Source organism: Haemaphysalis longicornis, unplaced genomic scaffold (genome assembly GCF_048455015.1).
Source record: "Haemaphysalis longicornis isolate Haplotype H1 unplaced genomic scaffold, Haemaphysalis longicornis Haplotype H1 scaffold_31, whole genome shotgun sequence".
In the NCBI taxonomy this organism is placed as follows: domain Eukaryota; kingdom Metazoa; phylum Arthropoda; class Arachnida; order Ixodida; family Ixodidae; genus Haemaphysalis; species Haemaphysalis longicornis.
Genome location: NW_027526340.1, coordinates 1,445,122 through 1,589,300, shown reverse-complemented (window position 1 = coordinate 1,589,300; position 144,179 = coordinate 1,445,122). Strand labels below are relative to the sequence as shown.

The 144,179-nt window shown below is 49.0% G+C and overlaps 2 protein-coding genes across 2 annotated transcripts; one reads left to right on the top strand and one right to left on the bottom strand.

Annotated features, from left to right (window-relative positions):
• Positions 1-49,891: 49,891 nt before the first annotated feature.
• On the bottom strand, positions 49,892-68,199 carry LOC144177783 (uncharacterized). Its single transcript, XM_077705353.1, has 9 exons — positions 67,863-68,199; positions 66,805-66,904; positions 64,918-65,012; positions 61,094-61,204; positions 56,048-56,092; positions 54,818-54,892; positions 54,640-54,708; positions 53,289-53,342; positions 49,892-51,479 (listed from the first exon to the last, which is right to left on the bottom strand). The coding sequence occupies exons 1-9, from the start codon at positions 67,905-67,907 to the stop codon at positions 50,796-50,798; spliced, it is 1,278 nt and encodes a 425-aa protein (XP_077561479.1). The 5' UTR covers positions 67,908-68,199; the 3' UTR covers positions 49,892-50,795.
• A 3,789-nt stretch (positions 68,200-71,988) lies between these two features.
• On the top strand, positions 71,989-115,373 carry LOC144177791 (uncharacterized). Its single transcript, XM_077705361.1, has 10 exons — positions 71,989-72,010; positions 76,886-76,938; positions 79,724-79,787; positions 85,299-85,384; positions 97,372-97,422; positions 99,002-99,082; positions 99,783-99,923; positions 104,972-105,031; positions 108,329-108,382; positions 113,046-115,373. The coding sequence occupies exons 1-10, from the start codon at positions 71,989-71,991 to the stop codon at positions 115,164-115,166; spliced, it is 2,733 nt and encodes a 910-aa protein (XP_077561487.1). The 3' UTR covers positions 115,167-115,373.
• The last annotated feature ends 28,806 nt before the right edge of the window (positions 115,374-144,179 follow it).

Here is a 144,179-nt window from a genome sequence, read left to right as displayed (position 1 = left end):
ATATATATGCCCTGGCGAGTCTTGGCGCCGTGGTCAAGTCTCTACGAAAGGCGGTAGGTTGCGGTAATTTTAAGGCTGTTATCGTTACGTTGCGCTGCGTATAGGAAATTCATGAAGCAGCATGAAGTACAAACTCTGGCCAAGAAATGCAGCAAATGTAATGTTGCGCCAACTTTGAACGGAATTTACATTTGCTGGGAGCTGTGCACACAGTACGAATAACGAATAATTCTTAAAATACGCATGCGGAAGGTTCCACCAGCTCGAGACGCTGCCTTCTCACCGCTAATGTTTTAGCTCTCCGCAATGTCCTTTATCAATGTGGCGTCATATTTTCTCGTGGTATAACGGCATGTGTACCTAATTTTCCGCTGTCTTCCTTATCACTGCTGGGCCATTAGGCCAGTGAGCAAATATGGTCCAATAACGGCTTTGTAGATGAGATAAACAGAGTTGCATCAATAAATGCCCGTCCTTCAAAATTCTTCCTAAGCACACCGCTGCTCCGTTCGCGTCGAAACTTGGTACGAGGGTCGGTATTTGTAGTCTGTTTAAGTTTAATTTAACACCAAGAACGGTACTGCCACTCGTGTGCTTATTCGATGAGGACACCAAATCACTTTTAATGAGTTTTGAATTTGCGAAAGCCGTAATGTCCAACTGAACGCCCAAAGGCGCTCCTTCGCGCGCGTTAACGTTGACGTAGCATCGCAGCCAGTAGGAATAGAGGGAGATGGGGTGACCCTCCGAAGGCAGCTGTTATTGTCACTGGCCAATGCCGCTTAGTGGGCATGTGAGAATTCTGGTTTGTTGTGTTGACATCAGTGCTTGCCTTACATTCCTTTTATACAATTATTTCAGTGATATATTTCGTCCGTGTAAAGGAACAGTCTTCTCTTTGCCATGAGGTCACCAGTTGTGTCCCCGCAGGGCACTGTACTCGGGACACTCATCTTTTCCATCTTTATAAATGATGTTTCGCTAGTATTTGATGATTGTCCTTTTCTCTTATATGCCCGTGATGTCAAAATATTTTAATTTGTTTCGAACACTTCCAGCTGTTCTACTCTCCAGAAAGCGACCACGTCTTTCTTGTACCGGTGCTGATGCAACAAACTCCCCATAAATACATCTAAGTTGATTAAGCAGAGCTGAGCTTCTTTTCGGCAGTAAGCTGAGCTTCTCCTCCAGCTTCTCCCTTCATTTCGGCAGTAAGCTGAGCTTCTCCCCCCAATATCAAGGTGATTACTCGTCGGGCTCTTCGATTCCTTGGCATTGTTTCTCCTTTCGAAGGAGTTCAAAAAGCTTGGTTCTCATCTCAAGCTATACAAGGCTATCTGTCGTCCACAGCTTCAGTATGCTTCTGTAGTTTTGCAATAGCGTGTGAAAAACAAACTCTAAGCTTATTGACAGTGTCTATAAAGAAAGTTTATATCTATGTTTAACCACCGCTTCCACAATAACAGTGACAGTGACCCTGGCTCATCTCCTGTGCTGACGCTATCATCCTTAACCTCCAGGCGGAACGTGGCAGATCTTTCCTATACCTCTTCAAAATCAATCACGGTGTGTTGTGCTGAGTTGCTTTCACATATTGCCCTCCACATGCCGCAGAAGTCGGCCAGAAAACACAACACTTTTCGTAATCCTTAATGCCTTCATGGCTTGTGTCCTATGTTCGATTACTGTATACGTACAACCAGTGCTCTGATTACCATTATATATTTAATGACTCCCCGACAGTGTTTCGGAAACGTGCTCATGCACTTGTGTTGCTGTAAGCGACCCCTTTTTTAAGTCCTTGTTTATACAATCTGTGACTGACTTCCATGCTGTCACTTCAGAATGGAAACTGAAACAAATTACCTTTTGTTTTCTATTCTTTTGTTTGTTTGTCACGTTTAGTTATTGTACTTGTGCCACAAGTACGCTATCTGAGAAGATACGCTACGCTGTCAGGCGTTACGCTATCGGGTACGCTATCAGGCGTTCTATTCTCTTGGAAACTTTACATGATCATGTAGTATTTCCATTTTTCCCTTGCTCGCTCCTGGAAGTCATACTTGTGTGTGTGTGGGTTGTTTTCGTTATATGTAACCTGCTTGCACTGTGGCCCTTCGTGACAGAGGCTCACCTCGTCAATAAAGCCTGAACTTTATCGACCTTTAATTCACAACTTCGTCCCCTATTTCCCCGACATGTCAGAGTTAACCTTGTTGAATAAATTCATTTATTCATTCAATCAATCACTCCTCCGCGAATTTGGTGTAACGTGCCTTGCTGATTTCTTTTTTTGTTCAGTGCGCCAACACACAGGCCTTCCGGCTGTTCCTGGTCACGCTAATGAAGATTGACTATTATTATTATTACTATTATTATTCCCCTTCCTCTCCACCTGTGTTTTATTCATTTCATTTACACCATTTCAAATTGTGTGTGGGCTTTCGTTTGTTTCTTGCAATATGTTTTTGTTTTTATGCCACTAGACTTTTTGCGCTGCTTGTCTCACGTATGCGGCCCCTCAGATCATTCCGTTTTTGCACAACTTTGCATTATAATATGTGCATATTTTTCTTCGGGTATTTGCGTACGCACTGGCATTTAGACCAATGATTACTCGAGTCACATGTACCTCACTGCTGTAGGCGTGTGCGTGCGCGTGCACTTGCGTGTGTGTGCGTGCGTGGTGGCGTGCGTGCGTGTGTGTGCGTTAAAGTGGGTTCTTGTATCTGTGATTGCGCGCAAAATGTGTAGCTTTCGTTCGGTGTAACCAATTTTTGTAACCTCCTTGGGTGTAACCAATGTTATCCCTTTATTTTATTCTCCTGTGTGATATGCACATCGTGCCTTTTTTTTTTTTTTCGAGCGCCAGTGCAAAGGCCTTCGTCTGTTTCTGGGAACCTTAATGGACTTTTGATTGATTGATTGATTGATTGGTTGATTGGTTGATCATTGTATTATGCAGATGATGATGATAATGCAACTATGGCATTTCGAAATAGTAGTTGTGAGGGTCAAAAGTTTAATTTTTTTGCGTCGTGCCGAATGAACAGGATCACTTAAAAAAAAATAACCAAGAGGTTTATTTTGTGAGACACTTCCCACAGACTCCAAAAATTTGTTCAATAAGGCATGTCCCCATGCAACGCAGAACGTAGACAACGAGTTCGAGGTAACACGCGCCATTTTGTTGGCATGGTAATTGCGCTGAAGCCGATCATCCTAGTCTCCGCTACAGCACCACGGGTTGAAACTATATTTGCACACGTGCGGCGTCCATTATCATAACGGAAGTAATTATCTCCAGACCAGGAAACTGGCTGTTGAGACTTCATTGCGGTCGCTCACTGACTGGCGAGACCGGGTGCTTGGATTGGCGAGCATGTCGAACCAGGAAACCCACCCACGTTTATTTTTCGTGAAACGTCCCTTCCGGCCATGCCATCCCTGTCCGGTATATATCCTGCCGATACGCGGCTGTCGGTTTTCGGCTGCTTTGGAGCATCCATACGTGCTGCGGGTCTGAGCAGTGGACTTTGCCAGGAAAAATGTGCATGCATATGAAAAGTAGACATCCTGTGTAGTACAAATTGTTCTGATTTGTTGGAAATTGTTCAAAATTGTTCTAATTTCAGCAGACCGCTGACGCGAGCCGCCGGAAAACGAGAGATTCTGAAAAGAAGCAATTATCGCCACGTGGCGAAGTTGCGCGAAGGAACGTTCAGCGATTCCCGAGCAATGAATTTCAATTTTCTGGTAAAATATACGTGACGGTGTGCATTTTAATTTTTATTATAATTTTATGAATGTGGTGCAACATATCAGTGCGATTACTATCCAGCTGAAAGTTTCCAGCAAAAGTTATTAAATAAAAGAACTCCGAGTGTTGCCCGTTATGCATCATGCCTTTTATCTCTTGATTTTTTTTTTGTAGTGTTTCTTTGTTGGTTTCCTTCTTGCCGTGCCGATGCGCAGGGTGCTGCTCGCTGAATGTATAAATAGACCGACTTGATGCATAAATTTTTAGTTGAGAATCAGCGCTCTTCCTGTTTGCCACCCTTTGTGTTTTGTTCGTATACCGCGTTGAATTTATACTACGAATAGTACGTACCACTTGCTACCTTACTTTAATCCAACTGAATGCAACTATAGGCTACTCGGCTGTGAAAGTCATTTCGACTCCTCGAAGTTTAGCATCAAACGGAAGGATAAAATGTGTAAGAAGATCATGCACCGATAACGCGTGACTTTTAACAGCAGAGCTGTTTAAGCTTGAGCTTGTCCGTTGGCGTTAGCAAAAAAATTACCAGGGAAAAACTCCCCCAGCGTGAGGCGCCCGGCACGTACTTCGCGCAGTGGCTTTAACAAAAAAAAAAAAAAAACCCCGAGCGCACATGAGCCTGCGCCTCGTGAGGAGCGCCAGGTGTCGTCCAGGCTTGCGCCGCGTGAGGGGCTTCCGCCCTCGTCATCGTCGTCTGTGTCGCGGCGGACCCTTGGTGCGCCAATCGGCACAGGTACTGCAGAAAATCCATAATTTTAAGGGCGCATTCTACGAAAAAATGACGCTTTGTCGGGCACTTGAGATCTTATTCCTGCTCCTGCTATTTGAGAGTAGCTATGGCACAACTAGCTTCTATTTAATGCCCGCCGTATCCGTTCCTCTAACACCGGTGGTTTGCTCAAGTTAAGATCAGACAGTCAACAGAAGGTTTAAAATCAGACGGACAAACTCAGACAATCACTCAGTCAATATCGGGGCCTCGCTAGTGCGCTCAAGCTTCTTGATGAGTAACTGCAGTTGTCTGGCATTTTGGTTAATGCAACTAACCTTTTTTTTTTTTTTTTGGCAAGCCACTTTTTGTTTGTGCATTTTCAGCAGCACGGTCTGCTTGAAATGTACATGGTCTGTGACCTGGTCGGACCTTTAGGCGGCGTCATGCATGACTACCTAATTCTGGCTGGGGCATTGATTCGCGGCCCCCGTTTTAAGCTTCAGCCACCGAAACACACAGCTCGCGGGATGAACTCTCAAATACACTTTTGTTTTACGATTAGACATCCTCCTTAAAAAACAAAATGAATCAGAAAAAGAAGCAATCGCAAAAAGGTAATTATAAAAAAATCTACCATCCCTCCCCAAAGAATGTTGAGAGAAGCGCGAAAGCGACGCTTTTTGGCGCACTAAGTAAACGCACTTACGAAGAATCTAAATGCATACCGATACATTATTCATGAGATTTATACTATTTTACTCCTTCTTCATGATCGCTACATGTATTGTATTATCTAGAACCGTTCCTTTTTCGAGACTTTCAACTGACCGTTTTAACACAGCAGAAGCCACGTTTCACGCATGTAGAGTCTCGTAAGCGGGTAATTGTTGTGAAATTTGTTTCGGTATACTTTTGAGAATACAAGAGCTAGTTGCAGCCGTTTTCTGTAATCATACTTCCTTCGTAGATAGTCATGCTTCACTCCAGAATACGCAATGCACAACAGCCCAGCTTACAGAAACCAAACTTATACCGATACCTTGAAAGCTGGCTTCACCGCTAAACACACATGCATTGCTAGGAAGACATTTTTTCTGGTCCAGTTGATTGTTTTTTTTTTATGTTTTTTATGCGAGCTTATCGGTTGGCCAACCAGTTCATGGGGAACTGCATTAGATTTTTGACAGGACTCCATCGCTACCACTATACAGCGAAGTTTTCGCTTTAAAAAAAAGTTCAGTGTCCTTCTGGTCTGCGAAGAAGGATGCCCAGCGAAGCTGTGGTGCCGAGCCTCACCGTGAGCGACAATATGTTTTTACCGTGGCGCACTCCAAGGCGGGCACAAAACAATACACGTTTGTTCGCAATTTGTGATTGAGCACACTTCCTAGTTAACTACCTAAATGAAACTTGGATGGACCAGAGTTTTGTTCCAGCGGACAAGCATGAGCTGTCGTCCGCTTCCCACCCGTAGAAGCCCATGTGTTGACAGCAGACTGGAATCCCCTAATATTTACAACTTAACTGTGAAGTACGTAATTTTGACACGCAAATGAAATTTTGCGTGATGTTAGGGCCGTCTTAGCGGCTACTTGTCCTATAACTGAGTTTGGGATAGTTTCAATGAAACAGGAGTTATAGCAATTTCTGTAATCATGCTCTCTCCGTAGACGGACGTGCTTTAACTGCTTCACTGTACAACGCACAATGTGGAATAGCCAGGTTACAATTAAGGCCAATTAAAGTTGCCTTCACCTCTAAGCACAAATTTATTGCCGAGAAGACATCTCTTCAGGGGCAAAATAAGCACTGTTATGTTAAAATATGAAGGCCCTCGGGCGTTTTTATTATATCTATGACCGTTTCCATACGCTGAATGTGTGACGCACAGTTTTACAATTCGAGGATTTGAGCCGGCCCCGTAAAATGGCGCTACGCTCGCTTAGTATTCTTGTCTACTTGTCGCTTTGTAATCGGAGACGGCCTACTGGATCCTAGACATAGACAACTTCACTGTAAAAATGAGTTTGATGGGCGGGGAGGTAGGGGGGGGGGGGGGAGGCGCCTTGGCAGCAGTTCACACAGGGCGCCGAATGAGGTAAGGCCGACCCTGTGCACATACACCCATGTGCTGCGCAATTCCAGTGCACATTAAATAAATCGTGGTGGCTGAAATTACACGGAACCCTCCTCGACAGCATCTCTCATTAAACCAAACCAAGGCAGTCGTGAAATGTTTGCAACAATACATGCAACTGGGACCGCGGAACTGAAAAGAAAAAAACGCTCACTTCTCGTACGCAGAAACTACACAGCCTGCCGCACGCAATAAGGAAAGTGAGCTTTCCCGCAACGCGGTCGCGTTGCGCTAAGACGCTACAAGCATGCCGAGGGTTAGGCGTGCTTCACAGCAAAGCAAACACGGTGCTCTTCCGCACTAGCAGACGACACGAAGCCCCGCCTCCAAGCCCCTATGCGCCTGCGCCGCTTAGCTTCAGTGCGCGGCCGTGGCTTGTGCGGTGGCGCTCCGCGGAGCGCGGCCACGCTGCGCCGTGTTCATACCAAGAGTGGACGGCCCTGTACATAGTCACGGTACTAAAACACCGGGACACTCGTTTACGCCTCGCGCCAGAGAGCTTCGGGCTTCAAAAGAGACTTTTACAGCGAAGCTGTATTCCTCTAGCTCCCAACGGTTTCATCTCCGTTGGCAAAAACGCCAAGGCGCCAAGAATTCGCTTATACACGGCATGCTTCGCCCCTCCCCAGGTTTCGCGCCAGTGCCCGGGATTGTTTCATAATATTCGCTTCGACGTGTAAGTTTTCCTTATACGAGGTTTTAATTTTATTTCAAGCTGAAACCGTATTCGCTTTTTTGCCGCCACTGACAAGCCTCGTGGGGAACTTTGATAGGCCTGTGGGTAATGCACACTCGGGGATAACAAAGCCGCTAAAGCGTCCTTGCGAGTCTTTACGTTCCTTCCCGGGTATTGCTGTGGGCTCGGTAGTGTGGGGGATATGGTAATATTGTTACGCGGTGGCAGGACAAAGGACGTGAACCATGAGATGGGCGAGCGATGTATTCTCAGTATGATGTCGGCCACGAGACAGAACCGGCGCTGGCTGCGCGCCTGCCCAGCTTCTTCCTCGGACGTTGGACCACAGCACCACGTTTCGTTGTTCTCATCCTCGCCGTCGTATTGTAACAATATTACGCACCTGGGTAATATTTTATTGTTGGAGCGTTTTGGTGCGAACTGCTGAAGCCGCTTGATTAGGCTGTCTCATATTCTCCCAAATACACGTCCAACGAACCGGTCTATACCATTCACCTCAGTCGACCAGATTTAGGGGAAATCCCTTGGGTGGAGTGTGTTTCCGCGATGGAAATTTTGACATGCACCTGAATTTCAGCCGTTCGACTACAAAGGAAAGCTATAAAGCTTGCTCAAAATTTCGCAGTTGAAGAAAATTCTGAACCAGGACGAATTTTTTTTCGACTCCAAAGTTTTGAGAATTTGCAATTCAGGTGGATGTCCAAGGTACCGTTCACCCTGTAGGTATCCTATTTCTGGTTATCTTCTAAACCACGCTTTATTAACGCTTTGCATCTATAAGGCCGGTGAAAAACTAATATTCGTGGACTCCCGCTGAAGGCTATGCATACATAGGGTGTAAATGTCATGCAGGACGGTAGAGGGCGCATGTGTTTCCACTTATGAGTTTACAACCTAGCGTGTTGCTGCAGCTCTCAGATCCTTTGGCCAACAGTTCTGCGTCGCCTAATTACACGTCAGTAAACGCGACCAACGATTCTCATTTTCGGTAAGCGAATTCAGGGGGATTCACCATCGTGAACGCTCGCTGCCTTGCATATAATTGATAATAAAAAATATCTGCGGTTGATTCCTCTGACACAGGAGTCGGTAAAACACGAAAACGAAATGTGCAGCGAAATCTGCAGCTGAGCACAATTTGCGAGTAGGCGGCTGTCCTGTGGGTGTGCTTGGCGAGCGGCGTCTTGCTGGCGGGTCGTTTGGCGGGACGGATATGGCGTCAGGGAAATCTTGGTGTATCCAGGCATAAAGCACTTTCGCGTTAAAATGGCCGCTCGACATTTAAAAGACAGCGAATGGTCTAGTTGGCACTGCATCACATTGAACTGCGCTAAATGTTACAATCACGATATGGGCGACAGCTGGCCCAGACGGAGGGAGAACTTGCAACTGTTCGAAAAGAGTATGGACACGCGGGGAGCAAAAGGGGGGAGTTGACTTTGCGAATGCACAGCAAAAGAAAAAAAATACGCCGTAACACTTATAGCTGTTGCTTAATAAGAATTGAGGTTGACGTCAAAGTTGCAAACATCGCACAAGAATTTGCAAAGGGAAGGATCACGTTTATTTGCGTGAACGACATCGGTATGTCATCTGTTCCGACGGGAGCAGTTATTTGGGGGCATGCGAAGAGGTGTATTCACGAGGGATAGGAGAATCGTATTAAAAAAAAAAAAAAACGAAAAGGAACGCGCCGGGAAGAGAAAATATCCTTCTTGGAAGGTCGCAGCGTAGATAATATTTTCAAATAATCGAAGTTTTCTGCCTGCTTTGCTCTCCCAGTGGCAGATTCGCCGTTAGCAACCTTCTACCCGGAGCGACGTGGGGTCTCTTCAATGTAGCGACGACATTCTTGGCTTTCGTCTTCGCCTTGGCTAAAAAGCACAAATCGTTGTACCAGTCAAACACACGCATCAGGACCATGACCTGTGGTGGAGGAGAGAGCGAGGAGAACTCATCAGTCATGCAAGACTACACCTTGCGAACATTTTCAACGGCTATTGCACCGACCACTTGTGCAGTCGCCAGTAGCATCTGATTGCTGGAGAGTTCAATGTCTGAAGAATAGTGTTGCCTTATGCGAAAAGGGTGTACGCTGTTAAAGGGAACGCAACACTTTTTTCAACTTTTTTGAAATCATAAATGCTTGCAGAACGTAGTCACCCAACCCACCCAGTCCTTAGATTAGGGGGTCGCAAAGTACCTCAGCCAAAAATTACTACTCTATGCCCATCAGATAACTTGTAAACTCGCTCAAAAGATTTTTCTGTTTTCCTGTCTTGAAGTTCTTCGACGGCTCGAATTATGTCGCTAAGGCCATGTAGCGGCTGTTAGCCGGTTTTCATTCAGTTGCAGCAATGAACGCTTTTCGATAGCAACTTTAAAAAGAAAGACACAAAAAAAATTCCCCCGCATTTCCCCGAGGGGGAGAATGTGAAAGTGCGAATGCACGGTTGTCGGCCCGCTTGCGGCGCTTGCGCTCGGCCCCCGCAGCCCACCGCCTCGCCGCCTTCTCTTCCATCTCTTCCATCGGGTTTGTAGTATCACGTGTACACCACGCAGTTATCAAGCCGCTATAACGCCGCTGAGTCGCCAACGCACGCCGCTGACGACGTAGTTTGAATGCGTTAAAGATATAAGGCGCGTCACTAACACTGATATCAGCGTCGCGTCCGTGGCTTGGTCGGTAGAGCGTCGCGCTGCGGCCGCAAAGTCCTCGGATCGAAACCTGGCGCCGGATGCTGTTTCTTTTTCAAATATAGAGGAGCACTGCGGACGCCAACGCCGCCGGCGGTGGATGGTTTGGGGTCGCTTATAAAGTGCATTGCACTTAAAACAAAGCAGAAACGGAAAGCGTATCTGGTGCGACGAGCAAATCACGCAGTGCCGCTCAGTGCTGGCGATAGCTATAGCTTTCGCAGTGGTTCCAGACGCGAAGGAAAAAGCGAACGCGCTTATCGGAAGTACCGGAAGTGTAAAGTGTTGCAGGTCCCTTTAATCAAAAGAAAAAAAAATCCACTGAGTGCCCAACGTGACTGTGTCCTCGGTTTTTTTGTGACAACGGCTAAGTAAAACGGCAAGGGTTTGCTCTACGCTGTTGTGGTTCATTGTAGCAAGCTACATTTCGGGACCCCACTTTTTTTTTGAACTGTTGAAGGTAAGAGATGGAGCCTAGTTTGTGCGCGCAAAAAAAAAAAAAATAGCGAAATTTTCAACCGAACTAAATTAAACCAAATTTCATGAAAAAGCATGGCTAGTAGTGTAAGTACAAGATACACAAGAAAGGAGACATGGAGAAGTTCCCATCCGTATCACCGGAATTGTGTTTGTTGTGCTTACTCAAATAGCCACGTTTCTGGACCATATATAACACGCCCACTCTGAGAAATCGCCGCAGGTGGGCTTCAACGCAACGCTACAAAATGACAAATTAGCGTCACAGAATTTGCGGATTCGGCGAATGACGCGGCCCAGCATGACATTATAATAATAAACAGAATCTGCGCAGGGACAACAGCGCAAGGCCCGCACCTGCGCTCAGTGCCCTGCGCACACTCTATTCTAAGTGCAAAGCACTTTAGGGGCTCGCCTTGTCGTCGTAGCTCGCTGTAACGGTCGATGTCAAACGTCTGCCGGAATCAGGTGGTGCCGCGAGATAACGGACCCAAGTGGAGCACGGCGTTCCGTCGTAGGGCGTCCCGCAAAGGCTACGAAAACCAAACGCTGGCGCTTGTCGTACATCTCCCCGTTGTTCAGCGCAAAGAAAACTGCAGGTACATTTAAGGCAAAATATACGTAATTAACCGGCAGCATCCGCATTCATTCAGTTCGGACCGCTCGTTGGGTTGGTTTTTGCGATAGTAAACGAAAAAATTGGCCGCGTATCTGCTCCTTTCGTTGCAAATGTCGTCAAAAGACGATAGTCTTTATCGACTTTTGCCACGTAAATGCCTCCCTTCGCTTTACCGCTCACCTCTCATGTTGTTCCTCTTGCGTCGCGCTCCTCCCAAGGTAAAGACACCAAAGGTTTGCTTCAATCATTTTCAATTTCCCGCGTTCCACTGCTCCAAACCGGGTGTCTTGATGCGAACGCTGCCGTACGGCGAAGACGCGCGTTAATCGAGGCACCCTACTTCAACGTTTATAGAACCGCGTTTCCCTACTCCACGTGCGTTGCAAGCAGAACGTGGAAACTACCTAGTGGAACCTTGCGTAACTGTTGCCGGTTGATTTCTTAAAATGGCGCCAGAAGCTATAGTGGCGCTGGTGACAGCAGGCGACGGCGGAGTGAATTCTTTTTCTGCAGTTGATGAAGTATTTATTTTAACAAAAGTCAAGCATGTTTGAATTTTTATAAAGGAACACTGCAAATATCACTTCTGTATTGATTTGTTGTCTCATATTTGCGTAATGTCTTGTTCTTCTTCAACAATGTTGACAAGTATGAACATTACACCGGACCAAGACGGGTAGATTTAGTTGTGACTATATAAGACTATTGTGCAGGCATTGGTTTGCTTTGGCCGGGTGGCTGAATCGAGTCACAGACAGACAGACATACAGACAGACCAAAATTTCTGGGTTTAAGTAGCCCAAGAAAGACTATCGTCTTTAAAAAGACTATCGTCTTTAAAAAAAGTGGCAGTGCAACGCCGGCACGCGAGGGAGGAAAACCAAGCACAAAAAGAGCAGAACTCCCGCTGGAGTTGTTTCAGGCACAGGGGGCGTGCTAGCACTACGGAGGCGGGAAATTTGAATTGTTTTGGGTGGTAGCAGTGAACGGATAATGGCGCTACAGCCCATTATGGCGAATCACTTTCTCTGCACTTCCGTCAGCTTTCACGCTGAGGGGCACGGTTTAATTTTTTATCTCTAATCGCATATGCTGGGACTGCGCACATTTGGTCACGCTGATTTTTGCGGTGTAGCCCACCTTCGGCGATTTCTTACTGTGCAGTTTTTAAAGCGAAGCTTTATACGGTTCGGCGAAAGGAAATATGCCGATACCGTGTACGCAGGGAACTCCTGTGGCGTATTCGCATGCGCATGGGCGAAAAAACAAAACAAAACAGGACGGAGAGAAGTTAAAAATACAGGGAGAGAGATTGGCTCGGTTTATAGAAGGCCTGACTACTCTTTCGCATCCACCGGCACTGGTAAGTAGGAAACGGCGCATCGGAGGGAGCGAAAAAGTGACTCTCGCGCAGCAGAGCACGCGCTGCGAGAAGCACAGCTCAAGTGACTTCGGCGGGCAGGGGAGCCGTTGGTGTTGGCGGAGCAGCATCAACGTCCTTGGACTACGCCCAGCTTAAGTTGGGCGTATCTTTCTGGACAGAGTGGAAGGGAATTGAGTTTTTAAATGAATTTCACAAGCACGGTGCAGACTCTATGCATTACCAAACGAGGTGCAGACTTTGCCGAGCAGCGTGGCGATTGCTTGCTTTCGTGGCGATTTATTAGCCCCGTGTACATGGACGCGACGGGGGCGGGGTGAGTTGAGTGGCGGGTTCAGCTTACCTCGACGCGTCCGAGTTTATATGAACCCCGTCCAAAGAATCGAGGTGAGGGGAGCGGCGGGGTTCCCGGAAAAGGGGCTACCGTATTTTCACGATTCTAACGCGCACCCTCTCTTGCTAAAAGGTAGCTTAATATTTGTGTGCGCGTTACAATCGGGCTCAAAACCGAAATAGGCTTTAAACGGCCAGCAGCATTCCCATGCGCAACGGACACTAAGTACCCGCAAAATCCAACTCAATCCAATAAAAACAATCCGTCAACACCACGTGAGTGAATTTCGGCGCACTGATTCCTCAATGGCATGCCGCATACCCTGGTCAGCTGTTGCACATTTTTTTGTGCTTCTGCTTAGCCTCTAACGCTTAGAATTATGAAGATCAAAGCACTTGAAATCGCAGGCAGCTTCAGTGTTCCCCGCTATGACTTTATTTCCAGCAGCAGCTGGATAAGCAACCTTGTGAAGCACAATTCATTATTGGCTTCCAGAGCTGCGTACGCCAAATAAAATCTCCCTCTTGCAGGTACGTGGTGTCATGTCTTTTCCATCTGCGCAGTACCGTCAGTGTCAAATTTTTTTTTCGAATTTTCCTGCGCGAAGTTACCCGCGCGTTATGATTGGGGGCGCGTTAGAACCGCGCAGATACGGTATTCTGCTCCCCGCGGCCCGCCGACTCAGCCCGACGAGAGAGCTAACCCACCCCCTGCCTCCGAGTTGACTGGACTCGCCGCGACGGCTCTCTGACCCACCCCGTCCGCTTATACATGGGGGGGTCGAGTCCAAAAAACCTGTTTATTTCGACTCAACGCGCCCTCGTCGGGTCAATGTAAACGGGGCTATTGATTGCTTGCGTGACGATTGCTTGCTTGAAAGCAAGCAGCGCGGAGGTTGCTTGCTTTCAGGACAAAGGGAAGGCGACACAGCCCTCGCACCCGATTACCTGCCGATAGCGGGGCAGGTAATCGGGTCCTCGGCAAATGACAAGGCAAGGTCCTCGTGCTCGTCTCCTTCACGTATTGCGATGGAAGCTTATCAGGTATGGTGGACATCTTTGTTTACGTGAAAACGCGTTTTATTTTTATCCCGAAACCCTTATCGTAATCAGAGTCCTTTAATGCTTTTATGGCCACGAAAATCCGGCCGAAGGTTGATATAGGGACAAAAGCTTCCGCTAGGGGCGCCACCATTCGTAAGGGGGCCACGAGCCACCGCCAGTGCTAGGATTAAATGCCTACCGCTGCTGGAGTTTGTACGCAATTATTCGTGCACTCTTTCTCCTCTTGCCTTTCTTTTAACGTCATTGAACTCATCAACGTCATTGAACTCATCAACAAGTTGACACGGAATCCAGCGTCGACGACAAAAGAGAGCCTGAGGGCTCTCATTTGTTTACTTATTGTTTACTTACGAGTGCGCATATTGCTATTGTTTATTTACGAGTTATTGTTATTGTTTTGTTTTTGTTATTGTTTTTGTTGTTGTTGTTTTGTTTTTGTTATTATTATTGTTTACTTACGAGTGCGCGCATATTTTAAAAACGGAAGCGCCTTCGAAATGTTCTCAGATCTCGTGCTACCGCATTCTGTTATTCTCACGGCCTAATTACATGCATACTTACGAGGCCTCAAAGTAGTAGCTCGCACGTGTAGGAAGACGATACTCATCACGCTCCATGCTTCCTGGCTCACCGATGCGAGCAGCTACTGCTAGACCACCACCAGAGAACGTGCATACTGGCGCTTATTGGCAGAAGAAAGACTATGCTTTTGGGATAGGTTGGCGTTCTATCCTTCTAGGGCGACAGATAGCAGGAGGGGCTTGAACGGGATACAACACTATAATATAGTATACACTATAGTATACAGGACAGGGGCGGTCACATTGGTTTCTGTTCGGCCCGTATCTCGGGCGCTGCAACCAAAGTATTCAAAGTCAACTTAATGGCGGAGCAAGAAGCTTTATTCTAAAACATTAAATTGAATTCTCCCCAAAATATGCAGTTGTAGGGGACGCAGGATAGTGTGCGCCCATCGCCTCCTCGACGTTGGGAGTTCGATGCGCAATTGGTGCGGTTACGCAGGCGAGCGCTTTCGCACTAGTGCGCTTCCGTAATCAGGTGATTTTCAAATTAAACTGAGGTCAATAACTTTTAGGTGCGAAGCATCTCATGCTCGGGGCTGTGTCCCTCCCTCCCTCGTTGTCGTTGTCCGCCGTCCGCACTCTACTGAGCATGCGCGTCTCTTCAGCCCCGTCAGCGTTTGGGCCGACGTCAGCGCAGTCCACTATAAAAAGAAATAGTTAGGCGGCGCCCGGTTCCGATCCCACGACTCTTTGGCCGCAACGGGAGGTACATACGTGGCGCTCTTCCCACTGCGCTACAAACCGAGACGCGAGCATGTGCTACGAACGCGCCTTATGTCCTTCACTCATTCAAACTACGTCAAGAAGCTACTGATACAACGAAGGCACGCGAAGCTGAACGTCAACGGAAACGACAAACTGAAAATTAATGGGAACTTCAGTCGACCCCATGGCTGCTTCGCATACAACTCAGGGTTCCCCTATGGGAAGATGGTGTAATTTTTTTATTGAGATGGGGCAGGCCACAAGGCTGCAGTTGGGGAAGGGTAAGAGGAGGAGGAGATGGCAATCAGTCTGTCATGATTAGGGTTCGTTGGAGATGATGCGTGATATCTTGGGAGGGGGATCGATGTAGTCCCCATCTCACACTACAATTTCCAGGCCACTCTTAACTGAAAAAACGCGTAGAGCATGTTGCAAATTAGGCTCTTCGTAAGGGGGGACGTCAGAACACGAGTTAAGCACGAGTTGCGCGTGTCCAACCTTTGGTCGATCACTCCTTTTCTCGTAATGTACGCGGGATACCCGGCCGTCGCGCTTGACATTCGCTAATGTTCGCAGTTTAGAGCATTAATTGTTACCTGCTGATAACCCACGCGCAATTATGAGCTGGTATCAGGTGGTCAGAGCTCGCGTTTACTCCTTGGAAGGGAATTATAGCAGCATAATCTGAAAGCTCCGTTATGAGGACAGTTCTATCAGCTCACCTACTTTTGCCATCTGCTGAGGTACCACACCAGATCTTTTTTGTTGTTTTTTTTTTTTTGGGGGGGGGGGGGGAGGGTGGTGGATGTTCAAGGTTTAACGCATGCAATGAATTGAAGTTTTTTATGCTAGTGATATACCTTTTAGTAAAGGAAGCAAGGAAGGAAGCAAACTTTATTTTCCTAACCACCCTTAGTCCAGGGCGCCGTCTCGGGAAGCTGTGGCCATGGCTTCCTCAGCTCTGGACGTTAGCAGGAGCTGTGTCACAGCGCTGGGGTCAGCCAGACTTGCCTCCCAGGATGCAAGAGTTGGATTCGGGATGCGGGTCAACTTTGGATGTCGATCACAGGCCCATATGTATGTTTGGGTAACCTCCGCAGAACGAGCAAGTAGGGGTGCCGGGTAAATTTTGAAAGCAATGTGCGAGATGTTCAGTGGGTAATGTGTTAGACTGTATCTGTCGGAGGACGGACTGCCGCCTTGTGAGTGTACGATGTGGGGACGGATGTACCTTGCGCTGCGCGCGAACAGACTCGAGGTATTCGCGCGGGCTCAAAGACAGCTGTGCATCGCTTAAGGTTGACGAGAGCTGGTCAGGTGCCCGGTAAATAGTTGCTCGGGCGAGCGTATGTGCCCGCTCATTTCCTGCCAAATCCTCGTGTCCAAATAATGTGGAGCGTGTGCATTTTGTCGTCGAGCGCGTCTTTGATGAGGCGGGCTGTACGGTGGTGCACGTCATTTCTGGTCGATTGTCTGCAGGCGGCTTGCGAATCGGTGACGACGATGATGGATGTTTGCAGACGAACTATATGGGTGGTAGCGGCGTGTATGGCTCGTGCAATAGATCGAGCTTCTAGGTCGTCGATAGCATGTATCTGGTTCGATCGTGACGAGTTCGTAGTTTAGGGGTCCAACGACAGCCGTGATGCCTCCCTGTGCGTCAACGTACTAACGTGCTTGACGGGGCCGAGGCACTGCAGTGTTTTCGAGAGGACGTTGGTCCTGATGTGGCACCGTTCAGCATGCCGGTCGGGGTCCATGTTCTTTGGCAGGAGAGCGATGGTGATGCGTGCTCGGTGTTCAAGGGAGAGGCATCCTTCTTCCTGCGATGCGGATGGTGGTGGGTCCGCAGAGTAGCCGAGGTCACGCAGGATGGCCCTGCCTTGGTCGTTGCTACAGAGTCGGTGGAACTGTCCTAGGCGCTGCACACTTAGGAGCTTCTCCAGTGTGTTGGTGACTCCGGTGGCCTGGAGCGCTTATGCCGATGTATATTGCGGCACTCCCAGTGCTTGCTTTAAGGCCTTCCGTCGAACTACATTTATGCGTTCGAGTTCCGTCTTCGTGGGATTTTGATATGAGAGGTGATGCAATATACGAGAATCGATGAGCGCTGCGCTGAGTCGCACAAGGTCGGCCCCTCGCATTCCCCTGTGCCGACTGGCTATGCGGCGTAGCATATGAAACACCTGTGTCCCTTGATCTAGCAGCTTCCGTATGGTCATAGTTGCTTTGGCATTACTCTGGATTGTGAGACCGAGAACCATGATGTGAGAGCATTGGGGAATCGGTCCGCCTTCTATGGTGATGTGCAGTTCTTGTTTCTGATGCGCCGTGTGCTTCGTGACCACCAAGAATTCGGATTTCTCGGGTGAGCAAGTAAAAAGGTGCATGCTATGAGTGGGTGATTCACATGAGGTGCATGTGATGAGAAGGTTGGACAACGTGAGAAAAAATGCCTTGAAGAATAAGTGCAGCAGAAGCGCTTATGTACAAAAACATCCTGCACCCTCCCCTCCCGTCTAACGACGACGATACGACGATGCATCTTTCTCGAGATGGACTCTTTGGTTGGCGAATCCCACACTGAGAGTATGCGCTATTCTGGAGGTACGCACCACTTTTCTAGAATACCCACAGCAACTCTCGGGCGTGCACTCCGTAAGTTGGGGTGCAATTCGCGAATCGGTACCTGCGGCTTGGCATTCTCTTCGACCAGGTCGAAGTGGAGCAATCGTATAGACACCGGTTCCATAACGCGGGGGACCCAGGTTCAATTCCGGCGACGGGGAGCGCTTTATTTTTAACTTCACCCACGATCATTCATCACCATCGTCATAGAAAGTTGGCCTTCCTGCAGGGCGTGTTGACGTACAACGGCATCAGCGAGGGCACTAAAGCTTCGCTTTAATACATACAACATAAATATGAATGGTTTCGCGAGTGGATAACTTTTCCTTGTTTTCCACAAGAGCTTACATTTTGCTTGCCCGCACTCTCATCTTAGCAAGCAGCTTTCGACACCGTTCAAGTCGTTGCCTTGTACTGCGAAGCTGCGCCCTCACACCTGCAACTCAGCCGCTCCCGTTTGGCAAGCCTGATCTGCGTGTCCGCTATCGCTGGCTGCTTCATGTGTAAAACAATCCTTTAACTCGGTTCAGAGGCACCTCAATGCTGCCGGCCGCTATAACTCAGTGTCATGCGACCGAAGAGACAAAATCACGTGGTGACCAAATCGGCGCAAGAGCTGATCGACACTAGCTCCTGCTGCCGAGCCCTTGTTCACATTCTGGCCATCTACTATACTGCGCATAAGGTGACGATTCGAGCCGCCTCTTTGCTGGTTGCCTTTGAATCACTGGCCGAGAACGCAGCTCTCTTGAAATCCTGATTGGACGATAGGGTCATGACGAACGTGCGTCACGCAAAGGAGCGGAAAGTTTCCACCAATCATATAGTCCGCTGAGTGGCGCTGCGATCCTGACGTTCCTGACGATCCTGACGTCAACTTCAAGGCCATAGAGGTGACGAAGAGGTGACTGGAGTGGTGGTGGAGGAAAAGTATGGAAGAGATGGGTACGCAGGCGGAGTAATCATGCGGACGAGAATTTAGAACAACGAGGGGAGAAAAAAGGGGGGTGAGGGTGATGAGTTTAAAACAGAAAAGACGGAGAGATGGGAGGGAGGAAGCAAATCTATAGGTTAGCTGGGAGTAGGGCAAGTAAACGTAATAAAACAGGCAAGTCGGTTGCTGACAACCGACATCCCGATTCAAAGGGAAAGCCACTAATCATCATCATCATCATCATCATCATCATCGTCGTTCGTCTGCAGAGAGTGCAGAGTCGCCGGGAGAGAACACGTGTGTGGTAGGTGCGGTGCCGTATACGAGTTGGTGAAGTACGTATGAGACATTAGACAGTTTTATTTTTACGTGCGTACAGAGTCCACGTATGCAAATGTGAAAAGGAGGCCACGCGCATGCAGTTTGAGACCCTTATAGTTACACGTACGCGAGCCACCCAGATTAGGTGGCCCTGGAGGATGCCGCCTGGATGCACGCGCTCTCCGCCCATAGCCGCGCGTTGTTCCTAAAAGACACAGGCACTGCTGTAGCCACTCGCGATCTCGCGAGCCCGTTGCTATGACGACGACAAAAGCTACTTCGTCAGGCTTAACAGATGAAAAATGTCCCTTCTATCTGAAAAAAAAAAAAGCCTGTTTTCGATTGAAACTTTGAGTGAGGGTAATAATGAGCGAAATCAACAGCTCAAAACACGATATCGCAACTAGGGATTAGCGACGAATCTGTTATCGCTGCGAAGCCGGAGGGCAGGGCGCCGCCATATTGGTCAACTATACGTACGGAAGCAACGTAAAGACCGCAACCTAAAAATTCGAATCTCACGTACGTCCGTGAGACTCACGGCGACCCTTTGCCTTCTGTGCACGCGCACTCGTCATACGTGAAAGCTCTACGTACGTGAAACTGCGCGTCTATACGTCAGGCCGTCGCATCCCACTCCTAAAGGTGTATCTCCAAGTTTTTACAGCGAAAGTTGTATTACTCGAGGTACTAGCGTGATAAATTGAAATACGAACAACGGTTCGCGTGGTTTTTAGTATATGATCCGCATTCTAAGCGAGGGGCTGCGCCTGCGCAGTAAGATTAAGTAAAAATTACGCCCACCTCCCCTCGCAGGAACCCTGGTGTGATGCGACGCTGAAGGGGGTTCCATTGTGCGTTTCCGTTGGGTCGATTACTCGAATTGCGGGAGCGATCGTAGGGTAATGCGAGAGAGAGAGAGAGAGAGAGAGAGAGAGAGAGAGAGAGAGAGAGAGAGAGAGAGAGAGAGAGAGAGAGAGCGTAGCGCGGACGACCATCGACTGAGAGACCGGCCGGAGCGCGGCACTCCGCTTATATGGGCAGCGCGCCCGAAGGAGTGCACACGGCGCGCTTGCGCCGCGCGCAGCGCCGCCCACCGGCGGAGTGAGAGAGCGCGCCGCACTGCGCGCCTCAGATGTTGGGGGAGAGGGCGCGCTATCACGGCGAGAGGAGAGACGGTGAGCGGAGGAGAGACGCAGCTGTGCGGACGCGGACAACGACGACGCAGGAAGGACAGGGCCGCCGGCAAGAGATGCTCCTCTCAGCGTCGCATCTAAAAGAGGGCTTTCACAACTTTATGTCTGCTGTGCATACACAGCCCGTCGCCAGGGAGCGCTGCATGTACTGAAAACCACGAGCACCGTTGTTCGTATTTCAATTTATCACGACAGTACAAACCGTAGTAGCGTCATTGTGACCTTCAAGCTCTAGCAAGATAAGCCAGCACCTCGTGCTGTTACGGAGTGAAAGCGTCTAATCCCTCGTGGGGTAAGGTGAATAGGGGGAAAGAGTAAGGGTTTTTGCCACCAGAAAATGATACAAGGGGGCGCTGGCTGCATCCAAGTACTAGAGTTCCTGTATATGCTCCCTGCGTTCGCACCTACAGCACCGACAACACCGAGCAGCGCCTGTGTTGTGTATTGTGCTTCTGTTATGTGTGCGTGCACTACGCGGTCTCAGCGCAAAAACCGAGCTGGACAAACTTGGTTTAGCCACGTTCAACCACGGGAAAATTTCTTTTTAAAAATCTGTGCATAAAAGATACGTAGTTCAGGGCTGGTAAAGTGGTGCACGGCGAAATCAGTAGAAAGAGGGCATCACATTTGACGAAGGGCTCGCCAAAACTATGGATTTGGTCCCTCATCTATATTCTTGGAACATTATTGAAGGCATTGTCCAAAGGAGGCTAAAAGAACCATGCGCAGTGCGCGATAATCCACATTCCAGGAAACCCAGTCGGTACAGCTCTCTCCGTGTAAACAAAAACTTTGCGCATCATAGGGTGGGACACGACACTGTGTCATTTTCTTGCTTTCTCCTATTTTGCATCAGTATTCTGCGAGCCGGAAATATTTTTCGAAATGCGTTTCTGCCGCATTCCTCATGACGTATCGTGGCCTGAAGTCGAATTAATTTCCTAAGCTGTACGCAAAGGGTAATATCGTAAATGTTAAAATTATGTGTGAAAGAGTCACTTACCTTACATGCCGAAAATAGAAAACTAATATAAGCATAACCCACGTATCTTGACACCTGCAACACAACAACCAAAAATGGGTCGTCCAAAACATATATTTTTTTACGCAACAAAATAAAAAGCAAAACTATAGGGTTCTTAATGGTCACCAATTAAGCAAATAACTGCATTTAGTTTACTGTGAACTTGGTTTACTGTATAGTTTACTGTGAACTGAAGACAGCTGTAAATACTTAACGATGCCATTTATAGGCTGGAGTTAAGAGCGTGTACCGCAAGTTTCTCGGAAAGGGAGCGCAATTTTCTTTTTCTTTGAAAAATTAGGTTCAAGAGTGAGGTTTTACTTCTATAATTCTCTTTAAGCAATCTGGTGACACCGGCAGTGGCGGCAACCAACCAATCCTGTAGGATGACATTACGAGTACGTAAATGATCAATCTTCAAAATTACCTGTGTAGCCTCCGCAATATTCATTTACCAGGTCATTAACAATTAAACTCGCAAATTCGCTTAAAAATGGTCATCTTTTACCTCCTTCGCATTTTTGGGAACGTCTGATACCTGTGACACACGGCAACTCTAGATCTCATTTAAATTAAACCCCTTTCGCCACGCCAAAAGACATTTTGTGGAAAGGAGTGGCGCTCCTGACACACAGCAACCCCCGATCTCCTTTACGTAGTTGCTGTAACTGACACACCAATAAAGTCGATAAAGTGGCGCTAGCAGTTCTGCGGAAAAAGCATGCGCGATAACAAAAATGAAGTGCGGCTAATAGACCTTCTTTATTATTTTAGATAGGAACTGTGCGTTTTATTGTTGTTGAGAAAGAATAAATGGGTAATTTCACATATTTGTATTAAACAGCAACGATGGAGTGCTTTTTTTAGCCTATGTTCCGTGCCTAATCTGGCAACAGTGGGCAGATGTTTACAGAAATACATTACGATTGGGCTTGTTTGGTGCAATTTATTTCATTGCAGTTTTAACAATTTATGAAAGTATTATGAAATCGCATTTGGTTTCACTAAGTTCTGGGAAGCTTATGATTTGCAAGCGCCTGCTTACGAGGCTGCGCCGCTAGCTGCTCCTTTTCGTGCGGGAAAGGAGATAGGTGAACACCCCTTACGGGAAATGCCCGTTTCGGTGAAGGAGATTCTCCTTTGTCGTGTGTCACCGAGGCGAACGCCGTTTCGGTAGCAGTCCTTCTCTGCAAAGGCCTTTTAGGCGCCCGTGTGTCAGGGGTATGAGCTGTGTCTGCACAGACGTCAGGTATGGCAAAGCTGCATGCTATTCTGGCAGAAATCAACAACAGGTGCGAGGTATTTGTTTGAGCTCCACCGACCTCAGCACGACGCGCACGAAGCTCTCTATACTCGGTTACAACTCAAGAACGGCACCACCTCATGCAGTGTATCACTCCGCTAAAGCGCCGGACCCGTGACGTCAGTGCGCGCGCGTTTTGAAAGGGGTTTGCTATGAATGCGTGATATCGTCTGCCTTGTCTCACGCAGTTTGTTTGTCGTCACTAGAGTCGTTTATAAGCATGTTAAGTCCAAAAAATCACTGGAACGGCTCACGCCATGTTCAAAATATTCTCAGTAACGCCCTACTTGCGCCGCGCGGAGAAACTCCGGCTACGGTGATAAGGCACAGCGGCAACTTCCGGTGCCGTTCTCAAGTTGTCACCGAGTGTAGGAAACATACGCTTCCTACGGTGGCCCATGCTGCTGCCGGTGGGAAGGGGCGAGGACACGGAGTGCGGCGGAGCACTTCGTGAAGATGCCTTAAAGGGGCCATGCAGACAAAATACACAGTTTGTTTTATTCGAAAGATTTCGTGTTTTATAGTGCCCCCCGCCCTCGTCCGGAAGCAAACGATGCTTTCGATTCTCCCACCAAAATCGCGTATTTTAACGACGTCTGCAACGACATCATAAGAACGGGTCGTCAAGCTAAACTTGGTGTGAAGCGGAGACTTGTTTACCGTTAGTCAACCTAGATGGCACCACCATACCGCAGCGGGCAGTTTTCTGCCCTTGCTTTGTTTTTGACCGTATTTGTACCTGGCTTGTTTTTGTTCAGGGAAAAAATAATCGTTTTGTGAAACATGGTGTTCGCTCGACAAATTTGGTACCGTCAGACGCCATAGCTTACGCCAATCGGCTGGTGTCGTCTGAGATAACCTCAAAGAGCCGCATTGCTGTGCAGCTAAAACAAGCATAGTGCGCGCAGTACCAACAGCAGTACGCATCGGTACTTCTTTGTTTACGTGTGCTTTCGTAACTTCTCCTGTTTATCCCACCATTCTTACTGCTATAAAAGAAATGTGCCCTAAATTTAAGCGCAAATAGACTGTTAGCCAAGCTTATAAGCCCTGCATAATTTGCGTTCGCTTTTGCCGGCCTCAGCCAATCGCAGAGCTGGGCATATGACATCATAAATTCTGTTGGGGGAAATGAGCTAGTGGGTGGCATGGCCATTTTCTTTTTTCCTAATTATATAGCTCATTTGAGCGAAGTTTAAGTTAAGAGCGGTGTCAGTATGATTCTAACGAGGCAATCTTTCGAATGACCGAAACTTGTGTTTTGTCTTCATGGTACCTCTAAAGGGGCCATTAAGACAAAATACAAGTTTGGTTCATTAAAAGGAGTGATTTATCCCTATAAAAATGAGACCAATTTTATCGCAAGCAAAAAAATTACGCCCACCTCCCCTCGCGGGAACCCTGGTGTGATGCGACGCTGAGGGGGGTTCAAGCGCAAGCGGAGAGCAACCGTCGCACGCACGCGGACAACAACAATGGACGCACGCAGGAAGGACAGGGCTGCCGACAAGAGATGCTCTCAGCGTCGCATCTAATAATCTAGATATCAAGGTAAACCGACCAAGGAGTCGCGACTCTCCATCTACTTTCGGGCGATATCAATTGCTATGACTTCGCGGAATCTTGTCTGTGTGATTGGTGGACGCCGACGTAACCCACCGCCAGGAAACATGACTGGACGATTGCAGCGGGGCCTCTACAGTTCATACCACAAGCTAGCTTCAGCACTGTGGAGGCTACATTGTTATCAATAATGCGCCCACTGAGGGCGCCTAACTCGCCATTAAGGGGGTCCTGAAAGGACACTCCCTTCTCCCCTCTCGGCAAGTGGCACGGCAAGGCCCCGGTGCCTTTTGTCGCTTCCTTCGCGGTGAGTTAGGCGCCCTGAGGGGGACAACAATGTAGCCTCCACAGTGCTGCAGCTAGCTTATGGTATGAACTATAGTTTTGCTTGATTGTATCACTCGATTGCTAGCGTCAACTTAACGCAACTGTGTTTTAGTGCTGGCCCATATTACGTCACCCGTGCCCATATTACGTCACTCTAGCGCGAAATTTGAAAGTTTGATATTTCCTGTATTTCCCCCCCTAAAAACCGCCTTTTCTTTGTATAATTGGGCTGAGCGAGTTACCAAAAGCGTTTGTTTCAAGCAGAGCAATGTTGTATTTCGTCTTCATTATCCTTTAACGGGTCATGAAGAGTGAATAAGCTTTATTGTGCCGATAACTGGGGGAGGAGAGTGGCGGAGTGGGATTTTCCGCAGGTCTTTTCCCATAAGATGGCGACCAGGAGCCCGTGGGCCCTATATATATTCCGCTTCCGGCGTTTTCCGAGCCGGTGGGCTCGGAAAACGCCGGAAGCGGGACCACAACCGTAGACAAAGGCAGGCTTTGCACGAATAGTCTAATGATTAAAGCTAAATAAAAGATTAACCAAGTGAAACCAAGAATTAACCAGGCTAAGCCACGCTTTCGCTTAGCATGTCCAGGGTTAGCTCAGCCGCATACATTTTTTTTCTGTCTTCTGTACTTTTTATTCAGTGGTGGTTTGTCTTGGTCGGTTAGATGACCGCGCGAAGTTGGCCGTGACAAAGAGCTCCAGCGAACCCCTCAGAGCAGCAGAAAAGGGACAGATAACGCGGCACGCGTCATGCATGAACAGCGAAAACACATGCATTGATTGATTTGATTGATTGTAGGGTTTAACGCGCCGACGCAACGAAGGCGATGAGGCGCGCCGTAGTGGAGGGCTCCGGATTAATTTTGACCACCTGGGGATCTTTAACGTGCGCCGAAATCTCGTACACACGGGCGTTTTTGCTTTTTGCCTCCATCAGAAAAGCGGCCGCCGCGGCCGGGAATCGAACCCGCGACCTCGTGCTCAGCAGCGCAATGCTTTAGCCACTGAGCCACCGCGGCGGGTGAAAACACATACACCGGGTAGACACACGTTGCCAGCGGTACCAACAGAATTGGCGAGCGGAATCGCCGGTGCTAAACGCCCTCACACTGCTTTACTGAACATATAAAATGCAGTGTATAACGTAATAACACTACAGTTGAAGCTCGATTTTATGAAACCCGAATTTACGAATTTCCTGATTTAACGAGCAAATTCAGATTCCCCCCGCAGTCGCCCATAGGCTTAATGCTTTTATGAACTCGCAATAACGAAACAAACTTCGCCGCCAAACTCGATTCAACGAAGCATTCCGGGAAAATCGTGTAGAGCAACCCGGTCCTTGATCGTTGTGAACTGTTTCCGGCATTCTGGCTTCCACACTTCTACTTCCGAGGCTGCTTCGGGCTCCACAAGCCCGCGACACGAGTAGGAAGAGGCATCGCCAAGTTGTTGGGAAGAGCTTCGTCGGCGTGACAAGGTGGCCGCAGATCAGAACTTCGACGACTTCGTGAACGCCGACGTAGACGCGGACACTGACACAACAGAAGTTATCGACGACGAAGAGGTAGTGCAGCTTGTTTCGAACGCGCAAGAGGGGTCTGAAGACGAGAATGAACCAGATACTGTCGAAGCTCCCGTGCCCATAACAAGCAAGGTGACGGACGCCGTCGACCTTCTGAGACGGCATGTCGGGGCACACGAGGATGCCGAGAACGCTTTGACTTCACTGGCCAGCAACGAGAAGTGTGCGCTTCCGCTGCCGACAAAGCGCGCGTAGGCAAAAATTACGAGCTTTGACAGTTGGCAATAAATTAGTTGTTCCTCAAGACCAACGTAGGAGATAATTCTTCGCTCCTTTACCGTTTGTGGCAATAAACGTTTACAACTACTACTACTCTGGAAAGAAATTTGTCGTTCGCTCGGTTTTACGAAGCTCCCGATTTAACGAAATAATGCGCTGGTCCCGGTGACTTCGTGAAATCGAGGTTCAACTCTATTAATTTTTACTTCAATTTCACAATTGTTCTCTTTTCCTGCTCGAATTTGTCTTGCACATATCTAAAACGGCCGGAGTGAACTAAACAGGGAGGAAACCATGGAGCGCAAACAGTGGGCGGAGCGACGCCGACGGCGCATCGCACGCGCGCATCGGAGCATGTGTCTCAAATTCGCGCGTGTGGCTAGTCGTGGCAGCCATATTTCCGATCAGTCGTCCATCGCATCGGAAAGCTCCGTCGTGCATGCGTCTCGCGCTTTACCCTTTCGATTAACAACTGCCACGGTCATAGCTTCCCGGTCTGTGTAGTCGGCCGTATCAACGTAGACCACGTGTTCTTCATATAATAGTAGGCGGCGATGTAGGGCTTGTGCTCGGGCAAAGCGGCGTTTGCATATTTCGAGGGAAACAGAGTATCCAGCAGCCTGGGCGACGCGACGGATTATACGGGACAGGCATAATCTTGCGCGCGTCGGCGACAAAAGACCCTTGCGTTGACGGACGGTGGGGCAGTGACTTCCGTTGAATGTGCAGCAGTATTTTACCCCTATAATTACTCCGGTCGGCCACGTGCTGCCATTTTGCTCGCAGGGTAGCGTTCGAGCAGTGTTCCGGAATCTTCAACCCTCTGTTATATAGCGGGTGTGTGACCGCATTCACCCCTTCCCTCAACCAGTCCATTTAATCCACGCGAGATTTGGGAGGGCGCCCTCGCCAGTTCCTCCCTCGAGAGGGTGGCCACAGTAGCGACGAACAACGGTGTCCTGGAATAAGGAAGCCACCAAGAAGAAAAAAATCCTTCGGTGATACACCAATGGAGGTGTTTACTCTTTTTTTTCGCTTTCTTTTCATTGTTAGGCTTACTGGGGTATGAAGGGTCTATTGTAAAGCTGTTTAGTGGGAAATTAGGGCAAGCTTCGTCAATCCATTCTCAAAAGTTAAAAGGAAAGGAAGGCAGTGCCGGCGCCACTAGTGCAAACCTGAACAGAAGAGAGAAATGATCGCTCACCGCGTGGGCGCTGTATTCTGGGTTGTCCAGGCGACCGCGAAGGTAGAAAAACTGTTTTGCCTGAAATCAAAGCAAAAGCAGTTGTACATTTCTGCCCATAAAAAGGGGCCAGAATGACATATTCGGTCCTCAAAAACGACGAGGTGCACGTGGGGTTAGCCACGAGTGTCTCCTTAACGCGAAAAGCCACTGAAAAAAAATAAATTAACTCGCCATTCGGGCCCTGGAAAAGTTGAGGACCAGTGAAGCTTTAAAAAAAAAAAAAGCATAGGGTATAAAAGTGGCAAAAACGGCGTGCGATTTTGGCGGTGACCACGTGTTAATAATTAAGCCCAGACACCGAGACTGTCGTTTTACAACGCCTCGCGCTATAAAACGCCTCGCGCTTGAAAGACACGTGAAGCCAAGGAGTTTTAGCGCGCAGCTCTTCGGCGCCCGTCTCTGGGCTGAGCCGCGTCGCCGTCGTAACCGAGTGAACGATGGCAAGACCGACTAGTGAAAGAAAGCAAAGAAGGAGAGTGTCGCGAAATTGTGAGGGGAGGGCGGTTCGCCGTGGCCGCGTGAGCACTCTCCGAACGTGTGCGGTGGAGGAGGGGGCGGGCAATATGCTGTGCCCGCACGAGACGCTCGTCGGCGCGACGCTTGGCGAAAACGGGAGTGGGGCCGCGCGCGTGACGATGGTTTCCCTGCCTAAGACGCGGGTAGCGGTTTTAAGTGCAGAGCACTTTAGGCGCTCGCCTTGTCGTCCTAGCTCACTCGCTCGACCCAAGCATATAGAGCACCAAGGCGGCGTCCCGGGGTAACGCTGTTGTTCGCGGCGTACCCCAGAGGCTTCGAAAGCCAAGCGGTTTATATAGTCATAAGCGTTAGATACTCGTGAAACGCTGGCGCTTGCCATACATCCTCCCGTTGTTTAGCGCAAAGAAAACTATTGGTACATTTGAGAAAAAAATATACGTAATTAACCGGCAGCGCCCGGTTCCTGAATCTCGCGGTTCGGCATAATTACAAATAACCGTGTCGAGCCTAGTTCGCCAACTGAGAGGGCCAGCGCACTCACTCCGAAGTACTCGATGATGTCGTAGGGCGTGAAGACCATCAGGTAGATCACGGCAGTGCGACAGAGGCAGGTGCCGGCGGTGAGCACGACGGAGCAGCCGAGGAACATGGCCAGAGCATCGCGGGGGTCCTGCGCATGCGCACCACGCAGTGAAGCTCGCACTCCGGCGGTCACATTCACAGGGGCCATGTAGACAAAATGCAAATTAGGTTCATTCAGAGGACTGCTTTTTTCCCCCGATAACAATGACACACATTTCATCGCAAGCAATGCGAATGCGGGAAATTGCATGGGGTGGTAGCAGTAAGCGGATAACTGCGGTACAGCCCATTATGCCGAAACACTGCTCTGCACTTCACTTCCGACAGCTTTACATTGAGTGGAACGGCTTTAATTTTTTTAATGCAGAGCATTTCTTTAACTCAGAATGTCACCCGTCCGTTGGCGATCGGCGTCCGCAGCCAGCCAGCACGTGCGCCCCTCCCCCGCTCCTCCTCGCTCTCAACAACAGGTGCGGGCGCGCATGCGCGTGCTCCGGCGCTGAAAGAGGCGTTGCAGCAGCAGGTGCTACCTCCTCTCCCTCTACTGCGCGCGCTAAGGCAGCGGCGAAGCGTCAGCGTCGAGCGGCCGATCCCGAGCGTCGAGAACGAGAGGCCGCCGCCAGTCGTCAGCGTCGAGCTGCGGATCCATCGAATCGAGAGCGAGACACGGCTTCGAAACGTCAGCGGCGAGCGGCGGACCCCGCGTTACGAGAACGAGATGCCGCGGTCGGCCTTGTTGACGTAGTCCACGACGTACGCCGCGCACGCGTAGTGGTCGAGGATGATCTGCAGGTCCATGTTGGAGTCGAGAACCCTTCCGATCCACGGGTTGAACGCGTTCACGCGCTTCTCGGCGGGGGTCCTCGCGTGAAGCACGCACGGACGCGACGCGCCAGCCCGCAGAATCTCCGAGTACTCCTTCCCGGACCGCACGTCGAAGGCGCGCAGGAACTCGTCCAAGCTCGCAAACTCCCCGTGCTCCAACGCCTCGTGCATTTCGTCGCACTTGGCCTTCAAGCGCCATCGACGCACCCGTACGACAACAACTACAACTACCACCGCCAACTACCACAACCTACGCCACGTGACCACCCCCAATGCTCTGCATTTACTCGTGTCCCTCGCGCCGGGACATGCGACTGAGGTTTTTAAATGCAGAGCATTTCAGTAACTCACGATGTCACCCGCGTTGACGTCCGTAGTCGTAGTCCGCACCCCTCCCCCTCCCCCTACACTATATAAAAAAAATACTATCCGGCGCCCGGTTTCGATCCCTCGACCCTGCGGGCGGAACACAATGTACATGGTGCTCTACCCACTGCGCCACAATGCCGACACAGAATGGGAGGCTACGAACGCGCCTTATATCCTTGACTCATTCAAACTACGTCAAGAAGCTGCTGATACAACGCATTCACTACCACCAACTCCCCAAACACTAAACGTTAACGCAATACCCCCACCCCCTATGCGACGCATTTACTCGAGTCCCCCTCGCGGGGAGATGGGCCCAATTTTAAGTGCGAATGCACTTTATAAGCGACCCCAAACCATCCACCGCCGGCGGCGGCGGCGGCGTCGGCGTCCGCAGTGCTCCTCTATATTTAAAAAAGAAACAGCATCCGGCGCCAGGTTTCGATCCGAGGACTTTGCGGCCGCAGCGCGACGCTCTACCGACCAAGCCACGGACGCGACGCTGATATCAGTGTTAGTGACGCGCCTTATATCTTTAACGCATTAAAACTACGTCGTCAGCGGCGTGCGTTGGCGACTCAGCGGCGTTATAGCGGCTTGATAACTGCGTGGTGTACACGTGATACTACAAACCCGATGGAAGAGATGGAAGAGAAGGCGGGGAGGCGGTGGGCTGCGGGGGCCGAGCGCAAGCGCCGCAAGCGGGCCGACAACAGTGCATTCGCACTTTCACATTCTCCCCCTCGGGGAAATGCGGGGGAATTTTTTGTGTTAAAGAATTGTCTTTCATGGCTGGCATGAAGCTACAGCTCTTTTAAACTGGACAGTTATGTTTCATAGCCCCTTCAAAGGTGCAATGAATAACAAGTACTAGTTCGATTAAATGGAAAAATTGCCATGCCAGGCTAACAATAATGCTCATTTTAACGCTAAGTTCGGGCAATTAAGCTAATGAGAACAGATGAAAAATTGGTGATTCCCCAGATGGTTTTTCGCATCGTCCCTGTGGCGTCACGGGGACAGTTTGCTCGAATGACAACCACCGTTTAAAGCCACCACCAACTAACATGGTTGCGCAACTATTTGGTTCCACCTGGTGGCGCCACTTGAATGCTAGCTTGGCGCTAACAAGGTGCGCACTCAGTTTTTTGTACCTCTGCAGTGATGTTACTGCTGATGTTGTCTGGTCAGAAATTTGATAGCTTATCATTATATGTGATATTTTTGCTGAAAACAATGTCCTTCGGATATTGACTAAAATTGATGGAGTTATAAAAAGCTCGTTGTTTAAAATAAAGAAAAAGAGATATACATTGTCTCCACGGACACTTTAAGCAAACACGAGCAACAAGGGGACGCTTGCTTTACGCTGTTGAAGATAGCCCGAGTTTTTTTGTGTGTGCTCAAATACATAACGAAAGTACCTAACCAACTGCAAATAAATAGAGGGTGTTTTCTGGTACTTGAAGTTTTTTGGTTTAAACTCAGTGAAGAAGCAAACTGGGCAGCAATAGGAGGTAGTGAAAAAAGCTTAAAATGCTACGAAAAACAAAAACAAAACAAAACAACGAAAAGTAACGTTTTGGTGTACAAGTGCGCAATCAATTTTTGAAAGTTAAGGATTAACAAGATTTTGTTTCTTAGTAAAAAAAAGTCCGCCACTCCACGCATGAAATTGATAGGCAAATAATTTGATTTCCTCAGCAATTATGCTACTTTGACAGCCACTCATACACACACCGCAACCGCTAATATTCTGCATGAAAGTCTGGAAGAACTTTCGGTTATGACGCTCCATATTGTTTCGCAAACTGAGCATAGATAAGCATGTTGTGCTTGTGTAGCTATTTAAGGGGGTGTGTATGTGAAGGAGAAATAGATTTGAGAGATGTCAGGGTGGATCGAGGGCTCGCGCTTCAATTAACAAAATGTTCTTGGCGCCAGAAACCAGCTACGAGCTGGGAACAGTCTTGAAACAGTTTTTTCTTGCGCCTATGGCTTTCAGAAAAACCTTTATACTTACGGAGCAGCACCTGATGCATAGAAACCGCCTTTTTGATTTTATGGGACCATTGATGAATGTCTGCGGAGAAAATATACAAAGCAAGCGCTTTACAAAATAAAAAAAAAAACCTTTAGTTTGTTTTGGGGCACTTAAATGAGTAACATTTGTCAGCCAAACCCAATTTCGTATACACCAACAGGCCCAACATATATTGAGGAACTGGCAAAACACGCTTCCTGCTTTACCTCCATATCCAGATTCACGCCATAGGGGTATAGGCTATGACGAAACCCTGAACTTTATTTTTAGACTATGTAGGGTACACATTTATAACTGGTTTTTGCTGGGCCACTTTCATGTGGGTTCGATGTAATTAGGAATTTGTAGAAACAAAACTTAGCCCCTTGTATTGCTTCAGAGGTGCAATTCTTGAAAATGTACTTCCAAAATTTCAAGTCCTTGGGAAAAGCGTGTTCTGCTAGGTATTGTTGAGTTGCTTGATCAGTCGGGCACTTTTTTGTAGATTGGCTGGCTAAGGTTGGTCAATTACTTTTAGCGGAAAAGTTTAAACTACATTCAGCAACGAAAAATTGCACTGACAATTTTGAACAGTACATCTTTGAACTTCTCGGCTGAAGCTGAAGCCGATTGGGGTCCGCTGTACCAGAGTCCTTCAATGCAAAACATTGAAAGACTCTGGCTGTACGCAACTGCTATGAAGCGAAGACAGCAAACATAGCCTTCCAATTTAGAATTTAGAATTTAGAATTTAGAATTTAGAATTTAGAATTTAGAATTTAGAATTTAGAATTTAAAATTTAGAATTTAGAATTTAGAGCTTAGAATTTAGAATTTAGAATTTAGAATTTAGAATTTAGAATTTAGAATTTAAATTAGGAGAAGACAGCGCGGTTTACACACGGACACAGGGAAGAGTACTTGACACACACGAGCGTCAGCTCCTAATCATGTTAAACCAACACGCCCGGATAGCCACGTTAGTGCATTTTATTTAGAATTTAGAATTAATCTGGAATTTAGAATTTAGCATTTAGAATTTAGAATTTAGAATTTAGAATTTAGAATTTGGAATCTGGATTTTGGAATTTGGAATTTGGAATTTAGAATTAAGAATTTAGAATTTGTTTACTAACAAATCTCCGCGGGAAGGGTTTATTCCCTCCTCCTTTTTAAGGCGCTCTCGTTACAACTAGCACTAATGAGGCTGCATTGCGTGCCTATGCCATCCCCCGTCGAAGGCATCCGCTTTGTAATCCTCCACTCACCACCCCAGCCACGAAGGTAAGTAACCACATGAGCTCACCATAAGAAGGGCAGTCAGGGCTGCGACGTCGACAAACACGTTGAAGATGTTGAGAATGGTCCGCACCGTATAAATGCGCATGCCGTCTGTAAAGTGACAGATACATCCTTGGTATCAGAAAAAAGATAGGCGTTTCGGAATGGGTGGCAGCATCGGAACCAGCCGTTGCAACCGGATGCATATGCGTACGACACGCAACGAAACATCAATGTGCTCGCCTTTCCGTATACATCTAGCACGCGGGCTGCTGTAGCTCGGTTAGACAGGGATGCAAATTAGATTGATTGAGGGGTTTAACGCGCCGACGCAACGCAGGTGATGAGGCGCGCCGTAGTGGAGGGCTCCGGATTAATTTTGACCACCTGGGGATCTTTAACGTGCGCCGAAATCTCGTACACACGGGCGTTTTTGCTTTTCGCCTCCATCAGAAAAGCGGCCGCCGCGGCCGGGAATCGAACCCGCGACCTCGTGCTCAGCAGCGCAACGCCTTAGCCACTGAGCCACCGCGGCGGGTAGGGATGCAAATTAGGGCAGCGCATTCACTTAAGAGTTTTTTGGCTGCAGAAGTAGGACACATTCCTGCTGCTTTAGACGCTTCTAACCTCGCAGCGCAGCAAGTTTTTCTAGGACGGCGGGCTTAGCTGTGACTTTTAAAGCTTTCGCGGCAACTGCCTGGGTACCCCCAGTTCAAGGTTACTGCACCTAAAAGCCAGGTTTGTACACGTTTCTGAAAAAAAAGTAACATATTACAAATACAATAACTTCATTCCAAAAAGTAACCCATTGCAATTACAATTAGTCTAAAAAGATGTAAAACGTACTTTAGAGTAATCAGTAATTTCCCGCGTTTTTTCCAACCTTTTTTCGAAACACAAATAAATAAAAAGACCTCTGTGTATCCATGTATACGCACAAGAGGCTGGATAAAATTATTGTTTTGTGCCTAGACGTAGAAACTGGTGAACCAAAAGCAAGAAAATGCCGGGCCATCTCCACAAACGTGAAAACTGGGGAAAAGCGAAGCGGGCAGTGTATAAGTGTATTCTTGGCGCCTTGGGGCGTTTTTGCCCACGGAGAGAAAACCGTAGGGGGGTAGAGGTACATAGCATTGCTGTCAAAGTCTTATGTCTTCGAAGCACGAAGCGTTCTAGCGCGAGTCGTCGGAAAACGAGTGTCCCAGTGTGTTCCTTCAGTATGCGTTTTTGCCCACGGAGATAAAACGTTATAGCGCGAGGCGTCAGAAAACGAGTGTTTTCGGTGTGTTCTTTTAGTACGCGTTACGTTCTAGCGTGAGGCGTTGGAAAATGAGTGTCCCCGTGTTTTAGTACGGTGACTACATGAAACGACGACGACGACAGGAGACGCCGACAGCAAGAGAACTTAAGGGGCTTCGCCTCTAAAATTTACCAAGGAAACGAGGCATAGTGAAGTTACGTATTAATTCTCAAGTTTCCGCGCTTAATGGTGCCACTAAAACAGCGAAGAAAAACATTGACCGTTTTCGTCCAAAGCAGAGGGGGACTTCAGCACATCTAACCACTCTCGCAAAGGAAAAAAAAAAGAGTCGAGAGATATTTTAATTGATAACGTTGTAATTGACTACAGCAGTGTTTCTCAGCCAAAGCGTGCCTGGGACCCCTTTAGGACTTGAAATAGTGACGGGGTGAAATTTACCCCACGATGAACTGTCTCGATCCGTGCCATAATGTGAAACAAATAATCTGCACTTGCAGCTAAAATTGCCGCCATACTAATGCAATGCCCTCCTTTTGGTCTATTGTTTATGTTTATTTCGTGTCATAAGCATAATGCGAGTCATAAGCGTGTCATACGCATGCGTGTAATAATTGTTCCTTCCAAGATCAAAGAACAATTCACTCTTGCACCTATAGCTCATTCTAACACCTAAAGGCTGTCTTTAGAACTTTAATACGTGTGCTACGCGGAGGAAATGAAGTTTTGTTTTTGAGTTGTTTTTTACCCAGGCGCAGTTCGTATTCATGTTCTTTTTTAGAGTAAAATTTGTCGTTCGATATTGAGCACCATGCGTGTCTTCCCCCGTTCTTGCCTTCGTCTTTGCGCTGTTTCCCTGTTATTTAATTTATTTTTGTTATTAATTTATGTTATTTAGCCCGAGTTCACACTTTACTGCAAAATAAAGAAATCAATTTACAGGTCACGCAGCGAAGCCACTTTTTTTTCCATTGGTAGCAAGGTTTCGCAAAAAGGACAATATAATAGGGGGAGAGTTTCAGCGAGGGCTCCGCGGACACTGAGCCCTCACGGACTCCCTGGGGACCGCGCACCCCCCATTTGAGAACCACCGGATTACAGAAAAAAAGGGATTGAATCACAAGGATCTTTTTTCCTAAAAGGAAGCAATCAAATATTCGTAAAATTACATTAAAATGTAGTCGACTTCAAGTAATTCATTACTTGCAACGCGTTAAGTCAATTGTCTGATCCAAAACAGCAGGAGTGCAGCCCATTCAAAGGTAGATAATTCAGCCATTTTAGCTCTTGATCTTCAGAAAGCTTTTGATCGGGTGTCACACCAGGCTATTTTGCGTAACGTTGCCACTTTGGCTCCGGGTAGCCGCACGTACAACTATATCCGTAACTTCCTTTCGAACCGCACGGCTGTTATTCAGCTCGGCGACTTACAATCCGACACTACCTATCTCCAAACCATTGGCACGCCTCAAGGCGCAGTATTATCCCCGCACCTATTCAGCACTAAATTCCAATGGCACATCCGGAGCACTTTCGGAGCAACTTTTCTGCTCTGTCTGGAGCAGACGCGTTCCAATGGCAGATCGGGAGCAACAAAATCCGGGAGCGCCGTCGCAGCCGAGATCGCTCCGCGGTGCAAGAAAAGTTGCTCCGCCGAAATCGGCGGAGTCGGCCGGAACTCCCTGGGGCGCTTACGTTTGCCGCGTGACGTCACTAACGTCGCCGCCGTCTGCGATTCCATGGCAATTCCGGCCAGTGCTCGCCTTCTCCGCCTCCTCCAGCCGCGCAGCGCGAGATGAACGGAGGTCAGTGGATGAACGCGCCCGCGGGAACCAGACGATTTCGGGGAAGGCGCGACGCAAAGGATGCTGGGGATTTCCTGTTCCCGTCACGGTTCGGCACTTTGCTCCGGCGGGAGCGGCTAGGTGCTAAAGGCAGCTTCGGAGTAACTGCTCTTGGCGGAGTCGGCGCGCTCCGCGGTGGAGCACGGCGACCGCTCCGGATCTGCCATTGGAATTCAACATAACATTGCCCTAATCCACCTTCCCAGTAAGCTCGCCGCTATCCCTCACTTACGCCACAGCATACACGCCGACGATATTACGCTGTGGACCACCGGAGGCAGCGACGCTCAAATCGAGGAGGCTCTCCAAGAGGAAGCTGACTTAGTTACCACCGCCGCTCGCGAAATCGGGCTTGGATGCTCACCTGAAAAATTTGAGCTTTTAATCCTCCCCGCCAAACCAACCGACAACCCACCCCACACACCCACCATTGAGGTCCGGACTGATAGTAGGGATGTTCCCCAAGTGGCAGTCCTAAAAATACTTGGGCTCTGCAATCTGCATACAGCGCAGTCGCGCAAACACTAAGTACCTAGCACAGCTGACTTCTCAGGTGAATCAGACGATCACCCTCATCCGCAGGATTGCTGCCCGCAACAAGGGGCTCAAAGAAACGGAGCGTATCCGGCTGATACAGGCATTTGTGTTCAGCCGTCTCACTTACTCCCTCCCGTATCTCTTGCCCTCGCGTACCGAACTCTCTAAAGTCAACTGCCTCATTCGAAAGATCTACAAAACGGCGCTGCAAATCCCTCAGAGCACTACCACTGCCAGACTCGAGAAACTCGACATTTACAATACGGAGGAGGAACTCGTTGAAGCCCACCTTATCGGTCAGCTATATAGGCTCTCATCCACGCCCACCAGTCGCACTCTCCTTGCTACTCTTAACCTTAAAGCCCCTATTCTCTGTGACGACAGGCTCCCGGTACCACCCGACATTCATGGCTACCTCACTATCCGCCCAATATGCACCCTGTTTTCAACAAGCAGCGTAGGGAACAACGGGCACGAGCGCTTACAGAGAAACACCCCGTCCACCCCACTACGGTTTACGTGGACGCAGCTTGCTATCGACGGCAGGACGCATACGCTGTCGCACTAATAAACCATCCCAACACTCCTCATCTGAACTCCCTAACAGTCCCCACCATCCGATCCGCTGAGGCGGAAGAGGCGGCAATCGCCCTAGCCCTTACACATAGGCCGCCCCCTACCACTATCATCTCGGGTTCAAAAACGGCCATTCAAAATCACGCCAGTGGCAAGATCTTGCCCCTGGCGCTCGGAATTTTCCTCAAAAATCCTCCTACCGCAGCTGATCTGGACTCCGGCCCACACCAGCGTGGGGGAAATGAGGCAGCACATAGGGCCGCCCGAGAGCTCACCGTCCGAGCAGGCCCTAGCCTCGAACCCTTTCACGGAGACCTATCAGCTCGGGACAGTCTCTTGACCTTCCAAGACATTACGGCACATTTCCGCCTCTCACGCCGCCAGCTCCCTCCCGCACACCCGGATTTATCCAACAGGGAAGAACGACTATAGCGACTGGTGCATGCAAGCCCATACCCTCCCCTGTCGCTACCACCTGCACCGTATTTATCCTTCCGTTTACCCCTCCCCCAACTGCCCGGCCTGCGGAGCAGTGGATACACTGGAGCATCTCCTTTGGAACTGTCCGCACGACCCCTATCCCCCCTTGCCAGACGGTGGGCACTGGGCTGCGGCGCTGGGCAGCTCCGAACTGTCTACCCAACGGGTGGTCACGGCGAGGGCTGCTGCGGTCACCGGTACGCCGGTCACCACGCCCCTCAAAGGGGCCTTTAAAGGCTAAAAAAAATGTTTGTCCTCCTCCGGTCACTTGTTTTCTCTTTCAGTTTCTCTGTCCTGGGTAGGCCCTCGAAGCAGAATACAGAGCGAGCGGCCAAGGAGCAGAACAGAGGACGAGTGGAGGCCGTTTGGTTTGACATTTCTCCACCGGGTATACCATCACGCGCATAATAATATCAGGTCCCAGACAAGCGGACTAATATTTGATGCGTACGTATGGGATGACCGCGGACTGCTGCGCATGGGAACGAGCCTGGTGCAGTGCGCAGTCCACACTGTGGCAGTACCCATGGCCTTGTGCAGCTGAGCCCAAGGACATCGGTTGGATTCCGGCCGTGATGGTCGATTTTCCGAAAACAAAACACGCCCATGAGTCGGGACTTTGGCGCCAGCTAAAGATCTCCAGGCGGTCAAAATTAATCCGGAGCCCTCCACTACGGCGCGCCTCACAACAAAGGTGTAGTTTTGGCGCGTTACGGTGTTACTTCGCCGATTATAGCTTTAGCTGAAAGGAAGAACAGCTAAAGTAAAGCCCCAGTTAATAGCTCAGGCAGTTGTGCGTATTCAAACTTCTGTAATGGTCACTGAACAGTTATGGCCGATATTGAAAATGTAATAAATGCGTAGCTTTAAGCCCTTTCGTATTGCTGAAGTTAAAAGGCCCCCTGATTACTATCCGAGCATGCGTACTTGTTAACCCATCCCTCACTGGAAAGATTCCGCGAGCAGACCGGATGCTGCCGCATTCAAAACTACCTTAGCATGTCACATTTTTTTTTCAGCGCCTTGCCCCGCTATACATTATCCCGACCTTTGTGAAGGATAAAACTTGCCAAACAGTAGCTTGAGAAGAAGTGCCGCTTGCTGGGCCAGTTGGTACATATTGATGGATGGGAAACCAGCGAAAAAGGGGAGCAACATAAAAAACAAACAAACAAACAAAAGGGATACACAAAGGGAGCAAACAAAAGGCAGAGACAAGACAACCCAACGCTGGACTAGCAACTGAAATTTAACAGAAGAAACCGATACACCTTGTGAACAACAAAGCCGAAGAATGCGCCAACACGTATACACGTGATTCGATTAAAAAATGCTAGTTTCACTTAACTTCTTGTGCTTTCGTATAATCACCGCTCAGTTTTGTAGGAACCGATTTCTTTATCGATGAGGGAAATAGACGGTGCGCTAATACAGTTGCCTTCTTGCTGTTGTCTGACGAAGAACGCTTCAGGTATTTCCCTTTCGTTTTTGGTTCTTGCTTGCTCACCTTGCCTATCACTGTCAACAGTGCAAAAGCGAACCAACATTTGGCTGTGTGACGAATCTTGGGAAAGCAAGAACGAAAAAAGGAGAGGGAAATACCTGAAGCGTTCTTCATCAGACAACAGCAAGAAGGCGACTGCATTAGCGCACCGTCTATTTCCCACAGCGATAAAGAAATCGGGTTCCTATAAAATTGAGCGGTGATTTATACGAAAGCACAAGAAGTTAAAATCACGCGTACGTGTTGGCGCATGCGTTGGCTTTGTTGTTCGCAGGGTGTATCAGTTTCTCCTATTAAATTTCAGTTGCTAGCGCAGCGTTGTATTTGTCTGGTCTTTCCTTCCGTGTTGCGACCTTTTTTTGCTGGTTTCCCATTCGTCAGTAGCTCATGGAAAAGCAACAAAGAAAAAAACGTTATTAGTATAGCCGCATCTTTTTTGTTCCTACTTACCGTAGTAGACATCTGTTGCCTGGTCATTGGAATCATTGGAGTTCTTGTTTATGTCTGTTGTGTTTAAAAAAACAGTGTTAAACGCTTCCGTTCGGAAGAAAACTGCGCTCGTCATTTGTACAACTTACTTCAAAATCTGGCACTGATAGACGTTGCGCCGCAAAATTCCGTGCATTTTTGTTCTCAATCAATAGCTCTTCCTCAACCAAAACGTCTTACGGCAAGGCCAACTTTATCGTCAATTGAGCTAACCGGTCGGTGTTGCACACGGTACACAACCACAGCGTTCTCGGGCCACTATCACTACACCGCACACGCACAACGGGTTGTAACCATACTGCCAGCGAAAAAAAAAAAGACAGGGACCAAGAAAGCAGCAGACTAGCTGGCAATATGGTCCCAATTCAACACCAACTAGCCAAACTTTCAGCCTTAACTGAAACAACGGCTTGTAACCGTGTACTAAGTCGGAGCTGGCTGGACTCACAACGCACATTAAGAAAAACATTGCTTGACGCGTTTTTTGAGTCCTTCAGAATAGGAGACATCTCAAACCCATGGAGGGCTCTTCCCATCCGTTAATAAACATCATCACCACCACCGCCATCAGTGCTCTTCCTTTGCCTCCAAGTCATCCCTCAGGAGCGAGGTGACCGGCTATAACAAGAAACATCTTGGAGCCATTGTTCAAGAGATGAGTGTGCCCCCACTCAATTCGATTTTGTATTTTCTCGCAAAATGAGGAGCTTGAAGATCCGACGCATGAAGCTGAATGGTATCCCGGAATCAATCTAGGTTTGTAGGGTGAAATCTATCCTTCAAGGTCTATAAGAAAACCCGTAAATTTCATTTAAGAAGTAGCGGTCCTTTCCTAAGCCTCGCACTGAGGTACTATTGATGGCGATCGTTACTTACTGTACTTATCGAAGCAGACGAGGAGACTTCGGACCGAAAGGTGAAGGAAGAAGCAGTGAATAACCTAAAAAATCAAGAGAAGCAAAATAATCCGGCAGCTGTGGGTCGTTATTCGGGTAGTAAAAACAGTTAAAATCTCAATGCATCGTTTGACCTTACCAGGTAGATGAATACGAAGATGGTCACCTTCGCAACCACACACCGAATCATCTCTACGGCCTAAGTAAGAAAGGAACGAGAAGCGTTGATTGGGTTAAGAAAAGCACAAATTGTATTGATTTTGTGCCAGACTCACTTTCGGCCTTGTCACTCGTCCTGGTCGGTTCCAACGTCGACGTGCAAGGGACGCAGAAGATTATTATACTTTCGCTGAAGCTGATAGAATAAAGCGATATCAGCCCCTCACTCAGCCTTCTTCTTCTTCTTCCTTGGTTCTCTGGGGAGGCACTGAATTGATGCCGATGGTGATGATGAGGGTGACCATGGTGATGATGATGATGATGCTCCTGGGTGAATGGCACAAGCTATTTTTTATCTATGGTTGGGTCATGTAGTTTAGCCCGTATATTCATTTATTCCCCTGTCTGGCAGAATGCTGGAGCATCATTTGTCGGGTAAATTTTGGGAGAAGAAAAACCCCACGCGGCAACGTAGGCCGCCTCCCGGATTGCCGCGATGACGTCACTAACTACTGATATGATTTCACGACGGAGTTTTGCAAACGCTTTGATGCGGTCGCACCGTTTTAAGTGCGAATGCACTTCTTAAGCGACCCTGAACCTGCGTCCACCGGCGATGTCCGCATAGCATACCCACGTGGGGGATTGGCCAGGAATCTCCTCGTCTTCCTTGGCAACGGAGGGAGATGGGCGCGCGCTGCCTGGCCGCTGACATGGCACATACCCACGTGGGGGATTGGCCAGGAATCGGGCGTGAGAAGGGCTAATGCACCCGCTTAAAGGAGTACTGACACGAAATTTCAAAGCTGAGATCCGCTCTAGCAATCAAGTACAACGACAACACAAATAGGTGTCTGTGAATAAATGCATCTTTCTTTCTTTGTAGTTGTGTGTGTGTGTGTGATCTCTCTTTCGCGAACATTACCGAACCGCGCAAATTCAACTCGTGCATTCGCACTTTCACATTCTTCCCCTCGGGGAAATGCGGGGAATTTTTTACTGTTTGCAGAATGTTTGTTCTAAATGCCACTTCTTCGAACTTTCCGATGTACATGTGGTCACAGGCGACGACATCAAATCGGGCGCAAGCATCGTGTGAAGGATTGGAATTGTTTAGTGGTATTAGATGCGAAGGCATTCATTCACCCGCCTTGTCCCTGCATCCGGCGTCGGCGTCGTCGTCGTTGTCGGCATCCACCCCTCCCCCATTCTCCTCGCCGCGCCAGCTTCGCTCTCCGCCGCTCACCCCCTCTACTCTCCGATAGCGAGCACTCTCTCGCGAGTGGCATTGGATTGGATTGGCTTGGCTTGGCTTGGCTTGGCTTGGCTTGGCTTGGATTTGGATTGGATTGAATTAACGTGGATTGTGTTGGATTGTGTTGCGTCATAACCGCGGCAGGCGCACTGGCGCCGGCGCGTCCCCTCTCCGTTATGCGCGCTATAAAACGCGGTGCCTGCGCCGCTCCGCTCCATCGTTCAAGCGCCGTTCCTCCGCTGTCCAACGCTGCAAGGTGAACCCCCTATGCATCGCATCTATACAGGGGTTCCCGCGAGGGGAGGTGGTTTTGGTTTTTTTTTTTGTGCGTGTGAAGAACAAAATGCGTTTCGATCGGTCCAGCAACCTAAGAACATTACCTACACGCTTTAGGCATTCACCGGATAAAGTGGTCGGGCACTGTCTATGATTATAATCAGGACCCCTAGAGGCTGGCAACAACTAAGATTGCTTTGGATCAACATAGCCTTTAGCATTCTACAGCCTAGCTAGGATATACCCGGTTTACAGAGCGGCGGCCTGAGCGCAGCCATTTAGATGGTGTGACATCACTCGCTGTTGCTGGCCTCCAAGAACGCATTCCTCGCCGTGGTCTGCCAAGGGGCCAGGGTGCATCGGCGAGCGCCGGAGCGGCTTTATGGGTGAATTGTGCAATTGAGTGTCGCTGTGCATGGGCACTTTAACTCCAAATTTTTAAAGCAAAGCTTTCTAACTCGACCAGCCAACGGTTCTTTCGTGGCGTGTGGGACAACAAACTCCCAACGCGGCGAAGGCGGCGGAGGGGGGGGGAGGGGAGAGGGGGGAGGGTGGATGGTTTCACTCACGGAGCACACTGTATACATGGCGCAGCGAATTTCCCCAGCGTTCCCCGCGTGGACCTGCTCGTCGGCGGCGGTGTCGGCGGTACGGCTTTGTCGTCTGTTTTTGCGATGGTTGTTTTGGGCCTGTCTTGGCGCAGCTTCGCGTCCATTGCGCGCTGCCTTCGCACGGCTTGATTAACTTGTTCGACAGCACCTCCTGGGTAACCCGCACCATACGGAATTAAGTGGTAAATCGGCAAGCACACGTTAACGATTGGTTTGCAGGGCAGGAAAACAATGCACAAACCACATACACACATCTGGCCGCTGGAGCAACGCTACCTTTTGCGCACTGCTTGCCACGAATGGGACTCCGTTTTCTAAATTGGTGAATACCAATTCGGTTGTGTTTTAAAAGGTATTACAAAAGGCGAAAGTAGCGACTGGTTCTGATAAATAGCGATTATAAAAGTCCCCTTAGATTTCTCGCAATTCTCAAACTTACTAGTTTAAATCGGTATAAATGGGAATCACTAAGCTCACATGCCGAATTGTTTCGGTGTCTGCGCTTGTGTCACGTTCATGGGGAGCAGAGACAGGCTGGCCACGTACAGGGAGATTACGCACCACTACAGGTTGAACCACCTCAAGTACCCTGCACCACACTCTTCCCTCAACAGATGGCAGTCGGTTGCATGGAGACGAATACAGTCGAACACCTTCCCCAACCCTGTTCTCTACAACCGATATTACCCAGACACGTATTCCGACAGATGCGAGTGGTGTGCCGACAAAGCTACCCTACAACACATCATATGGGCATGCCCACAGAAACCTCGTTCACCTAATAGAGCATTAAACATTAGGACTCAAGAGAAATGGGAGGCCGCCTTGCTCAGCTCCCACCCCGACTCACAACTACTCGTCCAGCTGGCGGAAGATGCCGCTAGGGCCCACGGGCTCATGGTCGCCATCTAACGGGGAAGGCTAGGTGGATTCCTCCCTGTCACCCCCTTCCTTCTACCAGTTTGGGCTCAAATAAAGTTCCTTCTCTCTCTCTCACGGTGGTGTAGTCCCAAGCTAACACATCAGGATGGCTAGGTTGCGTTGTCTCACCCTTCGAAAGACGCTCCTCTCCGTTTTCTTTCGGCCGATGCACGGTCGGGCTACGGCGGCGCGACGTCCACCGCTCTAGCTCGGCCGTGGCCGACACTTCTGCGTTCGGGGCGCAGCCTCCACGAATTCCAAGTAACGGCTGGCAGAATCTCTTGTTTCAGTCTTTGTAGAGCCACGTGTGTGAATTTAGGTGACGTCGCATGGGCAGTAGTTGTGGGTGTCGTTTAAGGCATTGCTTTCCAACCGCCTTCACAGCGTGGATTGGAGGACATTTTTATCACAGCCATATATTAGAGAGTTTTAGTATGGCGAAAAGCACCACTTTAGCGCGCCCATAGCGTTAGCGGGCACGCTAACCGTCGCGTAACGAGGAGCGGTGTCCGTTTGCGATTGCGGCGCGCAAACGTTAACCCCACAGCTAAAACACTGTACTAAAACTCTCTATTAGCGGGAGATCTTCTCGACTTCTGGTGTCAGCGCAACAGTACCGGATTACTGTACGTGCTGCTTTCGCTGCAACAATGGCAAACACTGTGCGTGCTACTTGGGTGGCACGATCAGAAATATACGTCTATTTTCTGCACAGTGCTTGCAATTGTCGTAACAAGCAATACTTTATTTGTTAATCAAATATGTTAATCAAATAAAGTACAAAGCCCGTTTTAGTGAACTCCGTCGTTTTTTCTTCGAAGCATGTATTACGAAGCCGAATTCGGTAAGCAATTTCCAGTTTATACACACAAACTTTAAGACAAATTTAATGTTAATACGCATTAACACAACACTATACAGGTTGGGAGTTTCACGAGTTTATTAGTGATACACAGTGAAGTAGTAAACACTCAATCGCTCCTTAATTTTATGTACACAAGCTTCTATGTTAGAAGTACAACTTTCGATTCCCGAGTACGCCTTCAACTGACGGTTAAATGTCCGTATTTTATAAAAATTACACAGCATTCTTCGCACACTCTAAACTTTTTTTCCTCCCATATACTCCATAGAGGTTCTTTTTCGCCTGTCCTCTAGTGGTCCTCCTTGTAAGAGTTTTTTTACTACATGGAACAGGGAGGTTTTGTTTACCTCCTCAAAACAGGGAGTTTTTAGGTTATAGAAAGGAGGTATTTAGGGAGTGTTAAGAAATGTTCGGGAGAATTTAAGGAGGTCAAAATGGAGTATTCTTTACTTCCTGAAGGGCGTTTTGAAGTGATGTTTATGGAATTTTTAGGCGGTTGAATAGGAGCCTATTATGGCTCCCTTTGGAAGTACTTATGTTAGTTTAGGGCGTTTTTAGGAGGTTCAAGGGAAGCATTTACTTCTTTTGAATGGAGTTTGACGAAAGCTTGGGGAGTTTTGTAGGCCTTCCGAAAGGAGGTTTTCAAGGCCACAAGGGAGAATGTCTAGTTCCCTGCGGGAGTATTGATTTCACACGGTTTTTTTCGATTTCAGGTTTATTTCAAACGAACTATCGCAGACAAGTTTACATGGTACATGGTGTACACAAGGAGGTTTCGAAATAAATACTTATGGCGACCTCATATTAGAAATCACAAATGGTACATTGCTAAATAACACGCCAGTTAGGAATTGAAGACATCAATACGATGATAGTTGAACAAAACGTAGAAACAATATTACTACAAGAACTGGAAATACGCGAAAAACAAAGATAGGCACAAACACAACCGCATGGTAAGTGAAATCATTATAGAATACTAGAGGATCGAGAACGCGTCAGTACTTATCAGAACTTATCAGTACGCATCAGCGCTCAGTACACAGTGAAAAAAATGGCTGCAGTGGTTTACAACAACAACAAAAAAATTCAGTAGGTGGTGAAATGAGCGAGAGCTGTCTGCTAGTTGAACAAATTGTAGAAACAATATTAATACAAGAACTGGAAACACTTGAAAAACAGATAGGCACAAACACAACCGCATGGTAAATGAAATCATTATAGGATCGAGAACCCGTCAGTATTTATCAGAACTTATCAGTACCCATCAGTACTAAGTACACAAAGTGAAGAAAAAATGGTTGCAGTGGTTTACAACAACAAAACAATTTTTCAATTTGTCGTGAAATAAGCGAGAGCTGTGCAACGATTTGATATTGAAAGGTAACAAGCATTCTGTAGGTGGTAAAGGCACAAGAGATAAATGATGTAGGAGACAAACTGCAGTGAGATGGCTATGGATAAATGAGTAATATAAAGAACGAAAAATATGCTGCGGAAAATACCAGTGCGTTTTGATAAAGACACAAATGCGCCAAGAAAAGTGACCGAGTCTGACGGGTTAATTGCAATAATATAGAACAGAATGGGTGGTATCGCGACAGCTTCTTTAGAGTGAGAACAAAAAGCCATGAAATTCGTGTTTTTCGGATAATTTTTAGTTGATTCATTTCGCACCAGTTGCCAATATTATTTAGATATTTGATTCAAGTTAAATTAGTTTGTTAATATTATTCACTGAAAGATAGCTGTATTATGAGCATACAGAACGGCCCATCAAATATCCCCTTTTCAGTAAAAAAAGAAAAAAGAAAAAGTCAGAAATATAATACGGAATTCTTTTTGACTACTATCCAATGATTACAGGATTGAAAACAAATATTAGTGAGCGATATTGATGCGATAAAAGTTAATTAGTTCTAAATCCTTCACACGTGGTTTGGTGCAGGCAAGGTCCAAAACGCCATGTTCCACAAACGTTAGAGCTCTGTGTGCCTTCTTGGGATAGTGAATGTTGAAAACCCAGAACGATGCAAACAGACTACACAGTCTTCCCAGTAAAGATGATGCAGTCAAGACACGCTGGCCATCGATGTGGAGGCTAACTTCCCCGTTCACGGAATGCAGGCAGGGAGTCAGAGGAACATCTGCCTGAAAGAGCAAAAAAGAAAAAAATGCCCCACACGTAAAATTCAAAACAGACACTATGGTTAAATGAACTTAATAATTCGTTACAGTAATAAAATTGTAAGGCCAGGTTCCCTGCGAATTCCAGTACCTAAATTAGGAATGCAAAGGCTTCATATAACCAAGTGCCAGTACATTAACCGTCGTGGTTTTGCAGCAATAAAAAAGATATTACTTCCGCACAATATACTCGAGCACAACTTTAAATGACAGTGAAGATAAAATGCAAGTCTCTGTAGGTTGATAGATTAGTTTTTGTTTTTGACTGAAAAACACTTTGGTATTGCATGATTTTGTTAACTGCTGTTTCTTGCTTTAAGATGCCAGCTTGCATCTATTCAAGTGAGTGGGCACACAGTTAAAGATGCAAACCCTTACACTGCCTCTGCCCTACCATGGTGGCTCACTTTCATAGAAAAAGTGGAGCTTTTGCGAGCTGGACGGCTGTTGCAAGCCGTGGCAATACTCACTTCTGCTGGAGGGGCCAACTTGGTTTCCGAATGCAGCCTTGCCTTGTACAGCACAGCCTATCCTGCCTTAAGATCTATGAAGTCATTCAACTCGATCATGTATCAGGATCTGCAGAAGAAAATCGTGTCAGCAAATAATGAATTCATGCCGGACAGGCACCCACTGTTTCAGTTATACTTCCAGATACCTCCACCTATTTCCCTCTTGGTGTTACATCCAAAGCTAATTTGTTGCGGCTTGTCTCATCAAGTATGGTCATTTGTCATAACACAGCTAGTCATACAGGAAAGTCCTTCACTGGGTCAGAAAACACTTTCTTTTTTTACAGTAGTAATAAACTAGGCGACTCAGTCATCCGTATTCTGACACCTTAATATTCTGTGTCATCGAGCTGACAAGCGTGATTGGTGCATAAGGTCATTTGTAGCCGCAACCGTTACTACAGCATTGTTAGCTAACGTAAACCTCGTTCATGGCACCAAATTACTTGTGATTGCATGGCAACAAAAAAAAAACAGCTGAAATGGAAACGCTATTCTCGCAAACTTACCAACGCTGCATGCCACACACACCTGCCTTAGTTAATTTACGGTGATTGTAGAAGTTTCCGTCACGCAAAACCACAGTGCACTTTTTGGAGCTGCAAGCTCCGTGTCAAAATCGAATGTCAGATGAATCGAGTAATTTTTGTGTATGGTCTTACTACTGATTATGACAAATTTATTACCAACAAAAGAAGAGTGTGTGCATTGTTCTTGTAAAAAAATGATATCCTTTTTTATGCCCGGCAGACTTGTGTCATGCTACGGCAAACTCTGTTCTCTTCCATAAGGGCATGAATTTGTGTTTTTAATTACGTGGCCTTAGCTGGCGACTGACGGGCCCCGATTGTATACAGACCCCTCATTATCATCCGAAAGGGAATAAAAACATTTCGGTTTCGAACCACGTCGCCGTCGTGGTCCACACTATATGCATTTAATCGTTCGATAGGCTCATAGCATCTTTTACGCATGTCACCGTTTCCTTAATAGGGTACGCTGTTAGATGTGAAGAGTCGACTCAAGCGAGCAAACAACCCCACCGAATCTACAGGGCACAGTTTTCGAAGGGCGTGGCCGTCTGATCTGCGGCTTTCGTCGACCAGAGCGCTAGGAATGAGTCAGAGCCTTGAACGAAAACAACAGAAAGACTTATATTTGGACAGGCAAGCCACCAGGAGCGTTAACAAATAGATATTACAAAGTAGAGCAGTTAACTAAAAAGAACACGAGCAGTTCGATGCATATGAGAGACAGAGTCCCACAATATTCACCGACCGGGCCCGACGATGCACCGCTGTCGGAGGCGATTCGGCTACCTGAGTAACCGTCACGTTGCTTTGAAACGACGCCGCGCGCGACAAACGATTTCATCTGGAATGCCCTGTTACAAACCGGCCTACAAAAGAATGCGAATGCACACCCCAAAAGCCACAAACAAGTACAATAAAACGAGTGTGCGCTTTTTTCTTTGCCCGTGCGTGTACGTGCTGTGTGCGGCACGGGTACTTCGCAGTTAACCCTATCCAAACGTTTGACAAACGCATCGACTGATGAAAGAGCACTTACCAGCGAGCTGTCCACAGCTGTCGCCGTATCCAAATGTTGTTAGCGGCCGTTCGTCGTGTGACAGGGGCACATAAAAATCTTTCCACCAAATGGCACTACTAGTCCTTCTCAAATAAGAAAAAATGATGGCCCAAGGCGAGGCGCTTGAAGCTCCGGCCGCACCAAGTCACCGGCCGCGCTGCATTGATAGCACGGAGGTTGTTTACATCCGGGAAGCAAGTCGTGCCGCCAGGGCAAGTTGAGTCGCTGCAGTCGGGTGCGTTGGCGCGCTGGCACGAGAATTTAAATTGTCTATATATGCGCAAGCAAGCGAAGCAGATGAACATTGCAATTGTTTGCAACGGCGAGAACTGTCTCTTTGTTAGCAGCAGAGTTTGACAACACCTACCGCCAAAATAAACAGATTGAAACAACACGGCCGCGCTGTCTGCTTGTGATCGCGCTGGCTGAAGTATCTATACGGGTATACGTACGGTATCGGTTTTGTAGCTGCATGCAACCGTCGCGTCCTGCTTTCTCGTTCTAATTAGCATTAGTCCACGGTTGAAGTGCTGACACACGGAAACAACACAAGACTAACATGGCGACCGCCCGCTTGAGATGATTACCCCAGATGGGGAGTTTATTGTGGACGTGGTTGTTTACAAGGGACCGAACGCCATCTCACAAATGGTGTTATGTCGTTCTAAATCCTCCCTTTTGCTACACGGATGGGCAACGGTACTACCATGGAGGTTCGTCCACTTGTTAAGACCATGCCTAGGGAGTACATTTTTTGCTATAAGTACTTTTCAGGGCACATTACTTGATTAAAACTCCATTTCCGGCTAGTTTGCGTTTACAGTGCAATAAGATTTCCCTGTTAAACCATTCTCAATTTCCCGCCATTCCAAATATTATCGCGCAGTGGAATTCCAAAGGTGCTTAGAAATGTCCGCCCCGAGATTGTGCGACAGAATTACAGCCCCCGCAACTTGTAAGCGTTTGTGTACTAATTTAGCGACAAATATTAGAAGAAATTTCTTCGTTAATTCTTTGAGTAATGAGTCGTCAAATGTTGTTGCTGAGGGAGTGTACGCTTCATGGGTTACGACACTGAAACCAGGTGTAAACCACGGTTAAATAGCTAATAATACACGCAAAGCAACACTCCAAGATTTTTGTAGCGATTGGTGATAAATGTATAGGATGTCCAGAAAAGCTGGGCAAGTATGAACTATACGCACGACTGTCTGCATTACCCTACTCTTCCTGTCAAGGGCGACACAATTATTCGTTAATAACGATATACAACGACAGAAATGGAAAGGAGCATGTAAATATTATGACATCGTATCGCACAAAAATTGCGTCTGGAACGAAATCAAAATGACAAAGTACATTTGGGGTGTGAATAATCCCAAAGAACGAAACATGACAACGAATGTGAAAGACGAGTGAGTTCAAAAAAGTCTGCAAGGGCCGCTGCAGCAGCCGTAGTCCGTGTAACCTTTGCCGAACGTGTGCGCTGCTCAGCCGTCGGCGTAATCCCAGAAGGGTGGTCAGACGTCAACCATAGAATTGGCCCTTCTGTCTTCGTTTCCCGCTACCATGGACTGCGCTAGCCGCAATCAAGCCAGTCGGAAACTGCGGCATCCTCCATCTTGACTGCTTGAGACCGGCTGCCAAAGCTTAATAGTTCATGCCAACGTGTCTATGCTCGCAAGTAGACACAGGCTGGGAACTGGGCCGTTTGTCCAGATTCCTTCGCGGGGGTCAGAAGTCTTGCCTTTTGTAAAGGTCGCCCCTGGCCTTGACCGCTGTCTTTGCGCGTTTGCTGGCGGACCTTGGCGATTCCGAAGCGTGACCAGCTGGAAGGGTTGCGACGGCTGTGGCGACATCCGCGGTCATACGAGGCAGATTCGGCGCGTCGTTGGCCATTAGGTAGTCGTATCTGTTGTCAAGCTTGCCGCCGGAAGTGACCGTTGTCTTTGAGCGTTTGCGGGTGGACTTAGGCAACTCGGACACGTGACCAGCTGGCAGGGTCGCGACGACTGTGGTGACATCCGCAGTCGTATGAGGCAGCTTCGGTGCGTCGTCGGCCAGCTGGGCGTCGTGCAATCTGGGAGTGGTGGGAAGCGTGCCACCGGGGCTGAAAACTGTCTTCGCGCTGTGGCTGGTAAGCTTAGACAACTCCGAAACGTGGTCGACTGGAAGGGTTCCGACGACTGTGGCGGTCTCCCCTGTCGTACGGGACAGCGTCGGTGTGTTGACGCCCACCTGGTGCGCCTGATCCTCCTCCACTCGCTCCTGGTTGCTGAGGAACGTGGTGCGGTGTCGCTCGTAAGCTGCTCTCAGGGAGGCGATGCGTGACTCGGTGCTGCTGCTCTGGAGTACGCTGCTTCCCTCACCCACGTCCTCGACGTCCGCGTACTGCTTGATCATGGACAGCACGAGAATCTGCGTCGGGAAGACGATATGCAGACGTTCTGTGTACAGCCGCACCGTACTCAAAAGTGTTAGCAGCAATAAACCGGTTTTCTTTCGGTGCGGTGGCGGCAGCTTACGATAGTCACCGGGTTATTTTCGGCGGTTGATCTGCGGAACCCTCCCGGCTAATTTTAGACGCTTGCTAACCACCCGTTAGCACACATCCAACCCAACTTTTTAAAATGCTCTTAACATAAATTGCTAATATATAAAACACGAGTTTGTCCTAAACTCGAATATGCCGCATCAGTTTAGGCATGAAGCTACGATACTTTCACACAATCACCGGAAATGCTGCAGCATATACATGCTTGGCCATGGTATCCTGCCAGCTCACTTAAAAGCGGGAAAGGGGTAACAGGCACCCACCCTTAATTATTGTCATATTTCATTAACTAGCGTTCGGTGTAAACTAATCGAACATATATTGTTTTTTATCTAGGTAAATTCCTTGAATTGAATTCCTATATTTTTGTTTACAACATGGCTTCAGAAAATCATATTCATGTGAAACGTAGCTTGCATATAATTCACCCGTAACTGCATACTTTTCGTGACCAGTCCTCCTTCGTATTTTTCTTGCCGATTGTATTCTTGAATTTTCCAAAGCATTCGATAACGTGTGTCCTAAATTATTGCTGTTTAAACACTGAACCAGCTTAACTGATTCGAAACTTTTACCTTGGCCTGAGTTTTTTCTTACCAACCGCTCGCAATATGTATTCGCCAATAATTTTAACTCTAAGCTAACACGTGTTTAGTCCGGTGTGCCACAAGGCTCAGTGCTGGGTCGTCTTCTTTTCCTTAACCAAGTCAATGATCTTCCAGCACGCGTTTTCTCTGGCATTATATTTATTCGCGGGCGGCTGTGTTGTGTACAGCGAAATAAATTGTTACCACGACAACTTACAATTTAATCTTAATGCTATTCCTGCTGTGAAATTCGGCTGTTGGAAATTTATGCTAACCAATGTCAGCATTTCAGTGCCACCCAAACAGCTCAAGAGTTACCTGCTGGCTTTATCGATAACTCTAATTTATATCATGGTGTCATTTTATCCCGGCTTGAGTTTTCTTACCAACCGATCACAATTTGTATCCGCCAAAATGTGAGCCTGTGTGTCCACATTTCAGCCCACTTAACATGAACTGCTTACACTAAGTGTGTACTTACTAGTGCTTATTTAACCACTGTTTCGATATAAACTTAAACGATAGCTAGTTTGGCATGTATGTAGCTATAACGAGTGTAAGTATGTAAATGCACGTAACGCGATTTCAGATATGAAACTTTATAAGCACTGCTGGGCGCGGCGCGTAGAAGTGACGCTCCGAAGCGTGACACACCTCCTATCAACACAATCTTTAGTGTAAAAGTCGTACCGCACTGGAAATCACACCACATTCTCGCACCTTTTTCTCGGTGTATTCCAGCTCGTAATCGAAACCAGAAGCAGGATCACACGAAGCGTGACCACTGCAGAGGTAGATTAAGAAGGTGGAGCACCACCGATAAGGATAGCGATAATCACCATTTGACATGACGGTTTGACATTACGGGACGAGAAGTACGCCCGTGCGGTTGTCCCCGCATCCGTGGGGGCATCCCCGCAGCCTTATTAAGGCTGCGGGGATGCCCGTGGGGACGTCCTTCCAAAATTACGACTTAGGCGGGTAGTTGACAGTGACCCGTGTAGTGGTGCAATTTGAAAAGCCAGACAACTAGCAGACCTGTGCGGCAATGTACTTCATGTATGACTGTACCTTTTTTTAACTTACCTTAAAGATGGCGAAAAGGACAATTTCAGAAAGCGAGGACCTCGAGTGGATTCTCTGGAATGGAAGATTGGCGCGTTTAGTATTGTTATTATTGCAGGATGCCGTGCATTTTACAGCCATCAGCGAAAAGGAAACAATATGAGCTTTGCAACATTAATGATAAGTGTAGCAAGAATATCGACAATAAGCTACTTATTGACATACGTTTTTTACACTATGAGCCGTATTATGCAGCCTTATGCCCAACCTTACCCTGTGGGTTAATACTAGCCTGTGGGGACGCTCTTTTCTTTTCTTTTTTGCAAGCAGCAACTGCACAGTACACTCCTAACGCGGAAATCTCAGTACTGGCTGCTGACACCGTAAAACGAGAAACAATCGCGCGTGTGAAATTTCAGTAGGCGGTAAGAAAATACAAAAAACAAAGCAACGAAGTGTTCAATTTTCTCTTTCTTCATTGCATTACTTTTTTAATTTTTAATTTTTCCCTTTTCCTTTCCTTGTTTTATTTTTAATCGAGTCTGCCATAGCAATGTTATAACATGAGCTTCTCCGTTCGTATTGCTCTGTTGTTATTTAACTCTAGTAGTGCACACTACTACCGCGGTACCAAACTCTAAGTTTTGTGACTATGTAATTTGTATTTAACTGCATTCTCTGTATTTTTTTCCGTGTAATAATATACCCAGGGTCCAGGTGCAGTCTCAACAATGGGAACCTCGTCTGTATATATCTGATATTGTAATCTTCACATTTTGCAAGAGTCAATCAACGTTCTTTCTTTCTTCTCTTTCTTTCTTCTTTCTTCTCGAAAGCTCTTTTCCCGTGCTAAACCCATAAATTCGCATTTCGAAAAAAAAAAAAAAAATCTTCCTCTGTCATAGGAATCGGTAAAACACGAAAGTGAAATGTGCAGCGAAATGTGAAGCTGAACATGATTTGCGGGACGGGGGCTGTCTTGTGGGTGTGCTTGGAGAGCGTCCTCCTGCTGGCGGGTCGCTTCGGCAAAGGTGTACTGGCGTCATTTCCGTGACGGATATGACGTCAGTGAAATCTTGGTGTATCCCGGCATAAAACACGTTCGTGTTAAAATATAAAACCCGAAAACGAACAACCCTAAGTACAACGTACTCTTTAGTACTAAGGGTTGCTTCCCCGCAACAAGACCCTGTATGCAGAGGTGCACCCTTTGCAGGCCGCTTGCTTTATTGTACTGGCGTCATTTCCGTGACGGATATGACGTCAAAATCTTTGTGTATCCCGGAATAAAACACTTTTGTGTTGAAATAATTTTTTCTGGCTGTTAAAATCACAAAATTACAACGCCTTCAAGGAAAAGGACGATGCATACCCCAGTAAAGCCAATGACCTTCACAGGGTACGACTCTTCTCGCTTACTCCCCTCAGTAGTGGTGTCATCCTGCATAAAAGGTAACAGTCATCAATCACTAAAATGCAGCAGACACTTACTAAAACTTTGTAGATGTGAAACAAAAATAATCGAAGTGCCGGCTACTAGGTGCCTTTACCGAAACAATGTCGTCGGGATCTGAGGGATATTTGTCCATCAAGCCACCTTCCACATAGTCCGAGGTCTGCGTGGTCTGGAGTTGTGTGAAAAACATGAAAAAGAAAACATACTTCTTATAGTGAGCTCGTGACTGCCTGAACAAGATAGAGTATAGACCCATCCATTCATATTCCTGCTATCAGGTGGTGAAAGCGCGCCAAGTTTGAAAATATAGGCCAAAACCGGCGAGATCTATCCCGAAACCGCGGAAACTCCAAGAAACATCTCGTTAACGGTCGCGCTCTGGTCGCGGCACTGTTTTCGCTTCAAAATGAACTGACTCGCGATGTAATTGCACCACACCCGGAGTTGAGTTTTTCTTGAATAGTCGCACTTAACACTCTTCCCCGTGCCTTTACGTAAACATTTGAAGGTATGCGCTGAACAACAGCGTAACCGACGCTAATCTCAACGTGTGTGCGTTCACACCGAAGGGGGGGGGGGCACTACTTAAAATAAAACAAAGCAAACGGCCTACAGCAAAGCGGTGCTCCCCCGTTCGAGCGATACTGAGCGCATTCATTTCAATGAAACGACTTTAAGATTTAGAGCGGAGCTGTTATAGGCTAACTCCTCGGCTTTTTTTCTTTTGTTTTTATGTCCGTGAGACGAGAAAAACCGCCCCTTCCTCCTTTCGGTGCACCCTCTCCGTATGGACACCTGTTCCCCTCCCACGCTTCATATTTTGATATGACTGAGTTTACTGCCCCTAAAAGATTGCTTTGTAGCAATGCTTTTGTGTTTACAAGTGAAGCCGATTTTAAAACGCTTGGTGCAAGCTTGGTCTTTGTCAGCTGGCCTTCCAACATTATGCGTTGCTCAGCGAAACATGCTCGCAATCGCGCTGAACGCTGCCCCGGCGCGACAGCATGGTTTGAGCCGGAGTTTGTCGCCAGCCAATGCCCATAAACAGCTCCTCCCGGCTCCGGTCATCCACCCCCATAGCGTAGAATGGCACGAAATGTTTTCAGTGGTTCTTTTCTTCGCTCGTTCACATTCCCAATAACTTGTATCCATTTGAACTCATTGTTGTTGCCAACTTCACAAATCCTCTTAACTGCATGACAGCCTGCGAATGGTCACGTGTATCCTTCGCTATCCTGCACCGCCACGGATCGCAGCGTGTGAAATCGAAAAGGTGCTATCTTCGACAAGCCGAAATGAAAACGAGCAAGAAACTAGCACTTACATATTCCTCTGTGGCTTGCATCGTGCTTTGCAAGGCACGGTAACCCTTGAAAAAGAAAGAGAGAGAGAGAGAGCAGAGAGAGGGAAGTGACAGACTTCCAGCGTCACTTTTAAAGCTGGCTGTGCAATGAAGGAATCATGCTTATAGGCTAACGTCAGCGAAGCCCAGTTATGTTCACGTTTACTGCATATCGAGTCTACATGTCTACATGTCGAGTCTACATCGAGTCTACATGTGCATCGCGACTATATATGCTAAATATTTTAAAAGGGCCCCAGTATGTTCAGCCAGTGGCTGAGAAGGAAGGGGGGCCCCTATACTCAAACTGCGCACACTCCGATGTTTCTCAGGGCGCTGTAGGGGATGCTACCACAATGTCTATAGTATAGGCAGTACGGTGGTACCTTATGAAGGTTGCCTGTCGGGTGACGACCAGAAGCTAACCCTACCTACTGAACTTTTCGTCAAGGCCTGAGAGCAGTCGCGCACCGTTCCCATGCCTTTCCCCGTGAAGTGAAGAAGCACTGAATTACACAAAGGTGTTTACAAAACACTTAACTGCGACTAGCTGCCGCCTTCATTTTACCTTTGCGCGTCTTCAGCGCATTTCGTACGCCTGGAGCATTACTTCCATTGACGCATGCATTGAATAGTATGCGGAAATATCAAATGAAACTTAGTGAGACAAAGAAATGGAGATATTCAACCTAGTGCTCAGCTTAGCGTACACGCTGTTCTGCTCATGCAAGCGCCGCGAGCAGGCCACAAACACTCGACCGGAATAACCGTCGGAGCTAACTTCATTGCGTGCACAATACACTATTCGTAAAGTCGTTCGCTCAATTGAACGACACCTGCAGGCCTGTCATAGTTCCCAGCGAGCGCAGCGCTGCCTTCTGTAGCGAAAAAAGACCATCGTCTGCTTCCAATGTGGTGATCGAGTCGATTAGCGAGGCAGTCAGCGCCCCCTGATCCTCCTCTTCCTCTTCCCCTACTGTCGCCCCCTGCCTGCGCTTCTTCATTTCTCAACACACTCCCGCCGCCGCCAAGTTCGTTAGGAGCTAGCTGGCAGCGGCACGGGCAACGAGCGCTTGCTGGGTTGTTGGGTCAAAGTGACATATCTAAAAGTGAAGACTACGAATGTTCGTATGGTCACCCGGGATAACAAGCTGTCCTCACAGTTTTCGGCCAGAAGGCAGCCGCCAGGATCGAAAGGAAACAGATGATGCGGGCAACCAAGTGCCCAGAGAACATACAGCGAATGCAGTAAGTCGAACACGGATATATCGAACTCCAAGGGGATCGCGAAATAGTTCGATATATAAAAAATTCGATATAAAAAATATGGGCTCTGAGACCTCACCTATGGCGGACGATCACTTACCGATCGTCGCATTCGTGAATGACAACTAATTCCGCACTCACGCCGCAACAGGACGCTTTATTTCCGTGAAAAAAAAAATGCTGAACTTGGCCTGCTTCTTCGTCCTGGAAATGAAATTAAAGGCGCTGGTCTCGATCTTCTCGAGGCTGCACAACTAGAAAATTCCAGCAGTACACTGCCCCTTCGCACACCATTCCCAACACGCACGCAAAAGAAGAACAGCGCACACGTACCACAAGAACTTTGAAGGTAACAATTCCAAGGCTCTCTGAACGGACTCCAACAAAGCGCTCGCGATGGTCATCTCCGAGAAAAACAGTGATCTCCAAAAGGTGTGGGACAACTGGCCAAACAGCAGCAACATCAGCAAAATGCAAAAGAAGGAGGAGGCCGCCAGCGCCTTCGTTCCCTCTTCCCTTTCCCGAGATGACATCGGGGGAAGACAGACCCAGAGAGAGAGGAAAAAAAAACTCTTTTTCGGCAAGCTGGGGAACGTACGCAGCCACAAAAAAAAAAAAAAAAAGGACGTGCGCAGTCGGGGCATCCCTACCTGCTACTGTCACATTTTTCGAGCGTTCGGGCTTGTGTGCCTAGAGAGATTTAGCATGCCGGGCTCCGTCCGCTAACGCTACGGCGGCCGGTAGCGGGGCCCGACTGGGAAAGCGCAAATTCGTTCCTGTAGGGGGGATTAGTTCCGTGAGCCAGTCTTCGCCATGCCCGCGAATTCCCTCAACTTCAATCGGGGGTGCAGCGACCGCCGAAGAGCACCTTCCAGCTCGCGCGGCGTTCGATATACCCAATGTCGGGAAAAATACGGTTCGATATAAGCGTACGAATTCCTACACTTTTACACAGAATTTTCAAGGGGATAATTTATGAGTTCGATATAGACAATAATTCGATATACCCGTGTTCGATATATCCGTGTTCGACTGTATCACTGTCGCTGTGCTCATATCCTGTCCGGCCTCCACGAATCGGTCGATGCGCTGAAGTAACGATGCTGTTTCATCGGCGGACAAGGGGACTTTACTTTGGTCGGGCGCGTAAGCGTAGCAGAAAGGTGCGTCCAGCATGGAATCGCGCTCGCCAAAAAATGGGTCGCCACCATCGAAGCAGCCGTTCTGTGTCACCGCGTGGATTCGTCGCCAACGGGATAGTATGAGAGCGGCCGCTGCTCGCCTCTGGAGTCGAACCTCGCTCACGGAGCGCCGGAGAAGCATCCGCTTCGTTGTCCCCTGAAGCGAGTCCATCTTCTGCACGAACCGCGTTTTCGTTGCTGGACACAATGAAACTATATTTGACTCGTAACTGTGTTGCTGAAATGCTTGCGAAACGAGAGATGCGTCGCCGACGTAAGGGTCGAAACAGGGAAACTCGGAGGTCTCCAAAACAGGAGTCGCATCATCAAATCTAGGGCCGTGGCAGAACGGGTCCGACGTCTCCGTAGCGGTAGTCAGGTCGTGAATGCGAGGGTTGCGGAAGGTCTGTAGTGACGTCTCCGAAGTGAGAATCGCGTCCGTGATACCAGCGTCCGTCTGGGGCCACTTCGACATCTCCAAAGCAGAAGTCTCTTTGAATAGGCTAGATTCACGGGAGGGCCGCTCGGCCGTCTCAGAAACGATAGCCGCGTCACCGATGCCGAGGTCCCGGGACTGTCCTTGAGGCTTCCCCAAAACTGCAGTCACGGAAGCAGCAGGACTGCGCAGTTGCTGGAGCCTCTCTCCCTGGCCGAGCACCTCGGTGTCCTGCTTGGCGTCCTGTAAGGCCGAAGCGCCTCCGTCGCCGTTTCCCTGTTCTACCCGCGCGCCAGTCATTTCCCGCACGTGCGGCACGTCACCCGGGACCATTGTCCGCCGGGCCTCCTCGGGACGCGAGCGAATAGTCGAGGTTGCGATGCGGGTGGTGAACAGGGCCGCCTGAGATTGAAGGACGGGGCTTGCGCGGAAGAGTCTTGGCTCGCGGAGAAGCGTACGCGCGTTCGCAGGGCGCAGATCGCTCGTCGTAATCTATCGCTTCTAAAACGTCGGCACCAAAAACTTCATCCTTCAGGTTCTCCTGAACTTGAGCGTCGAGTTGGTGAAGGCTCACCTGGTCATGCAAGATGAGGTCGAGGACATTTTGTCTGTCAAGGGCCGTTGCTGCCTGGCTCCGCAGCAAGGCGTCGAGGGCTGTCATGGTCCCGGAGATGGTCGCTCGCAGGACATCTCGGCGAATAAGAAGAGCGTCCATGGCACCAGTCGATGAAACAAGACGCTGGGGTTGCAAGGCTTCCAGGATAAAGGGCAAGGCTTCCAGGGCAAGGTTTCCAGGATAAAGGGCAAGGCTTCCAGGATAAAGCAGTACAGGGCAAGGCTTCCAGGATAAAGCAGTACGAAGGTATCCAAGCCTCGCGTGCCTCGGAGCCGCTGCGCCGTCGAACGTAGATTCGCTCGTGCGCCGGTTCCCGGGGTTTCACGGCACCAGAAAATGTGTAGCGAAAGAAGACCAGCGTCTGCTTCCAATGTGGTGATCGAGTCGATTAGCGAGGCAGTCAGCGCCCCCTGATCGTCCTCTTCCTCTTCCCCTACTGTCGCCCCCTGCCTGCGCTTCTTTATTTCTCAACACCTTCTACAGCGTTACAAATGGCTCGCGAAAAAATGACAGAAATATGCCATCTTTTGATATGCGGTAACCGCGGTAATACTAATCACAATAAGAAAATATTGAGAGGAGAAGACTACTGGAATTGACAGCGTCTTAGTAGGCTGCGTGGGGACCGCCTTATTGCTGAAAGCATCACGGGTGCCTGAAATGGAATTTGGTGTGTGCGTGGGCTTCTGCGTCTGCGTGTGCTTCGCCACCCCGGTGAGTTGTGGGGCGAACGGCTGTAGCCTTAAAGGAGGAGTTGAGGAGCGAAAACATGACCACAAGCCTTATTCGTCCCCGTTATGTGCTGAAAATATTCAGCGCTACACACGTTTCTTATGAGAAGCCGGCTGCGCAAACTGGCATCATCGTGCCCAGATAAGACTCAGTGCAACACTTTCAGCATTGCGCAGCAATATTGCTCATGATGCAAAGAGGGGTCTGTTTTCCAGTGACGCTACTAATGTAGCCTCAGCCGAAATCTTTCGTGACGAAGTGCTGTAGGCACAGAAACATGGAGTGGTTGATGAGTGTGCTGTTAATTTTTGGGTGGGTGTAATCCTTGTCCTCAAGATGGCCTACGATACCGCTCTGCTCTCTTTACTGCCTACCCCGAGGAGCCGGGTACGCTCCCGCTCCTGCCCGCGTATTAGCTTCGCTAGTCACCTATTAAAGGTCCCAAGCTGTTCTCAACATGCATTACAAAGCCATTCATTTCGTCGCAATGACCTTGTTCAGACTAAGCGCGAGCGTGACGTCACGCCACGTGATTTGCTGCGGAGAGGTGTCGCAGCTGCAGTCGCTCGGAGCCTAGCCGCTGAGATATCACGTGTCTAGGCGGAAATGAAACGGCTGCTTCGCTGACGCTTGGTCGCTCAGTCTCACCATGAATGGCGCACCGGCTACGCGTCTGTCGCTCGTGATTTCTACGTTTACGATCCCTAAACCTGACCCATGTTTTTTCGGTAGTACTGCAATTAGCATGCCCTTTTGGTGCTATGATGCTCGCGCCGCCTTTCGAGCCGCAGTCTTACCTCATTAACGACGGACTGAACCAGGTAGTATAGCGCGACGTCGCACACAGATAAGATAAAGATGTCGATTCCGCTCCAGGCCAAGAAGACTCTGACGCAGTGTCGGTTTCTCTGGTTAAAACCAAGAAGGCATGACTCAGCAGCGTAGTCGGGACTGACGAGACAAGAAACTCGTTTTGCTGTTACTATGCACTGCCAACATGCCGAAATAAAAATAAATATATATGCACGCTGCCGCCCACAACGCCAGGCGACGCTGAGAAGTTTGTCCTTTCGGCGTCCTCACCGTATGTTTGCCCTTAAAACAAACAGTACGTACGGAATGCATTGAATGTCTTAAAGTACAATAAAATTATACAGTAAATCCTCGTTAAAACGGAATGATCGGCACATAAAACTATTCGTTATGAGTGGTGCTTCGTTAAAAGCGGGTATAAATTTCTCTCTATTGCCTTGGAACACTTCGAATAAAGCGAGATTTCGTATAAAGCGATTTTGTTATTAGGAGGGTTATTATAAGTGTTGTGATAAGTGCTATTATAAATGTTGTTATAAGTGTTAAAGTAGTGTCATTATAAGTTATTATTAGAGTTTTTGTTAGTGTTACTATAAATGGTATTATTAGTGTGCAGCAAAGAACAAGCAAGCACGAGAAGAAGCACGAGAAGCTTGCAGTTTTTTTTTTTTTTTTTTCAGGAAATTGGCTTTTACCAACGAGCGCGAAGTTGTACGTTATTGCGATTGAACGTATGTCGCCGCGTTGACATCATTGGCAACCAAAATCTACCTACAGCAGATTTTGGTTTGCGAGACGGCTATAGCATACGCCATCACGGTTAGTGGGCTCAGATCCACAAAGATGCTCCTGGGAAAGATGCGGGGATGGCCAGCACCTGTGCGTGGTTGCTTCCCTTCGAAAAGCAAAATGACAGCCAAAACGTCGGGCAGTTGCAAATTGATCTCATGTGCGAACAGCATTGTAATGTAAATCTTGGCTCTGCCTTTATTGGTGGCTAAGATTACTCATGTCTCTTTGCTCTGGATACCTGGGACGAATGCAGTTAACTATGTATTTTATTGCTATGGTCTGTTATTATCATAACTGTGTAATTACTCGCACTCGCTGTATAACAAAGTCCCAATTTTTGGTGCTTTTCTAAGTTTTATCCTCCATTGAATTTCCTCGATGTGCACCGCTTCGTCTCATCTTGAACACACAGAGTTTCAAATTTAGTTTGAATTAGGCAACAGGTGAGACGACTAATGCAACATGTCTTTTACAACAAGAGTAGCGGGCGCATTACTCCGTCTTATTGTTTCCGAAAGTCAAGCGGGCTGCGTTTAAGAGTATTTTTGGGCGACAAAGTTTTTCTTGTAGACAAACACCTGTTATGCTTTTAACCACCTTCTTATGTGGCTTTAGGATGTGAAGGTGTCAAAAATGAAGTTACATACAATATAAAGAATCCACTCTGACAGAAAAAATTAGTGCTGATTCACCTAGTGAATACCAGTGGTAGTGCTTGAGCGCGGGAGCACTTGCGTTTATGTCCTTGGCTAAGCACTAAACACAGTTCCGAAACCTGCACAGGAGCTATTCAGCACTGCGACTGCGGTTTTGCCGGTATTTTTTTCCTTTTTGGGGTGAGCAGTTCGCAAGGGCCACTTCCAGCGCTATCGCGCTAAAACCTGTCCTATCTCCGAGTTCAACGTGTCAGGATGAAGATTTAGCCCCAGGTGTTGTCGAGGAGAGCGACAACGGAACTCGGCGAGCAATATTTCGCGAGCAAGAGGACATGCCTTCTGCTTTCTTGCTGGCTCGGCCTTCTTTAAGCAGTGTCAGTAAAGTTTCTTCAGGCAAAAAAGACGCGACCTCCTCTTTTTTTGCTGGCCCGACATTCTTTCGCGCATCAGGCGACCAACTCAGCGCCTTAAGGGACCCTGCAACACTTTTTTAAACTTTTTTTAAATCTTAAATGCTTGAACGTAGTCTCCCAACACCCCCAGTACTTATATGAGGGGGTCGCGAAGTACCTCAGCCAAAAATTACTGCCCTATGCCCATTAGATAACTTGGAAACTCGCTCAAAATTTTTTTCTCTATTTCCCGGTCTTGACGTTCTTCGACCGCTAAAATTACGTCACTAAGAACATGTAGTGGCTGTTGGCTGGTTTTTCTTCAGTTGTAGCAATGAACGCTTTTCGATAGCAACTTTTAAAAACAAAGCAGAAACGGAAGGCGCATCTGGTGCGACGAGGAAATCACGCAATGCCGCTCCGTGCTGGCGATATATACCTTTCGCTGTGCTTCGAGACGCGAAGGAAAGAGTGAAAGCGCTTATCGAAAGTGTTGCAGGGTCCCTTTAATTAGCAGGCATTGCTTTACAACGCAGGCGCACACTCTTCTTCCTGCGTTATTTTTCTGAGGGTGGTTTCGCACACAGTTTTTCCAAATGGCAAATCCAGTGGTCTCGCGTTAAGACAGACGGTTTGTCTGCACCAACTGCGGAATGACGTGCGAAAGAAGCATACATTTCTTTTTATAAAGCGTTGTCGAATTCTATTCTACAACGGGTATACGTTCTAATTTGTGGGCATTCAACCAATTGGTCGGCTTCAAAACACACACACAGGATTCAGAGTACAGGCCCAGATTTCTTGTAAAGCGTTCTCCAATCCCCCACTGAGCTACCTATCCTTTTGGTGGATTAACAGCAGTAACTTCTGGGCATGCCCCGTCCTATAGGCCGAACTTTGGCTTTGAGGTCTTGCGACGTTAACCAGTACCCGCAGCTTGACGTACAATGAGTATACTATTTCCGATGAGTACTGGTTCCAGTCGTAAGGCCCACTGACACACTTTCAGGTGTATGCTCATATAGGATTGACAGTGGATAACCTTCAAGTTGAGCCCCACGACGTAAGCAGCAACGTCGTACTCATCGTATACGTCGAGCTGCGAGTATGCTCACGTCGACGCCTCTCTCTCTGCTGCGCATCAACGTTAGCGAAAGCGAGTTATAAACTGGAAAATGCGGGACTTTTCTCGAAAGAGGTTTCATGAAACACGATTCCCGGCTAGGGAAGCCGGACGATTCCCTGGAAGCCGGACGGTCTCAAGGGGTCCTGGAATAAGGACTCTTCCCCAAGACGAGCTGCTTCATAGGGACGTTTATTCCTCCTCCTCCTCATAAAACAGCCTACAGAATTTTCCGCGCATTCGGCAGAGGTAAGGCGCTCCAGGTAAGGTTCTTTTACAGTCCCCCCTTTCCCCCAAAGAAAGTTTAGTTCATGCTTCAATACGGAAATGTAGTGTGGAGTGGAACGAGAGATGTTCCCTTTCAAAAGTCTTCGTATGCCCTCATATCGTTCCTCGTAAGCGGCATAATTAGGAGGGCGATCAAGCTTCGTTATGGTGCCTTTTTTGTGTGCAAGTAATTCAATGCTGCCGAACTGGTCCGGTCGTGCGTAGTGAAACATTCGTAGAGGGGCGGACGAGCAGCTGCTCATTTAAAATCATCCAGTGCGCAACTTGAAGAAGCTCAACTTTTACTTTAAATATCGCCTAGCCTGGGAACAACACGGATTACCTTAAAGGCCCTTGTTAATCGACCAGATTTTTGGGAAATCCCCCAAGTGGAGTAAGTTTCTGCGAAGGAAAGTTTGACATCCACCTAAATCCACCCTTATTTGGACCCTTTCCAGAACAATCTAACGCCCTTCTCCTTTTTTTAACTTTTGTGCGTCACGCACGATCATGCTTGTTTAAATTTCGTATTCATCCATCCATGGATTTAAAAAAGAAAGAAAAAGGGAAAGCCTTACAGTGCATTGGGAGCAGATGAAGATCACGGTGGCGATGCAACCGAGGGTGTGCGAGAATACGGTTACGTACAAAACGACCGCCAGGGCGGCGAGGCCTGGAAGAAGAAGAAGATGCGTTATTGAGGACGTTACCAAAAAAAGATTAACGATTGCGAAGTGGGTTAGCTTCGGCGACAATTTGCGATGCTCGCTAATGTGGCTTTGACATATTTTTCGCCGACGTAGTGGAGTTATAATACAGCAGATCGTTCCAGTGCATAAAATGTGGTGGCCGCTGAGTACGTGTTCGTATCCTCGACTTCATAAATTTTCGTTGAATTTGCCATTCCGACCGGAAGCGTTTTTGTGATGGGCTCTCGGTTGGGTCACGCGCTTCCGGCTGACAAAATGGCTGTTGTGCATTCGCAATTTTCACGTTGCGTGGACTCTGACGTGGGCAGTTCTGAGGTATAAGTGTTCTTTATATTGCCATTGAATCATTATTATTCGCTGGAGTTTGGAAAAACTTAGCTGGAGATGCGGGTGATGGCGATGTTCTTTTCAATTGTTACCCCGCAAAAGTATCGTTGAGGTAACACCTGAGGTAACCCATTTGCGACTGGTAGTAAATACGTGACTAATTGTAAGCGTTTGTCGAGAAAGATTACGCCACGTGTTAGCCATTTTGTTTGCGCAAAGGTTGCGTGGTTTGTTTTTCGTTTGGGGGGGGGGGGGGGGCATTATTGACCGGAATTTCCTAAAACCTGGCGAAAACTTTCTCGAGCCTCCAGCGCTGTGAATTATTCACAAATTTGCAGCATCCGCCGTTCCGCACGAGTTACAGTTCAAAAACCATGTATTTGCCACATATATAATGATGTTGACTTCTTCTGGGCAAATGATATGCGAACACAAAAATATGAACCAGAGCACGCAAAATTAAAAAAAAATACTGTTAGTGGAGGTCCAATAAGGGCACAGTATTGGTATATTTGGAGAGCCACATTTACAAACTTTATTGCTGTGATTAAGCGATGCGTAAATTTGACTTGCCTGAAAAGAAATCATGCTATTTGTGTGTTCCAGCTCACATTTTCGTGTTCGCATTTAATTTGTCCATGACTGTACATATAACTTTACAGAGAGGCTCTCAATCGCACATTCAAGTTCCGGGTACCACTATTGCCCTCGGGTTTTGTTGGTACCGGCAGAAAAAATGTAGTGTCCATTATCACGGCAGCCGTGAGAATTACCGCCAGAAATTTCTCACGGCAGCTGCCTCTGATTGGGTGGGCACGGCACCCGGGGCCAGCTTCCTTGGGACAAATATACGACGAAAACTTAATGCAACTGTTACTTCTGTGGCGTAATGGGAAGACTCGGGTTTTTCGTTTCCCGATTTTGGCAAATTTCGCGCATCTGATTTTTGTTGAGCTTTTTTTTCACTCTGGTTATTCTTACAATCATAACGCGATTGACGCACAGGACTTCCGGATTCTGTTGGATCGGGTTTAAGATAGGTTGTGTTCGGTGCAGTTGGGTTAGGTTCGTTGCAGTTGGGTTAGGTTCGTTTCAGTTGGGCTGGGTTAAGTTAGGATACGTTACGCATACTTGTGTTGCATTAGTTTAGTTAGGTTAGGACAGGTTATGTTAGGTTAGATTTAGTGATGTTAGGTTATGCCAGGTTACGCTGGGCTACGTTAGGTCAAATGTGGCCCTCATTTTCGTCTCTTGTTTTAGTCTATTTAGTTTAGTTCAGGTAACATTAGGCTAATTTTATACCTGCCAGGCTTTTGGGGAAACTGCCGTGAGAAATCTCCGACGGTAATTCTCGCGGCTGCCGTGAGAATAGACACCGCCGAGAAAAAAATAGTGAAGCGATGCTTTAAACTCGAAGTCAAGACTCACCGCGAAAGCTGCTCGCTGACTCTCGTCCAGGGGCGAGTCTGAGGCGATTTACAAGGGCAAGTGATTGAGAGTTTTCGAGAACCATGAAAACATTGATAATCTGTAAGTTAAAAAAAAACACGCGAAGGCTTCTGACTTATAAATTATGACGCATGCGACAGCGCTAGCAATTGTGACTGATTTTTCAGGGAACGTGCAGCTAACTTAATATCAGGCAACAAAAGAAGTTTGCACTGCTTCTCCCTTTAATTTCAATCCCAACTGGTAATGCAACCCACCGCTAGAGTTACACTGAAAACGCAGTGCTCAGCCCAAAACGCCTGAGTAAATTGGGCAACGGTCTGTACGTCAAAGTTGCTAAGCCGGTATCTCAAATAAAACAGCTTTCATTCACCTCCCAACCCCTCTCACGCACAGTTTTTTTTTTAATTTCATTTCCTTTAAACAGCTCTCCTCTGAGCGGCTGTAGCTTTGACAAACCATTTGTTAGCAACGGTGGCGCGAACAATTCTCGTACCAAAGAGGCCTATTCCCTCAACTGGGGCTTCCAGCGTATTAGACAACATTTAGTTTGACATCTGTAATGCTTCACAAATATAGTCACTCTGTCTAAAGTGCCCTTAGACGCTACTATAAGTACTCCACTATATCGACGTCCACCGGCTTTTCGTAAAAAAAAAAAACCAAAAAAGCTCCGTGTTTGGCACCGCGTCACTCTCCCTAACGTAGCGTAAGGTAAAACAACCTAACATAACAGAACCTAACGAACAGAAAGCCATCACATAAAAGACCAAAAACCAAAAGTTAACCTAGGACATGAAATCTAAAGAAGAAAATAAAAATGAAAAAAGGTAAAAGCCAATCTCGAACCACCGACCCTGGAACCAGCAAACTAAGACGGAACCTCTACACCACAGCGACAGACGTTTCGTACTGTGCCAGACTAGTCTTAAATATTGCAATGTCATCGGACGGCACTCTAGCCATGGCTACAGTTCTGAGCTAGAGCGCCATCGTATGACACTCTATGCACTGCGATAGTAAAAATCGTGACTCACAAAGCAGCCCGCGGCTATGACGCTGAGGATGACCGCCCGACTCATTCTGAGGACGGGACGCCCCTAAACTTGTCGCCGGGCGTTCACATCGGAGGTTCTCCGGCATTGAACTCGTCGAAGTCTCGTCCTCGTTGCTCCAGTGCCGTTTATCGTTGCGGTGTTCGAAGGTGGAAGCGGGGCAGGCGAGCGGTCGCAGCTCGGTGGAACGGTGATGACTTAGCGCTTTGACTGCCTATAGGCAAAATGAAGAAGTCACTGTGTCTCACATCGACCATACGCTTCTACCATGATTGATGTTCCGTATAAATTGCAGCTTTTTGCACTTAGAATCATTTTTTAACGTTTACTTGAAGGATTCACTGGCTTTATTAGAAATAAAATTATGAACTTTGCATCTTCTTGCCATAGACAATAAACATTGGCTAATCGCGGCTCTCGCGATTTGCCACAAAGACGGTCTCTTTATCGATATCTCTCTCACTCTCTCTCTCTCTCCGATGCAGCGACCCTTTCGTGCGTAGTGGTGGTGGTGCAAGAAGATATGGCTCATACCCCCTCAGAGGTATTGGCCAGGAAAGGGGCGCTCACCGAGAGAAACTATATATACTCAGTAATTAAAGAAACGCATTTAAAGAATGAAACTAAAATGGGCATTTAGGCGGAAAATATAAACAGAAAAAAAAAACTGCCCAAACAAGAGACGTAGCACCAGGAAGTCTTGAAACCGAAATAAAATCAAAACCTAAATAAAGGGTCCATCTCCCCGCGAGGGGGACTCGAGTAAATGCATCGCATAGGGGGCGGGTGTATTGCGTTAACGTTTAGTGTTTGGGGAGTTGGTGGTAGTGAATGCGTTGTATCAGCAGCTTCTTGACGTAGTTTGAATGAGTCAAGGATATAAGGCGCGTTCGTAGCCTCTCATTCTGAGTCGGTTTTGTGACGCAGTGGGAAGAGCACCATGTACCTCGCGTTCCGCCCACAGGTAGTGAATGCGTTGTATCAGCAGCTTCTTGACGTAGTTTGAACGAGTCAAGGATATAAGGCGCGTTCGTAGCCTTCCATTCTGTGTCGGCTTTGTGGCGCAGTGGGTAGAGCACCATGTACCTTGCGTTCCACCCGCAGGGTCGTGGGATCGAAACCAGGCGCCGGTAAGTATTATTTTTTTATTTAGTGTAGGGGGAGGGGTGCGGACCTGTTGTTGAGAGTGAGGACGGTAGCGTGATGCGGGAGAGGAGGAGTGGGGGGAAGGGCGCACCTGGAACGGCTGTTGCGGACGCCGAGGCACGCCAACGCCGACAACGCCGGGTGACATCGTGAGTTAAAGAAATGCTCTGCATTTAAAAGAAAATTAATGGGTGGGCGGGAAGGCACTGATAGCAGTGATCATACACGCCAGGATCTTTTTGAGGGAAGCCCGGTATGGCCTGGGGCTAGCTCGGGAGACGCCCAGATTCCGAGATGAATAAGTGTACGGCGGAGAAAAGATATGCCTGGCTAAAACCCAGCGCCTTCGCCCCGAACGCTAAGATTAGAGTGTAGGAAGCAGACTCGGTAGGGTGCAGTGGCCTCCTACATTTTATTGGAGAGAGCGTAGGCCCAGCCAGGAGTGGGAGCGGTGCAGACATGCGGCCGCCCAGGCGCTCGGTCATGTTCGTTCTTCGTTCGGACAGAGGGCGAGTGTCCAAGCGTAGTAAAGCTGTCTCAAGGTTCATTCGCTCACTCGAGTACTTTGGTCAAGCGCTAAGCATATGGCACGTGGGCACGTGGGCACGTGGACACGTGGGCTGACAACAGGAAGCAAAGCCTAGCCGTTAAAGCCCTGCTTACATTTCTTGGTGACTCCTCTTTGGATTCTCGCCTCTAGGTTGCGGTTTTTTTCTAGGTTTTCTAGGTTGTAGGTTTTTTATTTTTTTCATGGATGATAGTCATGTGCTTAAAAGTGAACTGTAGTCATCTGATTCAGCGCCCCGTTGTACGTGAGACGTTTATTGGTTTACTGCTTGTACATAGTTCATTTGTCACTTTCATTCCCTATACCTTCCATATTCATTCCTTTCTCTTTCTGTCCCCAGTACCCTCCCCCCAGAGGGAAGTAGCAGGCCCAAGATCAATTTCTCAGGCCGACCTCTTCTCCTTTTTCAATAAACATTTACTCTCTCTCTCTCTCTCTCTCTCTGTTCTTCGTGGCGCGTGTCAGTGCTGACGTGCCAGTCCGGTCCACTGATGATGATCGTGGTGCGTGGCCCTCCTCCCCTGGCCAGGCCCCGCTGATGGTGATTGTGGCGCTCATGATGACGATGGCGATGGTGTCGCTACAAGAGGAACAGACAGGGGGGGGGGGGGGGCAATTGGTTAAACCTGTTTTCCAAGTATCTTTTTCGTACATAGGAGTACCGTCGTCGTAGTAGTAGAACATTGTTTTTAGAAAGAAGGGGGGAGGAGGTCGGGTATCGGCCCACACATCGTGGTGTGAGATTTGCCACGCTTTCTCACCCCATTGAGGTCCTTTTCTTCGGAGCTCCACTGTGCCCAACCCGGCTCCACTTTAACACGAAAATGTTCCAGCAGAAAAACCGGCTTCGGCCCCGGACGCGAAATTAAGAATCATGACGACTGCGAGCCGCGTGCAAGAAGGGAAAGTTTCCACCCATCGCTGGAGCCCGCCGAGTGTCGCTACAAACCTGACGTCGACAAACCTGGCCGCCTAACCCTCACTGGCGACGTCTACCGGATCGCTTGGAACACTCTTTTCTATTATCCTGAACAACTTCTAAATAGGCTCCGCTGTTCGTCTATAGTAAGGGGCAGAGTCGTGGGTTTTCACTAGCTCTGGCGACCTGGGTTCAAGCCCCAGTTTTTTTTTTTTTAAGACAGACAGTTTTTGTTTTGCTCCAACATGTTATCTTAGGTCAGTTATACGCATTCTTGCCGAAAATAACGGTGGTTTGGTATCTTTTAGTTCGCTTTATCATGCCAACACGTTTATTACTCGTTCGATTCTTCCAGTTCGGTGCGCAAAAGAGGCGAAAGTTGGATGCGTTTAGGAGGCCAGGTTTGCCAAACATATACGCGAGCGGGTCGCTGCTCGGCGGGGCCGCCGCAAACACGTGTGCGACAAATGCGGTTGGTTGTTTGTTTGGTTGATGTCCTCAAATACCGGAATATACCCACACGGGGATTGGTCAAGAAGCTCCCCACGAAAATTATTCTAAGGTGACCTTGATTACTTTAGGTGGGACAAATAGACAAGAAAAAAAAACTGAAGAAGCCCTCGAACGTAGCAGCAGTCAGGAAGGAATAGCTGACTACATAGCAGGAATACTGGCCTGTTGACGCAAAGAAAGAATGCGGGGTGGACAGAACATCCCGGTGACACAATTATATGACAGAAGCGCCAAGGGAAAGAATAACAGAAGTTGAAAATAAGTCGTGAAGCCGAGTAAAAGTAGATATAGGTGCGTGCGTCGCGTTGCAAACAAGGCTGCGGTGATTTAAAACAAAACGGCCTATAGTGTCCGGGTCGTAGCAGAATTGGCATCGAGAGAATTTAGCGGGGTCAGATTTGTGCAAAAGCCAAGAAATTTAGAGGTGCAATTCTGTCCAAAACTCTAGTAATTGTAACGTCTCACCCCCCCCCTTTCCCACGATTCTCATCATCATCCTATTGATGATCATCATCATCATCGTCTTTAACCAGCCAGCCTCCGACGCACTCGAGGCTCTAGCTCGAGACTCCGAGGTCCGCAGCGTTCCAGGGCTGTCACTCGGAGGCGGAGCATGCCGCAATGGCTCGAACTAAGGGATCCACGAGCAACTCAAAGATTTCCTCCTCCAGAGGCAGCAGCAAGACGGGTTCAACCTTGAGTCGCACTTCCAAATCGGGCACGTCCGCTACTTCGGGTTTCGGGTACGACACATGGACACCTGGAACGGCGGACAAAGACCGAGGTGTCTTGTCAGAAGGTCAGCCCATTTTTAGTATCACCTCGCAGTTAGCAATGGTTAGCGAAGCACCGGTCCCACCACATCCACCATGACTACCACCGATAAAACCAGACATCCGTTGGTTAGCGAAGCTGGCGCGCATACCCCCGGACCGCTACCTCCGGAGCTAAGGGTTCGGAGGATGGCGGTCCGGGCGTTGGCACGTATGGCCGAAGAAGCACGGCCCCTCACAATGGTATACACGGCAACGTTTCGTTTGACTACGGCAGTGGTATTTGGCGACTTCGGCCCGCTGGCCGCCACCTCCCGCTGAGGCGGGGGCCGCTCACAACGCCACTCGCCGCGGTATGTACGTACTCGAAGCTTATTCACGGAGGTCTGGTAGTTTATTGGTGCATATACAGGCGGGTGGACGCACGAGCCGACTTCGCGCAGTGGACGGCCGTCGAGGCGGTGGAGCCACCTTTCATTAATGTTCGCGCCAACGTTGCTGTAGAAGCCTACGAAATGAGTACACGAGTTGCCTGATTCGTTTGGTTCTCACTGGCGATTCGGTCCCAAGACGCGCAGAGCCTTACTAAACGCATGCTCACAGTGCAGAGGTTCCTCATGTAGCTGTGGGTGTTTTCCGGAGGTCTAGTGCCCGCGTAAGGCGAGGGTAGGACAGTCAATCCAATGGGAGTATATATTTGCGCGTTGGCTCAGCGGTTCATATGCATAGACGTAGCTGTTCTGAACGGTCACGCGAGCCAAAGAAAGCGCCTATTGGAAAGTGGAATAGCTCTGTTGTAGCGTTGCCCAAATGATGTGAAGCGCATATTTATTCAATAATGCTCATGATTTTGATTTGATTGTGGGGGTTTAACGCGCCGACGCAACTCAGGCGATGAGGCGCGCCGTAGTGGAGTGCTCCGGATTAATTTTGACCACCTGGGGATCTTTAACGTGCGCCGAAATCTCGTACACACGGGCGTTTTTGCTTTTCGCTTCGATCAGTATTCAATCATGCAATTATATCTCCCTGTGAATGATCTGCAGTCTTGCTTGACCAGACGAGGTTTTTTTTTTTAAATATGAGGAGTAAGAGCTTTTTTTTCATTAGGCGCAACGTACGCCAAGTAGCTCGAAGAGATTTCAAGCTAATCGAAGTAATTCTGAGTGATTCGAACTTATTCCCACTCATTCTGGTAATTCTGCGAGTACGAAACCCAAGGCAATATTTCCTTCAAATTTAGGACAATTATCGGATCCGTATTTTAAATGTGACTTCCTGCTGTTTTAGGCTCTCTAATCTTAATGGTAAAGTTGTGCATTTGTGTATGTGTAGATTTATAATGTATACTTGCCTGGTACGCCGATACTTTATTTAAGCTATGCAACTACTGAACGAATAGATAAAAAAAGGCACTTAATTTTGATATCTCAGCCTTTTTTTTTTATGCGATCACACCTCATTTTTTTGCTGATTGTAGGCCTGTGGTCGAGGTTGTAGACGTATTGTAAGTTGTACAAAACTACTTTCATGGTTTCTGTGTTGGCAAATTGTATTAAAAAGCAAGCAAATAAAGAAGCAATTTCATATTCTTCACATCTACTGCGGCTTGCCGGAATGCTCTCGAAGCCGAATATTATATCTTCAATAGGCAACCTCATTTCACGATATACTTCTTTCTTGTCTCTACTGTTTTTGTGTAGGGATGCCATAACTCCACATTCTTTGCCCTCAGCTGACCGTAAAAGTAATATATATGCGTCCCCCACAACATCACTTTGAAATGTCACTCCACTCGGTGCAGTGCGCTATTTTATTACATTTTTAAATGATTAAAAACTTCTTTAGGTGCAACAAGGAAGCCGGTCTGTTGGTCAGTAATGCTTTATACGCATAGTAATATGCCTTGGTGCCTAGGTGCTTTCATGGACGACCACTCAAATTGCCCCTAAAATATATACCCCGCAAAGCATTTGTATATGGTAGTGAAGCAGGCTTTAAAGGAGCCATGAAGAGAAAACACAAGTTTGGTTCATTCGAAAGATTGCCTCGTTAGAACCATAACGACACCACTTATAACGCAAACTTCGCTCAAATAAGCTACATAATTAGGAAAAACGGGAATGGTCATGCGACCCACCAGCTCATTTCCCGCAACAGAACCTATGCCGTCACATGGGCTAAGCTCTGCGATTGGCGGAGGCCGGCAAAAGCAAACGCATGTTAGGCAGGGCTTACAGCTTGCATAGCGAGCTAAATGCCCGTGAAACATACTGCACATTCTTTTTATGACAAAGAACGGTGGAGTAAACGGTTGAAGGTCCGAACGAACTCGCAAGCGTGTGCGCCAATGCGTACGAAACTAGCGCGCCGGCCGAGCTCGACATCTCGCCGTCGCGCAGACGAATTTTCGGGTTCGAGGCTCTTCGGGGCCAACGAACCGTTCCAGCACGCACAGCCGCGACCTTGCTTCGTATCGTAATCCCTTCACAGGAGGTTGGCCGTCATATCGCCAACCAGCAAAGGTAAAAATAGAAACGAGGGGAGTAAGGAACAGCAAGAAGCGACGAGATAGTGCCAGTCGTCGCGTAAGTTTCGAATGGTGTTAGTTTGCTGCTGTCGTTACGAGCTCGTTTCCAGTTTACAACCACTGAAAACTTCAGTTTGTTCAGTTACGGCAGGGACCCTTACGTTAGCTCACTCCTGGAACATGCTGGCGCTCGTTGCCGACTTCGTCAAATCGCTCTGACCTTGGGGAAAAAAATGCCGTAAACACCGCGCATTGACGCTCGTATCTTTCTGGTCGAAGCAGAGAGCTCGCGCGAACGGCTTTCCATACACGACACCGGCCAACTGGCATAAGTGATACTGCTACTGAAATTGAACTATTATTAACCGTAATCAAAATACGGCACATACGTACCAGTCTATATTCGTCCGTCGCGACGGGGCTGACGAGGCAGCGGTGCCGACGGCTGGGCGTTCATCTGTTGTGGCTATCGCGGAATGGTCGCTTTCCCGTCCACCGCGTATCCCACAACTCTTGCCGCTCGTGCACTTAGAAGCATTGAGCGTTATTGTGGTGTGAGGTTGTTAAATGCAAGCCCGAGCTCCTCGGCGAGAGTTTTGTTCTCCGGATCAGGCGATTCCATGACTAGGGCTGCGGGTGCACTAGGTTTTACTAGTATTTTTAAAATGGCCGCCGTCTCGATCGACTCCCGCGTGTGGGTGCTATATGGAGTCGACATACTAAGTATCTGTTTCATGGACCGGCTCTATGACGCCATTGTACACGTCACGGAATGTTCAATTTTAGCGGGAGATTTAAAATTTTGGCTTAAATTGCCTTATTTATCAGTGAATAAAGCATCATTTGCTTCCGGGAAAGCGCTTGGGGTACTATGAAACACCTAATCTTTCGAATAAAACAAACTTTTGTTTTCTCTTCATGGCTCCTTTAAAGAAAATGACTGTATAGGTATACTTGAGAATGCATAGGGTAATAGAGAGGCTATTAATAGGCCGTATAGCCTTCATCATTTGATCTGACTACTTCTAATGCCCATAACAATATCCTTCCCGCAATGTAGCTGTGTAATTAGTGAAGCCGACTTTAAAGGCACCCGCCGCGGTGGCTCAGTGGCTAAGGCATTGTCCTGCTGAGCACGAGGACGCGTGTTCAATTCCAGGCCGTGGCAGCCGCTTTTACGATGGAAGAGAAAAGCAAAAACGCCCATGCGTACGAGATTTAGGGGCATCTTAAGGATCCCTAGGTGGTCAAAATTAATCCGGAGCCCTCCACCACGGCGCGCCTCGTCGCCTGCGTTGTGTCGGCGCGTAAAACCCTACAATCAATCAATCAACTTTAAAGGCGGTCGCTGTATTGCGTATTAAATAGGTGAGGTGTCCAAAGACATGTAATAAAAGGCCCCAATGCCTTCATTCTTTATTATGAGACTGCTTATGTTGCTCCCAAAAACGTCTTTCTAGCCATGCACTTCTGCAAGGTAATGAAGCCTACTTAAATGCGCTCTTTTTGCAGCGTTTTATAGGGGTACATACTCCTATGGAAGTATTTATTAAAGGCTACAAGTCCTTCACAATTTCGTACCAAGAACCGTTACATTTCCCCTGAAATAGTAGTGAAGCAGGCTATAAAATGGGTAGTTGTGCGTCAGAGGTGCTTACGCATTTATCCCATGATTCCCACTTATGAGTTTCTGCATTTTTGTATCGCTTCTCCCTACTTTGAGTCGTTCTCAGATTATTCCGCAATAATTACTCGTTCGTGTTTTTCTTCAGCCTTTCTATGCGACGAGACTTCAAGGGTAGTGCCAAAATTTTTCGTGACTTGGTATGTCTAGCTATAATGCAGAAAATTTTGCCACAGTGAACAATAAAACTGCAGAGTAGTTCAACATTATAACCAGCGCTTCTTTTTGTGCGAGCTGAAAAAATTCGCCTGTGAGCTTCACGAAAACCACATCTGAGTGACTAGTCATTGCGATAAAACGAGCAAAGTAGGGCCATGACAGACGGGCAGCATAAGATTTGATTCGTCGAAATATCTGTTGTGAGGTAATGCAACGCAAGCATGACGTATTTCATTGCGCCATGCCATAAAGCACATTCCTTTTATTGAGTCAGTTCGTGTGTGTGCCAGCGTTATTCGGCAAATTCGCATTCTCAGTTGGGCCGAGTAGTCATACATGTGCACAGAATCGGGGTGCATGCCTATCGATTGTGTCCACAGCACTATCGATCGGCTTGCATCCCTGCACTGTACTGTAATCATATCGTTTCCTGGCTGTAAGCGCGTAGGGGTGACTCCAAACGAAAGACCAATAATCCATGCCAATAATCCAAAGACCCACAATACCAACTAGCTCGATTTTCGTTACTTCTCCAATAATCCCCTTGGCAGCGCGTCCATACAACGTGATCCCTCTAGCTATCACGGAAGCAAAAGCCAATAAGCTAAGTAGCGATAATTATGCAAATTATGCAATTTTTGTAGCAACCAATTTATTTTGTCTAATAATCTTTAGAGGTTACCTTGCCAGAAAATTTTTTTTTTTCTTTCCAGGATCATGGCGAAAAGGCGCAAGACTTGTGACGGTCCTCGTGCTTTTCCTCCTGGTAAGCAAAAGTTAGCTGAAGATGTATTGATGGATCTTCGGCTGCATGGCGCATTGTTGCAGGCTTCGGTCGATCTTTATTTATTTATTTATTTATTTATTTATTACAAATACTTTCAGGGCCCATAGGGCACAACAGAAAGGAGTGGTAAACTTAAAAGAATACAATGTGCAGTTTTTACGACAATGGATTGTTTGAGATGCGCGTACGACAACAATGAATGTACACTGTTTACACAACAGCAAAATAATACACAATCTCCTATGACATTCTACGAGCAAAAGGTGTTATGTACAGCAGTTTTGAAAAGGGTTGTATCAGTAATTGATGCTATGGCGGCAGGGAGGTGGTTCCACTGTACACTCGTTTTAGGAATAAATGAGTCATTGTATACGTTAGTACGACAAGACGGCAAGCCGACTTTGCAACTATGGTCCGCTCGAGATGAAATATAGCGACGCGGGGTAATAAGTTGTTCTTTTAAGGTAGGGTTATGGTGATATATTTTGTGAAATAAACACAGACGAGAACATCTACGGCGCACTGACAGGTCAGGGAGGTTAACCGTTTTTTTCATTGACGAAACACTGGCAGTACGTGAATAGGACGATAAGATGTAGCGAGCGGCACGATTTTGAATTGATTCCAGACAATGAATGAGCGTGACCTGATGAGGATCCCATAATGCGCACGCGTACTCTAATTTGGAACGGACAAGCGTTTTGTAAAGATTAAGTTTAAGGGAGGTAGAAACGGTTGAAAAATGTCGGCGTAAGTAGCCCAGCATGCGGTTAGCATTGCTTACAACGTATTCAATGTGGGTATTCCAAGAAAGGTCATTAGAAATGTGAACACCTAGGTACTTATAGCAATTAGCAGAGAGCAAGGGAACGTTATCTAGGAAATACAGGCAAGCATTGGTTTTAACAGTAGGGCGAGATATTTTCATACTTTTGCACTTAGAAACATTTAATTGCATACACCAGTTATTGCACCATTTAGTAACGCTGTTAAGGTCATTTTGAACGTCAGAGGAGTTAGAAATTTTGTTATAAATTACACAATCATCCGCAAACAATTTTATCGACGAGAATTTAACACAGTCGGGCAAATCGTTAATAAATATCAGAAAGAGTAGAGGCTTGCGGAACACCAGATGTTACATCACAGGTAGAAGACGCGCAGTCATTAGCGAAAACATATTGAGTTCGGTTAGACAGGAAGTCTGTAATCCATGCAAGTACTAGAGGGTCAAGGTTTATCTTCCTCAAGCTTTAAAGATAGGCAACAGACAGCGAGAGAGAGAGAGAGAGAGAGAGAGAGAGAGAGAGAGAGAGAGAGAGAGAGAGAGAGAGAGAGAGAGAGAGAGAGAGAGAGAGAGAGAGAGAGAGATGATTCAAGCAGGTGGTCGTAGCAGCACAGTGACGGTGGCCAGCGGCCGCAGCTTGGTGGTGACTTCTGCGGCTCCTTTTAGGCGGACTTCTTATAGATATGCTCAAAACCCACGTTTTATTCCAGCTTCAGAAATGCGCAGCTCGGCGCAATCTGCGCGTGATATTGCTGTAGTTAGTCGTACGCCTCTGCAGAAGAAAGTGTGCGGATTTGTACCTCGCATTCTTTGAGCGGCTGATTCGTATTCCGATCGTTGAGACGTTAGGGGACAAACACTAGGGTGTGCTAGAAAACTTAAGCAGGGGTTGATTTCTCGTGTAACGTTGCGATGTTGGCTGCCCGGGCCGTTATCGTTGACGTTTTCGCGCTCGCAGCCAATCGCGTAAGGCCGCACGAGAAACCAACCCCGCCGGCAGTTTTCAGGCACCCCATAGGGTTTGTTCCCGGTACCTGTTGTGAAGACGTATGCGAGGTTGTAATTTCCACCTGCCGCTCACCACAGAAGTTCCCCATAGGAGAAACTTCATCAGACGAATCACACGCCGAACTTGGAGCTTGCTTGTACTCTTTGGCGTTCTTTGTTACAGTCAAGGCTGTCTCGTCTACTCTGTTCTTCGTCCGTGTGTTTTTCTTGCACTTTAAATCATGGCATCTATTCGCAAACTAGCCCAGCAATAAGTTCTTCTCAGTTAAGGCTGAAAGTTGGGCTAGTTGGTGTTGACTTAGAACCATGTTACCAGCGAAAAAAGGACAGGGACCTAGAAATAAGTAGACGGGACAATCGCTAGGCTTCAACTGAACAGCTTTTACTTGAGACACGTAATATATGAAAACGCTGACAGACAGGGCTAAAAGGATCACTTACAAATGATAAAAAAACAATCTACAGTCACTGAAGCAGTGTCCTTGTGTCCCAGCATTTGATGCCACACGTGTCTTAGGCAGTGGGCGCGACCAAGTGAAACGAGAGATTTGTGAGGCCTTCCATATTCACAGGGAGGCAGATAACTGTATCAGCGTGCCTTCCATCGCTCTTACGGCAAAAGATCTAAGCTTCTTCCAAGAGCGCATGCGCGGGTCGTAGCTTAGCCGTGTGGGGTGGCACGCATCTATGACTGTAGATTGATTGTATCATTTGTAAGTGTTCTCATCTTTTTAGCCCTGTCTGTTAGCGTTTTCATGTATTACGTGTCTCAAGTAAAAGCGGTTCAGTTGAAGTCTAGCGATTGTCCCGTCTACTTCTTTCTAGGTCCCTGTCCTTTTTTCGCTGGTAAAATGGTTTTAAGCGTTCTTTGTAGTTTGTCCTCAGATGCACTTATTTCCACAAACCCGTAGAGGAATAACATTCGCATGTGTTACTGTTGGCCATAACTTCTCTTAATTTCTTTTTCAGGGCATATACGTTTTCTTTACAGTATACTTCGCGATTTATTTCCACAGCAGCGTAAAGAGGCAGAGTAAGTAGTCGCACTTTTTTCACCGTAATTATTTCTGCTTGCTGCGAGAGGTAATATTTTCACTGTGTTCCGCATAGACTAAACTTTCAAACGTCTGGTCATTGGATGAGAACTGCCTTGCAAATCTTAAATGCAATCATTTCAGTGAACAACTCCACACCCTTGAGCTTGTGTAAGTATTTCATACAAACCACAAACGCATGTTCTTTAACAGTCCTTTAACAACGTCTTTACTTCTGAGAAAAAGCTTGGCTGCCTGGATTCCTGCCGCCTTCGCAGTGTTTTCCTAACTGCGAAAAAATACACAGGCAATGGAAACCCGATTGCCCTCATCCCGCAACATCTTAAGACCAGACACTTGCAAGAAGAAACGGGGCCTTCTAAGTGCTGAGCTCTTTATGGGGCTCGCCTTGTCGTCGTAGCTCGCTAACGGTCGACACGACTATCGGAATCAGGCGGCGCAGCGAGATAACGGACCCAAGTAGAGCCTTCTGTACCGGCGTCAGGGAGTCACGGTGAGGCTTTGAAAACCACGCGGTTTAAATAGTCATAACCGTTCGAACCTCGTGAACCGCTGGAGCTTGTCATACATCTCCACGTTGTTAGCGCAGAGAAAACTGCAGGTCCTTTTCAGGCAAAATCTGTGTATACAACCGGCCGCCCCCTCGTTCATTTAGTTAGAAACGCTCTTTTGGTTGGTTTTTACGATAGTAAGCGAAAAAAAGTGGCAGTGCAACACCAGTACGTGCGGGAGCAAAAGCAATCACACACACACAAAAAAAAAAAAACAGAACACTCGCTGGCGCAGTCTCAGGCAGGAGGCGCGCAAGCGCTGCGAAGGCGGGAAATTTGAATTGCATTGGGTGGTAGCAGTGAGCGTAAAATGGCGCTACAGCCTATTATGGCGAATCACTGCTCTGCACTTTCGACCGCTTTCACATTGAGTGGAACGGCTTTAATTTTTTCTGAACGCGAACGAGCTCTGTGCCTCTGTGTTACAAGGACCGGGTTTAATTCTGAGCTATGCCATTCGTTTGATGATATAGAAGCATTAATGCGATGTATACAAAACGCTTGAGTGTCAACGCGTGTGCGTCGCTTTTAGGACGTGATCGTGTGCTGCGTAGCGGATGTCTTACCCTTATATTTAGGATCACACTACGAAAACCTCACGTGCACATGAGGCCCGAGTCTCATACTAAAAGCGGTTGCCCGTAAACTGAAACCGATTTACGTGGCCGCCAAAAAGAAAAAAGAAGAACTGGTTTGAGTTAAAGATATGCTACAACACGAAATCTGAACGAAATAAAAACGTTTCTTTTTTTCAGCCTCTCGTCTGATCCTACAGTTGTCAGAAAACGAGACAAGCTGGGTGGCATATGCAAATGGGCGTATAACGGTATAAAGCTAGGGCGCCCTCGATAGCTACCCGAGTGACTTTTCTATGTGCCGTTGTGATTACTAAATTACTGGGAGCGCCTGAGCCCGCTTACGTGCTTTGAATGCGAAGGCATTGCGGCTATTATACCCCTGTCACACGGGCACTATCAATCTGGATTGAAGCGAAGCGTGATCGACTTTTTCGCTCGAAGCACCGCCACTGCTACACGGCATGTTTCGGTCCCGATCGAGAAGTTGCACCGGTTGCACTCACGTACGCCAGATGGCGCTAAAAATGTACTTCGCGGCCGTCGTCTGGTAACTTTGCGCGCTCGTAGTTATACGGAACTATATACATGTTACTGCACGCTTATTTGGGTCAAGTTATTTGATACAATTTGTGGCGTTAATTGAAGTTGTCACCTTCTGTGCCATTACTCCTCTCAATCGCGCTTGAGAAGCCGGGATTGAGTTCGAGCGGGATCGGCCTCGATCGCGATTGAAATTGCCGTGTAGCAGTGCCCGACCCGGATTGAGCTCAATCCGGATCGACTCAATCGCGATTGAAAGCGCCCGTGTGACAGGGGTATAGATTTAATCATCCCTGAGCCTCCGACAACAGCTATAATCACTGTCCAACCCCCTGAGTGGGTGCGCAGGAATTGTGCATGAGCATATTTATATCAAATAAATTGGCGGGTATGCCTTGAGCTTCCGATGGCAGTTGTCATTGTAGTTGGACAATTCCTGTAAGTAGGAATCTGACCATTCCGACCACAATTGGAGACTCCGTACTGAGATGCTCCGACCATGTGCTATGGTGCTTCATGGAACCAGCGTAACGCACTTGGGAGGTATAATAAAGTTAAAATTACCGCGCAATTAAAAACACACGCAAGGAAAAGTAAGGGACATACACAGCGCTGTCTTCCAACTGATACTTTATTGACGCAGGAAATATTTATGCATGCAAGATATAGTGACACAACAGCATAAAAGCAGATAAACAAGATAAACAAGATATAAAACGCACTACACTTCATCCACCCGTTGCCGTCCAGTGCCAACACATGCTTCGTTTAAAGGGACACTGAAGTGATATGTAAACATTGCGGGATTACTAGCGCAAATTGTAGTCCGGAGTCCCCAGGCCATGTTTCGACCACTCTAGGCGCGTTTACGCGATTTTATTTAGTAGAAAAACTAATTCGAAAATGCTGTCCTCCTCTCTTTACGCTCGCCCATTTGCTGTGGCGTTTTCGTGTGACGTCAGGAGGGGATGAGGTGGCAATTGGCTGGCTGCGCTACTGCACGGCTCCCCGGCCTTCAGACAGAGTCAGTCGGCCCAGCATTTCGTCCGCCGGCCGCCGGCGGGTCGTCGCAATCAAGGAGGTTAAAAAAAATTGCTTGGCCGCAATTCGTTCGCTTAGTTGAAACGAAGCCAGGACACGTTTGTGAATGGAAGAATGTGCCTTTCTTTACTTGGTTTGTTTGTACACTGTATCTAGCTCCAAATCAAGGTCGCTTCACACAGGCGCTGCACAAGCGCACATGCGACGCTTCGCTGACTGGTACGCCAGTAGGAAAATATAAGGCCTCTTGAAGGCGGGAGAAGAGTCAGCGAAGTTAATATAGGTACTAAATAAATAAAATCAACTGATATTTTTACCGTACAGCGTAAAACTAGGGCGCGGGAAGCACTTTTTTGCGCTGGGCGAACAAGAACAGCGGTCAGCAGCACGACTACGCATCTGCGAACGCTTTTCCGTTTACGAAATGCAATTGCTAGACGTGAGCTACTGTGGAAACTCGGGCGACGCTTACTGCACGAGCGCAGTACAACAAATAGTCACCTAAGCTGCTTGAAATGCCAAAACTAAATGAAAGTGTAAACCAGTTGTGCAATATATACCCTATGTTAGGAAGTCCTGCGGATCTGGCTTCGTGGCCGAGAGAGAGAGAAAATGTCCTTTATTAATAAATCCTGCGAGGGGGGCGGGATTCACCACGCAGGGCTTCACCGCCCCCGCCTACCCTGGGCCTCAAGGGGTACCCAGGCCTTGGCTTCGGCTACTAGGGAGCGCTCCCCCAGCAGGAGGGTCTCCCGTTCGCTTCTGCCGGCCCAGGGCTTCCTCGAGCCGCTGGATCGCGTATAGTTGGTCGCCCTCATCCGTCGAGCGGATGCACTTCTCGATGTCCGGTGGTAGCGGGCCGGGGCCCCGCACACCCCGCACAGGTTCGTCACAGTTCCAAAGTATGTGGGCCAGGGTGGCCAGTTCCACCCCGCACACACAGCACACACCGTCGCCGGGAATGTCCGAGCACATGTGCCGGGCCAGTGCCGGCGTCAACACTGTCCCGACTTGTAGCTGTCTGAAGAGCACGCCCTCGTGCCTCCCCAGCCCCCGATGAGGGCCGGGAAGCTCGCGGCGTCCCTCCTTGTACCACGCCAGTATCTCACTGTAGCCGGCTAGGGGCTCCATGTTGTCTTCCGTCCGCAGGGCTTGGGCACGGGGGGGCGTCGCGCGGTGCACGATTTCTCGCGCGACGGCGTCCGCGCCCTCGTTGCGGTTGGGCGTACCGCCGGGGAGGGCTCCGACGTGGGCCGGGAACCACTTCAGCGTTGTTACGGTCTCCTTTCCTCTCGGGAGGATTCTCGCAGCCGGTCTTCCGACGCGACCGCGGCTGTAGCCTGCCACGGCGGCTCGGGAGTCGCTGAGTATTGTAGTGGGCTGAGGCGTTTGTAGTTCACCGCAAATGTTTTGCAAGTCACGCGTTCGAATCCCCGCGTGTACGTGCTTTTTTTTTTTTTTTTGTAAGTTAACTTTTATGTTTTCCGCCGATGTTTTCTATATTGAGTTCACCTTTTTTTGGGCCGCAACGTTCATGTCTACACGAACTAGTTCACAAAACACGCGCAGGCTGGCACTGGCGCGCTAGCGAGTTCTCGTTGGCGTGCTGTTGCCATAAGCACCGACTGCTTGCAGGCAGTGGGCACAGGCCAGAATGAACAGACCCTTGGCCTGGTGCGAACACGCTTTTTACGATACAGGCATGAGGGAGGCAAGCTCCAAATATGGGGGAAAAGCGCATGACATTTGGGCGTCTGCGGGTACGCGGAGGGCGTTCATGCACTGCGTAGGTCTCGGCTAGTGAATGCTACGACTTCAAGCCGTCCTGGGAGGCTTATCTTGTGCATTTTACAGCCGCCAACATGGCAGAAGCGCGGTACGATGATTATTGAGATATTGAGAATGCCCATCCAACAACGCCATTGGTTATGTTTTTCAGAACCGAAATCGAAACCGAAACTTGTTTGATTGCTAACCTTGGGCATCGTCCAATCACGGCGCCCCTCCTCTCAACGTCACAGCCTTAGTTGGTGCGGCCGCCGCAAACCGCGCATGGTAGTTTTTCTTCTTTCGCGCTTTGTAAAATAATTACCGATTTGTCAACCGGATAAACGATGAAAAGTCTGCTAACTTGAGCCAGTCTACGCAGAGCAAGCAAAAACGGGAGCTTGACAAATTCACTTCAGTGTCCCTTTAAGTAGGCCATTTTCTTCGCAGTTAGTGAGATTGAAGGAACACTGATACAGTCGTCCCCTAACCCCACAATCTCTTCTGCTTCAATTATTTCCCTTGTGGTCTGATTTGCACTTCTGCTCAACACCGTACATTCTTCAAACTTCGGTACGCACAAGTTCCGGCAATGCGCTGCCAAGTGCCCTGTGGAACCATGTGAAACCAAGTAGCCCAGACGTCAAGCTTACTATGTAGCATAAAGTATCGCCAAGGCAAACCATAATGCTTTAGCATCCAAAGCACGTAAGCAGACCTTAGTGCACCTCAAAGGCCATGTTTCGAGTGTCGTAGGTGTAGAGGGATCGTCGCTTGCTTGTCCCAGGCACGTCCCTTGAGTCAATTCTCGTTCCTGCGACGGGTATTTTGTTAGTTTTTATGTGGAAGGCACGTCATTTTGGGTACAAGCGCTGTTCGCAATGCCGGGTTTTTTCACCTCGTAGGACCCATGACCCTGTGGCATCAATAGCCCGCATATAGAGCATGACCAAATGCTCGTTAGAGCTGGCCCCCTCTAAGTTTAAACGCTTACACTCGCTGTTCCTCGCAGCGTACGTGATTGTGTACGCGTTGTTGTTCATCTGCCGGACAATCTTGCTCTACCTCAGCATGGGGGCCCTGATCGCCCAGTTGAACGTAAGTATCTCCTAAAAAAACAAAAAAAACGTTGAACTAGGAACACTGCATTGCTGCTTTTCGCGAGTGTTGTGGTGAAGGCACGGATGTGGTCTGTGGAGAAGACCTTATGGCCGTAGAGTTTTTTTCGCTGCGTCCGCTTCTACATATTTTTTTTTGACAGCCGTGTTCTCTCCATCGTATTGAAGTGTTGACATCATATTTAGAATTTAACCTTGCCGAGATGTATATTAGCTTCCAGTTACCGCCCACGTGGGGTTCTTTAGCACGGACCAAAACGCTGTGTTCGACTGCGAGTTGACACTTCTATACCATACATGCAGCCTACACAGCCATCAAGCGAACTGGGCAACCTTGTCATCATTATCCCAACGCGAGTACAACTAAGCATAGGGTGTGACTAGGCGATCCGCGCTTCAGCGAGTGTGCCGTACTGCGGGGAAGCGTTCCATCGTTACTTGGCATGGCCCATGAACAAGCTCAGAGGTTGATTGTAGCTACAAAAAAAAAACGCAATATTACGGTTAAGAGATTATTCACATTTCTTTTATCAATAGAAAAGCGGAGGTCCAGCAGATTTATTTGTCAGACTATTTAGAAGCTTCATTCAAGACTTAAAATAAAAAAAAATGTTACCCTATTTGATGATTTTAGCCTCGGGAGAGGAGAAAAAGCATTAAGGCAAGCCAAGCCAAGCAAGAGAGGCACTCTTCTAGCTGCTATGGCGGCACTCACGACGGCACGCGGTTAAGGTGGCTAGAATGGGGAGGTGTGAGTACCGGCGGCGGAAACGTGACTCCAAAGCGCGCAGATGCCACGGGAGCGCTGTTGACCAACTTAAGGCGCGGTAGGGCGCGGTAAGGCGCGCAGCTGGAATGAGCGCGCCGCCGGCATCGCGTCGGCTGCATTTCTACCATGTTTCTACCATCAAGGGGGAAACGAACCCGTTGCGGTATGGCGAGCTTTCTGGAAGAGTAAAAGAGAATATTTATCACTAAAAAAATTTTATGAGCCCATTTCATTACACCCATGAAATTTAGTTTTACGGGAACAGTTCGCATTGCATGCAGTTTGAAAAGCACGTTTGCACATTACGTGAAGTGACTCCGGCTTCTATTAAAAAAACTTGGAGTTGTATAATGTGCACTGACACCGCCCGGTACAGAGGCGCCTTGCATTTCGCTTCCCTCGAAATACGGCCGCCGTCCTCGAGATCGGCACTACCGCATGGACCTACAAACTGTCAATAACTGAAGGCGTCTCGGAGTACACCGCGCTTTCTGCTACCCTTAATAAACCGCTATACCGCATGCAGTTATCCCGCTCACATCAGAAATGATAGCAGACATTGAAGCAACACATCTGGTCTCGTCATGAAATCGTTTATTTGCAATGAAAAAAAAACGGTTTATTTACATGTGAAGATACAAATTTAACTATTTTTACAGGTGCCCATTAGCACCTGTATATTGTCACGAATAAAGGTAGAAAAACAGTACTTACTCGACTTAAAAGACCTACAGACGGCACCGAAGCTGACGCACAAGCAGAGCTGCCGTGGTAGCACCCAAGCCTCTTCTTCTTCTCAGACCCCAATGTTCCGAAAGGCACATACCCAAACAGGGAGATTGTCCCAGGCATGCGGCATTACCCCCTCCCCTGAGAAAGCATCGTCCCGATGCAACGTCCCGATTTATGGTCCTAAAAGTCGTACGGCAAACACAGCAGTTCAAGATTCAGTCGAGCGGGTGTAATACGGCTTCATTCGTGCTACGTGGACGACATCCGACGGTGACGTGGTGCGACGAGAACGTACCGTGCCCTCAGGAAGAACTTCGTAGTTCACGTCGCTTGTCTGGCGCAGAACCTTGTAAGGTCCAAAGTAGCGACGCATCAATTTTTCGGAATAACCCTTCCGGCGAACAGGGCTCCACACCCAGACGAGGTCTCCTGGTCGATATGTAACCTCCCTGTGACGCGCATTATACCTCCGGGCATCGTTTACTTGCTGGCATCGAATGCGCTGGCGAGCCAGCTGGCGTGTGGCTTCTGCACGCTGTGCGATTTCTTCGGCGTCTGCGGTGACGACAGAGCACTCGTCAGGTAAAAGCGTGTTGTTTCCTGCGCCGCCGTATTGTAGGCGAAGGTCACGTATGGTAGTATGGCATCCCAATTCCGGTGGTCGACGTCAACGTACATAGAGAGCATATCGGCAATGGTCTTATTTAGCCTCTCCGTTAGTCCGTTCGCCTGCGGGTGGTAGGCGGTTGTCCTCCGGTGGCTTGTGCAGCTGAGATGTAACACTTCTTTAAGAAGTTGTGCTGTGAACGCAGCTCCCCTGTCCGTGATGACAACTGTCGGGGCACCATGACGAAGGACGATGTTCTCGATAAAGAACTTGGCAACTTCTGTGGCCGTGCTTCGGGTAAGGGCCTTTGTTTCACAGTAACGCGTTAAGTAGTCCGTAGCGACGACGATCCATCTGTTGCCGGAGGATAACAAAGGAAAAGGCCCCAGAAGATCCATACCGATCTGCTGAAACGGTAATTTCGGAGGGTCAACCGGTTGGAGTAGACCGGCGGGCTTTTCGGGCGGAGTTTTCCGCCTCTGGCAGTCTCGGCAAGTTTGTACGTACTGCTTGGCATCAACCGCAAGCTTCGGCCAGTAATACCGTAGACGTATGCGGGCTAAGGTACGGGCGAAGCCGAGATGCCCGGAAGACGGTTCATCGTGACAGGCCTGCAGAATTTCTGCACGTAGTTTTCTTGGTGGAACGAGCAAGTATGTTGTTTCCGTGGCATCGAAATTATTTTTATACAGGATGTTGTTACGCAGACAAAATGACGTACGGCCGCGTGCGAAAGATCTGGGTAGCTGAGAGGTACATCCTTCGAGGTAATGGATGACTGGACGAAGTTCCGGGTCATTTCGTTGGTCTTGAGCAAGGTCAGAAGGAGTGGCGGCTCCAAGAAAGCCGCCATCATCGTCTTCCTCGGTAGAGATTTTATCGATTGGAGCGCGGGAGAGGCAGTCTGCGTCGCTGTGTTTACGGCCGGACTTGTAGACGACACTGACATCGAACTCCTGTAGCCGGAGACTCCAACGAGCGAGACGTCCAGACGGGTCTTTCAGGTTGGCCAACCAGCACAGAGAGTGATGGTCAGTAGCCACCTTGAAATGTCGTCCATAGAGATATGGCCGAAATTTGGTGACGGCCCACACGACAGCCAAGCATTCCTTCTCAGTTGTAGAGTAGTTGGCTTCGGCGCGTGACAGAGTACGGCTCGCATAAGCGATAACCCGCTCTACACCATCTTGCCACTGTACAAGCACTGCACCTAACCCCATGTTGCTTGCGTCAGTATGCAGTTCAGTGTCAGCGTCCTCGTCAAAGTGGCCGAGCACAGGTGGAGTCTGCAACCGACTTTTCAGTTCGTCGAACGCTGCACACTCTTTTGGGCCCCAACTGAACTGCACATCATTCTTTGTTAGGCGAGTTAACGGCTCCGCTATATCGGAAAAGTTCTCCACAAAGCGACGATAGTACGCGCAGAGGCCGAGAAAACGGCGTACGGCGTTTTTGTCGCTTGGTGTTGGGAAAGCGGCGACAGCAGCAGTCTTGTCGGGGTCAGGGCGGACGCCTTGGAAGCTGACGAGGTGGCCCAAAAACTTCAGCTTTTCATACCCAAAATGGCACTTCTCTGGTTTTAACGACAGTTGGGCGGATCGGATGGCCTCAAGAACTGCTCTCAGACGCACTAGGGGCTCTTCGAACGTTCGAGAAAACACTACCACGTCGTCCAAGTATACAAGGCACGTCTGCCACTTTAGTCCAGATAGAACAGTGTCCATCATCCGCTGGAAAGTGGCGGGGGCGGAGCACAAACCAAACGGCAGGACCTTAAATTCGTAGAGGCCGTCCGGAGTAACGAAAGCTGTTTTTTCGCGGTCTCGTTCATCTACTTCAATTTGCCAATAACCACTGCGCAAATCAATAGAGGAGAAAAATCTAGCATGGCGCAACCGATCCAACGAGTCATCAATACGCGGCAAAGGATAGACGTCTTTCTTCGTAACTTTGTTGAGCTTCCGGTAGTCTACGCAAAAACGAAGAGTACCGTCTTTCTTCTCAACAAGGACGACCGGGGATGCCCAAGGACTTGTCGACGGCTGGATGACGTCGTCTTGGAGCATTTCTTTCACTTGGCGACGAATAGCCTCGCGTTCTTTCGTTGAAACTAGGTAAGGGTGTTGGCGAATGGGTCGCTCGTGTTCGTCGGTGATGATGCGATGCTTGGCGATGGTTGTTTGTCGAACTTTAGACGTTACAGCAAAGCAGTCGCCAAACGAGTTGAGAACATCGCGAAGCTGTTGCTGTTGGGACATCGGCAGGTCAGGGTTTATGTCAATTTTGGCGACCTTCTCCGATTCGTTCTGCGTGGACAAGACTCCTAGAACAAGATTCCTTTCTTCGTCGCTTACTGCGTCCAGGTATGCAACTGCTGTTCTGTGCGATAAATGCTGGTGTTCCGGACTGAAGTTCGTAAGCGGTATTTCTGTTCGTTGGTTGCTGATGTCGACGAGGCCACGGGCTGCGCAGACCTGTCGGTCGAGCAGCAGGGAAACGTTTTGTTCGGCGATACCGCAACTGACAGGTGATTGCTCGCACTCAACAGTAACAAACATACTGCTTCGGGGAGGTAAAGTAACAATCTCGTCGCAAATTCGGAGCGCAGGCCTGGAGAGCTCCCTCTCGTCGTCGACTGACAGAGGGTTCGAAAACGTAACCAAAAGATCCAGCAAGTCGATCACTGCCCCGTATTCGCGGAGAAAGTCCAAACCGAATATAAGTTGTTTCGAGCACTCCCGCAGCACGGCAAAACAGCCGGGGAAAGTTGAATCTTGAATTTGAATTCGGGCGGTGCACACACCAGTCGGCACAACAAGGTGGCCGCCAGCTGTGCGGATTGGCGGTCCACACCATGGCGTCGTTACTTTACGCAGCTTGGACGCGAGTGACCAGCTAATAACAGAATAGTCAGCGCCGGTATCGACGAGAGCTGTTGCCGAGTGGTTGTCGACGAGGACCGGGATGTCGGCAGAAAGAAGTTCGTTCGCTTCAAAAGTTCGATTTCGGTGGTCGTCATGCGGATGTCGTTGCGTCGATGGAGGTTCTTGAGCTTTATGCGCAGCGGCCTCACCCCCGGAGGTCGCTGGGTTTAGTTTCCCCGGTGTGGGCTCGGAGACCGGTTCCCGCCAGATCGAGGAGAGCCGGGACGGATCGGTGATGAGTACCTGCGAGGGGTAGGCGTTCGGGACTGATGAGTAGCGGGCGAAGTTGACGTCAGCTCGTGGGCGGAAAGGTACTCCTCGATTTCTCGGGGTCGTTCCCCGTAGCGCGGTCGAGGTGCGTTCGGCGAGAACCCGCGAAGTCCCAGGCCGCGGTAAGGGCAGTGACGGAACACGTGGCCTTTTTCACCACAATGGTAGCACAGGGGCCGATTGTCTGATGTGCGCCACACGGTCGCTTTCCGTTCGAGACGTCTTGGTTCATACCGTGTGGCCGGGTTCAACGTGCGTCCGAACGGCTGTGTCAGAGTTGGTAACACCTGGGGCGGTGCCGAGGTCGGCGTGCGCACCACGTCCGTGTAAGTGCGATGTTCCACTGTTGGGGCCAGCATAGGATATACATATCCGTGTACGTTCGAACAGGGCTTGCAACATCGGCCGGTGCCGCGGGTCCCATTGCTCGCCGAACTTCGTCTCGGACGACGTCGGTAAAGGCAGCGAAAGTTGGTCGGCAGTCACCCTGTTGAAGAAGCCGCAGTTCCTCACGCACGACGCTCCTCACGAGCTCCCGGAGAGCGTGTTCATCGTTGACCGCTGAAGCGCAGGCGGCCACACTGGCTTGACGCCCGTACTGCATGTTGCGCTGCTGTAGGGCCCGCTCCATTGAGGTCGCTTCCCGAACGAAGTCAGCAACCGTTGTTGGCGGGCTGCGTACAAGGCCAGCGAATAGCTGTTCCTTCACACCCCGCATCAGGTGGCGAACCTTCTTTGCTTCACTCATACCAGGGTCAGCTCGCCGAAACAAGCGCGTCATGTCCTCGACGAACATAGAGACGCTCTCGTTTGGTTTTTGCGCCCTGGACTGTAGAGCAATCTCGGCCTTTTCCTTCCGCTCACTATTTCTGAAGTCTTCGAGCAATTGCCGCCGAAACTCCAACCAGCTTGTAAATGTAGGCGCGTGGTTTTCGTACCACGTCTGTGCCGACTCCCTGAGGGAGCAGTAAACGCTTCTCAGCTTACGTGTGTCGTCCCACTCGTTGAACGCAGCGACCCGATCGAAATGATCGAGCCAGTCCTCGACGTCTTCGAAGATGTCGCCGTGGAACGGCCGCGGTGTGTGCGGCAAGTGCACCACCAGCGGCGAGAAGGCTCCGCTGCCCTCATTGGTTTGGCAAGCCGTAGTGGTTGTCATTACGCGTGGAGGCTTCACCAGCAGGCCAAATTCTGGTGGTAGACCTCGAATGCGGCGACTTGACTTGTGCACTGGTGTTGTCTCCAGATGACACTCGCGTGGGTCGGTAAACTCGCCTGGCTCGAAGTGCATGGGATTACCCCGCACCTGCACCACAAATGTCACGAATAAAGGTAGAAAAACAGTATTTACTCGACTTAAAAGACCTACAGACGGCACCGAAGCTGACGCACAAGCACAGCTGCCGTGGTAGCACCCAAGCCTCTTCTTCTTCTCAGACCCAATGTTCCGAAAGGCACATACCCAAACAGGGAGATTTTCCCAGGCATGCGGCAATATAAGAAACACACAAAAAGCATTTACCGCTGAAAATAAAACAAGAACTATTCACCGGGGAAGAACTATTTGCAGGTGAAGAAGAAAAAAAAAACATTAACAGGTGAAAAAAAAACCAAAAGATGTTCATAGTGAGGATACTAAAAGATGATATGAAGTAGGAAAAACTATTTTCAGGAGAAGAAAAACAAACTACTGACAGATGATGAAGAAACAAAAAGTATTTACAGGTGAAGAGAGAACAAAAGTATATTTATTGCGGGAAAAGAAAAAGTATTAACAGCGGAGCTGTTGTACAAGCCGTAAGTTCGCCGTAGCAGAAAATAGATACCAAGAAAATACCGAGCCCTCGTGAGCGCGTGCCTCGCGGCGACAACCGAGAGCCTTCGGCATGGGAATTCGTGGCTTAGTTAAAAAAAAAAAAAAAAAAACAGCGCTGTCGTCAAGCCCTACCGCCCATGTAAAAAGAAACAAAAACAAAAAAAAAAAAAACTTCAGCGCTAATTCGGAAGTTCCGGCCACCGCTGCCTCGAGAATTGATGAGAAGAGCACGGTACGTGGAAGTCTACAATGCTGAGGATGACTTTGCATCTACCACTCGCTGCGAAGACGACGGCATCTTCGATGCATACGACGACGTGATTACTAGCTCCCAAACAATGCAACTAAACAATGATACTAAAAACTTAACTATGCGTCCGGCAATGCCCAACTACAAGAGCTTCGTCATTCAAGTATTGCGCGTGAATGCAAGCTTCCCTGAATTTTTTTACAAGTGAAGAATTAAAAAAATTTGTAAAATTCAGCCTGCATCATGCAAGGTTTCACTGCATTCAGTTTCTTCTCATTACCTTGCTAGTTCACACCTTAAGTAGAAACTGTATCCTCCTAAGGCAATAAAACCGTATAGCGTGAAGCTCAGGGCAGCAGAATGGTCTTGGCAGCCAATCTGCGGCACATCACCCATTGACTAGCGAATTTCTGCTGCGGCTTTACATGCAAACGTGTTACGCTGAATGCGCAAGTTGGTTTGTTTTCTCCGTTTGCTCCGTCGTCTTCTTTGCTGTCGACAGCATCGCACCCCTAACAAATGCCCGAACGGGGGAACGACGCGAGACAGTCCACAACGCACGACGAAGCTGGCCACGGCGAGGGCAGGGAGAGCGCGGGCAGGACGGCGCGGCCGGCTGCGGCTACCGCGCCTCGACGGGCAGCGCCCCATTTTCCCTGGTGTCATCTGCGCGCAAGGGAGTCACGCGCGGCCGAAGGAAGGCACCGCGGTACTCACACCTTCCCATTCTAGCCACCTTAACGCTGTTAGGGCGATACCTTTCCCCATTTTCCTTTAGCGTATATACCAGTGTGAAACTCTTCGCGATGAAGTACCGTTATAATCCAACCTTTTTACAACTTGCGACTTGGCCCGGTGGGGCAGGGATGTAAAATCGCACTTCAACGGCGGTCGTGAGGTCGTGAGACATGGAGGGGGGATGGGGGGGAAGGGGTGTTCAAGCACTTTACAGCACACACTGCGAAAAGCGTAACTGACCTAGAGTAACCGGGCTTGGCTATCAATCTAAACATACGTTTCGACGACCCATAGGGCTTGATGTCGCTTCAATGTCTGCACAAGGTTGAGTCACATTGGTCCCGAAGGCTGGGGCTACAATCAGTCCGATACCAATTTCCAACAACTTCAACTTCAAGCGTTCGACTCAAGCGCGGGTACAGTATGGGGGGAACAGACCTTGAGAAAACATTGATTACTAGTACCCCAAACGTACAAAATGAAAAGGTAGTTCATCGCAAGTTTGCTTGCTTGTTTCGAAAATTTGGTATTTAATTTGTGCTTCGCGACGTTGCTATTTTAAATCATTCATACACGAGCATGCTCCCAAAACAAGCGCTGGCATCCTACATAAGTGCAGACTAATCTTGTGCTTCTTTGTCTAAAAGCTTGGAAGCATCTCAAGGAAGCGTGGGGTGAACGTTTGGCTTTCTAAACAGCGTTATTCTTGATCGGTGGTTTACCGGTTCGCTCCTGGTGAAAAGCAGGCTTTCTTTCTTTTTTTTACCAATTTTAGTAGCGAGAATTTGTGTTACGATCCACATCGTTTCCGGTTAGCTGGCTGGCTGTCCCTCGTACCGCTCGCGTACGCACGAATAAACACGTGATTAAAGAAAATACCAGTTCCCCAGGTGGTCAAAATGAATCCGGAGCCCTCCACTACCGCGCGCCTCATCGTCTGCGTTGCGTCGGCGCGTTAAACCCTTCACTCAATCAATCAAAGAAAATGACAGCGTTGATTTAGCCTGCTCTACTGGAAACAGCGCCAAAAAGTGATAGCGTTCGTTCGACAGCGAGACGGGTGCGAGAACCGCATACGGACACCGAGCCCGGAAAGAAAATCATGGGCTTTTCCACGTTGTGAAGGTTTACTACCAGCGATGATTTTGTCCATAGGGAATTTCCATAATACGATGTAACCAGTGGTCCCTTACATTTTCCCCTTGGCTAGAAATTTCACTAGCACGCCTTCAAGTTGCACGCCGCTATCCTCGTACAATCTTAACGCACCACCACAATCTACCGAATGTTTACCACGGTCGTGCTTCGACGACTTATTGCATCGTCTCGGCAGTGTGATTGCCCACACACGTCCTATCTTCGACTCCAAATCATGACGTTTCTGGACTTCTTTTGTAGCGTAAGCTACACTGTCCGAGGTTGAGCAGTTTCGGTGACCTTGAAGGGCCGTACTGCGCAAGCGCGAGGAGCATTGGATTGAATTGAATTGAATTGAATTGAATTGAATTGAATTGAATTGAATTGGATTGGATTAGATTGGATTTGGATTGGATTGGATTAAATTGGATGGTATTGGATTCCAATCCAATTGGAGTGCGGCTGAACCTTAGCTCACGCTACGTATATCCTGGCATAGCCGAGCTAAGCAACTGCTATTTTATTTAACCGTGTTCACGATTGATGCTGATATAATATGTTATTCCTATAGACGAAGGCGCGTAAACCCTGAAGTAATCAATGTGCTCCATGTGGTAACTGTTCGAACTTCGGAGGTAAAAGAAGCAACACCAAATGTTGGCGCTAAGCCTGCCCAGCATGCTTCGGGTAGGTGTCCAGCTCGTGCACTTCATGTGCACTTATTCTTCTGTTCCGGTCTTGGACTCCAACTGACGGCACAGTTACTTGATATAGGAACTGCGAAACTCCCCATAGGACCCATGCATCAAAAAGTGATCCTACGATTGGTCCACTGTTTTGGATGATGATGATGATGCTTAGTGGCTTCCCCTTTGTAACTGGGTGGCGTTGCACAGCGGCCTTAGTCGCAACGCCACTGTACAATCACCTCGCCAAAAATACAAACAAAATAAATAAAAATAATGTCAAAATAAAAAGAAAATACTTTTACGAAATTTTTGTGCTAGTCAAACTTCTTTGTTCGCATGTCTTCCCAGATTGTTCTCTGCTCTTTTCCCACCAACATTCTAACCTTCTTTTACTAACCTCTACTGCTGTCCAGTTCACTTTTCCGCTAACCTTAAAGACAAGGGCTTCCGGAAGCTGGATGGCTCCATCACTGAGGACTGGACGGATACTTTTGCACTCCGTTACAATATGTCGCATGGTTTCTGGCTCATTTCCGCAGCCTGCGCATAGTTCTTCCTGTACCGGCTCACGGATAAGCGTTTTTGTCCGCAAGCAACCCGCTCGGGCTTCAAAAAGCAATGCACTCCCTTTGGTATTATCGAATAATTTTTTCCTTGTGATCTCCTGCTTCCCGATTCTGTAGATATCTAAGGACTTCTTCGCATCCATCCTCTTTTTCCAGGTTGTTGTTTCTGTTTCTTTCACTTCATTTTTTATTGCCTTGGTCGTTTCCTCTGCCCTTCCAGGTTTCATATACTTTGTCCTGAGCCTTCTGGTTCTTTTCCTCCATTGCGTGTCCACGCTTTTCATGTAAAGATACCGTAACACTTTGGCCGCCCATCTCTGATCATCCAGATTTCTAAGTCGTTCTTCAAAACATATTTTGCTCTGTGCTTCTCTCACTGCGAAGGATGCCCATCCCTTATCTCCCTGCACGGCCTCATTTGTTGTTTTGCTGTGTGCCCCTAATGCCAATCGACCCACGGCCCTCTGATTTACTTCTAGCCCTGATTGAATCTCTGATTTGACACACACTACTGCGTTTGAAAAGGTGAGTGCTGGTACCATTACTCCCTTCCAGATTCTTCTCACTACTTCATATCTGTTATATCCCCACAGTGCTCTGTGCTTCATGATAGAGGCGTCTCTTCTGCCTTTCATTCGTTTCGTACAGTGGCGCCATCTTTTGGTGACAAAGTAAACTATACAGCGTAGTGTGCCGCTCGACTACCTGGGCGAAAAATGGTATTTGGGTGTTTACTTAAATCTGTAGCGCCGAAGAAGCCCCATGTGCTAAAACCACGCAAGTGTTTTATACGCATTCAAAGCAAGAGTAGTATAAAAATGCGGCCGTGTGGTCAGCGAGATGCGTTATCGCCTGCACGTTGGAGTCTGCTGGGTGTCATCTGCGGTCTTTCGGCGGCAAAGAAAGAGTTAAAAATTTGCTTCGACGGCTTTACGCGAGCTTGAAAGGATTAGTTAGAGCAACTTGATCAGCTACTGGATTAGTTTTGGCATACCGTCTGATGTAGGCAGAGCGACAACTGCAAATTCAGTACTACAGGCCGCACCTGTGTTGTGCCGGAGTGCCCGCACAAGTGCCAATCAGTCGAGGCAGTTACGCAGATGCAGAAACAATCGCAAGAAAAAAACGAACTTAAGGAAGCAATGAAAAACTTAGGAAAGTAAAAAAATAAAGGATCATGCACCTTTAAAACAAAATTTAGCGCTAAATTGTCAGTTTGAATAAGTAATTTGTTTTTAGATAGTGCGTGCCGTGTCCTCGATGCCGCCACCGTACGCACGATCCAAAGCAGGGGAGGTTCCAGGTACGGGCCGTTTTTTGAGGCGGAGTTTCGCAACTGCCTACATCGAAGAGCTCTGGACTGACGGTGGTTTCCGAGAGACTCAATAAAGCTGCTATCGTCATCCAATGACGCCGTCGTCTTGTCAGTAATGTATGTAATTCTACGAGTGGCTTGTATTTTCTTGCAGGCACTCTGCTGTTCATCGAAAGCTACAACGAAAGGGATGCCCACAAAATCGGTAAGACGATCAGAGCCTTCATTGCTGTCGAAACCACACTCCTGGTTGAATGCTAACTGCGCCCGCACAATTGTTATCCCCTCTGCGATATCTGTGCTAAAATCATCACGCAGGATTCTGATACGGGAGTAACGGTAGCATTGGTATGATCTCAAAGTTCAATCGGGGGGTACAAGCTCTGTGTGGTCGTTTTTTTTTCTTGTTGCCAGAGCTACTTTAACTAATGATTATTCTTGAATATCTTTAAATTGTCTTGTATGTTTATATTTCAGTCCAAAAGTCTTCTAGATGATTAGTTAAAAAAAGTGAACGAACTGAGTAGATCCTTGCGGATTACAAATTGCAGGGTGTCCGGAGATCGCTATATTGCTTGGTTCTCTAAAAGTTAATCCCGCGAAATATCTTTAATGGCAGCCGAAACATGCAATTTTCGCGAGCTTTTTCGAAGTGACAGCAAGTGGCCGTTAATCGGCGCTGTACTTTTCGTGCAATGTTTGTGGAAAGTGAGAGATTTTATGTGGGTTCATGGGGTGTACTGAAGAATTTTACCCCGAGTAACCATGGAATATCGACGCAATATCCCACGAGGGGGAGCCACTTGCCCACTGAGCACGGTCAGTGCCTCAGATATATGTAGTTAGAACCGCGACAATGCGGCGCAGTTGCCGCCAGTCCATGGAGACAAGTGCTTGGAACCTTGAATACGTTTTATAGGGAGCTGTATGAGAAGTGCGTGACCCATTGTTCCTCTAAACTGAAGTGCAGCGAGTCAATTGGGGTTACTGCGCACTCTTCTGTAGAACTAGTTAGACAATGCTCGCGGCCGCAACCACCCCAGTATGCGTGCTATACTTCCCAAAGTTCGGTCATTCGTGCATTTCTAGGGGTGTCTTAGCTCTCCCTCCCTCCCTCCCTCCCTTCCTCCCTCCCTCTCTCTCTCTAATCTATCTATCTATCTATCTATCTATCTATCTATCTATCTATCTATCTATCTATCTATCTATCTATCTATCTATCTATCTATCTATCTATCTATCTATCTATCTATCTATCTATCTATCTATCTATCTATCTATCTATCTATCTATCTATCTATCTATCCCCTTCTCTCTCTATCTCTAATCTCTCCCTCTATCTCTATCTCTCTCTCGTTACCTGCTCAACATCACCGTCAATGAGATGTGCATCAGCCATTGAGAGACATGCACCACAGAGCTCTCATGAACGCTATGTGCCGACGAAGCATATTTGCCTGCTCTGGTCTACACTCGTACTCAAGTCGTACCGTGCACACACTCGCTTCAGCGTACAAGCTACACTCTCTCAATGCGCACGCCTGGCTCAAAGTCCAGGGCAGTTTTTTGAAGTGCCAATTTTTTGAAAAGCGCTCAGGGGAGGAGCGTGTTTTCATGGATAATAATGAACGACCATGGTTTCGCGCAACCTCTTTTAAGCCTTTGAGGGCCCATCAGACATCGAACACTGCCTCTTGAATGGTGCACAGATTACAGAGACGTGTTCGCCGGTAGGAGACGCGTGATGCCATGAAAGCATTTGCGTGCTCTATGTTTTCTTGCAGGGAGCAAGCACCACGCAGGTGTCCACTGTAAAATCAACGCAAGAAGATACCGATAGCCAGGGCGGTGGTGTGTTGTCAAAGGTAAGACTGAAGTAACAAAAAGGGCAGCCTTTTTTCTGTCATCGAGGAGGGCCTGAAGCCTGCTATGCTTCATAACTGGCGAAATTGCAGCCAGATATTAAAGGGACCCTGTATTATATTAAAGGGACTATATTAAAGAGACCCTGCAGCCCGTGTATTAAAAATCTTAAATGCTTGCACAGCGTAGTCAACAAACACATCCAGTGCTTAGATTAGGGGGTCGCAAAGTACCTACGCCAATAATTACTGATCTGTGCCCATCAGATAACTCCGGAAATTGCTCACAAGATTTTTCTCTTGCTCTGTGTTGGTGTTCTTCAACCCCTGTAATTACGACATTACAGCAGCGGTATAGCGGCTATTGACCGGCTTTCCTTCAGTTGCAGCAATGAACGTATTCGACAGAAACCTAAGAAAGAAATTCACAAAAGCAAAGCGGAAACTGAAGGCGTATCTGCTGCGCCGAGTAAATCACGCAGTGGCGCTCCGTGCTGGCGATAACTAAAGCCAGTGCTTCCAGACGCGAAGGAAAGAGTGAAAACGTTTATCGGAAGTGTTGCAGGGTACCTTTAAAGCAGGTGCATTTTTACAGTGGAACTCTCTATGGCCAGGGTCCGGGATTTTATGGCGTCTTCTTCTGGTGTCCCCACACCGCTGATAATTCGATGCCTCTTTAAACCTGACACCGCATTTCACACAGATTGCCCAGGATCCCGCCGTGGCGATTCCGCGCCTGGTGGCGATTGGATTCTTGGTCACTTTGGCTGTCTTCCTACTCCGCTGTGGCGAGTCCTTCGTCCTTGCCCTCGACGATTTCACTCAGGACGCGGCGCACTTCAACGTAAGTATATAAGACCCTGAATCCTCATACCCTGCACCCCTGTACTCCGTGAAGACAATCACGAAAGGTAGAGGAAAAGATTGCTTCAAGACAGGAATAAAGAAAGCTCCATCGAAAGTTGGAAAGCGGATGTAAATAGCTGCCTGAATACAGGGCTACAGGGCTTTAAAGCGGAGTGTTCTATCTCCCATGGATTCGTCAGTGAGCGGTGAAACCGCACTGCAGCAAAGCCAACCCGTTGATGATGATGAAAATCCAAAACGTTTGAGGTTGATTGACTGATTGGCTGTTTATTGGAGGAGGTCATAAAACTCTGAAGGGGATGGGGAGTGGTGGGAAAAGGGAAGAGGTATGCAAATAAAAGTTGTCAAAAACATTTGCACTTGTCACATTACAAGGTCAGTTCGCACTTGTCACAGAATCACTGACCCATACAGGGCTGAGTCAATCACAAATCAAACGGCTTTATATAGACCTTTCTGGAGAGAGAATTCTACAATTGCCTCTAGTAAAGAGGGATCAGAGCGCATTTGACGAATACGGTCCTTTTCATCACACGGAATGGAGTGTAGTGTTAAAAGTTTCGATCGTCCTTTGGAAAAGGCAGAGCACATCCAGATAAGATGGTAAATATTTTAGACGACTAATTCCCCACAAACTATGAACTTTGGAGTACATGCTGTACTACGATAGGTCCATTTAAAAAGAATGTCGGGAGTATATGCAGAGTTTGCGTAGATCTTGTTTGCAATGACTTCTCCTTTTCTGGGGAGACGTTTTAGAGCTGTGAGGAAACCCGCAGGGGGGGGGGGGGGGGGAGAGAGAGATTTCTGGAGGCGCTGACGACTGAGGATCTTTGCTTTGCGGTAGTTTTCAGACCAGGTCGCATCCTGAGGGGGTGGGTCCGAGGAAACCATGGGGGGATGTGAGAGAATCTCCCGGGCAGCCATGTGTGCTAACTGGTTCCCTGTGACACACTCGGTGTGCGCCGGGGTCCAAACCAAACGAACTGATACGAATTCTTGCTGTAGCTCCTGAGTTAACATGATTCATGTCCACTCTGCTTTCCTTTAGGGTGACAGTAAAAAAATCAAGCCCCCTTTCTCAAAAGATGGCTGAACGCGAAGCTTTCTCCCATGCAAACTGAATCAAAGTTAAGAGTCCAAAGTCAACGACCACGCAATGAACCCAAGAAATGCTGAGTGTCACACCCGAATGAAATCACCTAATTGAACCAAAACTTTGCATCGCGTCGCTCATCATTCCTTGGGTTCGTTGCGTGGTCGTCTGCTTTGTGCTTAGACTTTGATAAGCGCCTTACAGTAATACATATACTTCTAGAGTGTCCTAGTTTCGAAAACAGGCGTCGTGAATTTTTTTCCCACTCGTTCCCTTGGAAAAGGTTTTTAAATTTTTGGGTGAAATCAAGGTTTTACAGAAACTTGATCTGACCATGTTGCGTTATTTTTACATCAGCCGTTTTTGAATTTTTAATGCGATCAGGCTTTTACAGAAAATTTGATTTTACCATTTTACATCATTCTTACATGAGCCTTTTACCGTAGTGTGTTCAAATGTAATATATTACCTGGTGTCTGGCGCATTATAGCCAAATTTGGCTGCTGCGCCAATAAAATTCAAATTTATCATCACCAGTTTACGTGGGAGGAAGCTTCAGGTTCCCTTATCTTTCTTTATTAAGAAACAGCTTTGATTTTTTCCGCTAACCAATTTCCCCGGCCAGCGCCAGCTCCCTCCGCGCCCTTAGCTTAAGCGGGGGGATTGGCACAAAAGCAATTTCAGCCGCGCAAGTCACTGCACCTTTCAGCTGAGCGTAGAGTACCTCCCCTCTGCTATAAATAGCCAAGTGTATAGTTCCTCTATATACTTCCCTAGAGGACTCTAGCCAAGCCCCCTCACTGCGGCACTTGGCAGTGCAAAAGCGAACTTTATTTCAACCTCACTGTCAGTTTATTGCAACCTGACATCTATGGCAACCTCAAAATGTATTGAAACCTCACATCGAACGGTCGTATGGTGGGTTATGTTATGCTGGGTAATGTAATATGCGGAAAAGTTTGCTGACGGGACAGTTGGTGCATTTTTGAACTTGAAGGAAGGCAGCGCTAAAAACGCATGCGTTGTGTATTTGCCTCTACTCTTGTTCCGTCCCTTTAAGCTAAAAAAATGTAAGATTTTTTTTTAGATTAGGTGTGCTGCTACATTATCAGCGATTTATATTTTGTAAGCCAAGGACTAGGTTGTGACCGAAGTCAAGGTGTTGTCGTGAAGGCGAACGTAGCAGGGACAGTCAGCCGTAAATCTTTTCGCCGTGCTCTGTGCTCGCAAGGGTTCACCGCAAGGGACCCTTGACTCCCTTCTGCTCGGAAGTAATCACCGTCTACATTGACGTGCCTTTATATTATGCATCAGGAATTAAAGCGTGCGCCGACGTATATGTTATCTGCCATCTTAGAATTGGCCGGAATCGCGAGATAACGGTGCGCCCCGCAAAGCGTTTGTTGCTGATTGATAGAGCAACCTTTATTGAGATGGGAGAAGCCACATAACCACAGTTGGGGAAGGAGGACGAGGAGGAGGGAGGGGGAGGGGGAGGGAACAGGAGGTTGTGATCACTGAGTCATCATGGAGACTGGTTGGAGATGATGCGTAGTGTCTTGGGAGAGGGAGTGTAGACCCCATCTCACGCTACCTTTGCCAGGCCACTCCTAATTGAAAAAAAAAAAAAAAACCTTAAGCCCGCAGGAAATTTGGTTCATCGTAAGGGGGGACAACAGGAGACGAGTTATACCGTTAGCCTGCGAAGTGGAACCCCCGTTCACCGGCTCTGCCGAACTCTTGTACTTTGGGGATACGACCTACTTGCCACATGCACTTCGTCATAAGCTGGCTGGCCACAGGGTAAAATGGTGGGTGTGTGTGTGTGTGGGGGGGGGGGGGGGGGGGTAGGGGGGTTGTGATTTTACATCGCGCGGTATGCTCGTTGCAAAGTAACCAGATTGTTAGTTCTTTTGCAATGGTGTGCCCGTTAAAACGAACTGGAAGAGCTCGATCCAGCCCGAAAAGAAAGCAGTCATCAAAGCTAGAAAGATAGCTGAAGAGGGTGATGATGTCACAAAGATAACACCTCGCAAGACGGGAGGAGATTAATACTCCTCTGCCCCCTTCCACCTGTTCAAGCTGTTCAGTTTGTCTTTGAGTCGCACTGGAAGATGAAAATAAATGGCTTGACGATGAATAAAACGTACTTCGCCGTTTACCGAGATCCCGGCCATTCTCAACGTGCTCGGTGAGATGCTCTCGGAGTTCCGCACCCTATTTACAGGCTTGACGGGGTGATGCGAGCATCGTTGTTTATGGAATGCATTCGTGTAGAACTCACAAGGAATATTAACTGGAGGACCGGCAGTAGGGCGACGATGTGCGTGGGTCTTTTCGTGCACCTTTGTTTAATCGTGAGGCACAGTTCTTACCCACCCCTTAAACATCATTATCATCACCAGCCCCACTGCTGGGCAAAGGCATCTCCATTATTCTCCAATTACCCCGCTCCTGTGATAACTGCGACCAATTTATCCTTCAAACTTCTTGATCTCATCTGCCCATCGAACTTTCTGCCGCCCCCTGCAACGCTTGCCTTCTCTAGGGATCCACTCTGTTACCCTTAATGACCAACGGTTATCTTGCCTTCGCATTACATGCCCTGCCCACGTCTATTCTTTCTTCTCAATTTCTACTAAGTCCTTAACTCGCGTATGTTCCCTGACCCACTCCGCTCTCTTCTTGTTACTTAATGTTACACCTATCATCTTCCGTTCCATTTCCCGCTGAGTCGTTCTCAATTTAAGGGAACCCTCTTAGTGAGCCCCCAAGTTTCTGCACCGTAGGTGAGTACCGGTAAGATGCAGCTGTCATACACTTTTTTCTTCAGGGGCAATGGTAGGCTGCCATTCATTATCTGAGAATGTCTGCCGTATGCACTCCACCCCATTCTTACCCTTCTATTTATTTCTGCCTCATGGTTGGGATCCAGGGTCACAACTTGACCTAAGCAGATATATTCGCTTACCACTTCCACTGCCTCGCCACTTATCTCAAACCGCTGTGCTGTCCCGAAGTTATTGATCATTGCTTTGGTTTTTTACATATTAATTTTGAGGCCCACGGTTCTACTCTGTTTGTCCAGTGCGGAAAGCATGCTTTGCGATTCGTCCCCCGAGTTACTTAGCAACGCAACGTCATCAGCAAATCTGAGGTTACTGAGGTATTCTCCATTAACCCTTACTCCCACCTGTTCCCAATCCAATTTTCCGAATACTTCTTGTAAACATGCTGTGAAAAACATTGGAGAGATTGTGTCCCCTTGTCTGACGCCCTTACTTATAGCTATTTTACTGCGCTCCCTATGGAGGATGATGGTAGCTGTGGACCCATTGTATATATTCTCTAGTATTGCTCATCTACACCCTGGTTCCGTAATGCCTGAATGACTGCTGAGGCTTCGACTGACTCAAATGCTTTCTCATAATCTATGAAGGCTATATATAGGGGTTCAGTATACTCAGCGCACTTCTCTACCACCTGTTTGATCGTGTGAATATGGTCCATTGTTGAATGATCGAGCGAGAGATAAAAAGCCCTGAGGCATTGTTTGAAACTCACTGTCGCACTCAAGGTATATATGTAGAAGCCTCGCATGGGTATCACTGATAATAGTCAGTTTTCTTGCACTTGCTGCAATTAGTGCTTCACAACCTCTTACAAGGATGACGTCAGAGCGAACGTATTTTTGACATTTTGGCAATTCGCCTTGTGGAGGGTCGATGCATATTAATAGTATCGCCTCTAGTGGGGGGAGGGGGTGGGCTGCCGTACTGTTCGCCCTCACTCCAGGTACGAAGTGAAAAGTAGCTTTCTAAAGTGTTCGAAATATCCACAATTGCTTTGTATTTCATATCATGCGTCATTATCTATTGCAAATAAGCCTTGCTCGACACTGTTGCTTACGACGTGCTTTTCCGTTTCAGGCTAATGCCTGGTTCTGGTCGTACGCATCAAGCTTCACTCATTTCCACGAAAGCAACGTGGTAAGTTCGTGTCGCCGCCACTTACTCATTTCCGCGAGGGGCTGATGCATGGGATCGCTAGCGGCAGTGAACGCAGTTCCAGCTTTTTTAGCATTGTGTCCTGGCACTATTTAGCTGCTAATTGAAGGAAGTATTCGATAAAGGCCCTAGGAGTATCCTAGTTACTCACCAGGACGGTGACTTCGCTGTCCAGATGACACGCTGCAGTCCTTTGTGAAATTAGGTGCATGCCATGACCAAACCAAAGTTCGGTTTACGACTGGTCAAAACCAAAGGAACCATCAGGCCTTTTATGTTCGCTATGATGCGCAACGAAAACTGCGCTCAGATCAAACTTGCAGATGGTTCGGCTAGCTTTCTGTCTGAAGAGGTGCTTATCTTACAGCTTTTTATTCTGCATGCTTTTCAGTAGCATGGTGCTGAGTTTTAAGCGAAGATTGCTCATTTACTGTATCTTAATCAGGGTACCCTCTCCAAATACGTCATTGATACACTTGCGCGACATGCACAACAGAGGTTCTGTTGGAGACTATTGCATAGTATACAACGCAGTAACCCAAGCCTACCTAACCCTAGTGCGAGAAATTCTGTTTCTAACCTATCCTAGCCTAGCCAAGCCGAACTTAACCACTCCTAAACAATTTTATGGTGCAACGCCGCCACTGAGTGTTACAAAGGTGCGACCAATAACAGGGAAACAGCCGCACAAAGAATGAAAACGTCCCAAGTAAAGAACACCAAAAAATGGCAACAACAACAACAAAAAAAAAAAAAGAATCGAACCCAGTTACTCGGTGTGAACAAGCGGATACGTAACAGTAACACCGCAGACAAAGACAGGAGGCTGCTGTTTGATCAGTGAACTGATGGGGACATTTGTCGGGACGGAAGCCCCTCAGTTTTTTATTAGCTCAAATAGAAGGAACAATACGGAACGCTAGCGGCGCTTATATATAGTTCGGTAACACTTCCTCCGTGACCGTGGCGCGTGTGGACATGCGCACGTTCCTGGTGTGTATTTCAAATAAGAAACGGGCTCAACCTCACAGCAAGATGTTCATTACGTTGAATGCCATATATCTAGTCTTCGTCAATGTCTATCTTCATTCCACTCTCCTCCCCTTCACTGTATTCCTGCTGCTATGGTTTGTGGGTACGATAGTCCACAATTTCTTTACAACATTTGCCCTCCTCTAGCTTTCCTCTCCCCCCCCCCCCCCCCTCCCATACACACACACCCGATCAGGTTATTTATACTGATGTCCTCCAAATACTTGTTTTGCGGGGATAATGCCGGTGGCATCGGGGACGCCTTATTTTAACCGTCTGTATGCTCGTGCTCTCCTCTTTTTCGCCCCATTCACTGTCTTCGGCTAGTATTCTAGCCTTCCTTCTGCATGCCTCACTCCTCCCACGCCTAAGCCTACGCCTTGTCCGACTCGACCCCCACCTTACCACCGTTCTTCGCTTGGCCGACATCGCTTTTTGCCTTGTTGCTATCGTACGTACACTCGGGGAAGTCACCCTTTGTTCATTTCCAGCTTTTAATCCTCCAGTAGAATTAGACTAATCTCGTGTTGACCGGTTATTGTCCATTTTAATCATGGTTTTCTGAGAACCTTTCTATTTTCGCCGCGACCAGCGCAGCCATCAGCCAACAAAGCAAAGAATCAGGTTGCCGCCCGCCAACAAAGGCCTGGTTGCTTTACACGCGTTCTGCCGACTTTAATCTGGAGAACATCGTGTCGCGGAGCAAGCGGAAACAGAATGAACATAACCGACACATCTTGGTGAAGTTCCAGAAGTTCCAGTGTGGCACTGATGATACCCACCGGAAATTTGTCGCATGGGTGGTAGTCAACTCTACATGAGGAGAGCTCAATTGTTCTGACTTGATCGCCTCTTGATCGTGCGCGTCGAACACAGCGTGCATCAACAATAAATTTCTCTGCCCTGTACGTTTCTGACTCCACTTTCGATTCCATTTTTTTCCTTCAACTTGTTCGTCGTTTAATAATCTTGGCTGTGTTTGCCTCTCCGCGAACCTTTACATCTTCCATCACAAGACTTGCAGTCTTTCTTAACCACTGCGTGTCTGCGATTTTCGTGTAGAGGTACACCACTCCAGCTGTCCACTTATGTGGAATATTTGTTCTTAACCTCTCCTCAGAACTTAATTTATTCTCGACTTCTCGATCTAAAAACGATTCCAGCCAAAATCTTCTTTCACTGCTTCGTTTGTTATTTTATTATGCGCACCTGAGGCCAAACTTCCTACGGTATAAGTAGTTTTCTTGTAGGCGTAGCAGGAAATGATTTTAAGCAATTCGCAAAGGTAAGGCCCGGTATCATCATGCGCTTCCAAATTCCTCGGAACTACTTCGTATTTGTTATTCTCCCACAGGGCTCTATGCTTCATAATTCCTGCGTTTGGTGTTCCCTTAATTTTAAGTTATTCGTCATGAGTTCTTAAGTAGTCTTTCTCTTCGTTATCCGCACTTCCAAACATTTGTATTCCGTTCTCACACTTCTCGCGCGCCGTATGGTGGAAGGGCGCCGAACTTGCCTCCCTGTTTATAACACGTAGTTTTTTTATTTGCTTTCGTGATAATCATTTCAACGTGTATTCTTAGTTAAAATAACCTTGCTTCTGTCAGTTACGTACTGATTTCTTGCCTCAAGCACGCCTAAAGGTTCCATAGCGCTTCATAAAGGGAGCACGAATGACCCAGCCAATAATTTCAGTATTTTGCGATAGTTTGGCTTATGTATAGTTCTTCTCGAGGAATTGTTTCAACTTTTGGCCAGGCGGGTGAATAGACGCACGGGCATACGGACGTACGGACGTACGGACGTACGGACAGACAGACGGACAGACGGACAGACGGACAGACAGACAGACAGACAGACAGACAGACAGACAGACGGATCGACGGACGAGCGGACGGACGGACGGACGGGCGGACGGACGGACGGACGGACGGACGGACAGACAGACAGACAGACAGACAGACAGACAGACAGACAGACAGACAGACGGACGGACGGACGGACGGACGGACACGGATGGACCATATGACCGAATTTTTTTAAGTAACCCAATGCGCACACACACGTGCTTTGTGACCCTAATTCGTTATATTCCTGCATTTGCCGTAAGTTCTGGCTGTTACAAGCCCACCGCATGCGTGCCGTAACCAATTTATTTACGCTAAGCGCCCTCGTCAAAGCGAGCATTTGCATAGGGATAAATATTGTCGTCTTTGCTCAGCCCTTGCCTTTCTTTGTCCTTTGCAGCTTTCCATGCTCATAGGAGACTTCGTGATAAACGCCGGAGAAGCGGGAATTGAGGTAATAATTGACTCCACGGCGTTTTCTTCGCGGCACCTAATAGCGTGCCGAAAAAGAAAAACCGACGCATACTGTCGATCGAGTGTACATCGTAGTGACAACAAAACCATTGCGACCGCCGTACTAAGTGACAATGACTTTACAGCTCCGTTGATCATCGACATCCGCAATGCTTAACGGGCTTTGATTTTTTAGGGGAGATCGTTTAAAAAACCCTCGGCCACGACGGAAGATGCTGCCTGACAGTGACGGGACAGGGAGAAATAGGATCAAGGAGGAAAGCTTATATGACAAGTTGGCAGTTAAAGGCCGCTCTAGCAGCAATCATCATTGCCGGTTAAGATGCCTGCTATGGAGTGCCTCGCGCTTGAAAGACACGTTGAACCGTAATTCTGGTGTGAGGACATCAAAAATGTACGGAAACCTAGCCTAGGACAGCTCCGTTGTAAAAAGGTTGGGTGAAGAATCCTTTATTCTTCCAAGGGCACCAAGGCTATCAGAATACAAGCCATTGCTATGCATAGAGTCAAAACCGGTTATAGCAAATGGTAATAATGGCCGCGATTAGTTTGACATATCGAATAATTCGATATAGCCGAACTCGTCTGTAAGGAATTTTTTGGTTACGAGTTCGCAATACGCGGGACCTTCCCCCCCGCCCGCCCCTTTGCCAGTCCCACATAACGAAACGAGCACATAAAGTATGCCATTACCTTACATAAAAGAATCGATTTATTGCATGCAATACAGCTACTTTCCGCCTTAACCGCCAACTTCGCAATAAAGGGGTGATTTTTGTTTTCACTTTCGTTTTGGCGGCACCAACTAGCATCGCATTCTCTACACGAGACATCGTTTGCACCAGTTCAAGTCCGTGTCTGTCAATATCGAAGCAATATTGGCGGAGAACATCGTCTGGCAAAAGCGCTTCATAAACCGTCGGATGGCTTTAAGTTGTGACATTCTCAGTCTCTTCAGTGCTTTCAGCAGCACCAGTTGCCACGACATCGGCAATGGTGTGTGCGCTCGAGGGGCTCAAAGTGACGGCAATATCGTCGTCAACACTCAGGAAATCCTCTGAGGACACTCCTTTCGGCACAGCATCTGGAACGTTGGCGAGCTCTTCGCGCAGTTCGCCGATGATGCCGTCTTGGTCCGGACTCGCTGGCTGGTTGGGCTCCACGTGAATCCCGTGCGTCGGAAACAGTACGGAAGGTGTCGGGCATCACGTCGGTCCATGCGAGGCTCAACATCGCAATCGTGGCCAATCAGCATCTCAATCGCCGCTCCGGGACCACGTATTTTGGTGGCAATTGTAGGCTCGCCGAGTTCGATATATCCGATGTGAACTTCGTTATAATGAATATTCTTCGCATGCATTTTCGTAACAGATTTACTTTTGTTCGATATATAGCGTAATTCGCTCTATCCGGGTTCGTTATAATCGGGTTTGACTGTATAGTTCTGTGTATTCCGGAATGGGGAGTCTATTGAAAGAATACGGGAAAAAAAAGGCCAGCGGTCCAGAACGCTAAATGAAGCCATGTGATTTTCCCTAACAATGATCATTTTAAATTGTGGCAACGTAAGCGTACAGAAACACTCCTGCGGGCGGCAGCCGCACCTACAACGTTGAGAGTCCCACCTGAGGACCTATGGTGCGTGTTTTTCTCCGCATTAGTTCGTTTTGTAAGTTACTTTCCTCCTACAGCTACTCCTCGCTTCGTGATTAACGTCGTTAGGTTGTCATTCAGTCTGCGGGTATGTTGTCCTCACCCTCCGTGGTTAGAGTGCGAATTTCTTTTCAGACGTTTTAAGCGCAGGGCACTTTAGGGGCTCGCCTTGTCGTCGTAGCTCGTTCGCTGTCACAATGTCTAGCGACTGCCGGAATTGGGCGGCGGGGCGAGATACGTACCCAAGTAGAGCCCCACGGTGTAACGGACCGAAGAAAGGCTCCAAAAAACAAGTGATTTGTATCGCCATAACCGTTCGAAACTTCTGAATCGCTGGCGCTTTTCATGCATCTCCCCGTTATTTAGCTTAAAGAAAACTGCAGGTACATTTGAAGAAAAATATGCGTAAATAACTGGCAGCCCCGCGTCCAATTAGTTAGGAATGTTCGGTGGGTTGGTTTTTACCATAGTAAACGAAAAAAGTGGCCGCCAAAAATGACGCGTTTGCAAACTGCGCAGTAAAGCGCTTGCACGTGCGTGATGAAAGCAAGCACGAAAAGAACACCCGTCCTGCTCCAGGCAGGGGGCGCGCGAGCACTGAGAAGGCGGGAAGTTTGAACTGCATCGGACAAACCACCGTTTAATTCATCAGGAGAGGAGGGGGAGAGCCATGCGAAGAGCGTGATGGGTGGTAGCAGTGAGCGGAGAACAGAGCCACAGCTCATTATGGCGAACCACTGCTCTGTACTTTCGACCGCTTTCACGTTGAGCGGAACGGCTTTAAAAATAATTCTGTTCTCTCCCTCCCTGTCTCTGGTGACTGCTTGTTGAATTTCATTTCGATTGCTTGGTTCACTCTTCCTTATTTTCACGTCTAGCCTTATTTCGCTCCTCATCAACCTGTGACCACTGATCGTGACCTTGCGTAGCACCCCAACAACATGAACAATAAATACCTGTATTGGGACTTTTCATAAGTGGATCTCATTTGATGTTGGCGCTTTTTTATGCCATTTTCTATGATACCGTTTCAGGAATAACTCATTTGTCTAAGTTAGCATCCGCAATTCCAACGTGTGTATAACCTTAGCTATTCCGAGTACCTACTACAAAGTTTTCCGCTGCACGCTTGCCACCCACCTTGACTTCTATTGTTGCGTTAGGGTCTCATCACCAGCGTGCAGTGACTGTTTACCTTATTACTTCTGATTCAACCGCCTCGAAAAAAATTCAACGCCCTCATTTCTCTAGGTAGACTCTGGTGCGTAGAATTGTACTACCTTTAACCTGTAGAGTCGTCAAAAAGTGTAAGCAAACAAGCGGTGCCAACCTACGCACAGAGTAGCAGGTTGCAGCATCCACCGGCACATCTTGAACAGCTGATAATTCGAGTTCACGGGACTGGCCTTCACCAGCCGGCTACTCCAGTACATGCGTACAGCCTCGCTTGCTAGCTCGGGTAAAAACGTAAGCTGCCGCTGTGCGCATAGGCTGGCACCCCGTTCATTGAAGTTGGCACTTTTGAGGACTGTGCGGCCGGGTTCAAACTGTTGCTGCAGCTGTCGTAATCACTTTATGGAATCACGTCATTTCATGTCTCGCCGTTTTTTACGTCCATAGATCACGACATGGTTTTGGTGCGGTATTCTGAACATAGCATAATTCTTGTTTAGCTCAATCACACAGGCTGGTATACCCTTTCGCTAATGTTGGCATGTTCTTCCGTGTTCCCTGGTGTTTTTTGGTGGGTAAAGAATCCAAGCCCATGCTACACTCTTTTCCAATTAACCTCGGTTGCGCAAAATATGCCCGCTATTCCACTCGTCAAAGCACTCACCTGTTTTTTTTTAAGCTCGGTTTAAGCTCTGTAACAGGACTTCCTCACCAGACAATGACATGGCAACCCTGGTTGAGTACATTTGCCAGAAACCTCCCAATGGTTCCACAATCACACTATCGGCCTTCAGTCACCAACAGCAGGACCCCCCCCCCCCCCCTCCCAACAAGGCGGCGGGAAGGCAAGCAATGCAGCAGAAGGCGCTAAGAATCTCTAGGGCGGGGTGGGTCGCCAGTGGGATAACATGGACTCAGCTGGCAATCGATAGGCGTGGCTGGAAATCTTTGGGAGAGGCTTTCGTCCTGCAGCGGACACAAGCAGGATGATTATGATGATGATGCTGATTATGATGGTGATGATGATGAATCATATAACACCCCATGTAATGACCGAGAGCTAGACAGACTTCGAAAGAGCGTTGCCGCGTTCAAGTTACAGAGGAGATTCGACCGGACGCAAATATTCTTAGCGCCATCTGCTGTCCCGCTAAGCTATGGTCATGTGCTGCGCAGGGGCTGGGTAGTGAGGCTCATCAGTTTGTTCATAGATTCATGGGGACACTGTGGCCAAATACTACCCCAGGATGGTCATATCCTGTTCTGGTGAAGCGATATTTTTTGTGACCCCGGGGAGCCTTAATAGTATCCTTGCACCCATCGAGTGTAGCCTCACCGACACGTATACGCGCAGAACTGGCAACAGCGGAACTGACTCGCGAACACTGGGCCACCTGGAGACTGGTTTAAAAGTCGGGGAAAACAGTAACTCGATGGAAGGGTGGAATAGAAAAATGTAAGAACCAAGAATTAACTCGATCGGAACTGCGCAGGAAAGGAGCAATTGAACTTCTATAGGACAGGCCTGTGTCCTACAGCGGTTAAATGGGGTAACGACGATGATTTATGACCTTTACTTATTGTAGGAATAATTTACTTCCAGAAAATATATAATAGCAAATAAGGGAAGAAAACAGAGCAGTCGTAGATTGTAGAATATGTCTCGTTCCGGCGAGCTTTTTGGCGTTCTTGTCTACTGCTTTTTGTTACTGTGGGTATTCATGAAATCCCCTCGCATTGTTTTCACATTTTGTGTTCTTAGTCCCTTCAAAATAGTAAATAATCCTTGTGTATTTTTCTTCGTGCACATTTTTCAGATTATGATTTTATTGTGCCTTTACGGGTACCACACGGCCGTGTCACAGCCAGATAACGAAGATTCTAGCGCACCTGCAATCCTAGAAATACTAGAAAAAAATATCCCGATCGAAATACCGGCAGGGCCAGCGCCACTTGCACCAAAACTGGTAGCGGATGAGAAACGCGCACCGGAATACAGACCACGCAAACAGCCTGACCTCAAACCAGAACCTGCAACAGCAGCCAAAGAGCAACCGAAGCCTAGAATAGAAGTACTGCCCCCACCAAAACAGGCCCCGAAACCAGCGCCAGAGCCCAGAAAAGAAGTCGCAGTTGAGCAAGATGCATGGGTGGTACGCCAACAAAAACAGCAGCGTAGAATGGAAGTTCCTCCCCAACCAAAACAGGCCCCCGAGCGAGTGGCCCAGCAATGGGAACGGGTGGTACCAGAAGAAAAACCAAAGGAGGCTGAGTTTCCGCCGAAACCTTGGTACGAAGAATGGATACCGAAGCTCGAGCCAGAGCCCAGACGAGAACCAGAAGCCCGGAAAGAAGAATTGCTGGTGCCAGAAGAAAAACCAAAGGAGGTCGAGTTGCCGCCAATACCTAGGTACGAAGAACGGAAACCCCCGTCGAGGCCTCCGGCAGAACCACAGCCCAAACCAGAGTGGATGCCAATGCAAAAACCAGGGCGCAAACCGGAGCGACTGGAACCCCAACCCGTGCCAGAGCCCCAAAGAGAACCAGGAGCGGTACGTCAGCCAGGGGTAGTTCCACAAGCACACGAAAAGAAGCCCGAGTACATTCCCCAACGAGAAGACGCCAAGCCAGGGGAATGGCTGGTGCCAGGGGAGGAAAAGCGGAAGCCTGCGGAAAAGGAGGCACCTTTGGTCCAGCCACCTCCGCCGCAGCCCAAACCTGAACCCAAATCAGCAGCAGACGAGAAACCATTGCCACTGCAACAGTCAGAGTACGGACCATCGAAGTGGCTGCCTGTAGGGAAGCCTGAACAACCACAACCAGTGCCCCAACCATTACCAGTGCCCCCACCAGTTCCCCCCGAAAAACAAAAGGACACACCGTTTGAGTGGCTGGCGCTCCCACCAGCAAAAGAACACGAACTGCCAAAAAAACCAGAATACTATGTAAGAAAGGATCCAAAGTCTGAATCCAAACCGGGAAAAGCCGGAGACAAACCACTTACGTGGCAGGTAAAAGAGGTGGAGGCACCGGAGGTGGTAGTCCCGCCACCACCAGGGTACGACGCAGAAGGGAAGCCGAAGCCCGCACCAGAGCCAGGGCCTGGGCCAGCGCCCATGCGTAAGCAATCTCTGCCGGTACCACTGTTTTTCAGATCACGCCTTTTAAATATGAAGGGTCAGTGGGGAATTGGCAAGGGCAAAAAGAAGCCTGAAGGCCCTCCAGGAAAGCCCAAGCCACAAGTGGATATCCAAGCCAGATTTGGCAGTAAGACTGGCCCTGTTGCTGACAAACCATTGGGTGACACTAAACCTCGCACGCCGGGCCCTGCAACCTCAGAAAAGGAACATATGCAAAAGGGCGTGCAAATAACTGGCTCCTTCAAACCGGTTCGCGTCCCGCGCCCCATGACAGACAGAACGCCTGCTGTGCAGCCACCCTCAACAGGGCAGCGGCCATTGGGGGTGCGTGGGCTGGCAGAACAAATTGAGGGTCGGCTGCAGCAACAGCAGCAGCAACAGCAGCAGCAACAGCAGCAGCGGCAGCAATACATGACCCTACCGAGGCCGCCGCCTCTTTCTGGGCCATCACAGGGGACGCAGAGGCCCGTTCAACCAGCCCCGACATCGTGGCCGCCACCGGGATATTTTCTCTCACCCGAGCAACGTACCGGAATAGGAAGGTCTGCACCGTTGCAGGGGCGCCCCTTCATAAGGCAGCTGGGGCCACCGAGTTGGACCTTGCGGCCTATGCAGTCGTCGGTATGGCCGGCCGGAGCGTACAACGTGCGCCAGCAGCAGGGAGTTTATGAACGAATGCTTTATCCTGCTCCACCACCGCTGCCATTACCGCTTGAGCCACAACAAATGTACCGAGAAGTCGTCGACGAAGACGAGCAGGAAACGGAGACCAGTGAGTCCACACAAAGCGAGTATTAGCCTACAAGCGCCAGATAGTGATCGCCGAGTTCCTGAAACCTCGATTTCGAGCACTCCATGGCATCATCCGCGTTGAGTAGTTCATTGAATGTTCCAAGGCAAGAAAGGAGAGGGTTGTGCGTCGAGGGGCTGTGAAGCATTGTTTTTTTTTTTTGTCAAGAGAATGAACCATGAACAGACTGCGCAATCGGGGAGCCCATTCTAACAAAGCAGTGGAGAAAATAAAATTTGCCTGCTGGGTGATTGTCTGCTGCCCTTTCCTACTTTGTCTTGAGCGCAAATCTAATTTTCTGATAGAAATAATTTGTTCCTGGGAAGCCAGCGAAAGCGAATAAAACACTGGCTAAATTTTCGGCAGGTGAACTATTTCACCGCATTTTGAATGATGCCTTCCGCAACCGTTTGTTTGGCGACATTCCGCCGCCCCGCAGGTACAAGCCAAGCGCTCCCTGTATGTGCTAGCGCCATCTACCGGTTCGCTGGCAACATTAGCTTTAAGCAACTGTTAGACGGCTATTTGTCATCAGTATACTGCATGTGTAGAGTCGCGAGTTCTGACGCCTACGGCCGAGGTTCGAGCGCAGCACTTCTGACATTTCCCGCAGAGATGTACGATGTTTTTTTTTACCTCAAAATATAGCTGTATTATGTCAAGCCTACGCATTTTTCTCAAAAAAGGGTACGGTTTAGGTCGGTAGAAGTGCGGGGTACAGGCCACTAACATGTTTATTTGCAGTTCTGCATCACGTTGGAAGTGGCGTTCTCGTACATACTCCAGAACGGTATGTCCCGTTCGTTAGGTCCCGCCGCAGCAGCTATAAATGAGTGATAAAATTATAACGCGAGTCATACAAGAGAAGGACGACGGGACGAGCGCTCGCTCGCAACGGGTTTTGCTTGAAGCATTTTCGCGTATAAATACGTATCTAATCACTGGGGGCATGCGCAAAATGAGCAACAAAAAATGGTAAGGAGGCTACAAAGTGAGGCATCCAAAAATGAATTCACTGTCACGCAGAAGCACAGGTGCGTCTCTGGCGCACTGGTCTCCTTTTCTTAATAAAAGAAGAGCTCCCCGGCCGCGTATTTCCAAACACTTCGCTGCACAGAGCACCCACGTGACATGTCGGTTCGCGAGATGAAGAACGGTAACTCAACGTGGTAATTGGCTGCGCCCCAAACCAAAAGCGACCTAAAAGGTACCGAATCACCATTATTAACAAAAATCAACCCGTATATCTGAGTTAAGAAGCAAAGAGTTAAATTCAGAAAATGAAATTGGGCAACTAAAAAAACTAAGACATATCCCTGCTGGGGCTCGAACCCAAGCCATCAGGACCCAAACTCAGTACTCTTCAGCGAGGCTACAAAGCCTTGTAGCCGGCGCTCAAAATAATAGCGCGCGCAGTGACATCACACATGTCACGTGGCTGCTCTGTGCAGCGAACCGTTTGGAAACACGCTCCCCGGCCACTGTATTATCACTTCTTGCGGCACATACTGGCGGAGTGCCCTCACCTCAAGAATCCCCTACCTTCCCTCCCGTTTCCCCTTCCCCCCCTACCCGAGCGATGGGAGATCTTGATGTCCAGCCCCGACCTGTCGACGCAGCAAGAGCTCGCGTCCAGTGGCCAGGAGCTATTGGACTCATATGGGACTCGTGAATAGGGTTCCACCCCGTCTGACGCCTGCGAGCGTCACCTGACATGGGCTCAGCGAAAGTTGTTTCTCTCCCTCTCTCCCCGAACATTTCAATCTGCCCAAAGAAAGGGTTGCCTTTGCACTGTTCGCAATGCCCGGGTAAATGCGCGCGCGTATACGTGTTCAGTGACGAATGCACCGTTATGCGCCAACTTGCCGAACAGTGTGTTATACTGAAGCTATAATTGATGTACTGTAAGGGCCTTGAAGGACGGCCGGTACAGGACGTTTATTAGGCGTAGCAGCTCTCGCGGAACACACACTCAGCTGGCGGCGAAGAGGCGGTCACGAGCCCCGAGGTGGAAGATGATGATGAGGATGACTATCAGAGGAAGATGAGGTATGGGATAGTGGCCCCTAGGTAACTGTGGTAGCGGTCAATGTCCCAAAGGGCTGGCGCACGACTAACTGCTCAAATCAATTCCCCCCTGTGGGCGAGGCGGCCGCCCGGCCGCAAGTGTTGGGGAAGCGCGGCGCACGAACGGCTTGAGGCGTGAGACGTGCACGACTTCGGTGCCACGGTAGCGGCGGTCCAGTGGGGCAGAATTAGGGGCGACACGATAGTTCACTGGGGAGGTTTCTTCAAGCACTGTGTAGGGACCCGTGAAGCGGCGCAAAAATTTCTCACATAATCCTGGCCTACGCGTGGGAGTCCAAAGTAGAACCTCGTCGCCCGGCCGGAAGCGAACACCACGGTGAGATGCGTCGTAGCGATTCTTTCGATCCTGTTGGCGGGTTTCTGTATTCAGACGGGCAGCTCGGCGGCAGTGGTTAAGGCGGGAGACGAACTGCTCAGAGAGCGGGCTTGATGCGGATACAGGAAACGATAAAAATGAAGCGTCGAGCATGAATGGCGGGTCGCGGCCGTAGACGAGGAAAAATGGAGAATAGCCAGTCGTTTTTTGAACTGCAGTGTTATAGGCGAACGTAACGAACGGGAGAATCACGTCCCAGTTGGTATGGTTAGGCTGTATATACATTGAAATCATATCAGAGAGAGTCCGATGAAATCGTTCAGTCAACCCATTGGTCTGTGGATGATAGGCGGATGTAGTCTTATGAACAGTGTTCGACGTACGCAGAACTTCTTCAACAATAGTCGATAAAAATGTCCTGCCCCGATCGCTTAAAAGGACACGAGGGGCACCATGACGCAGTAGAATGGAACGCAAGAAGAAATCTGCGACCTCTGAAGCACATCCAGAGCGAATGGGTGCTGTCTCCGCATAACGTGTTAAGTGGTCCACGGCGGTTACAATCCAGCGGTAGCCAGAATCTGTGCAGGGCAACGGTCCGTAAAGGTCTATGCCAATGGTTTCGAATGGCGTAGAAGGGCAAGGAAGTGGCTGCAACAGTCCGGCAGGTGGTGATGTGGATCGTTTGCGCTGCTGACACGAAGTGCACGAAGCGACGTAGCGGGCCACGTAGTTAGAAAGTCCAGGCCAAAAGAAGCGACCGCGGACGCGATCATATGTTTTGTCGAAGCCTAGGTGACCCGCTGTGGCATCGTCGTGAAGGGCTTCCAAAATCTGCGGCTGGATGGCGCGCGGTGCAACGGGAACCCATCCGTGGCCAGATACATGATGGTTAATACGATGCAGCACACCATTGAAAAGTCGGAAGCTCTGAAGTTGACGACGGGACCGACTGTTGGGAGGCTGCGTTGAGCCGGTAAGACGGTCGATTATCGTACGGCAGTAGAGGTCTTGTCTTTGAAGTTCTGGGAGGCGTGACAGGTCAACCGATGTGCAGTTGATAGGTGCGACAGGGAGCACCTTGTCTGGTGGCGCCGATGTTGAAATAGCGTCAGGCGGCTGCAGTGGGCAACGCGAAAGAGCATCGGCATCGAGGTGCTTCTTCCCGGATCGGTACGTGACAGTGAAGTCATATTCCTGAAGTCGAAGTATCCAGCGTCCGAGGCGTCCTGATAAATTCTTGAGCGTCGGCATCCAGCATAGCGCATGGTGGTCCGTCACGACCGTGAAGTGCCTGCCGTAGAGGTAGGGTCGAAACTTCTGAACGGCCCAAACCACGGCAAGACACTCCTGCTCGGTGATAGTATAGTTCTTCTCCGCGGAACTGAGGGAGCGACTGGCATACGAAATACCCCGCTCCCGACGCTGTTGATCTGACTGTAAGAGAACCGCACCGATCCCATGGCCACTAGCGTCAGTATGAAGGATGACAGGCTTCGATTCATCAAAATGGCACAGTATAGGCTCTGATGTGAGCGCGGCCTTTAGCTGCTGAAAAGCCTCTTCGCAGTCGTCCGACCACTGAAACGAAGTTCCGGAGTGGAGGAGCTTGTTGAGCGGTGAAGCAACTGTTGCAAAGTTGCGTACAAAACGGCGGAAGTAAGACGCCAGGCCAAGAAAGCTACGCAGCGCCTTTTGTTGCTGAGGACGCGGGAACTCGACGACAGCAGCCACCTTCTCTGGGTCAGGTCGGATACCCTCCTTGCTCACGACGTGGCCTAAGACTTGGATGCTGCGGGTGGCGAAATGGCATTTCTTAGTATTTAGCTGAAGGCCCGCACTGGCGAGGCACGAGAGGACCTCATCCAGCCGTCTCAAGTGCTCAGCAAAGCTTGAAGAAAAAATAACAATATCGTCCAGGTAACAAAGACAAGTCTTCCATTTAAGGCCCCTGAGTACAGTGTCTATCATACGCTCAAACGTTGCAGGAGCGTTACAAAGTCCAAAAGGCATCACATTGAACTCGTAGAGTCCATCAGGGGTGGCGAAGGCTGTCTTTTCTTTATCGGCCTCGTGCATTGGAATCTGCCAATAACCAGAGCGGAGATCGAGGCTGGAGAAATATTCCGCTCCTTGCAGACAGTCCAAGGCATCATCAATGCGAGGCATTGGGTATACATCCTTCCGCGTGATTTTATTCAGTGCGCGGTAATCGATGCAAAATCGAACAGACCCGTCTTTTTTCCGTACCAATACCACAGGGGATGACCAAGGACTCTTAGATGGACGTATAATTTTGCGCTGCAGCATGTCGGCAACATTGTCGCTGATGATTTTTCGCTCAGATGAGGACACCCGGTATGGGCGGCGGCGAATAATACGGGATCCGTCTGTTTCAATGCGATGCGTTGCCACGGATGTCTGACCAAGTGTAGGGCATTGAGAGTCAAATAAAGCTTTGTGCCGGTGCAGGAGAGTCAGCAAGCAGTCGGTTTGCGGTGGGGAGAGGTCAGAGCTGATTCTCGCGGCAAGGTCAGGGTGGGGAGGCATAGGGCGAGATTGGGAAGTGGAGGAAACAGAACAAAGCGGAAGAACAGAGACGGCTTCGGAGTCCGCAGCGGTAGCGATCGTGGTGCCTTGACGTAGGAGGATCGTTTCCGGTGTAGTGTTCGTGGCGACTAGCAACGCAGACCCATGCGAGAAACGTACAAGACAAGTTGCGACAACGATTCCCCTTGGTAGAAAACGAGCGCTGGGAATTAGGAGCACGTCTCCATCACGGAAATGGCCACCACGAACAGAAATTCTTGTCTCACAGCCAGGCCTAAGAACAAAATCTGCACTCGCCACCACGCGACACTGCGGAACATCGGGGTTGCTGTCCGTATGCCCGGTAGGGTCGATCGCAATGTCCGGGTTTCGGCAGGAGATGACAGCAGACGCCGACGAGAGGAAATCCCACCCTAGAATCAATTCATGGGAGCAACAAGACAAGACTGCGCACTGGATGTGGTGTCGAATTCCCTCAATCAAAACGCGCACTGTACAGAATCCAGACGGCTCGAGCACAACTTGATTGGCACCACACAATGAGGGGCCAGTGTACGGGGTTCGTACTTTTCGGAGCCGTGAACACAAATTTTCGCTAATGACAGATATGCTGGCTCCGGTGTCAACGAGGGCATGAACATCACAACCTTCAACGTTCACATGTAATGTATTCGACGGTCTTGTTGGAGGAGTTCTTGGCTTTTCGACTAACGCAGTTTACCCTCCAAAAACTGCAGGCCCTAGTTTTCCGATTGGTAGGCCGTGGGGTCGGACGCGGGTCGTAGGGGCGAGACAGAACGACGATATGGCGAGGGAGATCGGCGGCGGCGTGACGAACGCTCGTTGTAGTAAGTCTGGAAGGGGGCTGCCGATGAGATGGCACTCAAGTGTCCATGAGCCGGCGGGACTTCCATTGGTAAGGGTGGTTTCGCCGCGATCGCCGAATATGACGGCATGGTTGGGAATGGAACCGAAGGCATCGTTGGGACGATACCCGCCATGGAGGCCAACTCCTGTTTTACAAGGTCGCGCAAATGAGGGGCATCCGAGCGAATGCTATCCCGTGAGGAAGCAGGTGGGTCACGTAGCTGCAGCTCTTCACGGATGATACTGCGTATGAGGGCGCGCAAATCCACGTCTTCCGGCAGCGCATTGGGGCCAGCGTCCTGGCGCAGACGAACAGAGTGTAGCTCCTCCAAGCGTTGGCACGTTGTCCGCACATCGCTAACGCTCGCAGGATTTTGGACTGCAAGAGCGTTGAATGCGAAAGGAGCGATGCCCTTCAGGAGGTGGCGAACTTTGTCGGCTTCTGGCATCGCAGCATCCACTCGGCAACAGAGAGCAAGGACATCCTCAATGTATGAGGCGTACGTCTCTTCAGGGTGTTGGACACGGGAAGCTAGCGTCCTTTTGGCAATGGCCGAACGGGTGCTTGGAGTGCCGAAAATCTTCCGAATCTCTTCCTTAAAGTAGGTCCAATCAGTGATACGGCTGCCCTCGTTTAGGAACCATGTTTTTGCCACCTTTGTCAGGTAGAAACCAACGATGTAGAGCTTGAAGGAGTCGTCCCATCGGTTAAATGCACTCACCCTCATAAACTGGTCCAACCAGTCATCCACGTCCTCACCGCGGAGCCCGGCGAAAAACGGTGGGTCGCGCTGGTGGCTGGTGATCGTAAATATCGGAGCCGCAGCAGCGGCGGCGCCAGCGGTTTGGCTCGCGGCTTCACGCTGCATAGCCTTTGGTGGTAAACGGCGTCCGGAACGGAGCTCTAGGGGTGCAGTGGGCAGACGTAGAGGTACTGGGATCGAGGTAGACCTCCACCACTTGTAAGGGCCTTGAAGGACGGCCGGTACAGGACGTTTATTAGGCGTAGCAGCTCTCGCGGAACACACACTCAGCTGGCGGCGAAGAGGCGGTCACGAGCCCCGAGGTGGAAAATGATAATGAGGATGACTATCAGAGGAAGATGAGGTATGGGATAGTGGCCCCTAGGTAACTGTGGTAGCGGTCAATGTCCCAAAGGGCTGGCGCACGACTAACTGCTCACAGTACGCATGAGGTCCAGACGAGGGCCTGGAGAACTCGCGCTTGCATACTGTCGCCCGGTTGTTTGCACAGCCTACAAAGGCATGCGCATAAGATTTATGACTTCTTAGCCAACGGAGGGTGCCCAGCTTTTTATTCACATGTTTACGCCCTGAGCTGCGGGTGGGAAGCTTTAGGTCTTTGCGTTACCTGAAGGAAAAACTCCTGGATCGGAAGGAGCTAAACCAGGGTTGTCTGACTATAGAAAAGGCACAGACACCATGTTTAAAATCGTAAAAAGGGTGCGGGAGCACACGGACCAGGCCGTAAAAACTGTGCTCTGGGGTATCGGGGCTCCTTGTAGTGCGACACCACTATATGGATGGCGAAAATACAGGTTAGGACTATACCATGCCACCAAAATATGATTGATTGCGACCGGAACTGTACGCCGGCTTGGCGGGCCCATTGACTGCGACGAGTCCTCTGCCTGCGAACGTGAGTATGCCGTAATGTGAAGTCACAGGCGGTGTTGAGTTGGCGCGCGCACAACGGTGTTTTTAAGTCAGTAAGCGACTAGGCTGCCGTGGTCGAAGCGGGTGTGTGCTTGAAGTGCATATAAATAACGTTGATGCAACGTGCGTACAGTTCACACTGTGTTTATGAGTTGTTAACTTTCTCGACCCAACGGTGGTTCCTAGCAGTGTGTGTCAATGCTTCCTTATGTAATGCTTGGGCTAGGCACACTGTGAGGTGTAGAGACCACAACTTCTTGGCCGTCGAAGTGGAGAAGGCGACGCGACGAGCCTCGGTGGAACGGTGGTGACCGAGCTCTTTCACTGCCCAGGCAAAACTAAGCCCGCCGGTCTCGTCACTCCAAGTGCTTCTCGTATCACTCTTACGGCTTAGTTTGTAGAAATTAGTCCATGTCTTCACTTAAAACACAAAGTTCGACATTTTTATGTTTATTGATCTTGACAGCGGCGTCTATGCCACCACTCTCCAGAGCAATAAACAAAAGCTGTAAATAAATAATGTAAATAATATAAAAAAACATTGTAAAACATTGTAATAAGTTGCAAATAAATAAACATAAAAGTTGTACATGTCTGATACAGGAAGTGCACTTCCTGTATCCAACAACTACACCAAGCTCCGCTGTTTCTACAAGCTAGGTCGACCCTCAACGCCTATGTTTCTCCAGCCTTGCAGCACTAGTACAAGCTGCGCTAATTTTTATACACAGACTTAAAATGCCCCAAAATTTGCGCGGGAACAAAGACAGCTTGGGACCATGCGCTCAGAGAGGCTGGTCCCAACCAGGTTGCGTCTGTCGGGAACCGCGGGGTCGCAGCGCAGCGCAAGAGAGAAAGTACCAGCGTGGCAGGCTTTCGGAATCGAACTGCCCGTGCCGTGCTGGCGCACCAAGCACGCGCCGCTCGTCTCTTTATTCTCGTCTTTTCTAGCCGGCGCCAAGGCGCCGGCTAAGAGCGCCAACTAGAGGGCGCTACAGGACCCACCGCCCAGACGGAATGTCGAACGTGACGCGACGGCGAGGCTGGCGGGCGTTGGTTTTGGGGGCGAGCAGTGGAGTGTTTAGGCCTGCGATGTCTGCGCGGAGTTCGTTGGGTGGCGTCTCGAGGTAGGCCGGTTTTAGGCGGTCCAACGAGACGACTTCTTCGCGGCCATTCAAGAGGATGGTGGCGGACTTGTGGGTCTTGTTAAGGACACGGTACGGCCCATCGTAGGAGGGGGTAAGAGGCGCCTTTACAGCGTCCCGCCTGAGGAAAACGTGTGTCGAAGACGCCAGGTCGGGATGCACAAAGATGCGGTGGTCTGAAGACCGAGGTGGGACCGGTCGCAGGTGCTGCATGCAGTCCTGCAGGCATTGGAGGTACTCTAGCGGCTGGGGCGAGGAGGCCGTAGGGACGAACAAATCGCCAGGAAGCCGCAGGGGTGCGCCGTAGACAAGTTCAGCAGTCGAACAGCCGAGGTCGCGACGAAGGACGGCACGCAGGCCAAGAAGCACTACAGGCAGGTGATCAACCCAGTGCTCTCTATCCAAGCGCGCAGTGAGATCACTTTTTAGCTGGCGATGGAGCCGCTCAACGATGCCGTTGGCACAGGGATGGTATGCTGTGGTGCGGCAGTGTTTAGTGCCAAGCAAGCGGCTGAGGGAAGTGAACAGAGTGCATTCAAACTGCCTGCCTCGATCCGTGGTAACAATGCCGGGGCAGCCGAAACGGCAAACCCATGTCGAAACGAAGGCTTTTGCGACCGTTTCTGCCGTGATGTCCGGAATTGGTACGGCTTCAGGCCAACGGGTGAAGCGGTCAATCATTGTGAGAATGTACCGGCAGTCACGGGAGGGAGGAAATGGTCCGACCAAATCAAGATGGACGTGGTCAAAGTGACAGCTAGGTGGCAAAAAAGGCTGCGTTGGGGTCTTCGTGTGGCGGGTCACCTTGGCTGTCTGACAAGCGAGGCACGAACGGGCCCACTGGCGGACATCAGCGTTGATGCTCGGCCAGACGTACCGCTGTGTGATGAGGCGCTGCGTGGCTCGGATGCTGGGGTGGCAGATGTCGTGGAGCGAGTGAAACACAGCATGACGAAAGGCAGCCGGAACGAAGGGTCGAGGCGCCGCCGCTGACATGTCACACCACAGTGAGCCAGGCACAAACGGATGAGGCACAAGTTGTAGACGAAGGGAACCCGGGTGGTCCCGCAGTGCTTGCAGCTCAGGGTCTTGAATCTGCGCCTGAGCTAGGCGTTCCCAGTCCACAGCAGATGCAGCACTGCCGATGGAGGTAATGCGTGAAAGCGCGTCAGCCGCCTCGTTGTCGGTGCCTTTGATGTGCCGAATGTCCTTCGTGAATTTCGATATATAGGCGAGCTGACGGAGTTCCCGTGCAACATACTTGGAGGAGTTCGTACGGAAAACGTACGCCAGAGGCTTATGGTCCGTAAGAACGTGAAAGGACTGGCCCTCCAAAAAGTGCCGGAAGTGCTGGATGGTGGCGTAAATGGCGAGCAGCTCACGACCAAAAACGCTGTAGCGCGTCTCGGCGGGTTGGAGCTTCCGAGAGAAGAAACCCAGCGGGTGCCACTCGGAGTCGATTCGCTGCTGGACAGCGCCTATTGCAACGCTGGATGCATCTACCATGATGCGAGTGGGGACGTCGGTTCTCGGGTGGATGAGAAGCACCGAGTCGGCGACGGCCTGTTTAGCAGCGTTGAAAGCGGCTTGAGCTTCGGGAGACCAGGAAATCGCGGATGAGGAGCTCTTGGGTGTGCGAAGAAGCTCAGTCAGTGGATGCAGAAGCTCGGCGCAGTGGGGCATAAAGCGTCGCGAGAAATTCACCAGGCCCAGGAACTCACGAAGCTGGCGGAGGCTGGTAGGTTCGGGGAAGTCCTTCACGGCTTGAACGTGAGAGGGTAAAGGACGAATTCCCTGCGCCGAGATGTGATGGCCCAGGAACTCGAGCTCGGACGTCCCGAAGACGCATTTCTGGGCGTTGACAACCAGGCCAAATTGTTGAAGGCGTTCAAAGAGTTCTCGGAGGTGACGCTCGTGATCTTGTGGAGTAGGACTCGCGACTAGGATGTCGTCGATGTACGCAAATACAGCCGGAAGGCCGCGCGTCACCTCGGCAATGAACCTTTGAAATGTTTGAGCTGCGTTGCGGATGCCAGTTGGAGCGACAGTAGACAGTATGCCCAGGATGGAAAGGCGCGTCTTGCTGTCAATCAGGCGATGGTGACGCATGCTGACATCTAGGTCAAAGTGGGTGAGGGAATCGGAGCCGAGGATGGGCTGATTGACGTCGGCTACTACGAAGACCCACCGGAAGGCGCGTCGCAAACCAAGGTCGAGGGTGAGGGACCGCAGACCATACGTGGCGACAGAGGTAGAGTTCGCTGCACGAAGTGTAGGTCCAGGTGACTTAGAAGTACGCTCATCCTTGGTGGCCGGTAGTACACTGACTTCAGCACCCGTGTCTAGAAGGAAGCGCAAACCAGAAATGCGATCCATGACCAGGAAAAGGCGGCCAGGTTGTAAGGCGAGGTCACTTGCCGCCATTAGTGATCTCGCGGCGCGTTTCCCGACCAGCTGCATGGGGAAGTGCAGTGACGGGCGCGGTGCTGGAAAGTGCGATAATACCAGCAGATAGCCGAGCTTCGAGGGCTGCGCGAACAAGAACCACCCGGGGAAGACGAACGGCGGCTAGGACGTGGGGAGGAGCCGCATCGGCGATCAGAGGACGTCCGAAGCGCTTCAATGGAAGCGGCGAGTTGATCGATCCGAGTCTCTAAGCGGGAAACGGCCGATGACTCTGCTTTCGAAGCGAGTGGGGTGACTGAGGGAGAAGTCGCGTCGTGAACTTTATCAGCAAGCTCGGCGGCGCGGTCGAGGGTCAAGTCGCCTGCAGCAGCTAAAACGATGCGAGTGGACTGTGGCAAGCGCTGCAGAAAGAGTTCTTTTAAAAGTGCACCGTTGGAGTCCACGTTGCTCGCGCCCACAAGCTGTCGCATGGTGTTGAGCAGCTGGGAAGGGCGGCGATCTCCAAGCTGTTCGTGGGTGAGCATGTGCCGGAGGCGCGCGCTCTCAGACGCCGTGGTTCGGTCCAGAATACTCTGCTTGAGCCGCTGGTACGGAGCATCGTTCCAAGGTGCACCGATGACGTCTGCCACTTCATCAGCCACCTCAGGAGGCAGGTTGCAAAGCAAGTGGCGAAACCGAGTAGTCTCCGAGGTGACGCGGTGCAGATCGAAGACGGCTTCGACCTGGGCGAACCAGACGTGTGGGTTCTTGCGCACGAAGGTGGGCAGACGGAGCTGTATGACTGCGACGTCCGGTGGCCGCGAAGAAACGTCAGGCAAAAGAGGGCCCGAGGGCGCGAGGTTGCTGGGGTCGGCCATGTCTTAGTCCGGAGTCACCACTGTCGGGAACCGCGGGGTCGCAGCGCAGCGCAAGAGAGAAAGTACCAGCGTGGCAGGCTTTCGGAATCGAACTGCCCGTGCCGTGCTGGCGCACCAAGCACGCGCCGCTCGTCTCTTTATTCTCGTCTTTTCTAGCCGGCGCCAAGGCGCCGGCTAAGAGCGCCAACCAGAGGGCGCTACACGTCTTCCCAAACCCTTCGCTGCACCGAGCTCCCACGTGACATTCGTAATGTCAGTGCGCGCGAAATTCTTTTGAGCGCCTGCTAAAACGAGCCCACCTTTCGGGCTCTGTGACCTCGATTAAAGTATTCAGTACCGGCGCTGACGGCTTGGGTTCGAGCCCCGGCAGGTCTATGTTCTAGTTTTAGTTTTTTTTTTCATTGCGGAAGTTTTCGTTCTAATTTTTTTTTCTAAAATCAAATCTACGCGTTGTTTTTGTTAATAATGGTGATTTGGTATGTTTTAGGTCGCTTTAGGTTTGGGGAGCAACCAATGCCCACGTTTAATTACCGTCCTGCATCGCGTGAACAGACAAGTCACGTGGGTGCTCTGTGCAGCGAAGCGTTTGGAAATACGCTCCCGGGTTGAATAAACCGGATGTCTACACCGCTGGGTGCAAAAGAGAGAGAATAAACATTTAATAGAGCAAACGTTGGTGGTTGAGGCGTCACTCGGTGGGGTGGTTTCGCCTCAGTCCAGGTACCCTTGGGCCTTGGCTGCAGCCCTGGCACGGGTGACCAGAAAGGTCTGGTAAGCGTGACGGGAGCTGGTCAGCAGGCCCTCCCACTGCTCTGGGAAAGGTCTAGGATTCGGGTAAAGCGATGGGGTGTTTTGACACGCTTACACCATGTGGTAGGAAGTATTAAGGGAGCGGCAGAAGTGACAGGTGAGGGTGAATTGGGTAGGGGAGATAGCGTGGAGGATGGGTGCGTTGTAATAGGTGTTTGTAATCGACACCAGATGAATGCTTTCTCCTTGGTTAGTTGAGGGTGAGGTTGAGGCAAAGTGAGGCGAAGGTTGCGGTAATGGTACAGAATGTCATGGTAGCGTGATGGAACAGCGGGAGGTGGAGGTGGCTGGACCATGGGTTCTGTTCCTGAGGGAAATGCCCGGGGTGGAATGGCGCGGGCAGCGGCGTGAGCCGCCTCATTTCTCTCGAGGAACGAGTGGCCACGGGTCCAGATGATGTACAGCTCGGGGAGGGGATTGATCGATGCGAGTATGCGTAATGCGGGAAGTGAGATGCGTCCACCTTGAATGTTACGGCAGGCTTGCTGGGAATCTGTTATTATTGGGAGGTATTCGGAGCCAGTTGTAGCGGCGACGGCTATGGAAATTTCTTCGGCAGTGGTGGTTGATGTCGAGAGAGTTGTTAGGGAGGTGAGAAGTGTGCCTTCTGAGTTTACAACCGCCAGAGCATGAGCCTGGCGTGTGGGGTAGAGGGCGGCGTCGGTGTAGCGAGTATCGGGGTGAAAGTGGAATTGTGATCGAAGATGCTTAACCCGGGAGAGCCTTCTACCTTGGTTGAATTCTGGGTGCATATTGTTAGGAATTTTGGATACAGTAATGTGGGACCGAATCGAAGATGGAATGCGCTGAAGGGCTTGTGAAGCAGGTGGGGTCGGTTATCCGAGGGCCTGGTGGACGTGTAGGCCGGTAGTGGTAAGGAGGAGTCTAGTGAGTTGGCTGTTGCGTTGAGCTTCCAGGAGTTCTTCCAAGGTGTTGTGGATTCCGAGTTGGGAGAAACGACAGGTAGAGGTTTGAGCGGGGAGGCCAAGTCCAATTTTGAAAGCTTTTCGAATTAGTATATCGACTTTCTCCCGTTCTTTGGGTTTAAGGACGATGTATGGGATGGAATATGTGATGCGACTAATTAAAAGTGCTTGAATTAGTCGTATTGTATCGTCTTCTTTGAGGCCCTGACGTTGATTTGTGATGCGTTTGATGAGGAGGGTGAGTTGGGTGACAGTGGCTTGAAGCTGGGGAAGAACTGCAGCGCCAGAGCCATCTTGATGGAATTGGACTCCGAGTATACGAAGGGTGTGTAAATTAGGAATGGGTGTGGAACCGATTGTTGGAGCAGGATCGGGTGTGGGAACTGGAGATCGCCCACGAGTTCGGGAGCGGAGGATGAGGAGTGCTGATTTGATGGTGGCACACGTGAGCCCTCGAGGTCGGAGATAAGCGAGAATGGTGTCGATGGCTTGTTGTAGGGTATCTTGGTGTGTGCCAGGAGATCCGGTGTTCGTCCAAAGAGTTAAATCATCAGCGCATAGGGCATGGTGAAGACCAGGAATGGTTTGAAGGAGAGGTGGGAGCTTGAGGAGAGCGATGTTGAAGAGGAGGGGTGATATAACTGATCCTTGTGGGGTTCCTTTGGGAGCTGTGCAAAATGTGTCTGATCGAAGTGGTCCAATGCCAAGGGTGGCATTTCGGTCGGTGAGAAAGGCCCGCACGTAGTTGTATGTACAGGCACCACACTGGGTTTCTCGAAATCCTTCTAAGATGGCCTGATGTGTGACGTTGTCAAAAGCACCCTTTACGTCGAGGGCTAAAATAGCACTGGGATAAATTTTGCTGGGGTGATCGATGACTTTCTCCTTGATCTGTAGGAGAACATCTTCAGTTGAGAGGTGTGAGCGGAAGCCAATCGTGGTGTGAGGGAATAGGTCGTTGTCTTCAAGGTGAGTAGTGAGGCGGGTGTGAACCATGCCTTCAACGAGTTTACCGAGACAGGAGGTGAGGGAGGTGGGGCGTAGGTTGGAGAGCTGGATTGGCTTGTTGGGCTTAGGAATTAGTGATATATCTGCGTGCCGCCATTGCGGAGGGAGGGTGCCGTTTGTCCAGTGGTTGTTGAAGAAATCTAGTAAAGTGATTATAGGCGCATTGCCAAAGTTGCGGATAGTTTTGTTAGTTATACGGTCGTGGCCGGGAGTGGTGTTTTTAGTGAGACAAGAGATAGCTTGGTCAAGTTCTTGCAGCGTAAAGGGAGCGTTAAGGGCAGGATTCGCAGCGCCGGTGTAATCAGCGTGGCAGAAAGGACAAGTATTGATGTTGGTACCAAAAAGGGTGGTCTTGAGGTCTTTTAGTAGCTGATCATTCGAATGAGGATAGTTGTGAAGAAGACAGCGGACGTAATTGTGGGTGGCAGCTTTGACGGGTTTTGAGCCAACAAGACTACGGAGGAGATGCCACGTGCGTTTTGGAGCTGGTCGCAGAAGGTAGCCCAGTTTTGTTTGTGACGGGTGTGAGCGTAGATAGCCGCTCATTGAGTCAGGGCAGCAATTCGACGTTTCAAGGATCGATTATATTTTTGCCTCTGCCATCGACGAACGAGACCCGGCGAGCCTCCAATATATGTAGAAGATGCAAGAAAACGGATATTACAGACCAACCGATCTTTCTGCATGAAACTGTCCGGCATGCCTACCTATAGACTCGACCGCTCTCATTGCTTTTCTCACTATTAGTGTTTTGCATCCCCCTCCGTTATTTCTTCTTTTTTTTTGCTTTCTTCTCCCTTAATTTTTTTAAACCCCTTTCACAGTCGTATGGCAAGAACTAGGGGCGAAATTTTTTTGAAAATAATCGCTTGTCCTGGCCAATCTCCTGAGAAAGCCCGTGCTATACACCACCACTACCACCCCCACCACCACCACCACGACCACGATTCTCATCAGCGAGACTCCGTTCCCGTGTGGGTACAATGTTTCCACTTCCGGTACGCAGCAACCGCCACCTACTGGTTCACTTTGAACACTCCTATTATTTTGAGCAGCTGCGAAAAGCTCACTTCTACTCTGCTCGGCCACAGCATCCTGTTTGACCCACTATTTTTAGACGCGCTATTTATTTACCCACTATTGACTTGTCAAAATTGTAGCCTATGTTGCCCCGCTTCACGGCCTTTGCAACCTATTGTGTAGAACCATAAGTTTTTCGCGAGCGGCCTGGGTTCGAGCCCCGTCCGCGAGAAAGCTTTTGCATTATCCTTGCTTTTTTGGTGTAAAATGCTCTCCTGGATTGATTATACGCATTCTTTTTGCAAATAAGGGTGGTATGGTATCCTTTAGGTTGGTTCAGGGGCGGCCCGCGGCATAGTAGCACGTTTATAACTTTCTACATCGGGCTGGAAGTGCCTGGTTTGGACCTTGTAGTATCCGCAATTTTGGTTTCGGTTTCGATGTCGGTGGTTCTGCCTGCAGGGGGCTAGCTAAGGTCAGTCTGAATAAATGAACTCTTTGGCTGGACTCTTCAACCCGAGTGCAGGTCTGTTCTCTCCGCCCTGCGGGGCCGTCGCCGATGCGACATCACAATATCCTTTCGGCTGCGCCATTGTGGTGTCGCGAAATAGAAATTTATTTTTTTAGTAGCCAGAGCGAAATTTATTCAGACTGAAGTCACATATATACCCTGTGGTTAGCCCCCATGTGGTAGAACCACCGACATCGAAACCGAAACCGAAATGCTGAATACTACGGACCTATATCTCGGAATGGAATGTCGCTTTTCGCCATGATGATAAGCGTCATCATCGCAATCACCCTGCCAGCCTTCGACTCGCGTGAGGCTCGGAGGCAGCGAGGTCGGGAGGTTCCGAGGCTGTCGCTCGGAGGGGGGCGTGGCCGCAATGGCTCGACGCAGAGCCGCTCGGAGCAGCTCGGGGACGTCCATGCTGTCGTCCCGATTCTCCAGAGCGCTGAAGTCGTCCCGATTTACCGGCACACAGACTTCAACGGTGACTGGCACCTCAAAGACAGCGGAACTCGGCCCTCGTCCCTCGTCACCTCCTAAGATCGACACGTCGCTGCCTCTAAGGGCGGCTAAGGATCGCGTGTCCTGGCAGAAGATAAGCCCGATTCCTACGTGACATCGCGCTTGACAGTTATTGTGATGCACCGGCCGCTAACCGAAATCTAGAGCTGTGCCAGTTTCGTATAATTCGGTTGTGAGAAAATCGTTGTTCATCAGGTGTCCCTAATACAAGTAGGGTCAAAGGGGAGCGCATGCATGGGATGCACCTGTACAAAAAGAGAACAAAAAGCTCGTCGACCCAACGCAAATTTTGAACTTTATGTGAAGCGAAGGTTTGTATAATGTATTCTTTGTGTTTATTTATACTCACTCTTTCATTCGTTCAAAGCGTGGGCGTAGCCAAGGGTGGTGTTTCGTTGTCATAAGACGCCTCGAAATTTGAAGTTGCGCATCCCCCCTCCTTTCGGCCTTCCTTTCCACCCATGCTTTTTACACCCTTGATCTATAAATTTAGGTATAAAAACGACAATAATATAAAAAAGGGAAAATAAGGTGTTGTTTGGGCGCAGACTATCTTCTAAAAAAATTTACCGGCACGGGATAAGATTCCTCGAAAAATATTTCTGGCTACGCCATTGGCGCAAAGGGTTACGAAATGGGCACACTGGTTCTAGAAATTCGTTTGTTTCTCTTTGGTGCTTCGATGCCATTACTCGCGAACGCTACTGCTCTTCCAGAATGCCGACTTTTACTATGTAGTCAGAGGATCTACGGCTTCTATTAGCCGCTCATCCTAGCAGTTTCCTCAACGCCGACTTGATAGGGTGTACCAGCCGTTCATAGAAACTGCCCCGCCATGGAGCTCCTCCACGATGAACTTTCCAGGAAACAAATGTATGTATTATCATCTTTCATGGTGCAAAAATTTCTCTAAAGGCTGTCCTGGAAGGCGTGCGTTTTCTGGTATACAGAACCCTCCGACGTAGTGCTAGTTCAAAGCTACTAACACTTACGTCATCGGCCCACTTGAGACTTCTTTAGTGGAGGTGCAGGAGAAAATCCCAATAAAGGAGTGGTTCCCCGGAAATCAAGGGTTAAGGTCCTGCAAAGACAACTCCACAAGTCAAAACGGAGCCATGCCCTTAACGCTGCCTCGCGGGAGTGGCGCGTCATCTTGTTAATCATCTTGACTGGATCCCCTTGCAGATAGTGCGTTTCTTGGGCCCGTTCTTGGCAATTTTTCGACCTCGGAGGATCTAATAGCTTTCTTTGGCTGGCTGGCTGGCTGCGGCTACGACCGCGGCTATGACACAACGTGGCGCGGCTATGACGCAACACAATCCAACCCAATCCACTTTAATCCAATCCAATCCAAATCCAATCGAATCCAATCCAAGCCAAGCCAAGCCAACCCAATCGAATCCAATCCAATGCCCCTCGCGAGAGAGTGTTCGCTATCGGAGAGGAGAGGGGGTGAGCGGCGTAGAGCGCAGCTCGCACAGCGAGGAGAATGGGGGAGGGGTGTGGACGGACAACAACAACGCCGTATGGAGGGACAAGGCGAGTGAATGAGATGCAGTCGCATCTAAAACTGGAGCCTATAACTGCACTGGTCGCGTCAAAACAGGCTCCTGAACGAAAACGTGGCCCCAAACTAGAACAGGGCTTCAAACCTAGAATTGGCCTGAAACAAGAACTGCGAAGAAAACTACGAAAAGAGCTCAGACGACAAGCAGTATCAAAACCAAAGCCACGGTCGGTAGCCAGAGCAGCAACAAAGAAGCCGAAGCTCCCGCCGAAACCAAAGTACTACGCAGAAGGGAAGGATTAGCGAGCACTATGTACAGTTAGGGCTCGGTCGACTGGGGAAGGAGGCGCCCCGACTGCAGCCGAAACCGGGGATATTGGCACAAGCCAAGCTAAGTCCCAAGCCAGAAATGGGGCTCAAACAACAGCCGGAGCCCCAACGAGAAGCAGAAATCCAGCCGAAGGTATCTTCAGAGCCCGAACCAGAAGGCTGTCCAACATGGTGGCCAATGCAGTGGTGGCCAAAATTAGAGGGGGAGTCACTGCCAGAACCTCGGCGTGAACTAAGACGAGAGTACGTACCCGGAACCGAGCGAGAAACAAGGCTCACAGTAGAAAAATCGCCGTTGCCCCGAGAAGAAGAAAAGGAGCCAGAGTTCTTGCCCAATGCACAGTACCTTGAAGAAGGAAAGCTAAAGTCAGCTCCGAGGACAGAGATCGAACGACAGCAGGAACGAATACTTCCGTTGCCGCAGAAATGGAGAAAAGTCGCCCAACTGGAGCCCAAGATAAAACCAAAGGAATGGTTTCAACCAGGTCCAGGGCTCCAACCTGGTGCCGGGGCCAAACCAGGTCCAGAGTCAGAAAGAGATTTACGGTTCCCTGCCAAGGAATTGAGAGTACCACAAGTAAAAGAAAAGAAGGCAGAGTTCCCGCCAGAACCAGGGTACGATGCAGAAGGGAAGCCGAAGCCAACACTGGAGCCTGGATTCGAACGACATCAGGCAGCGGTACCTTTGCTACAGCCTCAGATGGGAATAGTTCCCAACACCAACCTAGGCCGAAATTAGAACCACAGCATGAACCAGGAAGATGCTTCGAACGGTCACCAAGGCGAGAGCCCGAACGAGAAGCAGTAGCCAAGCCAGCGGCATTGCTGATACCAGAAGCAAAATCGAAGGAGCCGGAATTTCTTCCAAAACCAAGTTATGATGCAGAAGAGAAAGCGAAGCCAGGACCACAGCCTGCGCCAGAACAAAAGGAGGTGAGGATACCTTAACCGGAGCCGCAAATGGAAATAGTGGCACAGTCCCAGCGAGTGCCCCAGACACAACCACAGCACAAGCCAGGAACAGAATTAAAACCGGATTCAGGGCGAATGCCTGATCTAGAAGAAGAGTTCAAGGGAGTGGCACGACTGGTATCACAAGAAAAAATAAAGCCCCCGGCGCTCCCACCAGAACAAAGGTATGATGCAGAAGGGAAGCAGAAGCCAGCACTGGAGCCTGGGCTCTAACGAGATCAGGCAGCGGTACCTTTGCTACAGCCTCAGATGGGAATAGTTACCCAACACCACCCGAGGCCGAAGTTAGAACCACAGCATGAACCAGGAACATGCTTCGAATTGCCACCAAGGCGAGAGCCCGAACGAGAAGCAGTAGCCAAGCCAGTGGCATTGCCGATACCAGAAGCAAAAGGAAACGAGGCGGGATTACTGCCAAAACCAAGGTATGATGCAGGAGGGAAAGTGACGCCAGCACTAGAGCCTGGGCTGGAGCCGAAGGAGGCGAGGATAGCTTCACCGGAGCCACAAAGGAAAATAGTGGCACAGTCCCAGCGAGTGCCACAGACAGAACCACAGCCCAAGCCAGGAATAGGGTTAAAACCGGATCCACGGCGAGTGCCTGAATGAGAAGAAGGATTCAAGGGCGTGGCACGACTGGTATCACAAGAAAAACTAAAGCACCCGGCGGTACCGACAAACCTCGGGTACGACGCAGAAGGGAAGCCAAAGCCAGCTCTGGAAGAGCCAGGGCTCGAACGAGCTAGGGCAGCGGTACCTTCGCAGATGGGAATAGTTGCACAAAACTCCTTGATTCCCCTACCCGAAACACAGCATAAAACAGGAACAGGGTACAAGCCAGATTTAGGGCGGCAGCCCGCACAAGACACAGGGTTAAATGTAGTGGCACAGCGAGTACAACAGGTAAAAGGAACGGGGCCGGAGTTTTCGCCGCAATCAAAAAATGATGCAGAAGGGAAGTCGAAGCCAGAAATAGAGTCTGGTCTCGAACAAGAGGAGGCGAGAATATTCGAGCTGGAGCCGCAAAAGCAATCCCAATCCCAACCCCAGCCAGAACAACAACCCAAACCAGGAACAGCACCCAAACGAGACCCAGGGCAACAGCCCATGCGAGAAGCGGGGGTCAAGGCAGTGGAACGATTGGTATCACAAGAAAAAGTAAATGAGCCAGCTATCCCGCCAAAACCAGGGTACGATGCAGAAGGTAAGCCGAAGCCAGCACTGGAAGAGTCAGGGCTCGAACGAGAAGAGGTGGGGATGCCTTTGCGGCAGCAGCAGTTGGTATTAAAGGCACAACCCGACTTAAAGGGACACTGAAGTGATATGTAAACATTGCGGGATTACTAGCGCAAATTGTAGTCCGGAGTCCCCAGGCCATGTTTCGACCACTCTAGGCGCGTTTACGCGATTTTATTTAGTAGAAAAACTAATTCGAAAACGCTGTCCTCCTCTCTTTACGCTCGCCCATTTTCTGTGGCGTTTTCGTGTGACGTCAGGAGGGGATGAGCTGGCAATTGGCTGCGCCACGGCTGCGCTACTGCACGGCTCCCCGGCCGACAGAGTCAGTCGGCCCAGCGTTTCGTCCGCCGGCCGCCGGCGGGTCGTCGCAATCAAGGAGGTTAAAAAAAATTGCTTGGTCGCAATTCGTTCGCTTAGTTGAAACGAAGCCAGGACACTTGTGAATGGAAGAATGTGCCTTTCTTTACTTGGTTTGTTTGTACACTGTATCTAGCTCCAAGTCAAGGTCGCTTCACCCAAGCGCTGCACATGCGACGCTTCGCTGACTGGTACGCCAGTAGGAAAATATAAGGCCTCTTGAAGGCGGGAGAAGAGTCAGCGAAGTCAATATAGGTACTAAGCAAATAAAATCAACTGATATTTTTACCGTACAGCGTAAGACTAGGGCGCGGGAAGCACTTTTTTGCGCTGGGCGAACAAGCACAGCGGTCAGCAGCACTACGCATCTGCGAACGCTTTTCCGTCTACGAAATGCAATTGCTAGACGTGAGCTACTGTGGAAACTCGGGCGACGCTTACTGCACGATCGCAGTACAACAAATAGTCACCTAAGCGACTTGAAATGCCAAAACTAAATAAAAGTGTAAACCGGTTGTACAATATATACCCTATATTAGCAAGGCATTCACGTCCCGCTCCGTGGCCTAGCGGTCTGGGGCGCTGGGAATTTCCCGCAAATGTTTTGCGAGTCACGAGTTCGAATCCCCGCGGGTACGTGCTTTTTTTTTTTGTAAGTTAACTTTTTTGTTTTCCGCCGATGTTTTCTATATTGAGTTCACCTTTTTTTGGGCCGCAACGTTCATGGCTACACGAACTAGTTCACAAAACGCGCGCAGGCTGGCACTGGCGCGCTAGCGAGTTCTCGTTGGCGGGCTGTTGCCATAAGCACCGACTGCTTGCAGGCAGTGGGCACAGGCCAGAATGAACAGACCCTTGGCCTGGTGCGAACACGCTTTTTACGATACAGGCATGAGGGAGGCAAGCTCCAAATATGGGGGAAAAGCGCATGACATTTGGGCGTCTGCGGGTACGCGGAGGGCGTTCATGCACTGCGTAGGTCTCGGCTAGTGAATGCTACGACTACAAGCCGTCCTGGGAGGCTTATCTTGTGCATTTTACAGCCGACAACATGGCAGAAGCGCGGTACGATGATTACTGAGATATTGAGAATGCCCATCCAACAAAGCCATTGGTTATGTTTTACAGAACCGAAACAGAAACCGAAACTTGTGTGATTGCTAACCTTGGGCATCGTCCAATCACGGCGCCCCTCCTCCCAACGTCACAGCCTTAGTTGGTGCGGCCGCCGCAAACCGCGCATGGTAGTTTTTCTTCTTTCGCGCTTTGTAAAATAATTACCGATTTGTCAACCGGATAAACGATGAAAAGTGTGCTAATTTGAGCCAGTCTACGCAGTGCAAGCAAAAACGGGAGCTTGACAAATTCACTTCAGTGTCCCTTTAATGTCCCAGTCAGAACCCCAGCCCAAGCCAGGGAAAGAGTTCCAGCAAGGAACAGAGTTCCTACCAGAACCAAGGCAAGTACTTGCCCGAACCAGAATCAGGATTAAAGGTAGTTGCACGGCGCGTACCACAGGCGAAAGGAAAGGAGCCGGAGTTTGTGCCGAAACCAGGCTACGATGCAGAAGTGGGACTGGAGCCCGCACAGGACTCAGGGTTGGAACTAAAGGAAAGAGTGTGTTTGTTGTGGTCAGAACCGGGAGAAGCGGGGCAACGCCAGCCAGGGGAACACCCATTTGAAACTCCAAAACACTTTGTAGAACCCTCGGCTGAGCTTGCCCCTGAACAAGTTCCCAAGCCGTTGACACCACAGGAACATGCGAAAACAGCACCAGTGGGCAGCGAAGCCCTGCGAATGCCACTGCATTTCAGATCACGCCTCTTAAATATTAGGGGATTGTTCTGGCCTGGAGGCAAGCGGAACTTGAGCAGTACAAAGAAGCTGAACAGCATTTCTATACAGACTGAGGCGAAGCTCATGCCAGCAGTTGAGATTAGCACTAGATGTGGTGCTAAGCATGTCACCTCTGACGGCAAACAACTGGTTGGTACTCCGCTGCCTGAAGAGTCCGAAAAGCCCGCCGTATCTGCCGCCCGGGCGGAATCTTTCAAAGGACCCGAAGTCAGTCCCTATGCTAAATTTACGCCCATCACAGGAAAGGCGAAAACTGATGCTTCGTTGTCTGAAACATCACCACGGCCAGCAACATCAGTAAAGAGGGCAGGTGTTTACAAGATGCCTGATATGGGCCTCGTAGTTAGTTCCCCTAAAGAGAAAACTGCTGCAGCAAGGCTGAAAGCTACTGCTTTATTGCGCGAAACGTCAATGTTGCTCAACCAACTAGTTTCAAAGACTATCGTATCTGTGGCCACCAAACCAGAGCCCGAAAAAGTAAAGCTACCAGTTCCAGCTCATGAACTCGAACATGGAGAACCAGAGATAGAAAAAACGGCGCTCATATACAAAGACAGAGCACCAGGCGGACCGTTAGGCAAAATACAGAGGCTATGCGTGCGTGGTTTTTTCAAACCCCTGCGAGCACCGTCACGAGAAACGAGCGACAATGAGGAAGAACTCTCACAAACAGGAACGACCGAAATTGAGGCACAAGCCCCAATCCATGGAGCTTTACGAGATCAGCAAGCTTTGCCGAGACAAGAAACATCATTTTTTACGGGACCCATTCTGCAAATGACGGGTTCTCTCCGTACCTTGCCCGGGGAGCCATCCTGTGGCGCAGAAAGTGTCTCGAGAGCTACTGGGGAGGACTCAACGCTAGAGATAACCCCACCGAGAATGATGAGCTCTGCTAACTTTGGCTTGGCCCAAACGTCTCCCCGGGGAATATTGCGGGGTGTGGAAACTTTTCCCGGAACTGTTGTGGATGAGCCGGCTCGAGACATAAGCAGGCCTCGAATTACGAGCTCTGAAACACTAGAAAGGGCCCCTGCGAAAGGGGGCGTTCCAATTAGTGGCATATTCGTACCCGCGCATGGCCTGGGAAGTTTGGACGTAGCAGTTCACGATCCCTTGGAAGGAAGAATCTCTGCTGAGACTCCACGACCAACATGGCAGCGACCACCATGGGTGTGTGAGGTCGCAGCCCAAATCGAGGATGGGCCGCAGCACCTGTGCATTCCAAGGCCACCCCTGCTTTCTAATCCTTCCCAAGAAACGTACCGTGCACTACAACAGCCACCACTGAGTTGTTTGCCCCGCCAAAGGCCTTTTACACCGCATGATCGAAGGGGCGCACCAAAGGCCTCAGCATCGAGACCAACCACCAACGGATCAGTACGGCGACCCTTGTTACCTACACCATCATCATGGTCGCTACCAGAATTTTACGACGCTCATGAGCAGCGTCCCTCATTCTATGAGCCAACTCCTCATATGGCATCATTCACAGAAGTGGTGCCACCGGTTCACGCCAAAGCCTGCCCCACTGTGCTGCACAATTGAGGGCGAGCACTATCACAACACAGTCGGGGCGACCCCGTTGGCCTTTGCTGCCAATACCAACGTCGGAACGGCCTCCGGGATCGCACGGCGGTCGCCAAGAACGATTTATAGAATTTTTGTACCGTGTAACTTCATCAAGAGCGTCCATTACAGAAGAATCGTCGCTGCCTCATGCTAGAGCCCGCCCTGTTTCAGTCAGGGTTAAGCAGTTGAGGGCGGCCACCAGCAGTGCGTATTCTGGGCCACCACTAACACTATTGCTACCAGGAACAACTGCCGAACAAAGGCAAACTGACGAATGTAGCAAACCAGATAGCTCAACGTCGGGATGGCCTGCTGGAACATACGGCATTCTCCAGGAACGCCTGACGGAATTACTGCACTGGAAGACTCCGTCTGGAACGTCAAATATGGGAGGGTTATCGCTGCCTCATGCCAGAGCCCGCCCTGTTTCAGACAGAGTTGCGAAGTTGAGGGTGGCCACCAGCGGTGCGGATTCTGGTCCACCACGGAGACTATTACTACCAGGACCAAGTGCCGAACAAATCCAAACTGACGAATGTAGCACATCAGATAGCTCAACGTCGGGATGGCCTGCGGGAACATGCGGCGTTCTCCAGGAACGCCTGACGGAATTTTCGTACCGGAAGACTCCGTCTAGAGTGTCAAGTAGAGGAGGTTCCCCGCTACCGCCTGACAGATCCCCTCCTCTTTCAGACAGTGTTGCGCACCTGAATGTGGTCACAAGCGGAGTGCACTCGGGACCTCCGTGGCAACTATTGCTACCAGGACTAACTGCCGAACAAGCACAAACTGTCGAATATAGCACCTCAGATAGCTTAGAAGTGTATAAACAGACAATACCTATGCCAAAACAAGACCCCAGGCTGAAGGCATTGCAGTCAGGGATCATGCCACGAGCTTTCACAGCCCGCTTTCCAAGTGGGTCAGCGGAAGGGTCCGATGAAGCCCCACGGCAGGCGTTGCCCTATGATGCCTCCAGAGGTTCTCCCAGGGGTCTTCACGAAGGAATGGCGGGGGTGCCTGCGCGAACCACCCCAGAACTTCTCTCGCCCTTCTCACTGAGTTATCCTCCGCCGCCGCCACCGCCGCCCCCACTGCGACCAAGATTGAGGAACGTGACGGTGGGACGCTTTTTCATGCCTATTCGGAGGCCGCCGTCCAGAGCAGCCGCCAAAGCAGAAGAGCAGGAAACAGAATACAGTGAATTCACATAAAGTGAGTGGTAGGCTGCGAGCTCTGTGTAGCGCCCGAAGAGATTTTGAAGGCCTCGTCTGCGTGAGTTGGTGTACTGACTCCACTGCGAGAAGAAAAAGATGGTTATGCGCCCAGGGCGCTGTGAAGCATTTTATACCATGAGCATGCTTCGAACGAACTGCGGGTACTACCTAGGAGTCCATTCGGACAAACAAGTGGGAGAAAACTAAAACCGAAATTCGTATCGTTGCTGATTACCTGCCTCTTTCTTTGCGCCGAGCTAAAATGTAGGGACTTGTTCCTGCGAAGCAGGCGAATGCAATTCGAACGCTGGCTAAATGTTCAGATATACGAAAAAAAATCATGCACCCCTCCGTCTAACGACGACGATGGTTGAGCGCGCAGGTTTCTCGTGATGCATTTTAGGTTGGCCAATCCCACACTGCAGGTATGTGGTACTCTGGAGGTACGCATCACTTTTCTAGAATACCCACAGCAACTCTCGGGTGGGCACTCCGTAAGCCCAACACTTGGGTTTGGGTGTACGGCGCGAATCGGTACCTGTTGCTTGGCGCTCGCTTCAACCAGGCCACAGAACAGGGAGGACCAGGTCGAAGTGGAGCAGTCGTATAGGGACCGGGTGGCCGTTATGTGGCACCACCGTCGCTTCAGCGAACAGCACCGCCCGAGGCGAACCGCTCGTCAGTGGAATGCCGGTGGCGGTCAGCGCAGCGTAGTTGTGCATGGCTTTCTGTCGTTCTGCTGCGGTGCGGCTTGAAAAGCGTAGGAAACCACATGAGGTTTTTTTCAGATCAGTAAAGCTTGAGCGCGGAGGGGACATTCACGAGGCATGCAATGTGTGTGATTTACGCCCATACTCAGCAATTACAAATAGCAGACGACGCTTAATGCGCCAAGCTGGAAGTGCAAGTCCGTTCCTTCTGGCAAATTTTTCATGCCTGCATGCAGTTTGGCGTATCGAGGAATATATTCAAGCTAAATGCCCCTACAAAGCCGGTGTGTGCAGCCGATCCAGAAATGCTGTGGCGCTGGCCTTTGGCAGTTGATGACGAAACGGCGTCGTGCACAAGCGAAAGACAAAGTTGAAGGTGCCTTCTAATATTTACCTCAAAACAAATTGTGATGAACGACGTTTCCCTAACTTCATTAGCTACGGTAGAAACGTGTTTACTTTTACAGAAATACGCTTGCTACAGCCATCGGGAATCGTTTACAGAATAAATACCCCGTGATAGTAGAAGGTTATTGCTTGTCGTGGAAAAGCATTGCTTTACAAGAATTGCAATGGTTGCTGGCTAGTTGATTAATGGTTTTTCAAAGAACAATTCACGCGTGACTGAAGGACGAGAGACAGGAGGGTGCCGAAAACCTGTACTCAGTTTCACAACTGAATGCAGCGGCCGTTTTACAAGCTGCCACCTGCGCTTGAAAAATCATGCACTCCTCCATCTAACAACGATGATGGTTTATCGCAAAGCTTTCTCGAGTGGGTTTCCTTGTTTGCTTTCTGAATTTAAACTTTGACTATCGGAACTTTGAATGTGGGGGCTGGAACTTTGAATGTGAGGGCTTTGAAACGGAGGGCTGGATGATTTTGCTGTTTAATTTTGAACTTCCATGCACCCCTCTCAAAATCCTAACTGCTTCCAGCGTGTCGGAAACGCGTCTGTGCTGGAGAACTCGGGCCGATGCACCTCTATTTAAGGCAACTAGTCGCGCGTTTTTGGTTTATTGACAAGGCATTACACGATTTTTCCCTACTCGGTGAAGTATACATAAGCATTAAAAAATACAGGCTTACGTTACACTGCCAATTTTTTTAACTATCGGTGCAGCCTTTATTCCACGCAGGTGGTAAAATGTGAAGGGGAGGGGGAATGGTTTGTAGCGTGGGCTGTTGGGTGGTTCAATAACTTTGGCTCCTGATAAAATGAACACCACAAACGCAGGAGTTCCGCTTCGGCTCTCAGGCTCCCATGCTGTCACAGTGTCGCTCACCAAAACCGAAAGCACAAAGCTTACGGTTACATAAAGAAAGTGTAAGGTGCCACGACGTTTCCACGGCCCCACGGTAATTGATCTCCAAACTTAGAAGCGTCAAATAAGTTTACGTAGCAGTTAGTGCATTCAAGAAGAAATAAATACTAATAATAGTAGTTTTATTCGTACTCAGAACTGGTGAAGCCAATCGTAAAAAGCGTTCATATCATTGTAGCCCATACCAGAGTCCTTCAATGCTTCTCATACCCAACTTCAGAAGCGTCCGACAAGTGTCCTTCAATGCTTCCCATACCCAACTTCAGAAGTTTACGTAGTCGTTACTGCATCTAAGAACCCAACACGTCTGTCTAGACTGCGTTTCATCTCACATGTCCGCTCACAACACCACCAAAACATTCAAAGCACCGAAGCAAGCGCGACAAAAACAACGGGAGGCTGCGAAGTCCATGCACCGGCTCATTCCACTAACGAGAGGAGCGCCGAGTGGTGGCACCACCCGTCCAGCTGCCCGGTCCTTACCGACGGCGGCTTCATAACGCGAGGGACTCACGTTCGATTCCGGCCTCGGGAAGCCTCTTTTTTTTTTTTCACTTCACTAAGGATCATTTATCATCACCATCAGAGAAAGTTGGCTTTCTTGCGGGGCGTATTGGAGTACAACGGCATCAGTGAGGACACTAAAGCTTGGCTTTAATATTTCAGCGCAGTTTGAGTGATGCATTCCACAAGTGCCTGGTATGTCCTGTCGGAGATGTTCATAATGGAGTAGCATCGTGGGCCAGACGAGACCTAAAGGAACTCGCACTTGGAGTTTTCGGTTGCATGCCATACAGTATAGACAACCCTGCACTATGCATTACCTACAAAAGAGTGCTCGTGAGATCTACCAGCTTTTAGTGAAAGCGGGAGTTTTCTATTAGCATGTTCACACCGTTAGCTGCACGTTGGAAGATTTAAGTCTTCCCGTCACCTATAACACAGTGTACTAAAGGTACAGGTGTGTCGTTCGGGGGGAAAACAAATGGACAGCGCGCGTCCCTTTTGCGATGAAAAAAAAAGTATGGAGCGCAGGCGTTCCCCAGAGAACTCCTATTGCATCGAGTGCCATCCATAAGTTTTTAAATCAAACAAACCGTTAATTCTCGGGTTTTTTAAAACTTATATCATAAAATAAAGAAATAAGACTATTTAGGGCAATAAATAGGGATTAATTTAACAAAACAAAACTTCTGAAACCAACTGGTGGCCGCTGCATACAACAAGAGTTCC

Bases quoted from the DNA above. Each gene is read 5' to 3' on its own strand.
- LOC144177783 (XM_077705353.1), bottom strand. From the start codon at position 67,907: ATGAGTCGGGCGGTCATCCTCAGCGTCATAGCCGCGGGCTGCTTT. The intron at 61,205-64,917 runs GTAAGGCTTTCC...GGTTTTAACCAG, and splicing joins TCATCTGCTCCCAATGCACT to AGAAACCGACACTGCGTCAG. The intron at 51,480-53,288 runs GTAAGTTAAAAA...TTCCCGACGCAG, and splicing joins TCCTTTTCGCCATCTTTAAG to ATTCTCGTGCTGTCCATGAT.
- LOC144177791 (XM_077705361.1), top strand. From the start codon at position 71,989: ATGGCGGTCCGGGCGTTGGCAC. The intron at 99,924-104,971 runs GTAAGTATATAA...TTTCCGTTTCAG, and splicing joins AGGACGCGGCGCACTTCAAC to GCTAATGCCTGGTTCTGGTC. The intron at 108,383-113,045 runs GTAATAATTGAC...CACATTTTTCAG, and splicing joins CCGGAGAAGCGGGAATTGAG to ATTATGATTTTATTGTGCCT.